General features: G+C 33.3%; 21 protein-coding genes, 1 long non-coding RNA gene, 3 other non-coding genes and 2 pseudogenes across 27 annotated transcripts; 11 read left to right on the top strand and 16 right to left on the bottom strand.

The window, feature by feature from the left end:
- Window positions 1-10,695: 10,695 nt before the first annotated feature.
- On the top strand, window positions 10,696-13,269 carry LOC106392892 (annotated as a pseudogene).
- Window positions 13,270-13,448: 179 nt separating this feature from the next.
- LOC106395132 lies at window positions 13,449-14,156 on the bottom strand (annotated as a pseudogene).
- Window positions 14,157-19,670: 5,514 nt separating this feature from the next.
- LOC106392891 (zinc-finger homeodomain protein 9-like) lies at window positions 19,671-21,039 on the top strand. Its single transcript, XM_013833663.3, has one exon. The coding sequence runs from the start codon at window positions 19,963-19,965 to the stop codon at window positions 20,890-20,892; it is 930 nt and encodes a 309-aa protein (XP_013689117.2). The 5' UTR covers window positions 19,671-19,962; the 3' UTR covers window positions 20,893-21,039.
- A 6,972-nt stretch (window positions 21,040-28,011) lies between these two features.
- On the bottom strand, window positions 28,012-29,041 carry LOC106395870 (mini zinc finger protein 2). The gene is made up of 2 exons (XM_013836203.3): window positions 29,021-29,041; window positions 28,012-28,555 (listed from the first exon to the last, which is right to left on the bottom strand). Exon 2 carries the CDS (start codon window positions 28,487-28,489, stop codon window positions 28,193-28,195), a length of 297 nt encoding a protein of 98 aa, XP_013691657.1. The 5' UTR covers window positions 28,490-28,555; window positions 29,021-29,041; the 3' UTR covers window positions 28,012-28,192.
- A 3,828-nt stretch (window positions 29,042-32,869) lies between these two features.
- Window positions 32,870-34,861, bottom strand: LOC106390892 (transcription factor MYB30-like). The gene is made up of 3 exons (XM_013831434.3): window positions 34,482-34,861; window positions 34,006-34,135; window positions 32,870-33,884 (listed from the first exon to the last, which is right to left on the bottom strand). Exons 1-3 carry the CDS (start codon window positions 34,612-34,614, stop codon window positions 33,131-33,133), a joined length of 1,017 nt encoding a protein of 338 aa, XP_013686888.2. The 5' UTR covers window positions 34,615-34,861; the 3' UTR covers window positions 32,870-33,130.
- Window positions 34,862-36,891: 2,030 nt separating this feature from the next.
- LOC106392888 (60S ribosomal protein L34-2-like) lies at window positions 36,892-37,932 on the top strand. The gene is made up of 4 exons (XM_022711603.2): window positions 36,892-37,099; window positions 37,182-37,261; window positions 37,456-37,565; window positions 37,637-37,932. Exons 1-4 carry the CDS (start codon window positions 37,021-37,023, stop codon window positions 37,728-37,730), a joined length of 363 nt encoding a protein of 120 aa, XP_022567324.2. The 5' UTR covers window positions 36,892-37,020; the 3' UTR covers window positions 37,731-37,932.
- Window positions 37,933-39,838: 1,906 nt separating this feature from the next.
- Window positions 39,839-39,957, bottom strand: LOC125578672. Its single transcript, XR_007316755.1, has one exon. It is a non-coding gene; the product is annotated as a 5S ribosomal RNA (ribosomal RNA).
- Window positions 39,958-45,101: 5,144 nt separating this feature from the next.
- Window positions 45,102-52,377, top strand: LOC106390122 (ABC transporter B family member 19-like). Its single transcript, XM_013830516.3, has 9 exons — window positions 45,102-45,635; window positions 45,735-45,789; window positions 46,705-46,880; window positions 47,011-47,211; window positions 47,690-47,949; window positions 48,024-48,340; window positions 48,422-49,465; window positions 49,539-49,780; window positions 51,021-52,377. The coding sequence occupies exons 1-9, from the start codon at window positions 45,381-45,383 to the stop codon at window positions 52,227-52,229; spliced, it is 3,759 nt and encodes a 1,252-aa protein (XP_013685970.2). The 5' UTR covers window positions 45,102-45,380; the 3' UTR covers window positions 52,230-52,377.
- A 6,536-nt stretch (window positions 52,378-58,913) lies between these two features.
- On the top strand, window positions 58,914-59,986 carry LOC106394432 (transcription factor PRE5). The gene is made up of 2 exons (XM_013835003.3): window positions 58,914-59,471; window positions 59,740-59,986. Exons 1-2 carry the CDS (start codon window positions 59,346-59,348, stop codon window positions 59,890-59,892), a joined length of 279 nt encoding a protein of 92 aa, XP_013690457.1. The 5' UTR covers window positions 58,914-59,345; the 3' UTR covers window positions 59,893-59,986.
- An 862-nt stretch (window positions 59,987-60,848) lies between these two features.
- LOC106394998 lies at window positions 60,849-63,097 on the bottom strand. Its single transcript, XR_007316096.1, has 7 exons — window positions 62,758-63,097; window positions 62,267-62,417; window positions 62,076-62,192; window positions 61,859-61,983; window positions 61,672-61,724; window positions 61,457-61,570; window positions 60,849-61,158 (listed from the first exon to the last, which is right to left on the bottom strand). It is a non-coding gene; the product is annotated as an uncharacterized LOC106394998 (long non-coding RNA).
- Window positions 63,098-66,882: 3,785 nt separating this feature from the next.
- On the bottom strand, window positions 66,883-69,524 carry LOC106392436 (uncharacterized protein At3g28850-like). The gene has a single exon (XM_022711598.2). The coding sequence runs from the start codon at window positions 68,358-68,360 to the stop codon at window positions 67,098-67,100; it is 1,263 nt and encodes a 420-aa protein (XP_022567319.2). The 5' UTR covers window positions 68,361-69,524; the 3' UTR covers window positions 66,883-67,097.
- A 4,104-nt stretch (window positions 69,525-73,628) lies between these two features.
- On the top strand, window positions 73,629-75,849 carry LOC106392886 (cell wall protein DAN4-like). Its single transcript, XM_013833659.3, has 3 exons — window positions 73,629-74,059; window positions 74,167-75,135; window positions 75,245-75,849. The coding sequence occupies exons 1-3, from the start codon at window positions 73,712-73,714 to the stop codon at window positions 75,581-75,583; spliced, it is 1,656 nt and encodes a 551-aa protein (XP_013689113.2). The 5' UTR covers window positions 73,629-73,711; the 3' UTR covers window positions 75,584-75,849.
- A 937-nt stretch (window positions 75,850-76,786) lies between these two features.
- Window positions 76,787-77,647, top strand: LOC106392885. Its single transcript, XM_013833658.2, has one exon. The coding sequence runs from the start codon at window positions 76,787-76,789 to the stop codon at window positions 77,645-77,647; it is 861 nt and encodes a 286-aa protein (XP_013689112.2).
- A 719-nt stretch (window positions 77,648-78,366) lies between these two features.
- On the bottom strand, window positions 78,367-81,181 carry LOC106396293 (V-type proton ATPase subunit d1). Its single transcript, XM_013836642.3, has 10 exons — window positions 80,873-81,181; window positions 80,537-80,657; window positions 79,866-79,973; window positions 79,681-79,783; window positions 79,523-79,603; window positions 79,348-79,433; window positions 79,210-79,269; window positions 79,078-79,126; window positions 78,864-78,998; window positions 78,367-78,773 (listed from the first exon to the last, which is right to left on the bottom strand). The coding sequence occupies exons 1-10, from the start codon at window positions 81,051-81,053 to the stop codon at window positions 78,642-78,644; spliced, it is 1,056 nt and encodes a 351-aa protein (XP_013692096.1). The 5' UTR covers window positions 81,054-81,181; the 3' UTR covers window positions 78,367-78,641.
- A 1,078-nt stretch (window positions 81,182-82,259) lies between these two features.
- On the top strand, window positions 82,260-82,332 carry TRNAA-AGC. Its single transcript has one exon. It is a non-coding gene; the product is annotated as a tRNA-Ala (tRNA).
- Window positions 82,333-82,504: 172 nt separating this feature from the next.
- LOC106396292 (serine/threonine-protein kinase PBL36-like) lies at window positions 82,505-85,383 on the bottom strand. The gene is made up of 6 exons (XM_048739315.1): window positions 84,832-85,383; window positions 84,439-84,740; window positions 84,224-84,359; window positions 83,998-84,134; window positions 83,403-83,526; window positions 82,505-83,334 (listed from the first exon to the last, which is right to left on the bottom strand). Exons 1-6 carry the CDS (start codon window positions 84,992-84,994, stop codon window positions 82,838-82,840), a joined length of 1,359 nt encoding a protein of 452 aa, XP_048595272.1. The 5' UTR covers window positions 84,995-85,383; the 3' UTR covers window positions 82,505-82,837.
- Window positions 85,384-88,399: 3,016 nt separating this feature from the next.
- Window positions 88,400-91,238, bottom strand: LOC106396294. The gene is made up of 5 exons (XM_048739314.1): window positions 91,086-91,238; window positions 90,597-90,945; window positions 90,039-90,303; window positions 89,670-89,955; window positions 88,400-89,446 (listed from the first exon to the last, which is right to left on the bottom strand). Exons 2-5 carry the CDS (start codon window positions 90,914-90,916, stop codon window positions 89,424-89,426), a joined length of 894 nt encoding a protein of 297 aa, XP_048595271.1. The 5' UTR covers window positions 90,917-90,945; window positions 91,086-91,238; the 3' UTR covers window positions 88,400-89,423.
- On the bottom strand, window positions 88,426-88,498 carry TRNAA-AGC. The gene has a single exon. It is a non-coding gene; the product is annotated as a tRNA-Ala (tRNA).
- Window positions 91,239-91,483: 245 nt separating the features above from the next.
- LOC106396290 (AAA-ATPase At3g28600-like) lies at window positions 91,484-93,514 on the bottom strand. The gene has a single exon (XM_013836640.3). It carries the CDS (start codon window positions 93,143-93,145, stop codon window positions 91,688-91,690), a length of 1,458 nt encoding a protein of 485 aa, XP_013692094.2. The 5' UTR covers window positions 93,146-93,514; the 3' UTR covers window positions 91,484-91,687.
- Window positions 93,515-93,640: 126 nt separating this feature from the next.
- LOC106396287 (subtilisin-like protease SBT1.7) lies at window positions 93,641-98,555 on the bottom strand. The gene has a single exon (XM_048739312.1). It carries the CDS (start codon window positions 96,095-96,097, stop codon window positions 93,782-93,784), a length of 2,316 nt encoding a protein of 771 aa, XP_048595269.1. The 5' UTR covers window positions 96,098-98,555; the 3' UTR covers window positions 93,641-93,781.
- A 232-nt stretch (window positions 98,556-98,787) lies between these two features.
- LOC106396288 (AAA-ATPase At3g28580-like) lies at window positions 98,788-100,700 on the bottom strand. Its single transcript, XM_013836983.3, has one exon. It carries the CDS (start codon window positions 100,550-100,552, stop codon window positions 99,005-99,007), a length of 1,548 nt encoding a protein of 515 aa, XP_013692437.1. The 5' UTR covers window positions 100,553-100,700; the 3' UTR covers window positions 98,788-99,004.
- A 2,965-nt stretch (window positions 100,701-103,665) lies between these two features.
- On the bottom strand, window positions 103,666-106,477 carry LOC106391409 (AAA-ATPase At3g28510-like). 2 transcript variants are annotated; one of them, XM_013832042.3, is made up of 2 exons: window positions 105,718-106,452; window positions 103,666-105,017 (listed from the first exon to the last, which is right to left on the bottom strand). In XM_013832042.3, exons 1-2 carry the CDS (start codon window positions 106,385-106,387, stop codon window positions 104,785-104,787), a joined length of 903 nt encoding a protein of 300 aa, XP_013687496.2. In that variant the 5' UTR covers window positions 106,388-106,452; the 3' UTR covers window positions 103,666-104,784. The 2 variants fall into 2 exon arrangements, with proteins under 2 accessions (XP_013687496.2, XP_013687495.2); XM_013832041.3 differs by having other exon boundaries at window positions 103,666-106,477.
- Window positions 106,478-107,729: 1,252 nt separating this feature from the next.
- LOC106395681 (60S acidic ribosomal protein P2-3-like) lies at window positions 107,730-108,950 on the bottom strand. The gene has a single exon (XM_013836070.3). The coding sequence runs from the start codon at window positions 108,912-108,914 to the stop codon at window positions 108,573-108,575; it is 342 nt and encodes a 113-aa protein (XP_013691524.2). The 5' UTR covers window positions 108,915-108,950; the 3' UTR covers window positions 107,730-108,572.
- Window positions 108,951-109,641: 691 nt separating this feature from the next.
- LOC106390229 (probable prolyl 4-hydroxylase 7) lies at window positions 109,642-111,347 on the top strand. 2 transcript variants are annotated; one of them, XM_013830647.2, is made up of 7 exons: window positions 109,643-109,887; window positions 109,971-110,057; window positions 110,124-110,181; window positions 110,272-110,376; window positions 110,461-110,518; window positions 110,589-110,764; window positions 110,829-111,347. In XM_013830647.2, the coding sequence occupies exons 1-7, from the start codon at window positions 109,784-109,786 to the stop codon at window positions 111,189-111,191; spliced, it is 951 nt and encodes a 316-aa protein (XP_013686101.2). In that variant the 5' UTR covers window positions 109,643-109,783; the 3' UTR covers window positions 111,192-111,347. The 2 variants fall into 2 exon arrangements, with proteins under 2 accessions (XP_048595268.1, XP_013686101.2); XM_048739311.1 differs by having other exon boundaries at window positions 109,642-109,887; window positions 109,971-110,181.
- Window positions 111,348-112,067: 720 nt separating this feature from the next.
- LOC106394720 (CLAVATA3/ESR (CLE)-related protein 25) lies at window positions 112,068-113,726 on the top strand. The gene is made up of 3 exons (XM_013835285.3): window positions 112,068-112,695; window positions 113,219-113,283; window positions 113,357-113,726. The coding sequence occupies exons 1-2, from the start codon at window positions 112,487-112,489 to the stop codon at window positions 113,253-113,255; spliced, it is 246 nt and encodes an 81-aa protein (XP_013690739.1). The 5' UTR covers window positions 112,068-112,486; the 3' UTR covers window positions 113,256-113,283; window positions 113,357-113,726.
- Window positions 113,727-121,975: 8,249 nt separating this feature from the next.
- On the top strand, window positions 121,976-128,500 carry LOC106395986 (ABC transporter B family member 22). The gene is made up of 7 exons (XM_013836288.3): window positions 121,976-122,700; window positions 123,279-123,333; window positions 123,455-123,633; window positions 123,705-124,162; window positions 124,262-124,802; window positions 125,058-125,954; window positions 126,948-128,500. The coding sequence occupies exons 1-7, from the start codon at window positions 122,506-122,508 to the stop codon at window positions 128,316-128,318; spliced, it is 3,696 nt and encodes a 1,231-aa protein (XP_013691742.2). The 5' UTR covers window positions 121,976-122,505; the 3' UTR covers window positions 128,319-128,500.
- Window positions 128,501-129,250: 750 nt separating this feature from the next.
- On the bottom strand, window positions 129,251-130,709 carry LOC106390217 (DNA-directed RNA polymerases II, IV and V subunit 6A). Its single transcript, XM_013830635.3, has 6 exons — window positions 130,506-130,709; window positions 130,122-130,155; window positions 129,853-130,025; window positions 129,721-129,772; window positions 129,579-129,646; window positions 129,251-129,477 (listed from the first exon to the last, which is right to left on the bottom strand). The coding sequence occupies exons 1-6, from the start codon at window positions 130,541-130,543 to the stop codon at window positions 129,408-129,410; spliced, it is 435 nt and encodes a 144-aa protein (XP_013686089.1). The 5' UTR covers window positions 130,544-130,709; the 3' UTR covers window positions 129,251-129,407.
- Between the last annotated feature and the right edge of the window lie 2,092 nt (window positions 130,710-132,801).

Below are 132,801 nucleotides of genomic sequence, written 5' to 3'. Positions count from 1 at the left end.
CTATATATTGATGAAAATGCTGAAACAATACTCATCGATCCAAAATATTCTGGTTATCCGAATTTCTAAATCACAAAACCAAAGCTCAGTATTTCTAAAAAAATTGAAAACGTTCAAAAATAGCAATTTTAAGAAAATTAGTTAAAAAGACGATAGAAGAGGAAAAATTCTGAAAGAAGACTCATCGATCCTAAAATATTCTGGTATCCTAATTTCTAAATCACAAACCAAATCTACAAGATTTCTCAAAAAAATTGAAAACTTCCAAAAATAGCAGTTTTAAGAAAAAATTATAAATACTATATACAGATGAAAAATTCTGAAAGAATACTCATCTACCCTAAATATTCTTGTTATCCTAATTTTAAATCACAAAACCAAATTAACAGTATTTCTAAAAAATTAAAAACTTTCCAAAAATAGCAGTTTTAAGAAATATTTAAAAATACTATATATGATGAAAAAATTCTGAAACAATACTATCTATCCTAAAATATCTTGTTATCCTAATTTCTAAATCACAAACCCAAATCTATATTTTTCTCAAAAAATTGAAAACTTTCAAAAAATAGAAGTTTTAAGAAATTATTTTAAAATACTATATACAGATGAAAAATTCTGAAAGATACTCATTATCCACAAATATTCTTGTTATCCTAATTTCTAAATCACACAAACCCAAATCTACAGTATTCTCAAAAAATTGAAAACTTTCCAAAAATAGCAGTTTTAAGAAAATATTTATTAAATACTATATACAGATGGAAAAATTCTGAAAGAATACTCATCTACCCTAAAATATTCTTGTTATCCTAATTTCTAAATCACAAACCCAAATCTACAGTATTCTAAAAAAATTGAAAACTTTCCAAAAAATAGCGTTTTTAAGAAAATTATTTAAAAAAATACATAATAGATGAAAAATTCTGAAAGAATACTCATCTATCCACAAATATTCTTGTTATCCTAATTTCTAAATCACAAACCAAAATCTACAATATTTCTCAAAAAATTGAAAACTTTCCAAAAATAGCAGTTTTTAAGAAAATTATTTATAAATACTATATACAGATGAAAAATTCTGAAAGAATACTCATTTATCCACAAATATTCTTGTTATCCTAATTTCTAAATCACAAACCCAAATCTACAATATTTCTCAAAAAATTGAAAACTTTCCAAAAATAGAAGTTTTAAGATAATTATTTTATAAATACTATATACAGTGAAAAATTCTGAAGAATACTCATCTACCCTAAAATATTCTTGTTATCCTAATTTCTAAATCACAAACCCAAATCTACAGTATTTCTAAAAAATTGAAAACTTTCCAAAAATAGAAGTTTTAAGAAAATTATTTAAAAATACAATATATTGATGAAAAATTCTGAAACAATACTCATCTATCCTAAAATATTCTTGTTATCCTAATTTCTAAATCACAAACCCAAATCTACAGTATATCTAAAAAAATTGAAAACTTTCCAAAAATTACAGTTTTTAAGAAAATTATTTAAAAATACTATATACAGGTGAAATATTCTGAAAGCATACTCATCTATCCTAAAATATTTGTTATCCTAATTTCTAAATCACAAACCCCAAATCTACAGTATTTCTAAAAAAATTGAAAACTTTCCAAAAATAGCAGTTTTAAGAAAAAATTATTTATAAATACTATATACAGATGAAAAATTCTGAAACAATACTCATCTATCCTAAAATATTCTTGTTATCCTAATTTCTAAATCACAAAACCAAATCTACAGTATTTCTAAAAAAATTGAAAACTTTCCAAAAATAGCAGTTTTTAAGATAATTATTTAAAAATACTATATACAGGTGAAAAATTCTGAAAGCATACTCATCTATCCTAAAATTTCTTGTTATCCTAATTTTTAAATCACAAACCCAAATCTACAGCTTTCTCAAAAAAATTGTAAACTTTCCAAAAATAGCAGTTTTTAAGAAAATTATTTAAAAATACAATATATTGATGAAAAATTATGAAACAATACTCATCTATCCTAAATATTCTTGTTATCCTAATTTCTAAATCACAAACCCAAATCTACAGTATTTTTAAAAAAATTGTAAACTTTCCCAAAATAGCAGTTTTTAAGAAAATTATTTATAAATACTATATACAGATGAAAAATTCTGAAAGAATACTCATATATCTTAAAATATTCTTGGTATCCTAATTTCTAAATCACAAACCCCAATCTACAATATTTCTCAAAAAATTGAAAACTTTCCAAAAATAGAAGTTTTTAAGAAAATTATTTATAAATACTATATACAGATGAAAAATTTGGAAGATACTCATCTACCCTAAAATATTCTTGTTATCCTAATTTCTAAATCACAAACCCAAATCTACAGTATTTCTAAAAAAATTGAAAATTTTCCAAAAATAGAAGTTTTTAAGAAAATTATTTAAAAATACAATATATTGATGAAAAATTCTGAAACAATACTCATCTATCCTAAAATATTCTTGTTATCCTAATTTCTAAATCACAAAACCAAATCTACAGTATATCTAAAAAAATTGAAAACTTTCCAAAAATTACAGTTTTTAAGAAAATTATTTAAAAATACTATATACAGGTGAAATATTCTGAAAGCATACTCATCTATCCTAAAATATTCTTGTTATCCTAATTTCTAAATCACAAACCCAAATCTACAGTATTTCTAAAAAAATTGAAAACTTTCCAAAAATAGCAGTTTTTAAGAAAATTATTTATAAATACTATATACAGATGAAAAATTCTGAAACAATACTCATCTATCCTAAAATATTCTTGTTATCCTAATTTCTAAATCACAAAACCAAATCTACAGTATTTCTAAAAAAAATTGAAAACTTTCCAAAAATAGCAGTTTTTAAGATAATTATTTAAAAATACTATATACAGGTGAAAAATTCTGAAAGCATACTCATCTATCCTAAAATATTCTTGTTATCCTAATTTTTAAATCACAAACCCAAATCTACAGCATTTCTCAAAAAATTGTAAACTTTCCAAAAATAGCAGTTTTTAAGAAAATTATTTAAAAATACAATATATTGATGAAAAATTATGAAACAATACTCATCTATCCAAATATTCTTGTTATCCTAATTTCTAAATCACAAACCCAAATCTACAGTATTTTTAAAAAAATTGTAAACTTTCCCAAAATAGCAGTTTTTAAGAAAATTATTTATAAATACTATATACAGATGAAAAATTCTGAAAGAATACTCATATATCTTAAAATATTCTTGGTATCCTAATTTCTAAATCGCAAACCCAAATCTACAATATTTCTCAAAAAATTGAAAACTTTCCAAAAATAGAAGTTTTTAAGAAAATTATTATAAATACTATAACAGATGAAAATTCTGAAAGAATACTCATCTACCCTAAAATATTCTTGTTATCCTAATTTCTAAATCACAAACCCAAATCTACAGTATTTCTAAAAAAATTGAAAACTTTCCAAAAATAGCAGTCTTTAAGAAAATTATTTAAAAATATTATATATAGATGAAAAATTGTGAAAGAATACTCTTCTATCCACAAATATTCTTGTTATCTTAATTTTTAAATCACAAACCCAAATCTACAATATTTGTCAAAAAATTGAAAACTTTCCAAAAATAGCAGTTTTAAGAAAAATTATTTATAAATACTATATACAGATGAAAAATTCTGAAAGAATACTCATTTATCCACAATATTCTTGTTATCCTAATTTCTAAATCACAAACCCAAATCTACAATTTTCTCAAAAAATTGAAAACTTTCCAAAAATAGCAGTTTTAAGAAAATTATTTATAAATACTATACAGATGAAAAAAATTCTGAAAGAATACTCATCTACCCTAAAATATTCTTGTTATCCTAATTTCTAAATCACAAACCCAAATCTACAGTATTTCTAAAAAAAATTGAAAACTTTCCAAAAATAGAAGTTTTTATGAAAATTATTTAAAAATACAATATATTGATGAAAAATTCTGAAACCATACTCATCTATCCTAAAATATTCTTGTTATCCTAATTTCTAAATCACAAAACCAAATCTACAGTATTTCTAAAAAAATTGAAAACTTTCCAAAAATAGCAGTTTTTAAGAAAATTATTTAAAAATACTATATACAGGTGAAATATTCTGAAAGCATACTCATCTATCCTAAAATATTCTTGTTATCCTAATTTCTAAATCACAAACCCAAATCTACAGTATTTCTAAAAAAATTAAAAACTTTCCAAAAATAGCAGTTTAAGAAAATTATTTAAAATATTATATATAGATGAAAAATTCTGAAAGAATACTCTTCTATCCACAAATATTCTTGTTATCTTAATTTTTAAATCACAAACCCAAATCTACAATATTTGTCAAAAAATTGAAAACTTTCCAAAAATAGCAGTTTTTAAGAAAATTATTTATAAATACTATATACAGATGACAAATTCTGAAAGAATACTCATTTATCCACAAATATTCTTGTTATCCTAATTTCTAAATCACAAACCCAAATCTACAATATTTCTCAAAAAATTGAAAACTTTCCAAAAATAGCAGTTTTTAAGAAAATTATTTATAAATACTATATACAGATGAAAAATTCTGAAAGAATACTCATCTACCCTAAAATATTCTTGTTATCCTAATTTCTAAATCACAAACCCAAATCTACAGTATTTCTACAAAAATTGAAAACTTTCCAAAAATAGCAATTTTTTTAGAAAATTATTTAAAAATACTATATACAGGTGAAAAATTCTGAAAGCATACTCATCTATCCTAAAATATTCTTGGTATCCTAATTTCTAAATCACAAACCCAAATCTATAGTATTTCTCAAAAAATTGTAAACTTTCCAAAAATAGCAATTTTTATGAAAATTATTTATAAATACTATATACAGATGAAAAATTCTGAAAGAATACTCATTTATCCACAAATATTCTTGTTATCCTAATTTCTAAATCACAAACCCAAATCTACAATATTTCTCAAAAAATTGAAAACTTTCCAAAAATAGCAGTTTTTAAGAAAATTATTTATAAATACTATATACAGATGAAAAATTCTGAAAGAATACTCATCTACCCTAAAATATTCTTGTTATCCTAATTTCTAAATCACAAACCCAAATCTACAGTATTTCTAAAAAAATTGAAAACTTTCCAAAAATAGAAGTTTTTATGAAAATTATTTAAAAATACAATATATTGATGAAAAATTCTGAAACAATACTCATCTATCCTAAAAATTCTTGTTATCCTAATTTCTAAATCACAAAACCAAATCTACAGTATTTCTAAAAAATTGAAAACTTTCCAAAAATAGCAGTTTTAAGAAAATTATTTAAAAATACTATATACAGGTGAAATATTCTGAAAGCATACTCATCTATCCTAAAATATTATTGTTATCCTAATTTCTAAATCACAAACCCAGATCTACAGTATTTCTAAAAAAATTGAAAACTTTCCAAAATAACAGTTTTTAAGAAAATTATTTATAACTATATATAAGATGAAAAATTCTGAAACAATACTCATCTATCCTAAAGTATTCTTTTTATCCTAATTTCTAAATCACAAACCCAAATTTTACATTATTTCTAAAAAAATTGAAAACTTTCCAAAAATACCAGTTTTTAAGAAAATTATTTATAAATACTATATACAGATGAAAAATTCTGAAACAATACTCATCTATCCTAAAATATTCTTGTATCCTAATTTCTAAAACACAAACCCAAATCTACAGTATTTCTTAAAAAAATTGAAAACTTTCCAAAAATACAAGTTTTTAAGAAAATTATTTAAAAATACTATATACAGGTGAAATATTCTGAAACAATACTCATCTATCCTCAAATATTCTTGTTATCCTAATTTCTAAATCACAAACCCAAATCTACCGTATTTCTCAATAAATTGAAAACTTTCCAAAAATAGCAGTCTTTAAGAAAATTATTTTAAAATACTATATACAGATGAAAAATTCTGAAAGAATACTCATTTATCCACAAATATTCTTGTTATCCTAATTTCTAAATCACAAACCCAAATCTACAATATTCTCAAAAAATTGAAAACTTTCCAAAAATAGCAGTTTTTAAGAAAATTATTTATAAATACTATACAGATGAAAAAATTCTGAAAGAATACTCATCTACCCTAAAATATTCTTGTTATCCTAATTTCTAAATCACAAACCCAAATCTACAGTATTTCTAAAAAAATTGAAAACTTTCCAAAAATAGAAGTTTTTAAGAAAATTATTTAAAATAAATATATTGATGAAAAATTCTGAAACAATACTCATCTATCCTAAAATATTCTTGTTATCCAAATTTCTAAATCACAAACCCAAATCTACAGTATTTCTAAAAAAACTGAAAATTTTCCAAAAATAGTAGTTTGTAAGAAAATTATTAAAAAATACTATATACAGATGAAAAATTCTGAAAGAATACTCATCTATTCTAAAATATTCTTGTTATCCTAATTTCTAAATCAAAAAACCAAATCTACAGTATTTCTAAAAAAATTGAAAACTTTCCAAAAATAGCAACTTTTAAGGAAATTATTTAAAAATACTATATACAGGTGAAAAATTCTGAAAGCATACTCATCTATTCTGAAATATTCTTGTTATCCTAATTTCTAAATCACAAACCCAAATCTACAGTATTTCTCAAAAAATTGCAAACTTTTCAAAAATAACAGTTTTTAGGAGAAAATTATTTAAAAATACAATATATTGATGAAAAATTCTGAAAGAATACTCATCTATCCACAAATATTCTTGTTATCCTAATTTCTAAATCACAAACCCAAATCTAAATTATTTCTCAAAAAATTGAAAACTTTCAAAAATAGCAATTTTAAGAAAATTATTTATAAATACTATATACAGTTGAAAAATTCTGAAAGAATACTCATCTACCCTAAAATATTCTTGTTATCATAATTTCTAAATCGCAAACCCAAATCTACAGTATTTCTCAAAAAATTGTAAACTTTCCAAAAATAGTAGTTTTTAAGAAAATTATTTATAAATACTATATACTGATGAAAAATTCTGAAACAATACTCATCTATCCTAAAATATTCTTGTTATCCTAATTTCTAAATCACAAACCCACATCTACAGTATTTCTAAAAAAATTGAAAACTTTCCAAAAATAGCAGTCTTTAAGAAAATTATTTAAAAATAATATATATAGATGAAAAATTCTGAAAGAATACTCATCTATCCACAAATATTCTTGTTATCCTAATTTCTAAATCACAAACCCAAATCTACAATATTTTTCAAAAAATTGAAAACTTTCCAAAAATAGCAGTTTTTAAGAAAATTATTTATAAATACTATATACAAATGAAAAATTCTGAAAGAATACTCATCTACCCTAAAATATTCTTGTTATCTTAATTTCTAAAATTCTATTTAAGGAAAGTTTTTATTTTTATTGAGAATTGTTGTAGTTTTGGGGTTCTGATTTAGAAATTTTGATAACAAGAATTTTTGTTGATAGATGTGTATTATTTCAGATTTTTTGTTCAATAGTTGTAATTTTAAAAAATAATTCTCAAAAATTCTATTTTAGGATAGTTTTCATTTTTATAGAAATATTGTAGATTTGGGGTTGTGATTTAGATATTAGGATAACAAGAATTTTTGTTGATAGATGAGTATTTTTTAAGATTTTTTTTATCAATATGTTGTATATTTTAGATAAAATTCTCAAAAATTCTATTTAAGGAAAGTTTTTATTTTATTGAGAACTTTTGTACATTACTTTTAAAGTCTCTAAAACTTTAATAACAGAACTTCAGTTTTGATCAATAGGTTGATTTGTATTCTTTTAAAAGTTTTGATCAATAGGTTGTATAGTTTAGATAAAATTCTCAAAAATTCTATTTGGAAAGTTTTCATTTTTTTGAATAATAGTGTGGATTTAGGATTTTGGTGTAGAAATTAGGATAACAAGAATTTTTTGTTTATTGATGAGTATTCTTTTAGATTTTTTTTATCAATAGTTATATTTTTTAAAAGTAATTCTCAAAATTCTATTTTAGGAAAGTTTTAGTTTTTATAGAAATTTTGTAGATTTGGGGTTGTGGTGTAAAATTAGGATAACAGTAATTTTTGTTGATTGATGAATATTTTTTAAGATTATTTTTTATCAATAGGCTGTATATTTTAGATAAAATTCTCAAAATTTCTATTTAAGGAAAGTTTTTATTTTTATTGAGAACTATTGTAGTTTTGAGGTTCTGATTTAGAAATTAAGATAATAAGAATTTTTGTTGATAGATGTGTATTCTTTAAGATTTTTTTATCAATAGGTTGTATATTTTAGATAAAATTCTCAAAAATTCTATTTAAGGAAGTTTTTATTTTTATTGAGAACTGTTGTAGTTTTTGGGGTTCTAATTTAGAAATTAGGATAACAAGAATTTTTGTTGATAGATGAGTATTTTTTAAGATTTTTTATCAATAGGTTATATATTTTAGATAAAATTCTCAAAAATTCTATTTAAGGAAAATTTTTATTTTTGTTGAGAACTATGGTAGTTTTGAGGTTCTAATTTAGAAATTAGGATAACAAAAAATTTTGTTGATAGATGTATATTCTTTTAAAAGTTTTGATCAATAGGTTGTATACTTTAGATAAAATTCTCAAAAATTCTATTTATGGAAAGTTTTCATTTTTGTGAATAATATTGTGGATTTGGGTTTATAATTAGAAATTAGAACAACAAGAATTTTTTGTTTATAGATGAATATTCTTTTAGATTTTTTTATCAATAGTTGTATTTTTAAAAAATAATTCTCAAAAATGATATTTTAGGAAAGTTTTCATTTTTTTATAGAAATATTTTAGATTAGGGGTTGTGATTTATAAATTAGGGTTACAAGAATTTTTGTTGATAGATGAGTATTTTTTAAGATTTTTTTATCGATAGGTTTTTTATTTTAGATAAAATTCTCAAAAATTCTATTTAAGGAAAGTTTTTATTTTTATTGAGAACTATTGTATTTTTGAGGTTCTGATTTAGAAATTAGGATAACAAGAATTTTTGTTGATAGATGTGTATTCTTTAAGATTTTTTTATCAATATGTTGTATATTTTAGATAAATTGTCTAAAATTCTATTTAAGGAAAGTTTTTATTTTTATTGAGAATTGTTGTAGTTTTGGGGTTCTGATTTAGAAATTTTGATAACAAGAGTTTTTGTTGATAGATGTGTATTATTTCAGATTTTTTGTTCAATAGTTGTAATTTTAAAAAATAATTCTCAAAAATTCTATTTTAGGATAGTTTTTCATTTTTATAGAAATATTGTAGATTTGGGGTTGTGATTTAGATATTAGGATAACAAGAATTTTTGTTGATAGATGAGCATTTTTTAAGATTTTTTTATCAATATGTTTTATATTTTAGATAAAATTCTCAAAAGTTCTATTTAAGGAAAGTTTTTATTTTTATTGAGAACTATTGTACATTACTTTTAAAGTCTCTAAAACTTTAATAACATAACTTCAGTTTTGATCAATAGGTTGATGTGTATTCTTTTAAAAGTTTTGATCAATAGGTTGTATAGTTTAGATAAAATTCTCAAAAATTCTATTTTGGAAAGTTTTCATTTTTTTGAATAATAGTGTGGATTTGGGATTTTGGTTTAGAAATTAGGATAACAAGAATTTTTTTGTTTATTGATGAGTATTCTTTTAGATTTTTTTTATCAATAGTTATATTTTTTAAAAGTAATTCTCAAAAATTCTATTTTAGGAAAGTTTTAGTTTTTATAGAAATTTTGTAGATTTGGGGTTGTGATGTAAAATTAGGATAACAATAATTTTTGTTGATTGATGAATATTTTTTAAGATTTTTTTTATCAATAGGCTGTATATTTTAGATAAAATTCTCAAAATTTCTATTTAAGGAAAGTTTTTATTTTTATTGAGAACTATTGTAGTTTTGAGGTTCTGATTTAGAAATTAAGATAACAAGAATTTTTGTTGATAGATGTGTATTCTTTAAGATTTTTTTATCAATAGGTTGTATATTTTAGATAAAATTCTCAAAAATTCTATTTAAGGAAAGTTTTTATTTTTATTGAGAACTATTGTAGTTTTTGGGGTTCTGATTTAGAAATTAGGATAACAAGAATTTTTGTTGATAGATGAGTATTTTTTAAGATTTTTTTATCAATAGGTTTTATATTTTAGATAAAATTCTCAAAAATTCTATTTAAGGAAAATTTTTATTTTTGTTGAGAACTATGGTAGTTTTGAGGTTCTGATTTAGAAATTAGGATAACAAAAAATTTTGTTGATAGATGTGTATTCTTTTAAAAGTTTTGATCAATAGGTTGTATACTTTAGATAAAATTCTCAAAAATTCTATTTTTGGAAAGTTTTCATTTTTGTGAATAATAGTGTGGATTTGGGTTTATAATTAGAAATTAGAACAACAAGAATTTTTTGTTTATAGATGAATATTCTTTTAGATTTTTTGATCAATAGTTGTATTTTTAAAAAATAATTCTCAAAAATTATATTTTAGGAAAGTTTTCATTTTTTATAGAAATATTTTAGATTAGGGGTTGTGATTTATAAATTAGGATTACAAGAATTTTTGTTGATAGATGAGTATTTTTTAAGATTTTTTTATCAATAGGTTTTTTATTTTAGATAAAATTCTCAAAAATTCTATTTAAGGAAAGTTTTTATTTTTATTGAGAACTATTGTAGTTTTGAGGTTCTGATTTAGAAATTAGGATAACAAGAATTTTTGTTGATAGATGTGTATTCTTTAAGATTTTTTTATCAATACGTTGTATATTTTAGATAAATTGTCTAAAATTCTATTTAAGGAAAATTTTTATTTTTATTGAGAACTATTGTAGTTTTGGGGTTCTGATTTAGAAATTTTGATAACAAGAATTTTTGTTGATAGATGTGTATTCTTTTAGATTTTTTGATCAATAGTTGTAATTTTAAAATATAATTCTCAAAAATTCTATTTTATGAAAGTTTTCATTTTTTATAGAAATATTGTAGATTTGGGGTTGTGATTTAGATATTAGGATAACAAGAATTTTTGTTGATAGATGAGTATTTTTTTAAGATTTTTTAATCAATAGGTTGTATATTTTAGATAAAATTCTCAAAATTCTATTTAAGGAAAGTTTTTATTTTTATTGAGAATTATTGTACATTACTTTTAAAGTCTCTAAAACTTTAATAACAGAACTTAAGTTTTAAATCTATATATAAATCGACAACTAATGCCTAATGATTGGCCTATATTACTTTTAATCCACCATAAGCCTGTTAAAAGATGTCACTAGTTGGAACTATTATAGCTTTAAAACGTTGTAAGATGTCCTTGAAAATTTTAGCCATTCTTAGTAGTACTATGACGAAAATTTCGGGATCGACTCTACATAAAATAGGTCAACATGTGTTCCATTTAGTATTGTCCTTATATACTAGATCTCGCAGGTTCTGTTAGGCTGATCCTATGTATTTAGGCGTCTAAAACAGAACTAAATATCTTGATAACTTTAATCTTTTATATGAATTTTAGCGCATAATATTAGTGCTTTACGAGTTTGAATATTGGTCACCTTAGTATGCATTATTACCTACACACATACACATGTTATATTTAAATTGTATCTAAAAATGGTTCTGAATATTTTTGGTCGTATACACATATATACATTTATACCTATACAAGGAAATGGTATATTTTAGAAAATGGTAAAGCGTGGGGAGAAGAATATAAGGTGACAAATATTCCAACGAGTTTTTTTTTAAACATAATGTCAGAGAACTGAAACTGTTCTTAACAGAGCAACCATGAAAGATGTATGCGTGGGGTTCTTCTCTTTCCTCAGGTTTCCATTTTTGGCAATCAAAAAGATTACATACGATAACACAACCATCACCGAATCACAAACATCACATGCCTATATGTATATGTCTCTGTGTTGTATATTAGACATTGTTCTAGGAGAGAGACCAAGAGAAGAAGAGTTAGATGGATATCTCATTTTTCCAAGCATACCCTTTTGATCTCCCTTGCAGTAGAGCATTTAATGGGGATGGAGAAAACAATGTAGTGGAGTTCTCTAATAAAACAATGATGGTGAAGGTGAGTGATGAATCAAAGAAGAAGCAGAGAGGTTCTAGGGTTTGTAGTAGAGGACATTGGAGAGTTTCTGAGGATTCTCAGCTCACGGAACTTGTTTCTGTTCACGGTCCTCAAAACTGGAACCACATTGCAGAGAAGATGCAAGGACGAACAGGTAAAAACCAATCTTTCCTCTGCTATTTTTATCAAGAAGTGAATTTAAAATGTTTTTTTTCTTGCTTCTTTGGGTTGTTGAAGGCAAGAGTTGCAGACTGAGGTGGTTTAACCAGTTAGACCCAAGGATCAACAAGAGAGCTTTCAGTGTTGAGGAAGAAGAGAGGCTACTTGCAGCTCACGGAGCATTTGGTAACAAATGGGCTATGATTGCTAAGATTTTCAATGGAAGAACAGACAATGCCTTAAAGAATCATTGGCATGTCCTCATGGCAAGAAAGTTGAGGCAGCAATCAAGTTCTTACACCAGGAGATTCAATGGGTCTGCTCATAAACCTAATGCAGATCACACAAGCTTCAATATCTCTCCTGGTTTGTGTCTTCTTAATATTATCTAGTAACGAGCTTATGGGAACATACTAATTGAGCTCAAAATTTCTTCACTATAGTTAATATATCACAGAGGAAAAAGCTGACTAGATTGCAAGTTGTAGGGAGATTCACTTGGTGCTGATGAGTTTTTAAGCTTCATGCTTCTTTGTGTTTTTCATGTTCTGTAGATGATGACGAGATGAATATGGAAAAGAACAGCTGGAAAATGCTAAAAGAGGGAACAACTAACATGAAAGCTCAGTATCTCCAAGAAGAGTATCGTTCTCCACGCATGCCAATGCATGGCCACTACTCAACCTTCTCTGCAGATTCCTTGGCACTGACACTGCATGTCTCCATCCAAGAACCATCATCATCATTGTCGTCATTATCACTGCCATCATCATCAGCAGAATATACAATGGTGGCCACCAAACCTCCAGCATTTATAGATTTTCTTGGGGTGGGCCACCAAAGCCTCAACATCTAAAGGAAACAAAAAAAGAGTGGGAGCTAATCAAGAACTTGGTTACTCCTATCATTGTTATCAGATTCCATGTCTTTTTTTTTTTGATCAACTTCAGATTCCATGTCTTTATGTAAGCTATTAACATGACAAGCTAAGAAATCATCAAGTGTCTTCTTTTCTATTTCTCCATGTGCTATTTATTAAATTTCTTGACAAAATATTGAAAACCTGATTAATATCATTGTTGTACAATTACTCAAAAGTTTTCAAAATATCATGAAAGTCTGATTAATATCAAGAATCATGTCTAAGTGTTTTAACATACACAATCTCATCCCAAAAGGATAAGGATCAATAAGCTAAGAGTGTGCTTTGAAGTACAAAAGAATTGATATGGTTAAAGAAAAATATAATATCATATGATTCAGCAGAAGCTATTCTCCATGAACTTCAGAAATTCATTGAAATCGATTATTCCGTCTTTGTTTCCATCTAGTGATCTGATCATAACCATGCAATTCTCTACACATGATCCTTCTTTGAACCCTAGTGTTGTCAAAACTCTCTGCAACTCTGTAGTGTCGATAAAGCCATCTCTGTTCTCATCGAACACATCAAAAGCTTGCTTCACCTCCTCTAAGCTCGCCTCTTTCTCTTCGAACAAACTCGAAATTTCCTTGGAACTGTACCGTTCTTGAAGCCCATCGCTTTCTGAGTCGGGTGAAAGCCCTAAGCTTCTCATAACAATCTCTGCGTCTTCTTTACAGAGTTCATCTTCTTCTCGTTCTTCTATGTGTTTGATCAAACTCTCTTCAACACGTTGGTGGTGTTGAAGAAGAGGAAAGAATGTGGATAAAAAGATGCGAGCAGAAGAAAGCCATCTGCAGAACCGACGAGGAACAAGTTGAACAGAGTAAAGAAAGTGATAGAAGAAGATTGTTTGCACTCAGACATGAAACTCTTCTCCATGAATGTGTATCAATGAACTAAACGTGTTAGAGGAGATGTTGAAGATATAGAATTTGTCTGCATAGAGGAAATATATATATAGAGATTATAGTGTTTTCTAAAAAGGCAAAAGAGAGGAAGGTGGTAGTGCAGGTAGATACAAAAACAAAGACCGTGTTTGAAAAGATATAAAAAAGGAAAATAGGATGTTTCTTTCCAACTATTATAACATTGTTGAAATTGTTAAGAGTTTTTGGTCTTTTTTGAAGGAAAGTCTGGTCGGCTAGACTTTTTATTATAAAACAGTTAAATTTTTCTTCGTTTTGTTACTAAAGAAAAAGGAAATATACAACTACTAACCTAATTCATGGTCAAGGTCTCCCTTCAGTTTCCACACGTCAGTGTATCTCGAAGTGATTCACACTATTTGTAGAGAATTCAATAGATAATACAATTATACAACTTGAGAAATGCATCAACATTTTCATCAGTAGTTTCCTGACCTGTGTAATATGAGGTTCCGAATTATCGCATGACAAGTGTAGGGAATGGATCTAACCATCCCACAAGGCCCAAGGAATAGAAGGCCTGGCCCGGACCAAAGAAAGCGATGGCTCGGATAGTCGGCTTAAAAGGTCAGTCTCTCGGCTCGCCTCTAGAGTACCTTGAGTCGACCGTCGTCGACTAAGAGGCATCCAGCTCGGCGACCGCTCGGATGAATATGGGCCTTTCGGCCCAATAAGGAAAGTCCACGAAGACGACATAAGCTAGGTCAAGAACGACACATCAGAGGACTATATAAGGAGAAGGAAGAAGAATGAGAAAAGGATCTGAAATCATCTGACTAACACTTGGCGGCTAGATTAGGGTTTTCACCTTTACTTCATCTTGCCGTTATTTGTACTTTTCCGGTAGCTCGTCGAGTTACCGGCCTCTTCTCTGTCGCATTCTCTCTACTTCTCTTGTAACCGACTGAACGTTTCTTCCGACCATAATAAAACGTCTTTGTTAAACCCACATCTCTTTTATCACCGTTTTCCGATCAAACAACAAGAAAACTGTTACATACAGTTACAAAAAAAAAACTGCTACATATATGTAGTGTGACATACATTGTTTGATCAAAAAACAAAAGACATACGTTGTTATACCATGTTTAGCAGTAGGTTGGTTTGATAGTTTTTTCATAATTTTTTTGTAGTACTTGATCATTACATATATAATGTGTTATTCTTGAGTTATTTCTTTAGTAAAATTGATAACTCAATTGTTAACCCAACATCAAACAATTTTTTCATGTATTAGAAATTGAGTAAATAATTTTTTTGGTGTTCCACTAGTTATCCTACGGTTACCTTTTTCTTTTTAACAATTTTAACTTTTAATGTATCCATGTCATACGTTTAGGTTTCTTAGTTAATGAAACATTTTCAAAAAAATATAGCTGTTTAGTAGTTAGTCAAAACGTTTCCTATTTGAATTATTTTAAAATATTATTCCAATTATTTTAATGCTAATTCTATTTGGTAGCTAAAATTTTACATACATAAAGTTGTATGTAAATATATAGGTATCTTTTTTAGACTATATACATAATCATATTATTTAATTTAAATTTAAATTTAAATTAATTTATTTTAATTTTGATATGTTATTTTAACTTAATTAATTTATATTAAATTTTATTATGATTGATATGCATATTTTTTTTAAAAATACTGCAATTTAAATATCAAAATAGTTACCAGCCAATAATTTTAACGGCGAATATACTACGTACTTTTACAGTTTCTATTACGTAATTTTTACTGAAAGATATTAATAATGTCTCACTGCATGTTTTTTAAGTATTTGTTACAAAAGAAATTATATAACTCGTAGGAAGTGAAGATGAGTGGCTCTGACGCTCCGTCTCATAATGTCTTCATGTACGGTAGACTCCAACAATATTCATCAAGTTACGGCAGACTTCTACAACATTCGTTAACAATTTTATGTTCAAATTGGATATATGGTAAAATTAAGACGTTATGAGACGGAACGTCATTCTATCATGAGCATATATAAGTAGGAGCTTGATCCATTACCGCAGACTCCTACAACATTCATTAACAATTTTATGTTCAAATTGGATGTATGGTAAAATTAAGACAACAGACGTTATGAGACGGAGCGTCATTCCATCGTGGGCATATATATAAGTAAGAGTCTGGTCCAACCCTCTTAATTTTACCATATGTCCAATTTGAACATAAATCTGTTAATCACTCCTACTTATATATGCTCATGACACAAGAATACTGGCTCTTACATTATTCCGCTTCTTTTTCTTTACCGGTTTGAAAAGCCATGTTATATTTCCAGATAAAGCTCATTCCAACGAATGAACACGTTTTAAACAGTATGATTGATGCTTGATGAGTTTTTTATATCCTGAAATTCTGTGTGATGTGACAAGAGATTTACAGTAGAGCCATTTTCAAAGAAAAAGACTGAGGATTGGGGGAGTTTTTCTTATGCATAAGTATTGTATTTAGTTAAAATTTGCAGAAATCATATTTTTACCCTCTATATTTACTGTGCATTCGCGAAAATATCTATCAACAAAAGAACAATATTTAAAGTTATGCCTCCAATTCATATGATTAGTGATGAATTATTTGACCCACAAAAGATTTTGTAGTCCAACTATTGGGTGATAGAGTCATTGATATTTGTTCTTTAAAAGGTGCCACAAGATCCCCATAAAAATTTGTACTACTCTCATATCTTTTTTCATCATTTACCTTCCCCATGGCCCCTCTCATTCCAACCTGAATAATCAAATAAATTGTTTGGTTAACCATGTCAAAACATAGATATTATAAATGAATCTTAACACTACGAACAAAGAATCGTTTTTAAAGTTAACGATAGAAAATTAAGAAAAAATGTAACTGGAGCTGTCGCCATCTTTCCAGCTCTCAACATTTTGTCTGGAATGTGGTGAAAAAATTTCAGTGCTTGAATATGGATGTCATAGTTCAGATCAGTGATACTAATTCAAAACATAGAAAAAACATTGCTGACTAAAGGTCTAATCGTCCTTGATTAAATAAAGGCATCAGTTCACTATTTCGTAGTCATATCTAACCAAAACTTAGAAACTATTTATAGTTAAACTTTTTAAAAATTAATACTTACTTGATTAATTATAACATGTTAAAATATTAAATTTAGAAGTTTCGAATTGATCTGTATAAAAATTAATAAATTAGAATGAGATGATATTTTAAAGTTCTTATATAGATATATAATTCCAATAATGATTATATAAATTTATACATATATAACGGAAAATACTAAAATATGACTCAGTGTTTTTGTTTTATGTGAATTATCTAAGCTCGATTTATTCTTATTTGATGAGAATTATGTGTAGGCGGAGCCACCAAGGGTGTTGTGGAGTCAGCTGACCCCAGTAAAATGTTGAAAACTTTTTGTTTTGTATGGAAATTTAGAAAGAATCGTTAGTTCAAGTGGTGTTGGTTGCATGTATGACCCCACTTAACTCAGGTTCAATCCCTAACTTACCTCATTTTCAGTATATATTTTTCTTTTTTTGTAAAATTTACAGCCTGCTTACCAATTTTTAAGTTGACTTAAGGCCCATACAGCATTTTAAACACGTAGTACATTTTTATATACTGAAAACAATACTTTTTCTTTAACAAAATACGTGAACAAATATTTTAAGCCTTAAACTATATTTATATTACGAGTCCCTGACCCCAGTAAAAATAGTTTCTGGATCCGCCACTGTGTGTAGCTATGGTTTTTTTGAAACATTTCTAAATTATGGTATCTGTATTATTGTTTAAGAAGTTTTTTTTTACTGATTTTTTATGTTCTCCACAATTTTATATTGATGAATCATTAGTTTTAATAAATAATATTATAGATTCCATTGATTTGTAAGTTCTTGCTTTTTTATGACCACATGGTTAAGCAAAGAAAAAAAAAGAACTACCATGCAATTCATGATTCTTTGCCCAAGAAAATAAAAGAGGATACTCGTTTCTTTTCTTTTTTTTTGTTCAAAGAGGATACTCGTTTCTATGTTCCGTCTTTATCATCTTCTATCCAACATTTAAATTTAAACTAAACATTTTCTGATAATTAAAATACATAAGTTGGTCAACTTGTGAGCTGTAATAGCATTAATTGATTACGTATTAGCCAGGTTTGATTTATATTTTCCCAAAAAGAAAGATAATATATTTTGTTGGTTTTCTTCAAAAGATTATTGAAAAAATATTATTTTTAACTTTATACTATCTTCTAAAATGTTTGATAATTAGAAGATTTCGGGGGTGGTTTTGACTAAGACCACCACTTATTGTTACGTTGATGCCATGGATTGACGTGTGTGGAGTTTTCAAGTACGTGTCAGTCTTGACTATTTGCGTGTTGAACTATGATTACGTAGTTTATTAAAAAGTATTTTTTGAAAAAAGAAGGAAAACCATATTTTATTGTCATACAAATCACGCACATATCACGCCAAAGAAGAAAAAAACTTTGGTCGTGTCTGGTGGATTAGTGACATTGAAGCGCACAGAAAGTTAAAGCCTAGCAACACGGTTTCAGGAGTTAAGTGTAAATATGGCTGGTCTCTTGCACGATATTAATTAGTCAAATAACAATAAACCAAGTGGAAATCAAGTTTCGGTTTCGAAGAGTAGCCGCGTCATGACCCGAACCGGTGTCAATTACCTGTAATAAGACGTGAATATGTGTCGCTGTAAATGTGATGCGTGTTTTAACAATAAATGCCCTAATCAGCTATGTTAATCACTTATTCCGTAGGCCAAATCCGAGTATAGACGAATTTGATATTCGAAAATGGGTTAACAACCAAAGCCTTTTTGAAAAGAAAAAAAATTAATAATGGTCCATAGATAGAAACACAATTGGAATGTGGCGCAATGGTAAATTTCAATTGTATAAACGTATAAAACTATAAAAGTGAATTATTTGGCAACTATTTTATTGGTTCCTTTATGGTGAAATTCTGGTTTAATCTAATATTTCCTCCTTTTCCACTTTTTTTTTGTCGTTCTTCCTTTTCCACTTTAAATAGTATTTTCAGAATTTGTTTTTGTTTTATTTTAAATAATGTTTTCGAATTTTTAATGTAAGAAATAAATGTAGTTTGATGTTTAAAGCCATTTATATTCTGCAGTATGATTTTTATTAGTTGATTAGCTATAGTTATTGTTGTTTTTAAGCAAATAAAATAGGTTAAGTAAAAATTAGTAATTTTTTAATATGTGTCTAAATATCTTAGGAATTAATTATTTGAAATAGAAGAGGGAATAATTGATAAAATTGTTTTAAAAAGTCAAAACAAGAAGTGTCAAAATACATGAGAAAGTTTACAACAGTTTAGGTTGAAGACATTTACTACTCTATAAATTCCCACCCCTGCTATGGGTCCCAGTTTGCCATTAACCATAGTTAAATCATCAATCCTGAAACCCTCTCTTTTGAAAAATTATTTTTAAATATATGTACTACTATTATTCCTATTTAATTATTTATTAGTTTTCATTTCTCCTATTAATTATTTTATTCTGTCTTAGCAAGCATTCATCGCCAGATTCACAGATATCTTATAAGACATCTTCCCCATCCTCCAAAAGTTTTATTTTAAACATATTAAATGATCTCCAGAAGCTGATTAGCTCTCTTTATCTAGAGTTTCTTTGAGCATAACCTAAACCCTTTTCTAACAAGATTATCTTGAAAATATTAAAAAGCCATAGATGCTTTTGAGTTTTGAGCAATGGATATGACTCTTAAATCTCCTGAACCCGAACCCGAAACTCCAACCCGTATCCAACCAGCCAAACCAATCTCCTTCAGCAACGGAATTACCAAACGCCACCACCACCCAATCGCCGTCACCTACAAAGAATGCCTCAAGAACCACGCGGCAGCGATTGGCGGTCACGCACTCGACGGTTGCGGGGAGTTCATGCCGTCTCCTTCTTCCACGCCTTCCGATCCAACTTCCCTCAAATGCGCCGCCTGCGGTTGCCACCGTAACTTCCACCGCCGTGACCCTGAAGATTCCTCTCTCACCTCAGCCGTGCCTCCACCGTCTCTTCCTCCATCTTCCACACTCGAGTACCAGCCTCACCACCGTCACCACCCGCCTCCACCGGGTCCTCATCTCCCTCGCAGCCCTACTTCCTCTTCTCCACCTCCTATCTCCTCCTCTTACATGCTCCTCGCTCTCTCCGGCACCAATAAACCCGGCGGAAACAGCTTACCGTACTCAGATCTCAACTTCGCCGCCAACAACCTCTCCACTCACCACCTTACCCCAGGCTCTCGGAAGCGTTTCAGGACGAAGTTCAGCCAAGCTCAGAAAGAGAAAATGCACGAGTTCGCCGACCGTATCGGGTGGAAGTTTCAGAAGCGCGACGAGGACGACGTGCGCGACTTCTGCCGTGAGGTCGGAGTCGATAAAGGCGTACTCAAGGTGTGGATGCACAATAACAAAAACACCTTCAACAACCGCCGCGACCAGCCAGTCGCTGGCGGAACCACCGTACATTGCGTTGACAACGACGTGGCAGTTAACAACGCCAAAGATGATGGCGTTCACGGTGGAAACGGTTTAGAGCACAACCTACACGGCGATGGAGCTGACGGCGTAAACGCTAGTGGCTCGTCTTCTTCTTCGGGAAAGAGCAATAATGAAGCTTAAGCTTTGTTTAGCTTAGATCATAGAGAGTAAGCACTGCTATTATCATCTTAATACGTTTATTATATTAATTAATATCTTTTAGCTCTTTTTGTTCTTGCTACTCATTATTTTGTTTTCCGATTTTAATTTGATCCTCATTACCACGAAGTTGTCTCAGTGAGTTAATAATATAACACGATGAGTAGCTCAGAAAATATTTCCACAAGAGGAATGTTTATCTCAACTAATCACCCGAATTAGTAACTCAACTATAAGTCGATTTTTGGTAAATCACATGAACCCTAAATTAGTGCTTGATCAGATAAAGAAAGTGCAAGTTTCTCAGAAAATAATAAATTAGTGCAATTTAATTGTTTTATTTAATAAATTGTTTGGCTTCTTATCTTGAAAGTACTTTTGTCGATTACTCTTAATTTAATATGCGATCGAACTAAGATCTAGGTGTCCTTTTCGTAAATCTCTCTTTATTCTTCGAGAAAAGAGACAGTTTCTTTTAAAAAATCTGTTAAATATTAATTATTATGTTATACTATTAATATCCAATGATTAGTCGTGTTTTGTTTATTGGAACCCAAGATTCATTGGATAATCTAGATTAATTTCCTCATTAATCCATTTTCCTTCCATCCTTTACATTCCCAGTAGGTACCTGTTTTAGTATATATTAATTATTCTCAAGATTTCTTATTTCTTCAAGTACAAACAAACAAGCATCTCCTATATATTAATTAAGAAACATTTGAAAAGATGTAACATCAATTTTGTAATAATTAAAAAAAACTTATTGTTTATCTATCAATTAATTAGGTAGTTAATTAGTCATACGTGTCACCTCACATTAAAATTAAAAAATATGTTGGTCTAATTCAATTTTTATATCTCACTAGAAATATTTAATACCAACTACATGATATCATATGATATTAACTAAAGCAAGGTGACTATTTATTATATATTATTTTTTCAAATAAAACCTACGGAATTATCTAATGTGATTATGATATATATATAGTAATTAATAATTTTAAATAATGAAGATTTGCTAATAATTTGTATGTTTTCTATCATTTTTGTTTAATTATTTACTATTAAAATAAATTACACAATTACATTAATCATATATTAAAATTTTAGATTTTTATTTTGAATTTTTCAAAACGAGTATAAATTACTAAAATTGTTAAAAGTCTCACATAAACTTTTGTGATCAACGTTTAATTTTTTTTCTATAATAAGATACGATGATAATAAAATCATTTAAATAAATAATTTTATTTTAATAGGTGTTTATGTTAATATATATATACTTCATATTGTTTAAATTTAGTTATATATCATATACGATAGATATGATTGATTGTTTTGATTTATTTATTTATTCTAAAATGAATACGAATAAAAAAGAGTGGTCATTTGATTTATATGTGCAAGCCAATTTATGACATAATAGTAATTGATTTCTTAGTTATTTAATATATAATTATTATTTTATTATTTCATAATATGCAGAAAAATATAAAATAAATATTTATTCTGCACAAGTCGCAGATCTTAACCTAAGTATATATCTTTTTAATAATTTTAAATCTTAAATATTTTCTAAATCTCAGGCCAACATAAAAGAAAGAAATTAGAATAAACTCAAAAATCAATATTTATTTCGAGCAATAACCAAAATGACACAAAAAGAAGAATATTGGCACGTGAACGTAAACTTCTCATAACCATAATTAACTTTTAAATTACTAAATCATGATATAAAATCTAGCTAACATGGTTTCATTGTAACCAAATAGTAGGCATGAGATTCTTTGGTCTAAACGTTAAGTTTTTATGCGATAAATAAGTTTTTGACCTAAAATATTTTTTAAAATGGGATCAGTTAATTAGTAAACAGATTATGTATTTAACAAAAAAGGTTTTAAAATTTTTTTTAAGAGCCAAATATATTAATTCGTTCAATAATATAAATTTTTTTTCATACGATATTTTTTAAATACTTTTTATATAAATTTACCTTGTGCAAAACGCATGTCTTATCCTAGTAATTTTATAATTTGGGAACTAACTAATGTTATTGAAGTGCTAGTAGGTAGGTTTTATAAGGGGGTCGTTCAAAAAAAGGTAGGGTTTAAGGGGCAGAACTAATCATTAACTTTACAAATAATTTAAATAACTTTCCATTGGAGAAAAGAATAGATGCAGCAGTGATTATGCGATGGCCTAAGACAATTTAATTAGCAAATGTCGGTTTACCAAACAAAACAAGCATAAATATGCAATTAGATTAGAAAATTGCTTTATCTCTCTACACGGGGTTTGTTGATATAATAAATAAAATAAATTACTTAATTTTACGCATTTTGTGAAGTCACAGATATCTTTTTCATGGTGGGGACAAACTTTTTAACACATGCTGAGGTTTTGGCCCTAACTGCCATATACCATGTGCACAGTGTACCACTTACTAATTTGAAATGTTCCTGACGTAACTAATGCTAACAAAACCGTACATTTAATTGTATATATTTGGAAAAGTTCGCTATCTGGATATATATAATAATATAGGTCGACCTAATTTCCCAATGGGATATAATAGACTTTGATTGGGAAGGTCCAAGCAGTTATACAAAAAAAAAGAAGATTATGAAGGTCCAAAATGAAGTGATTTTGCTGTGCAACAATTCTCTATTATTTATACTTTTTGCAATCACAAACTATTGACGAAACGCGATTTGCGTTCAACGGTTCTCTATCTTTGAGTTTTAGAAAATCTCATCCTGTAAGATTTAAGACGTACATTCAACATTAGTTTATTCTCTACATTTTCCGCTTTATCTAAGTTTACAATGTATTTGGTCATAGGTGTGTAACGATGTTTTATCAGTTTTATGTGGTAAATCGACAAATACATATGCCTCTATGGACTTTTTAGCACCACTCATAGAATTTTATAATAATAATGTTAAAAAGAACAATTAAATGATTCTTGTCTTCACATGTTGACCACATGTTGGTAAATAGTAACTCTTGCAAACATAAGTTTTAAATTTTATATGGCGAAAAAAAGAATGAAGTGGGATAGCATGAACTAGTAATATACTTATTCGGAGAAATCTGAGATTTGGGGAATCAAGGACCAAATTGTGTGTATCTTTTTCCCACTCCTGTGTGTTTTATATAAGATGATTGTTATATGACAAAAAAAACAAAGGAATCTATGGACATGTGTTACAATTAAAAGACTTATGAACATAATCTAGATAACATCCCCTGGTTGAAAACTAATTATAGGGAGACGTATTTATACAAAATAATATGAGTTTATGTGCTCAAACCACTTGTACAAGCTTTTTTTTTTGACCAAAAGTACCAGCTTAGTGTTGTCTTCTCAAGATGAGTTTCTTTTTAAGAAACTAAACCTTTTAATCCACCATGTGATAATTAAACACGTTTTCTGTTAAGTAAAAAATTAATATTCGTAGTCTTTTTTCTTGGAGAATAAAATAAAAAATAAGAAATGACCGGGAGAATAAATAGGAGAATGCAATACTAGAACACCTAGAACACCTATGAAAACGATCGCAGTGGCTAAAACACCCATTTAATAATTTTATGTTTATATTTTTATAGATGCTGAAGATTCCATAACCAGCTGTGAATTGTGTTCTTTTTCACTTTTCAGCATCTATAAAAAGATCGGGTTTTATTTATTTATGCTTGTCATAGAAAGCGATTGTAGTTCTCCAGTTTGGTTAATTGAGCTTATAGTTTTGATGACAAAAAATCCGATTATAATGACTATAAAAATTGTTTAATATTCATAAACCTTTCCTAAGACTCTATATAAGATAGCACACTAGCAATGAGGTTCTTAAACATGAAAACTTAGTTTTGTTTTGAACTCATTGGAAACAAACTTTCACCACTCAATTTTTTTTATTTAACAAATATATAAATTAAAAACAAATATTTATGGATTGTCATATCTTACATTTTTCCTCGGTAATAATACATAAAATAAATCATTCTTATACATAATAAAGCAATAATTAACTAATATTTATTTTAAAAATCTAATAAATCAAATAAATTTTGAATTAAGCAAATTTTCAACAAAGATTTTTAAAGAGGTTTTAGATGATAAAATATGTTAAAAATACAGGAAAAAAAAAGAGGAAACAAAAATTTAAAATGAATATATATTTTTACGCCAAATGAATATCTCATTTAAGATATTCAAAAATGTTTGAGAAGTCCAAACACACATGTCATAATATAATTGCACGAACCTTCTTTTTCAATAAATTTAAACAATTAATCAAATACAAAACTATTAATATTATATATGGTAAGAGGATATCTGACCACTAATAATGATCTAAGACGATTACTGGAACAATAGTCTAAGAGACCTCGGTGACGATTGGTGATGATTGGCGAGTATTTTAAAGATGTTCTAGAAAAATTTTACAACTAATTTTTTTAATTATGTTTTAGAAAAAACTTTTAGAAAACAAAATATTTTGAACACTTATATATTGTTTCAAAAAATAGAAATAAATAATTAAATCTCTTTAAACCTATATCCAATATTCTACAGAAAATAATCAAACAGCTACAAAAAAAAGGTTTCAGCGTTAATTCTAGATCAAAAAATATAAAATTACAGCTTATTTCAATCAAAACAAGAGTTTAAAGAGATTTTGAGACTTTGGGATTTTACCATAATCCACAAGATAGTACTGTTTTTTACTGTTTATAAATAAAAATATACAGTACTGCTTCTTGACGCCTTTTGATGACGGTGATTGCGGGTTTTGTAATTTCGTTTTACGCTGTTTTCCTTTCCTTTTTTTCTTTTGTTTTTGGAAATATCTGTTTCGTCTGATTTATATGGTGTCTTGTGAAGGAAAAATAACAGATATGAATGGGCTTATTCACAATTTTGGGCTTCTAGGTTAAACATTAAACCGACTCACTCATTTAACATACAAAATCAATTTTGTTCAACTAAAACTTTAATACACTGATGGTAGCGGAAAACCATCCACAACAATTCTGTTATTAGACTATTTGTGAATGATTTTTCATTTCAGAACTAATAACGGAGTAATTTAAGGTCTAAATCTAGACGGAGAAGGGTTGCTAAATTTTCAAAATTTCAAGTATTTTGATTTTTTTTTTCTATTCGTCAGTCAATGGTGGTTCATGCCGTATAATCAACGCCCTTAGCCGCTCTCCGGTTACTTCCGTTGATCAGTTAGTGAACCCAATCGCTTCTTTGGTTTCCACAAATAGTAAAACCAGCATAAACCAAAATAGTCTCTAATATTTGTTTGGTTCACTAGGATTAATTGTTCAGTGATCTCTATGTTCACCTAATCTGGATCGTTTTTTTTGAAGAACCAATATATAAGATACGATTTGACCTAATCAAATTTTTTTGGGGTAAAATGTTAAATTTGACCTAATCAGTTGCTAAGTTTTTGAAGATCGATAGAAGATAATTGGTTTAGTTTAGGTCGATATATGTACAAATACAATCCATAGTAGCTAGCTCGTAATCCTCGGGGTTAATCGAATCGCAAAAGTTCTCTCTTTTATTTAATTATGTTGGGTCCAGACGTCCAGTTGAGTCGGGGGGGGGGGGGGGGGGGGGGGGGGGCAACTTAATTAAAATCTAATAAACAGCATGAGTAGGATTGAACCAAAGATCGATATGAAAATGGAGTTGCGAATAGTGTAATATATCGAGAATATTAGAACTGGAATGTAAGGTACGTGTTCACGATGGGATACTATGTATTATGATTAATGAGTCGCAAGTGAATGAGTGTCTGAGAACTTAGAAATATAATAGCTAGGTTCATGATAAAGAAATTGGAAATATGATGTGAATATGTGCTGATCTAATTAAACCCGCTTGAAAAAACTTTTTTCATTTTGCTATCTATCACATGTGCTGTAAATTGATACAAAATAAAATGTTAAATATTTGTTTCTCAATATAGAATATATATACATATACACATTATATATTTTCTCATTTTACTATGTCAATATATTTAATATTTATATGAAAATTTAGGGATTTTAAAATCGACATTGGCCTGACCAAGTTCGGCACAATGTTGCTAACAAACATATGCAGTTGGAATTGTTTCTCTCCATACTCATATACCTAACAATGTACGTTCATGATGATACAGTTCACATGTCATTTCAAATCTATAAACCAGCCAAAGATATCTAATTTTCTTCGTACGAAAATATCTAACTTCCTCAGTTGTTTATGTTAATTTTGAATTCAATTAACAAACTAAATGTGATACAGAATGTTGTAATTAATTTATAGCAGTTATATGTCGTTTTTTTTTCTTCTTTTGGCATTCCTTCATTATATTTTTTTTTTTGGTAAACCCTTCATTATATTTATTGCTTTGTTAATGTACGTACTTTATTTGGGACTAGTCAGTTAGATTCTTAGATTAATTCCCACCTATTTCTGATTTTATAGAGGACCTCAGAAGTCACAGGCCATTATTGTGAATGATCATTTAGTTAGTCTTAACGGTTCTTTAATAAATCAATTAAAAACTGTTTTTTCATCATAGCAAGTTAGCAACCAACAAGGATTAGATTTGTGGGCCTCTTCCTCCCTTTTTTATTTCAAAGTTCTTTTTTATCTGTTCTAATCATGTTATATAAAAATTTGAAAGATCTCACTTCTAAAGCAAAAATAAAAGATTAGAATAATAAAATTAATACTATTTTAGAATTATAAACATGAATATATGCAAGGCATATTCGTGAAGGAAGTTGATCTTATCATGCCATAATCAGCAAGTATGTAATAGTGCTATAAGAAAACAACAGTTTCAAGCTTAACTCCACAATTCCCATGCGAAAACAAAAACTAAAGCAGTGGTCTCAAAGAATCAAATTAAAATATATCGAATAATTAATTGAGAGAACCAATACCGAAAAAAATCAAACATTATAAAACATGAAAAAACATTAATCTTCACATTTCATTTAAAACCCAATTTTCCAAAACATTCTCAAACTCAGAAGGCATCCAATTACAATAAATATTTTACCACTTTCAATATATAATAAGTGTACTTTGAAAATTCTTAAATAGACACAAATCCTTGACATTAAGAAAGCTATAATATTTTCAGTTTCACCCTATGAGAATATATAACACACAAAGACTTGCTCCAAAACAAAAATATATATATATATATAACACAAAGACAGGAACAATTTTTTAGCCAGCTCTAGTTTTGCTGGTCTAATTCCCAGTCGAGGGAGGTGACTCACAGTCGCAAACAACCTCGGTTTCTCTCCGGTGGAAACTGCGGTGGCAACCACAGGCGGCGCAAGTTAGCGCTGACACCGTACCTTCCTCTCCGTTGCTTGCCATGAACTCCCGGCAGCCGTCAACGGCGTAGCCTCCAACTGCTGCGGCGTGGTTCTTCTGACACTCGCCGTATCTCACACCTCTTACCATCCGAGAGGAAGCCGTCGAGGAGCTTCTAGAAGGCTCCTCAGGCGATGCTCTCCTCAACACCACTTGACGCTTCCTCATAGTTCTTCTTCTTGGCTCTTTTGTGAAATCTTAACTTGTATATGATAATGTATTAGCTAGTGTGAGCTATATATTTGAGAAGAAAAAGGAAAAAAAAGTTATATAAAGTTTTTTGTTAATTTAAATTTCTAATTTTCTACGGTGGGAGATGGAAAGAGAGTGAAAGCTCGAGATAATTACAAGAGGCCCTCAGTTGTTAACCCTAACCCTAGATGATATATTTATAGCATACCTTATAGCAATCAACAAACAACCACTTAGATAATTCTATATGCATGTGTATGTCAGTAATACGTATATGTATTTATAGACGTGTACATGTACATTTCCAAGGAATGTATCATGTATCATCACAGATGAAAACTTACCTAGCTAATTTACCAGAGATTTGTTTTTAAATGCGTACATCATACATGTATGTACATATATATATTTTGTAATTTAATTTTCTTTTGGCGTCCACAACTATCCATGTATTCACATGTGTTTGTAATATTGTAATAAAGTCAAAAAAATTTCTTGAATACTCACCAGTTAGAAAAGATTGAGCAAGTTATAGAATTTGAAACTTCGCTAGGCTTAGAAAAGAGACTTATTTGTCATAAGCCTTTTTTATTTCTCGTTGTATGAACCAAAAATGTCAATAAGATAGGAGATGCATAAAAACGTTCACTTCCAATATAAACCACGAGATATGGAGCCAGTGAGCCACCACTTTGTGAGTTAGGCACCCGTCTTTATTGACATTATTGTCGTTTTAGATGAATTTCTCCCAAAACTGATGCTATATGCAACTTTTTTTTTTTGAACATTGCTATATGCAACTTTCAGAAGAAAAAAAACACTTCTTATATTCCAACCAGCATAGCGCTTAGTAATCATTTTATGGTTTTAACTAACTGATTAATAATCATAACCATAAGCAAGCGAATAATATAATATATAAAAGTGGGTGCTGAACTACGACTTGTGTGTGAATGCAACTTTTGTTCAATTTTGCTAGAAAACCCTAAAATGATGATAAAGCTTTTCTTTAGGACCAAACAAAGTGATTGGTTCTAAAAGGAAGAAAACAGCTAAGCTTGTATTTGTAAGACCTAATATGTATTGTGGTGGCCCCTTAACCCCATGTTTTCTTCTTCTTCTTCTTCATCCATTATGTTCTAATAACACGTACGTATGATTACGAAAATCATTTATACGTGTCGTAAAGAATATTACTTAGTATCGACTTCGAGATAATACTATGCATAGATGAGAACTGTCTGTATTGGATACGTGGTACTGTGACCCACTTTGTTGACTTAAGATCAAAAATTCAAAATTTGTATGTAATCTAACTAACAATCAATATGTTTAGATCGCGTGATGAAAATGCATGAACAAAAATAGAAGTGTGTGTATAAATGTATATACATTTCGACCTAAAAACGTGGGACTGATAAGTTGGGCTACCAAACCTATTTTGTACATTATGAGGACAACGCAATCCTTCACGATCTTTTGCTACTTGCAATTACGTCTTGATATTTTCAATTACACGTGCATACATTCATTCGTATTTCAGTTGACATCAAATGTTCCTATTCATATGTTCCATCAATCTCGGATAATCATGCAGGAGATTTTTGATATATTCCCCATTCGAGATTAGATATAAAAATGCAAAACCTTTGGATTCGACGTAACTCTTGAGATGTTATTGAAAAAAACTAGTCGCATAACCAAGCGCTTGTGGTTCCCGATTTCTAATAGACGTATTTGTTAGGAATTCAACATATGACCTAAAATGAAACTTAAGAGTAATACTTAATACAGTAACATAAATATGATAATAATTAAGAATCAATAATTTCTTATTTATTTTTTTAGTTAGAAGTAATTTGTCACATATATATTAATGTTTGAATTTGAGCGAAATCGAATAATCCAGATAAGATATATTATTGTGTCGTCTAGCGTTTGGTTCAGTTTAAGATGAACTGAAAATGTCATCATATTGAGAGGCGCAGTAAAAACAACCCAGAGGAAACTAAATCTGAACTATCTACATCTAGTAAGTAACTAGAATAATCAAAATGATTAAATTTCTTTCTACAAGGCATTACAAAGTAAGATTGCAATTTGTTAATTACAAAAGCCAAAGTGGTTAGTGGAGTAATGATGGTTATGATTTATGATAAGGATAGAGATTTAATTTATGAAATAAAGCAAAGAGAGTTTGTGTCTCAACAACCCAACCCTCATTCCCAGCTTCCATTAGTATTAGTGATGTGTGATCTTTTGACTACTCAGCGGTCAATCTTATGTTTTAAATAAGATAAGGAATCTTAGGTTTCACTATTCATGTAATATCAAATAATGAAGCGTGAGTTTAGAAAATTAAATAAATTGCTTAATGGATATAGTGTATAAATTTAAAAAAGAATATATCAAATGATCCATAACTTCAGACTTGAAACTTTCTTTTAAACATATGAAGTTGGAAAATAACATATTGTCGCCTGTACTGTACTATAGGATGTACTTAATTAACCTTGGTAGATACTCAACAATTTATCGTCTAGTCTAATTAGGCACTCTGCTATTAAATAATTAATTAATTAATTAATGTCCCAATCAAAATAACATATTAACATGTGAGGAAGCGAGAAAGATGGTTGCAATAAATAGAAGGGAGACGTTGGGCTTTGAGATCACATGAACCGCACATGATTCTTGAGCTCCTTTTTAACACCCTTTTCTTTGCCATTGGGCTGAAGTCCTCGGACCCAAGACCAAGCGCGCCAAATATTCACAATTGAGTAACGTCTAGCCTATTCAATTAAGCAACAAAGAATTCTAGAAATGCACAAGTGCTTCAAATTTTCTACTTGTTTGCTAATTATTCAAAAGATATACCTCCTTGAATTTGGACCTGATGTAAACTATTTATTTCATTACAATCACATATGCACATAACATTGTAGTGTAGTTTTAACCTTCTATTATACACATGCAAAGAAACTGACAGGTATATATACATCGAGATGTATGTGAAATATTTACATCTATATTACATCGAGATGTATGTGAAATATTTACATCTATATATTATTATTGTGTACACTAATATACTGTTCTATAATCGATAAAAAGTTTCATAAAATTACGGCAGAAGAGAAGTAAGTCAAAAGCCAAGAAATTTCATAGGGTTCTTGCCGTACATTGCTTTACAGCAAAGTTGCTGCTGCTTATTTTGCCTCTTTATTTGATTCTCTTCTTTCTTTTTGGATTACAGTTTCCATGATGATACGAGATTGGTGAGACATTTTTTTTGAAATAGTCGGTTAGGTCAACTGAACCATAATCCAACAAACAATAACACAAATTACGGCAGAAGAGAATTAAATCAAAAGCCAAGAAATTTCATAGGGTTCTTGCCGTACATTGCTTAATTTGCTTTACAGCAAAGTTGCTGCTACTTATTTTGACTTTTTATTTGATTTTTGTTTTTTGGATTACAGTTTCCATGTTGATACGGGATTGGTGAGACAATTTTTCTGAAATAATCGGTTAGGTCAATTGAACCATAATCCAACAAACAATAACACAAGCGGTTCACTTTTGTAAACATGGTTCTACTATTTTCACCATCGCACGACAACTGGCATTATCTTAGAACAAGAAAGGAGAAGCTAAATTGATGGTGACATTGACTTTTCTTATAGTACTTTAGTGACTATTTGATGCAAGTCATAACTCACAAGGTCACACAAGAAAGAAAGTCAAACTTTAATTCTTCATCACTTTCAACAGTAATACTTCCAATCCATCCCGTTTTTAATTTATTTTCTGTTTTTAATAAATAGTTTGTCGGCCCCATTTATTTCACGCAATAAATATTTTGCTTAATTTTCTTTACTAGTAGTAGTAATTTTTTATTAGTAGGTCGTTAAAATCCACCGGTACGAAGGTGTTATTGGTTTATATATTTTGATTAATTTAAAAATCTATATAGTATTTATAAATCCAAATAAAATATGTAAATTCGAAATTTTTTTCTCGAATTTGAGTAGGGCTTATTGGTTGTTGTATTTTAATGGATTTGAAATTCGAACTAAATCTAGTGTTATTGGTTCTATGATTTTCAAATCTGTATTAAAATCATGTGTTATTGGTTTAATGATTCATAAATTCTATATCAAATCAAGTGTTATTCAATCGTACGGATTTCCTAATATATTTGATTTTAGAATGGATTTGAATAGATTTGTTTGGATTTTTTAGTTAAAAATACAAAGACTCAAATCCGAAAGAAAACCTCTGGATTTGCATATTTTACTTGGATTCTTTTTATGTTGAGATCTCAAACATAACATGCTTCAGAAAGAAAAACAATAATTCAAAATGACAATTTGATAAATAGAAAAATAAAGATATATGATTTTTCACCAATACTTCAATATTTGGGTGGACATATTTCAGCCCCCTTAAGAATTCAGAAGGCCATGTGTAATTAACGAGAAAAATAAAAAAAATTACTAGAGACTTAGCTCACGATAATCTAAGCAAATTAATTCGGAAATCCCAAAAAAAAAATCAGAAAAAGAAAAAACAAAGAGGATCCTAAATTTAGAACCGTCTGATTAACCAAGTTATTCAGAAGAAGTTAGGGTTTTCATCCAACAGAATATCACCAATCTGTCCACCAAAATCCTCAAACAGCCACTTCTCGAACAAGGACAATTGACTTTGGTTACTACATCCAGTTATGGCTTGTTTAGTCTCATGATCAGGTGAAAGTTTAGTCTGATGATATGGTGAGTCACAATCGTTCGAGTGATCAAGCCCGGAAAATGCTTGAAATCCCCCTGCACAGTCTTTCTGAACATCATCACTCTTCATCAATTCTTTTGTCTCAGAATCTGGAGGGTTCTTCTGATCAGCGGAGTTCTGAGTCTTTGGTGAGGTCTTCACCCACCCTTTAAGCAATTTCGCTATATTCTCGGTGCTAGAGGCATATGTGGTAGATGTTTCTTGCACCCGAAGAAACCCGCATGTTGAGGAAGAAGAACGTCTTGATTCAGAAGAAGATGATGTTGTCGCCGTAGTGGCCAACGTTGACGTAACGATCGGTGCTACGGCAGGCGACAAAGCCTCGGAGAGGGCCTTCTTGGCCAAGTGAATATCAGTTTGAAGTCTTCTTTCCCATTGACCTCTTGGTATGTAAGAGTTCGAATTTGCAGAAGAAGATGATGGAGAAGAAGAGATCGAGGAACGATCTCTTGATTGATCAAGTTCTTGATGAGAATCTTGACTGGCTTTGTTGAGTTTCTTCTTCAAATGAGTGTTCCAATAGTTTTTAATGTCATTGTCTGTCCTTTGTGGAAGATATGAAGCAATTGCAGCCCATCTACACCAAAAATTAAATGCCCTCTATTATTTGTATAATAACTTTTCTTGATTTCAAAAAGTTGCGTGAGATAATATTAGAGAAATAATCTTTTGATTAAGGGTTGACTGATTAAATTTACCTGTTGCCTAAGAGGGCTTGGAGATGGACAATCATTTTTTCTTCATGTTCTGTGAAGTTGCCTCTCTTGATTCCTGGCCTTAAATAGTTTGTCCATCTAAGCCTACAACTCTTGCTGCATCTAAGCAACCCTGAATTACAAATGACGATGAAGGTTAAAATAAAATAAAAACCAATGAGTAAAAACTTAAGCTTCACGTGTGTATATATAACAAATTTCATGGATTAAATTTTGCTCCTAAACTTCCTAAGGTCAATAACAAAACCCTATCTAATTAGTTTCAGAATACGGTTTTGATTATGTTAATTCCACAATCAAACCCTTTTGGAGAAGAAGCCAAAGTGTATATTAACCAAACTCAATCCATACCCATATTGATATATATGTAAATATATACAAATCTTAAGATATATATATATATATATTTATATCACCGCGAGAGAGAGATAAAGATGAAGAATGAAGATTATACATACCAGTATTAGTGGGGACAGCTCTCCAGTTTCCAGGACCATGTTCTTGGATGTAAGTAACTAAAATGATATCTTCTTCAGGAGTCCATGGCCCTTTCTTCACTCCTCCTTTGTCACAACAAGGAGGCCTCACCATTATTTTGATACCTCTCTTAATCAATAAATTAATTAATAATCCCTCCTTTCCTCTTTTTGCTTTTCTTAAATTCTCACTACAACTCTTTGCCAAGAAAATAGAAGAAAACTGAAACAACTTTAGTTGTTGATGAGTCACAGTAACTTAGCCTCACTTATAGTAGCTTTGGATGGATCTAATGGCTAAGCTTGGCGACAAATGTCTATGTCCACCTTCTTCTTCTATATATATATGCTGACCCCTCTTGGTCTTGGACTCTTGGGTCTCTCAAAATCGAGTATTTAATAAATAAAAATAAACTAAAATAAAAATGTGTAAAGCATTAACTACAAAAGTGGAGGTAAAGCCTCCAAAGTCAGCTGTGTGGCAAACGGAAAAGTCTCTACCCTCTACACAAAACCGCGTGGCATTCAATGTGGCCTTGCTCCTCTCAAAAACCCTAATATTAAAAAAGTTTATTATAATTAGGTTGTGTTATTTAAAATATCAATAATAACGGGGACATGCAGGATAACATGATAATGATATATGATAAGATATCTCCCTCTATAGTGTTTGATTTATTGCTACGATAATTTTAAGAATTGAATAGTGCCTATTGCATTTATGTGTAGTGCATAGGCTTTGTTAATAATAGAAATGTTGATATGGTATTTTGACGAACGATATTTTCTCTGCGTCATTTTTGCTGTTTCGGTTCTCCATGAAAACGAATTATTTATTGTTAAGAAAATAGAGAGGAAAAAATTTCTGTTTTGGATTGAACCCAGTGGGTCTTTGGCCATTGTCAAATTACATTATGGTCTACGTCATTCACATGGCTGAATCTAAAATTTTGAGAGCTTGAAATATTTTTTAATAATTTTTTTTTTTCAAAATTTAGACGCCTATACCTATATAAAAAAAAATTGGGAGCAAAGCCAATGTTTCACTGACCTATACCCAGATCTGTGGTCATTCATGATGTTGGGACTCCCCGATACATACAATGTTTGCAAATGCATCTATATATACATGAAAAGATATCAATATGATTTAGTATGTTTTATCCTGGATTTTTGGTTTTTAGATGGAACCAGTTGTACGTTACATATGTCACTATCTTAGGTGGTGAAAAGAGATTAAGATTTAAGAGATAATGTTTTTTTTTGGTCAAAGAGATTAAGAGATATTTCAATGAAAATTTGGTATAAGATAAAGAGGATTACTGGATTTGATAGACGCAAGGCATACAACCATTTATATTTATGTGTACATGTGTATTTATGTGTATATATCAATTTGGGTTCACGAGGCCGGAGGAAAAGGAAGAAGAATAGTCACGGGACTACTTTAATTTCTCTCTTTTTTTGTCAAATGTTGTGCTGTGTCAATTTATTTATGCACTAATGCAGGTAATTTTTTTAATCACTTGGACTGAAATTGAAGATGTTGATAACAACTCAAAGACGTAATTAAAACCAAAAAACTCAAAAGTGTAATCTCGAGAAATGAAAATGGTACTCAAAGGAGTATTTGTTTACATCTAATTAAAACAAATTTGTCAAAATATATTCTTTTACGGTGGATGTCCGAAATTTTCATTTTCATTCCCTCTTCTTTAATTTTAGTTTCATCACTTCAGTCTATCATACGGAGGAAGTGTAGGATACGATCCAACTTTCTTTTAAACTAGGACGTAAATTTCGACGGCCACAAAAATTGGAGATATGTACTTTATAAACTGATATAGTTGTAGATTTAGTATTTTTACGATAATATATATATATATATATATATATATATATCACATCATCTATTCAAGTGTATGGCTGAATCATAATAAGTATGGAGATTAAATATAAGATGCATGCAATTCTTAAAATACATAAATTTTGATTTGCTATTATTAAAGATTGACTGTATATAACATGGAATGCATGTGTGATGTATGGATGGTGCTTGTGATGTAGGGACTGGCCAATCACATTTTCCAGCGTATATATACCTACTTTAAATCATTATAAGTAAATAAAAGAAGGAAAAAAAAAAGAGAAACATAAGCAATAAAATAAAATATTAGGTACAAATTAATATTCGTCAATGAAGAGAAATAAAAGCACTGCAAGCGCACATGCAGTTTGATTACATGAGAGAACAACAAATGCAGAGTGCAGTCCATATTTATTACTATAAGCAAGTGACACTGCATGCGATCGGTAATACTCGATTTAACCAAACCGGACTTGACCGGTCTGTACCGTTTGGTTAGTTTATTAAAAGCTATTGAATATATGGGCCTCGTTATCGGGCCTAGCGCTCACGTCCATTGGATCTAGGGTTTAATTTAGATATATAAACTCCCATCAAAGCTCGCGCCGCACTTCCATTGTCTGTTCTGTTACTCCTCATCAGAGCTTTGCGAAAATGGTTCAACGGCTTGTGTACCGGTCACGCCACTCTTACGCCACCAAATCCAACCAACACCGCATCGTCAAAACTCCTGGTAACGTTACCGACCGATGGTCTAATGATGTAATAGTAAGATTGATCTAAAGAGATATTTTTTTGTTTGTGGTTTTGTGAAGGTGGGAAGTTGACTTACCAGACGACGAAGAAGAGAGCTAGTGGACCTAAGTGCCCTGTGACTGGCAAGCGAATCCAAGGGGTATGTATGTATGCCTTTTTTTTTTTTTTTTTCAATTCTTTGTCGGAACTCAGACATGATTGTGGTTAGATGTATGTCGGAATGAGACATTTAGTTAATGTTAGAACTTGTTTGTTTAAGATTGGTAAGATAGTGGAGAGATTCGTTCTTGTAATCGTTTAGGCTTTAGTTTTGGATGTTTTGTGTTTGTGTAGATTCCGCATCTGAGACCTGCTGAGTACAAGAGGTCGAGGTTGTCAAGGAACAGGAGGACAGTGAACCGTGCATACGGTGGTGTTCTCTCTGGACTAGCTGTTAAAGACAGGTAAGCTAATTTTTTTAGTAAAGGTTATTACATGAGTTCTTGAAATGTAACTAATATGTCTGCTACTACAGGATCGTTAGGGCATTCTTGGTGGAAGAGCAGAAGATTGTGAAGAAGGTTTTGAAGCTTCAGAAGGCTAAGGAGAAGACTGCACCAAAGAGTTAGATGACTTCTTTTTGGAGAGTTTTGCAGTAACATTACGAGAAGTGATGTGGGAGAGAAGGTTATGTCTTGTAAGAGAGATCGATAGACTTGAGTTTGGTTCACCAGATTTTTGTTTTTGTTTTAATGAGTTTTGACTTCAGTTGAGATTTTACTTTCTATGTTTGTGTTTTTTGGTTTACAATTATAATTCGTCTTGCCGATATATATTTGTTAATAAGCTCAGAAATATAAAATAAACATCTGAAAATGGCTCATTGGACAAGCTCATGTTAGGAGTTCGTTATTAGTTAGTTAGAGTTTTGATATGGATGTTTAAGTTGATTATGATAGCTCTATTAATTTCAATTTGGGAAGTAATCACAATGCGACCTTGTTCGACATCTTCACTCCCTCAGCAATCATCATGCAACATTTCAATGTAACATTATATAAATGATGTGACAACACAGCAGACATCATCATCAAAATACATTTTCATCTCAAACAATAGGTTAAGGCTCATAGCCAACAAAGTCTTTGCACCTTACCGCCTTGTCAAGGATGCTAATGGAACGTACCTTCTCTTGCAGCGTGTTCCTAATCGAAGAAGATATTTGAATGTCTAGTGAGAGTTCAAATATGAGATGAACTTGTTTGACTGTCTGGCTCAAAGAGTCCTCCAAGTTGTTCCATATTGGGCAGTGCAAAAATACAAAGCTTTGTATTATTAGATACTTACTTGGGCCTGGTTTTTGAACAATATGTACTAGGCCTTTAGCCGAATTACTATTGTTCATTGTGTAATTTCTGTTCAACGGTGTATGTGTTCTTGCAAGTTGCAACACAAAGCCATTGACATTTTCCTCTTCTTATCTTTTTTTTTTTGCTAAATGCCATTGGCATATTGGCCAGTGTTATTCTTACAAACATCTTTTGGTTATTTATCTTTTTATATATGTAGTCTTGTACTAAGTACTAACACATCGGCGGAAAGAGAGATATATACTATTATTTTGCGGCTCGCAATGCGGAAAGATTTATTTCTTATTGACAAAAGAGATTTGGGTGTGTGTCAACTTTACGGCAATGTCAATGAAGAAAAGAAGAGGAAATTTAGTGTAAATGATCGTGGCAAAGGACATTAGCGATAATAACAGATTAAAGGGAATGCATGTTCTAAAAGGCCTTCTCTCTTTCCTGTGCATTGTATCATTATACCTTTAATTTGGGTATATCATCATTTCCTTTTTATTTTGTTACTATTGTTATATAATTTTCGTGTGGATGATCTTACTAAAAGTGGGCTTTCAATACCGTGAATTTTGATCTAATGTATATGGTTTTTATTATGTGCAAGCTAAGATAAAGCGTGAAATTTTTTATTATGAAATGATAATCTTCGAGAACAATCAAGCCACTGTAAACTTGCATTTGATAAACAAACTTATGATACTCTTCTGCAGTTTGTACGTTGATTATCCATAGTTTTCAAGGTAACTATCAATTCCGTGAGTAAAAACCGTGGAAGTACTGTATCCTACTGGTTAAGAGTTAAAGGCTTCTACATTCAGGTATGGGAGTTCGAATCTCAGATTATGCAATTTATTACAGATTACAGGAAATCCATGTTTCAAGTCCCGGAGAGAGCGGTTTATTAAACAATTATGCAGACTATAAAAGAAAGGCTTACAAGAGATCTTCAACATGATGCAAATAAATCTGGCCAGACGTGGATCTTCATAGGACGACTCAAATGATGCAGTTAGGTGTAGGTCTTTATAAGACAGATAGTATTGTCGATTGTCGAATCGTCTATGTACTCTTTTTCATATCATAATTATAAGATCATAATAAATCAGCGTTAAGAAAAAAAAATCCTTCATGTATTGCGCTCGACTATGTCCACGCAACACTGAACACTCTACTATGCTTAGTTAAAAAAAAAGAAACTACAGTTTATAGTTGTCACAAATCGTCGCCCCCCTCCCCTTAACAAAAAAACTATATATATATTTTGGTATCAAATATAAAGTTCACAAATATTCATTGTATATTTATATATGTATGTTTTTATAACACCATATATCTATGTTATGCCTCTTTTTTTTTTGTGTGCACCATTTTAAAAAGGGGTACAACACGAGGACTTCCCGGGAGGTCACCCATCCTAGTACTACTCTCGCCCAAGCATACTTAACTGCAGAGTTCTGATGGGATCCGGTGCATTAGTGCTGGTATGATCGCACCCCTATGTTATGCCTCTTTATCTATATATTTTGGTATCAAATATATAGTTCACAAATATTCATTATATATATATACATACGTTATGCCTCTTTATCTAATATCATTTGACGTTTTTTTGTTAGCAGAAAGTTTGGTTAGGCCCTAATCTTCTTATATGTCTGAAACCACCTGCTGTTAATATATGATGATATGATGTAAATCACCCCTCCCAACATAAATCAAATTAGGAATACAATAGATCCAATTCTGTACGTTAAATCACTAGTCCAGACACATCGTCGGTAGCATTTCAATGTTACATGACAACGACGACGAAAACTTCAAGTTTGGTATTATCTTTGATCATCATTAGCCAACATGTCTATATACCCGAATCCAAAAAAGGAAGAAGACGAAATTGATGTAGATGGTCATCTGGTTATATGGTAGGGAATCTATGAAAACGGCAATTGTACATTTTACATATCAAAATGAGTTTACCCATTTCAAACAGAAAAGCAAAACCAGTTGAATTATTTCTTATTACCTAACTTAAAATTACGTTTTATAAAAACTCACTTTTGGTTATTTATTAATTAAGAAAGTATAATTAGCACATTACCATGTTAGGAAAATAAATTAGGGTCCTAGGTCCTAATATCACGGATGTTGTCGAACAAAATAAAGCATAAGATAAGAGATCTTTCTCTGTATAATGAAAATATTAGATTGAGATTTTTTAATAGAAAAAATGGGATATTATAAAGAGTATGATTCAAAGGTGACAATGGCACCAAGACAAACTAATTAATTATAATTGTATCAAAGGAAAAGTCATTAATGTTGGACCCTACAATACCCATTTAAAGGCAAACAATAATAATTTTCAAACATGTTATATGAGTTATCGGTTGAATCAAATTATATAATAATAATTCATGTACTCACTTCCATTATAATCAGATTTGTTTATGGAATGTGGTGATTATCAATCTATAAATAGGTTTATCTATTACCTATAAGCACTGTATACAGTCGAAAGTTTCTTTTGCTGAGTTTTAAGTACCTTTTACAACTAATAAAGTTGTGCCTATACTAAAGAGAAATCTCACAAAGATCATCAAACCAGCCGTTACATTCTTTTCTTTATTTCCTTTAAAAAGGGTTCATTAAGTTCGGCAAACAACAAAAATAATCCATTAAATTTAACCATGTCCTTTTTCATACAAGACGTTTAAATATATTTTATATATGATACAATATTAATTTCTTTAGTAAAAAACGGCCACTATGTCAAATGCATTTCTAAAAGTTATCCACTTATTCTACACGAATTTTAATTCGATCGCATAAGCAAGTATGGTCAACATGATCTCTGTTTATGTCAATCAATCAACCTTTAGATACAATGTCAATATCTAGTGACAATCAACGATTCAAAATTAGTGAAACTTGTTTGAGTGGTGTTTGTTGTTATTTTATGCTGTGTCCCCTACCAAACATCGATGCTTCCTCAAAAAGAATAAAAGACATTTCGTTAAAATACACCACGATATCTTCATTATGTTGGAAAATAAGTGTTATAAAGCATAAAAGAACTTTCCATCAATGGATCAAGCTAGAAAGAAGGAATCATAGTAGCAGTAAACCGTAGACCATATCTTATTCAACTCTCACATGCCCCGATTTTGGCCTCAACCCAATCTTTGAATCTTATGTTAAACAATAATTACAGGAATATTAATTTGATATACTATAACATAAAATTAGATGCTTTGCTCGAGGAAAGGGGTGCACAAACGACCAAATCCACATATTTACTATTTATACATTTATTTATTCTTATCTGTTGTCGTTGGCACTTGGCCTATCAGTATCAGTATTTTCCTATTTTCACTATCCAAGACCAACTTCATTGCGAATTTCTCAAACAATACCTCATCAATAAAATAAAAGAAGTATAAGAAAATTAGGAAAAAAATGAATTGGGGTTCTTATTTGAGATAGGATGAGATAGTCATGAAAACACCAGGTACCATTAGTCCATATACGATTGGTTTATTTGTTCTAAGTAGTAAAATTTATCTAAACAAACAGTTAGATTAATATCAATATTTAGAGGTTGAGATCATCTATACGGGGATCTTAGGGATAGACATGCTTTAATAGGTTTGACTGTTTGAGTACTTGTTTTTTTTTTTTTTTTTTTTTTTTTTTTGAAACACAACTTTCATTAATACTCAAACATTCAAACTACAAATAAGGAAGGAGTTTAACCAAACTCTAACAACAAGTAATAAAGCATACAAGCTAAAAGTAGAGAAACCTCTAAGATAGAATGACAGCGAACTCGAATCATGGCTCGAATGCGTCGGAGCAAGACTCACAGCAGTGCTAGAGACTTGAAATTTAGTCACTTTGTATTGTGACGTTAAGATCCAATCCGCACCTCGGAATATCGTCGAAACGATATCCGTTGCATCTTCAGGCCCCGAACGGACCGCTACACAAGATGAACAAACGGCTATAGATAAAGATACACACCTCCATTTAGTGTTTGGGGGGAAAACATTTCTCATAACTGAGGCATGGGGTAATACGGCTCGCATCTCCTGAGAGAAGGATGATAGTGATGAAAGTGGTGTAGATTGTCCCGATGAATCCACCGGTAAATAGAAACTTCGAAAACTCTTCTTATAAGAGAGATAAGGCGTTGTATGCATATCAACAGTTTCGGTAATATTTTCAGTGAACCCACCGAAAAATATTAGCAAGTTGGACCAAATGACCAAACTCCCCCACACAAATGTGGGCTTTGAAACCGACAGACTTCTAAAAAGTGGGCTGACCTTTTTATAACCCTTAATGGGCCAGGCCCAGATAATTATGTTGCTAGGGTTTGGGTCACCAAATTGTACGCCGCCGAGGCTACGTGTGGAGGAAATGAAGAGCGCGGCGGGGCTGAAGCTGGTCTCATCGGAGTGAACGGTTTGCGCAGCAAGGCAGATCGGAGAAGAGATGTAGCCTTTGATAGTACAGAAGCTCTCGCCGGAGTAACAGTCAAGATAGACGTCTGACGGAGTAATGATGATGAGGGCGTGAAGAGGAAAGCACAACCTCATTGTACCTCGTGCTTTTTGAACTGGTCGTCGGATCAAATGTGGAACCCCACTGACACTGGACGCCATCTCGGGAGCAGAGGTAAGGAAGAGGTGTTGCTGTGAATAGGAATGGGATTGTCGGAGCATTTCGTCAGGCTTGAGTCTGTTTACTGGTGCGGATGAGTAGAGGCTGCGACTGCTGAAGAGCAGAGTACAGGAGTGGAAAGAGATGGTATAGGACTGAGCCGCGGTGCTACTTGACCGAGCTTTCCGGGAGCCCCCGGAAAAAGGTACTGTTCCGGTTGGCTCGAGCCAAGGCCCTGAGACCACGAAGATCTGCACAGACGGTGGCGGCGCCAAACGATGAACAGAGGATACAAGAGTGGACATCATAACAGTAAGAAAGAAGAACTTGAAAGTGAAGCAGAGGGAGAGAGATGATGGACAGTCCCGACGCCGGCGAGAAAAGGCGTCACCGGCGCCGGAAGATACAGATCTGAGAATTGCCTCGATTTTAGTGCTTGGGAGCGTTCCTCGATTTTAGTGTTTGGGTTTGTTTTGCACTCAGGTTGTTTACTCTGTTTGAGTACTTGTTTTATGATTATTTTTTGTTACTAAAATGTTAAATTCACTTGTGTTATGATGTTTATTCATAACAAAGAAAAATCAGGAACAAAGTAAGAAACTGATGAAAAGAGGTACAATAAAACTTACACTCACAAAGTAATTATCAATGTTTAGGACTAAAATAACATTATGTATCTCAATCCATGGATAATGCTGTCGATAAAACTTACTGTTTTAAAAGAAGATAAAACTTATACTTAAGATTTTTATAACAATGAAAATGATATTTGAAAATATATAAACTATGCCAGTCCCATACAAGCAAGAAAGAAACTCATATATTTGAATCAGTATGTTTATGTCCTGTAACTGTTAAATGTTTAGATGACACATTGATTTTTAATAGTTGAAATTTATCTCCATCAACGGAGAATTTATTATCATTTAATTTTCTTTTTAATTGAAATGTTGGATTTATTAAGATTGCATTTGATCAAGATTGAAATCAAATAGAGCGTGATCATGTTTTTAGGCTATATACGACACCCATACATGTATAAGAACTAAAATGGAGCTCTTACTCGTAGCATCACAAAATTTGATCTCTCAGCAATACTAAGTTTGGTTTGGTTATGAATCATACTCATGGCATACTAAAAACAAATGAAATGATAAGTCCATGAAACATAATTTAATTTATGGATTACAAATTTCTGAATCGAATATAAATTATTAGTTTCGGAATTTTCTTCCAGTATGTTGGCTCATAAGATCCTTCTTGTTTTTGTTAAATTTACTAGGTAAAATAGCAATAGAGTGATATATATACATATATCAATTTTTTTTTTGCAATTTTGATTTAATTTTAAACTGCTGTTATTTTGAAGCAAAAAATAAATATATTTTGCAAAAAATAAATATATAGAGCCAAAATCTGATGAGAAAACACAGTCAGTGGCATTAAGAATAAACCAAATATCACCTCTCTAATCCGAGATTATTAACTCCGCGTGTGGTCACCGTCAATTACTATGGGCTAAAATTGGTGGCTTCTAGAATGCCTTCGACATTGTTGTTTTTAGGCGCTAGTCAGATTCCGTATGGTGTTTGGATATCCAGATCATAATATGTATATATATATATATATTTTTTTTTATTTATTTATTTATATATAATCTATATTTCGAAACCACTAATTGAATTACACCAAATATGTGGATTTGTTAAAAAAAAACAAATTTGGATTTGTTTACAAAACTATTAATTGAATACAACATTAATTTATCAAACAACAAATTATAGTACTCCCAAAATACATTAATTCATTAATTCTTAGTAATTAACATCAAATGGCCTTTTTTCAACTTGCAGTTTTTTTTCCTTAATCTCCACATTAATTACAGCGAAACTACAGTTCCCAGTCCACGAGCACATACGAATATCTCTCTATGTTTATTTCGTCTTTGACCACTGGTCTTCTTTAACACTTCGTCTCTCTCTCTCTCCTCTCTTCATTATATACACACATCACATCTTCTCCACACTCTCATTCTCTCTCCATTTCTTTCTTTTATTTCGTCACTCCCAAACAAAACACTCATAAAGAGTTCTCGAACTCACAAATCAATTGTCAGTTTTTTTTTAAATACAAAACGTTATTATTTCTTTTCTTTATCTCTCTGCTCTGGATCTCTCCTCCATTGCCAATGATCTCGTCCTCTCTCTGAGCCAACTCGTGTCTGACTCGCTTCTCCTTCCTTAATCTCACGCCGCAAAAATGTCAGAGACAACGGCAGATGCAAAGCCGGTTCCTCCGGCTGAAGCCGAGAAGAAGAAAGAACAGAGCTTACCCTTCTTCAAGCTCTTCTCATTCGCTGATAAATTCGATCATCTGTTAATGATCACTGGCTCAATAGGCGCCATTATTCACGGCTCGTCCATGCCTGTCTTCTTCTTGCTTTTCGGTGAAATGGTTAATGGATTCGGCAAGAACCAGATGGATTTACACCAGATGACACATGAAGTCTCCAGAGTAAAAATCAAATCCTCTCATTTCTCTCGTTTTATTTTATGTTTTATTAAAAATTATATTCAAGATCTGATCTGTTGTGTTCTGTCTTAAAATATGCAGTATGCTCTGTACTTTGTCTACTTGGGTCTGGTTGTCTGCGTCTCTTCATACGCAGGTTTGCCTCAAATTTAAAATCCATACTTTATAATCAGTACCTCTAATCCATCTTTTTTTACCAATACCTCTAATCCATTTCTATATTTGTAATTTTAAATAGAAATTTTGCTCTAATATATGTTTCTACAATAGAGCATAATTATTTTATGTGAAGGGAAAATATATAGTTAGGTTATAACATCTCTAATTGTTAGGTTTCTAAAACAAAAAATATTATAATTATTTATTTATGTTTTATTTTTATTTTAAATTAGTTAATTATCTATTTGAACGATAATGTGTTTTTTAGGGGAGAATTTATGAAATAACCAAAAAAATAAACAAAATAGATTTCTAGAGTGAGAATAGAGAGAGATAGGAAGAGAAAATACCATTTTGATTACTTATCTAATTTAGGCATTTTGTTTGGCTATAGGGTGCAATTTCTCTTTTTAGTATCCTAAAGTTTTAAAAAACTCATAACTAAAATTTTTTGTTCATTATCTCTCTTAATTTCATTTTTTTATAATAATGCTAAGAATTCTTCTTAATACTACTATTGGAAGTGTTTTTAGAAGAAATCCTAAACCGAAACAGAAATAATATAATAATATAAAATATCATTTTTTTAAATAAATACATTCATTGAATCAAAATACTTCTCTAAATTTTTTATAGTAAAATATATATTTAAATTGAGTTTAAAATGGTCTATGTAAACCCAGAAACAGAAATCATATGATAAGGTAAGAAAGAAATTCAATTTTTTTTTTTTGTAATTGTAAAAAGTGGAAGGTAAGCTGAGTCCACGTGACTACTTGAGTCATGGACTCATTCTTTGTCTATATCGATTATGCCGTCATCAAAATGGAATCTCTTTCACATTTATAACGCTTTGAAAAAACAATCTTTTTATTATTATTATGAAATACAGAGATTGCATGTTGGATGTACTCTGGAGAAAGACAAGTAGCTGCGTTAAGGAAGAAGTATCTTGAAGCTGTCTTGAAACAAGACGTTGGATTCTTCGACACCGATGCAAGAACTGGCGACATTGTCTTCAGTGTCTCCACCGATACTCTTCTCGTCCAAGACGCCATCAGCGAGAAGGTAAACAACAACAAAATCTTTGTCCCTTTTACGTTAGCAAACCGTCAGTTATCGTGCACCTCAGGTGGGTGCACGTTAGCAAGCATGAGTTAACGTGCGCTTGATACTATCACCCTGTGTTTTTTTACAGGTTGGGAACTTCATACATTACTTGTCAACGTTTTTGGCGGGGCTTGTGGTTGGGTTTGTGTCAGCATGGAGGTTAGCTTTGTTGAGTGTGGCGGTGATTCCCGGAATCGCATTCGCCGGCGGGTTATACGCTTACACTCTCACCGGCATCACTTCAAAGAGCCGTGAGTCTTACGCAAACGCCGGTGTTATAGCCGAGCAGGTGAAAAAAATATTTTCTTAATAATGCTTTACACTGTTCTTAGGCTTGCTCGTTGTACTTGATCCCTCTAATGATTATGTTTCTCTTCCTTCTCATTCAATCCAACAAGGACTTAAACAGTGGTTTCATGTAATAATTGACCTTTAACTTAAAAATTTTGGCAAATCTTTTAGACAAAATTTTTTTATAACAAAATAGCACATAAAGAGAAAAATCTCTAAAATAACACTATTTAAGAGATAAAATGACTAAATTACTTTAAACTCTAAACCTTAAACTCTTACACTAACCTCATTCTCTAAATATTAAAACCTAAACATTAATCGCTAAAATTAAACTTAAATAATTTTATTTTAAGCTTTTAATTAATCTATTTTGAAAGAAGAAAAGCTTGTGTGGTATAATTTGAACAAAAATGTATTTTAGTGCTATTATAGAGTACCTCTCTAATTTTTTTTTTGTTCTTGTGAATTTACAGGCAATTGCTCAGGTTCGAACTGTTTACTCTTATGTTGGAGAGAGCAAGGCTCTTAGCTCGTACTCAGAGGCGATTCAGTACACTCTTAAGCTTGGTTATAAAGCTGGGATGGCTAAAGGATTAGGTTTAGGATGCACTTATGGAATAGCTTGCATGTCATGGGCTCTAGTGTTCTGGTACGCTGGTGTTTTCATCAGGAGTGGAACAACAGATGGAGGAAAAGCATTCACTGCTATATTCTCAGCCATTGTTGGTGGAATGTAAGGAAACAGAACATCAAACTGATGTTTTTTTTTTGTTATAGACTTTTAACATGTGACTATGTTGTTTTTAGGAGCTTGGGACAATCTTTCTCAAATCTTGGAGCGTTTAGTAAAGGCAAAGCTGCTGGTTACAAGCTGATGGAGATAATCAACCAAAGACCAACGATAGTACAAGACCCCTTGGATGGGAAGTGCTTGGAGCAAGTTCATGGAAACATTGAGTTTAAAGATGTGACGTTTAGCTATCCTTCGCGTCCTGATGTTATCATTTTCAGAAACTTCTCTATTGTCTTCCCTTCTGGGAAGACCGTAGCTGTAGTTGGTGGTAGTGGCTCTGGGAAGAGTACTGTTGTTTCCCTTATCGAGAGATTCTACGACCCAAACAACGGTAACTTGAGTAACAAGCAACTCTTTTTATCTAGGTTTTTGGCTAGTGTATGGATCTTGATAACTTTTCTTTAATGAGCAGGGAAGATTCTGTTGGATGGTGTTGAGATAAAGACGCTTCAGTTAAAGTTCTTACGTGAACAGATCGGTCTTGTGAATCAAGAACCTGCTCTCTTCGCCACAACCATTCTTGAGAACATACTCTACGGGAAACCTAATGCAACACTAGATGAAGTTGAAGCTGCTGCGTCCGCTGCCAACGCGCATAGCTTCATCACGTTGCTTCCTAAAGGCTACGACACACAGGTTGGAGAGCGTGGCGTTCAACTCTCAGGTGGACAGAAGCAAAGAATCGCAATCGCTAGGGCGATGTTAAAAGACCCCAAGATTCTGTTACTAGACGAAGCCACGAGCGCTCTTGACGCTAGCTCCGAGAGCATAGTTCAAGAGGCTTTAGACAGAGTCATGGTCGGGAGAACCACAGTGGTCGTCGCTCATCGTCTATGCACCATACGTAACGTTGACTCCATCGCGGTGATACAGCAAGGACAAGTTGTTGAGACCGGAACACACGAAGAGCTCATAGCTAAGTCTGGTCCTTACGCATCGCTCATCAGGTTTCAAGAGATGGTTGGTACTCGTGACTTCTCTAACCCGTCAACACGTCGCACTCGTTCCACACGTTTGAGCCATTCCTTGTCGACCAAGTCACTGAGCTTAAGGTCAGGGAGTTTGAGGAATTTGAGTTACTCTTACAGCACTGGAGCTGATGGTCGGATAGAGATGATATCAAACGCAGAGAGTGATAGAAAGACTCGTCCCCCTCAAAACTACTTTTATAGGCTTCTCAAGCTTAATGCACCTGAATGGCCTTACTCAATCATGGGAGCTGTTGGCTCGGTTCTGTCTGGTTTTATCGGTCCAACCTTTGCTATTGTGATGAGTAATATGATTGAAGTGTTCTACTACACTGACTATGTTTCAATGGAGAGGAAGACAAAAGAGTATGTGTTCATCTACATTGGTGCTGGTATCTATGCTGTGATAGCTTACTTGATCCAGCATTACTTCTTTAGCATCATGGGAGAGAATCTCACAACAAGAGTAAGAAGAATGATGCTCTCAGGTATGTATTAAAATCTTGAAACAGTTTTTATTTTTGCATTTCTAATTTTTTTTATTTTTTATTTTTTTATTAGCAATCTTGAGGAATGAAGTTGGTTGGTTTGATGAGGATGAACACAACTCGAGTTTGGTTGCTGCAAGGTTAGCCACTGATGCAGCTGATGTTAAATCAGCAATAGCAGAGAGGATCTCAGTGATTCTGCAGAACATGACTTCACTTCTCACATCTTTCATAGTTGCTTTCATCATAGAGTGGAGAGTCTCACTTCTCATCTTATGCACATTCCCACTTCTAGTCCTTGCTAACTTTGCTCAGGTAACAAATTCTCAATTCTTTGTTTTGCAACTATATGCACATTAAAACAATCTTTAAGGGTTAAGGTCTTATTGAGTCTGCACATAAAACTTGATTAAGTAAAAGCCAATAAAAGAGTAACTAACTTTTATGTTTTCTAAACTATTGTTTATTTTATATGCAAAAGTTCAAAACTTTATAGAACATGTCAACACATTCACTGCCTTCTGCAGTTGCATTTCCTTTTCCGATAATAATAATCATAAAAGAGTATTCAGTCTTTTTTTTTCTCTTTTTTTTTTAGAATAGTGTGTGTGACTGACTGTGAGGGTCAAGATGATGGAGCCCTCACATCAATAAAGTAGACTTTTACATCTGTGAAGAGTACTTATTATATAGTTTCTATTGGTAGTACGGCACATAGATAACAGTGTTCATGAAAATAGCTAAGATTCATCTGTCTTCTTGCTTTACTTCTGCAAAATCTTTCCTGCTTTAAGCTTTCATAGTTACTTCTCTGAACTCTGATCCCACTCTCTTATTATTTAATTATTTTCCCTATAAACCCATTTCTCATATTCACATAAAATCCAAAAACCTTGCAACTTTTCTTTTCACACCAAGAACCAATTATTATTAGGCACTGTGAAAGAAGGGCAGTGATTTATTCAAAAACCACTGTTGTTTTCTTCATTCGTCAAACTGCTTGTCTCAGTTTTTATTTACTTATTCAAGTTGTGTGTGTGTCAGAATGTCAGTGTTAAACAATCAACCAATGGTCCATTTTTGCTTGTGTTTCTTTGCTTGGTACATTAGGTTGTGACAAGTTTTTGTTTTTACTAGCTGCAAGCTTCAGAACTTTGCTTAAGATATCACCAACATTTTTTCAAAATGTCAATAAGATTCTTCACCCGTGATCTAATGAAAATCTATCAGTATATTACACACACAAGGACCTAGAGATACAATGTACTTGCACAATAATTGATGGTGTTGACGTTTTGCATGTGTGATTAGCTGAATGGTTCTTCATCAGTGTTCTAAAAATCGGTTTAATAGGCGTCTACAATTCCGTCTAGACCGTAAATTGAGTTTAAACGAAACAATTTTCCTTGAATATTTTTAAAAAATATCAGTTTAGATACTAAAAATTGATATAGGTATCCGTCTAATCAATAATCCTCTATAAAACATGTAATCATTATCTATCGATTTCTTGAACATTGATTAACATCTTTAATTGTTCTGATCTATATTGCAGCAACTATCTCTGAAGGGTTTTGCTGGAGACACTGCCAAGGCTCATGCAAAGACATCAATGATTGCTGGTGAAGGAGTCAGCAACATTAGAACAGTAGCAGCCTTCAATGCACAAAGCAAGATCCTCTCCTTGTTCAGCCACGAGCTCCGTGTCCCACAGAAAAGAAGCTTCTACAGAAGTCAAACCTCAGGCTTCCTCTTTGGCCTCTCCCAGCTTGCTCTCTACGGTTCCGAAGCTCTAATCCTCTGGTACGGTGCCCACCTTGTGAGCCAAGGCAAGTCAACCTTCTCCAAAGTGATCAAAGTCTTTGTGGTTTTAGTCATTACAGCAAATTCTGTTGCTGAAACTGTAAGTCTTGCTCCTGAGATCATCCGGGGAGGTGAGGCCGTTGGTTCGGTTTTCTCGGTTTTGGATAGGCAGACAAGGATTGATCCTGACGATGCTGATGCTGATCCGGTCGAGACAATACGTGGAGACATTGAGTTTAGACATGTGGACTTCGCTTATCCTTCAAGACCGGATGTTATGGTGTTCACAGACTTCAACCTTAGGATACGAGCTGGACATAGTCAAGCTCTTGTCGGGGCAAGTGGCTCAGGGAAAAGCTCTGTGATAGCGATGATAGAGAGGTTCTACGACCCGCTTGCTGGTAAAGTTATGATTGATGGTAAAGACATACGCAGGCTAAACCTAAAGTCTCTGAGGCTGAAGATAGGTCTTGTTCAACAAGAACCAGCTCTCTTCGCAGCAACCATATTCGACAACATCGCATATGGTAAAGATGGTGCGACTGAGTCAGAGGTTATCGAGGCGGCTAGAGCTGCAAACGCTCATGGTTTCATCAGTGGTTTGCCTGAAGGATACAAGACTCCTGTTGGTGAGAGAGGAGTGCAGTTATCAGGTGGACAGAAACAGAGGATTGCTATAGCTAGAGCAGTGCTCAAGAACCCTAGTGTGTTGCTTCTTGACGAAGCAACAAGCGCTTTAGATGCTGAATCTGAATGTGTGCTTCAGGAAGCTTTAGAGAGGCTCATGAGAGGTAGGACTACGGTGGTGGTTGCTCACAGGTTGTCAACCATAAGAGGAGTTGATTGCATTGGTGTGATTCAAGATGGGAGGATTGTGGAGCAAGGCAGGCATTCTGAGCTTGTAAGCCGACCAGAGGGAGCTTATTCAAGGCTGTTACAGCTTCAAACTCATAGGATTTGAAGCTTGATGGATTAAGAACAAAAAGTGAAAATTTATGTAATTTATTTATCAGAACTTTAATTTGGGAAGATTATATGGACTATAATGATAATATGAACAGGTGTAGATAATGAAGCTTTTGATTGTTTATGAAGGTTCTTTAAGGTTCCTCTTTTATTTTATTTTATTTTATTTTTGGCAGAAGCTTTTTTTTTTTTTTGTCAACTGGCAGAAGCTTATATATATATATATATATGCTTATGTGCCCTTTATATATGCTTATGTGGCCCTTTATATATATATATGCTTATGTGCCCTCTCTGGGATTTTAGAATCAACTATATTTTCGTTTTGGTTTTGGTTTATCAATATTTGGCAAAAACGCTTAGTTCATAGTAGAATTGGTAGGACATTAGTGGTTTGAATTTGATCAGGCATAGTTTGATCCGGTCAAGTGGTCTTAGAGTGAGTCCACGATTAACATATCATATATGTACAAATATACGATTGCATTATTTTCTAAGCTTATCAATGTTTAATACTCAAACTGAAAGTGAACTAGAGGGCTCAAGAACACGCAAGCTTTGAAAAGGTTATTGTAGATTTATCTTCCAATAGTTGTGGTGATGAAAATGTTAGGATCTAATCACTCATTTCCTTTTTCATTATTCCTGTCTGGTGTGTGTGGATATTAAGCTCAAAATTATATGAAAATGAAACAAACCAAAGAAACCACTTTCTTATTGTAATTAAAATTTTTATCTCTTCAATATGATTAGTCTACATGTTGGATCTCTCTGCTTTTATTTGCTTTGCATGTGGTTTTTTAAAACCCTCTTTTAAGATAAAAACCACTTTCTTATTGAAATAGTATTTATTTCCTAATTATTTTGGCAGTAATATGTATGAATGTTCGAATTTGGATGATGACGCATGGATAACAATAACACAGACTATTTTATTGATTTATCATAGTCCAGATATTTGGATTTTCTAAGTTTATGTGTTGTTAATCTTTTTTTGTAACTTTATGTGTTGTTAATTGCAGTTAAAATTTTTTTTTATCAAATTTCAGCACAAATGTGAAATGATTAACTAGAAAATATACATATAGCTTTTACATATAGATCACATAAAACTAAAAGCATCTCATGCGAAAGTAATGAACACCTCATGAAAAGCTGAATCGAGTTATGAATTTTATGGAAAGTGTTACTGTGTTAGTGTTATCATTACAACCTCAAAATAATTTCGAATAGTATACCACTTTGTTTTTTTTATCAACTAATAGTATACCACTTTTAAATAAAGAAAAATATTGAATATGAAGCAGCATTGGAACGCGTAGAATGTCCCCACTTTACTGACTGAGACACCTCAGGTGTCCCGTACCAGTAGGGTGTTCACTTTACAGTAGTATGTGCGTATTTTCAGTTTGTAAATGTCGTATATACAAAAGCATATTCTTAAAGACAGCTATAACGAAATGTGAGATATAACGAAATGTGAAGTGTTATGCTCCCAAATTGAAAGTTTAATTTAGCCAATACTAATGTATAAAAGGTTTGAACTAATCCCTTTATTGTTAACTGATTTTAAAATTTTTTTAATCAGAATATCGTTTGTTGATTCGAATAGAATGGTTCAAAAATGGTTGATTATTGGTTGTGAATGGGCATATTAAGATCTTACATTAGAGTTTAAAGAAATTAATACCAATATATGAAAAAAATGAGTTAATCCACTTATTACTTATTGTCAATCAATTTTATATTTGAAAGTTCATAAAACTTTTACGTGAAAAAATTAAATATCAATTCAGACTTAATTTGGATCTTGTTAAACTATCAAACAACTAACCAATAAAAATCTATTTTAACAAGAAGAAAAAGAAGCGACATGTTTTTTTTTTTATAACCGTGACATGTCTACATCCAAAGACAAATCACTATAAAATCCGCATGATCCGTGTTTTTTTACCGTTTAAAACGTTTTGAGTGATCAAAGAGAATTGAACCCATGGCGGTACTCATAGCTGTGAGTTCTTTACCACTAAGCATATACGAGTTACATATACCATATAATATCAAATATATAACCGAAATTTTAAACTTTATGCTTATAATCTCTTTTGATAATTGATTTTTTTTTGGAACGCTATTTTGATAAGATTAGTTTCCGATTATACCTCCTAAAACGTAAATTTTCTATTTTCAGCATAATTTCGAATCAAACTAATATAACGCCATGAATACAAGATTTTTAGAATTTTAGTTCGGTGTATTGAACGTACTGCATTTTCTTTACCAAACTTAATTCATTTTACATAATTCGACAATTATCTCAAGTCATCAACCCCGTGCCACTACGCATGCGACCAAATCCACTTAACAAAAAGAACAAGAGGAAACATTTGATGTGATATATCAACACATTTCTTCTATAGTTTTCGCTTCGATTAAAATGGATCCTCTCCTCTTGGGGTAGAAAAATAGAAAAGTTGAGCGTATTTAATGATTTTCCTTGCATAAAAAGACAATGCCACAAGATTATAAATCTCATAAAACAATTATATGCATTTATCTTATAATTAGTAGTATAATATAAAATAGAGTAATAGATCTAAATGTACATCATGTAGGGAAACCTAAACCGATATAGGTCTTACTAGTGGGCCTTATATGGGCTTTTACTTTCTGGGAAAGCTAAGATATGCTGGAGCACAAATGAAACAGATATCCATAACAAAAAATATTACACCAAACCGAGGAACCGAGGTTTAGGAATTTTGGTTCTGCTTCTGTCGGATAGGCGGGATTGATAAATGAAATGGACTTGGTTCTCAGTTAACAGGTAACTAAACCCTTAATATAAATTCGCCATTTCTTCTTTCAACGATGTCATCGTCATCGAGATGCTGTCGTTTTCACCGTCGAACCTTCTCAACCGAACTTCTCCTTCTGATTTTCTTTGTCGCCATGTCAAGTCATTGTCGTTTCCCTTGTCATAAGAGCATCTCCAATCATAAGTTCAAAAGTTCTCTTTGTTTATTGATTTAGTTATTTAGGAAAAGTCGAATTGTTATTGCATAATTAAAATATTAATTTTTCATTTTTTTAAGAAACTCTTAACGAGGTTCAGTCGATAATTTTACTCTGATACTCTAAGAATAACAGTCTTCATCGACGAGAAAATTCCCAAAACAACTAGAACCATAATAAGTTTTTAATCCCCTATGCGTTTCTCCTATGCGTGACAATATTTGCAACGCTTTGTCCATCTTTTCCTTGTATCTACAACGTTTTTTCTTTAGGCCGTATGGGTCTTCCATGACCGGAACATTAATATTTCAAATACTCCGAATATATTTGTTTACTAACCACATGATCACTACATAATTATTCTCTATGCATTGGCTTCATTCACATAATATCATTGTAAATTATTTTTCTATAGCTCATCTATCTTTTCCAATATTCCACCTTAAACATAGTTAAAAAAAAAGTTCTCTCTGTATAATAATCGAAAAGTAAGTACGTTTTTGTGATATAAATACTTTTTAGACCTTTTAACATTCACCACCGTATAGTATAAGTTAGTTACTGTCTTACAATGTTATGGTAATTTATGGATTCAACGTTCATATTGCTATCGTGATACTTCACCGCCTACTTGCAATAGTATCGGTAATATTAATAAAACTCGGTTACGTGATATCATAAAGTTGTTAGTACAATTCAACGTTGGTAAAAAGAAGTTGGTGTAAGGAGTTAAAGCAATTATATATTGGTAAATTGACCTATCGGTTTGTGAGTAAAGCTATAGGTAGGTGAGTGTGCTTAAACATCATTAAGTATTCTGTCGGCCTATAATATCATTTCTTATACAGTATTCTTCTATTTAAAACTTATAAGAAAGTCAAGACGTATTGATGACTCGTCTAAATCACTATTATAGCATGCTGTTTATTATAATTACGAATTTTAGCAAAATCGTAAGCTTAAACTACGACGTTGATTCCGCAGCGTAAACCTAACTATACCAGAAATTTCAACTATTTAAATGAGAATACTGTATATAGCTGCATACGAAAATTCAATTATTGCATATGGCTGCCTTTTCTCATCATTTCTTCATTAACTTATATTTTGAAAATTCTTATTTTGTTACATTATGTTTGAATGGACCAAAGTTGATAGGAAAAATCTAAGGAGATCGTTGGACATAAAAACACTGTGGAGCCTAAGCGGCCTAACATTTAGTACGCGAAACCCACATGGACTAACATGTTACATCTCCCTGCAACTAATTATATATGTATATTACATATATATACAATTATACACGCACAATGTCTACATTTATCTGCATTATTTTACAAAAGAATGGAGTGAGTTTTACAAAATATTTATTAGGAAGAAGAGGTGGAATATTCAACACATATTTGCCTGCCTCAACCAAATCCAAAGCTATAGAAATAATTGCGAAATACTATTTTAAGAAACAAATTCAAGTTTGAAGGAAAAGAGCCAAATCAGTCTTAACATAATTTCTATGTAGTTAAAGGTTATAATCGCAATATATACCATCTGAAAATCATTTACCCTGCTCAAAAATAAGTAGAATATAGTTATATTGCTTATCTTTAATCAATTAAAATGTGTTTGATAAGTTCATTAAAATAGAGAATGAAACAACCATACTAGTCTAATTAACCATTGTGATGTGAAACTTAGCCAAGCAATGCTTTAACAATATCATACTTTGGTGTCCCCATGAAGGACCATAAATAAATAAATAATTAGTATGAAAATGTTGCTTGACATGTTTCTCTCATCAAGCCATGTCATAATCTATTTGAAATGTGAAAAAATAGGAAATTTAGAAATTAAAAAGATGGCTTAAGATGTTCATTATCCCTTCTATTATTTCAAATAAGTAAATTTTATTTATTTGTTTTCTTTTTAGCTTATGTAGCATAAGTTCTAAAATGTCCATTTATAAATTTTAAACTAGAAGGTAAACTATAATCTATTAATAAGTCCGAACTTCTCCCTAACTTAAACTTTGTAACAGTAATTTTGGAAGGTATGTTGCGTTGGGAATGTGAATCACAACACCATTGATTTTGGAGAAGAAAACATGGTTAAGTTGACTAAAATTTATAATCAATGGGAATTAATTAGTCATTTTCCCTAATTTGTTGATACTTTTGTATGTTATGTAAATAATGCACACACAAAGGACGTAATTAAGTACATTTTGTCCCCGTGGTAATCATGATTAAGAATCTAATTAAGGAGGCATAATCCGAGATCTTAAGCAACCACATGGGACATGCATGCCGTTTAGCATCAAGTGTACAAAATCTCAAGTTTCCGAAACAGAGGAGTTAAATTAGGAAGAAGACGAACTTATCATGACTACTTTTTTTTGAGTAATCAGTTTCAAGGTCGAAGGAAGTCCACGCTTGATCCTTTTTCGATGTAATGCTTCAGTAATTAGATTCAGCGAACATACACAAATGATCTACATTATCATCACTGGTAATGATCCTGTTCTGCTGCAACAGACCTTGACTCTCCTTGCTACTCGTTTCTCAGTCAAGGACCCTGAAGACTTAAATTACTTCCTTGTCATAGAAGCTCATCGCACCAATGCAGGCATGCACTTAACTCAGCGAAGGTACATTCTGGATCTTCTCCAACGCTGTAATATGACAGACGCCAAGCCTGTCTCCTCAAAAGACCAGCTTGCTGATGCCTTGACTAAGCCACTGTCCAGATCACCTTTCAGGACGCTTTCAGACAAGATTGGTGTTGCTAAAGCACCTCCATCTTGAGGGGGAATATTAAGGAAAGAAGATCAATCACCTTACTTGCGTATCACGCTTTCTCTATTACTCTGTAAATGCTTGATATATTCTTTCCCTTTATGATGTATGTAATCTGTATAAATATATATGTACTCTTATACATCAATAGAAATCATCCTTCATATCTTATATATTCTTCTTCTTTTTTTTTTAAGATGATCAGCTATGAACTCTTTAGATTATTCACTAGCTCTAGTTCTTAATACTAACACAATGTGAAAATTTAGTAAATAGTAATGGAAATGAATATAGAAAGTCAATGTCATCACATGGTATTGCCTTTTAGCGACATGCACATAAAGGGCCACATTGTTAGCTCAACATGGAACACTTCTCTTAAATCCCACTTCAACTTCAATAGCAGCTTTGGGAACACACAGCTTTTTCATATCTTTCTCTATTTAAAATCAAAACTCTCCTCCGTTATTCAACATATATATGTATATATATAATAACCTCAATTATTAATATTTTTACTAGTTTTTTTGTTTTCAAACAAATGATATTTAAAATTGACAGTGATCTCTTCATAAAATTTACTGTAACTTAGCTATGGCTTTCTGTTAGAGATAACTAAACATGTTGCAATCTGGATAATACAAGTAATTAGTGATATTTTCATAGATAAATGTCTATCAGAAAAACACTCATATATTTTGTAAGAGATAAATATGTCACTATTATACCACTATAAGCATAAACTATTGCATGGTACAAGTTAGCAAGAAAAAATGATTACTGATCTTAATATTACATATCCATTTCACATCTACCCTCTAGGTATATATACACGAGATAAAAGTTTTCTATAAATTATTTCAAACGATTTCGGTTAGAGGTTATCAAATCTATTTCTCTCATATTACATCATTGTCTACGCTTATTTCTCTCTTCTCTCTCAATCCCTCTCCTGTGGTCCTCGACCTATTTAAGTCCCTCTTATCACTTTCTCAGTTTCTTTATATCTCTAAGTGTCTTTACACAATACTTCCTTACATTTCAGTTTTCTTCTCTTTCTGCTTCCACACCTTCAACAAAATATAAAACTCGTGGAAAAAACATAAACCCTCTATATCTACTGGCTATATAGACTCTTATTTTTCTTCATAAACTTAACTCCCTTATTAAGTATTATAACCTTTTTATCTCTTGCTACTCCTCCCCATCTCTTCTCTATTGTCCAATCCGGAGAAAGAGATAAAGTACGCAGCTTAAGTTTCACTTTCTTGCGACATAGTAGTGTTACAACTAAGCAACAAAGAATGTCTAACAGAAGATCAAGACAATCTTCAAGTGCTCTGAGGATCTCCGATGACCAGATGATCGACCTCGTAAGTAAGCTCCGTGTTCTTTTGCCTGAGATTCGTGAACGACGCCGTTCTGACAAGGTAAAATACATAACATCAATTTCGTCCGACCTCTTTATATATATAGTTCAGTTTTTTCCCCTTTTAAAAAGGAAGAAAAATAACTTTTTCGTGAAAAAGAAGATAGAACACAAATTTATCAAACTAAACGTCGAAACTTTTGACTCCTGACTGACAGCGTATTTGTTTTCTATTTTGACCAAATGGAAACGTCTAAAAACTCATGTTTGCGTGATGTCCGTACATGTATGTGGTCTTGATTATGTTTGCAAATAATATTAAATATTAGGTGTCAGCATCGAAGGTACTACAAGAGACATGCAACTACATAAGAAAGCTGCATAGAGAAGTTGACAATCTCAGTGACCGTTTGTCGCAGCTCCTCGACTCAGTTGATGAAGATAGCCAAGAAGCTGCCGTCATTAGAAGCTTACTTATGTAACCTTCCAATATAGTGATTTATTATAATAGAAAATATTAATTTATATGTAATATGTTGATCGTCCTTAATATACTATCAAGCGACGTGTTCTTAATGAGCTTCCGAATTTCGGTCCAGCAGTTACATTTGATTATAGTCTGATTATGTTCTGTGCTTACAAAATATCGATCATTGTGGTGTCTGAACTCGATTGTGTCAGTCAAAAGATAGAAGAAAATGCAGAATGAATAAATAATGAATAATCCATTGTACTATTTTTATTCCTAATGGATAAATTGATCTCTTATCAAAATACTTGAAAGTTTTAAAATTCATTTCTAACAAATACTCCATCTGTTCTTAAAACATCCATATTCTACATTTTTCACACATTTTAATAAAACACACTAAATTTGTATATATTTTTTTGTGTTTATCTTCTTCTCCACAGTTTTAAGCCAATAAAAGATTAATTAGTGCCATTAAAATTTTTGAAGTTTGCAATTAGTTAATAAAACATGCATTAAAAATGTAAAAAATAAATTTTTTAGAAATAAAATTTTTCTTTAGAATATTTATCTTTTAAGGAATGGATGAAGTATTTATACCTTATCCCTTTAATATAAAATATAAAATATTTATTATTTATTGGGTATGCACCGGCTCATAATTTATTGCATTCTATAAATGCACATGACGTTGACGAAGTAATGAGGGGTATCTACATTTAACGTCCGACAAATCTATTTGGAAAAACTTTGGTTTTGTGGGTATGAGAAATGTCCCATGACGAAATATCAGTTTGCCGAGAGTAATATTACTTTGGATTTTTTACAAAAAAAAAAAAAAAAATATTACTTTGGTTTCAAAAAAAAATTAACAATCAAGTAAGTTTCATCCCTGCACTTTTCACACAATAATATTACTTTCGACAAATAACTGTTAACGATAAGAAATGCGTCTTCGCAATCAATAGGAGCTAACATGGAAAGAAAAAAATATGATATAATGCTGTTAAAATAAAGTTTGTGATCACAATAACGTCGACAAGCTCTAAGCTTAAGGAATATTCTTTTGAGTTAATATTGCTATTAACATTTGTAAACCTTATCTTAATAACATTGTCATCGTTAAACTTTGGTTACTTTATTTTAATCCATCTTCATCGTCATGTCTCTTTGTTGTCACCGGTAGGTTGTTCTGTTAATGTATGAGGCTCAACTAGTCTATAAAGCTTTGCCTTTAGATTGATTGTCATAGCAATACTTCACATTGTGCAGTTTGTAGCTTTTCAGAGACAATAGAAGAATAAAAATCGATTAAAAGTGAAAAGGGATAAGAATAGAGGCTGCGATGGACTATATATGAATCTATGATACTACATTAATTCAAAGATTTGATGAGAAAGGGGTGGAGGAAAAACCTTTAAAAGAAGAAAAACAAATATACTTGTTTAAGCGATTTCCAGATAAGGTTTACAATATCAAAATGTAAACTGACCTATATTTCATAAAAATAATATATTTTCCTATAAAATGTAAAGATCAATGCTATAAATATACACAAAATTACTACTGAGTATTACCGATTGGGAATGAGATTGTTTGGAGGGCCTATAAGACTTGAAGGTTCTGAAGTCACCGCCATAATTTGATCCAAATTATAATAACCATCATTTTGGTTGCTTGTCATATGTTCTCTGTTTAACATAGAAAACAGAGGTAATCTAAACCATTCATATGAAAACCATTAGTAATTAAATATATATATGTTAAATTAACATGGAATTAGATTGCATACCTTGTTGAGAGGGTATGAGCATGAAAACACTGTTGTTGATGCTGCAGATAAACCTATAAATTTGTTTATTATAATATAAATTTAAACATACGTATTGGTTGTTAGTTAAAAAAAACATTGGTCATGGTTAAAGAAAATAAAATAATTGTTCTTAATATATATCTTAAAAAAAACTGATGTGGCATACCAAGTTTTGAGAAGTTGTTGTTATATTTTGTAACGATTATAAACGGAAAGTTATTATCGCTAGAGAAACGGTGTAATTGCTGAGGAAAAGGTGCACCAAATGGAGCGGCATTTTCTTGTTGTATCCTGCACCAGTCAATAATATATTATGAGTTTACATAATCAACTATGAGATTTCTATTATTATAAAAATTGTAACTAATAAATTAACTTCATACATAAAAGGTATTGGAATAACTTGCTCTTGATGATAGTTTGGAAACTCAGGAGAATATAGTTGGATGTGCAAATCCGTTGTTTGCTTGCTCGAGGTTTTGACCAACCACTCTTTGGTTCTGAAAATTATTAGACAAAAGACTTAATATATTATAGTTATGAAATTGAAATCATCCCAAAGATTGTTATATACCATTGTGAAAACACTTGATTCCTGAATTCAACATGGATTGACTGAAGGAACGTTGTTGTTCACTTGAATGTCCGTTAAAAAGAGTTTCTCGTAAGAAAGACTCATGTGAATCGACTTGTTCTTCATGATAATTATGGGCTTCGTGTTGGTCCTAACATGACCAAACAGTTGGGTTATAAGCACACTATCACCATCAATAGCGCTATTAGCTTAGATTATGGTCCATGTCAAAGTGTAGTAATAACTGGATTTAATGCTAGTTAATTAGATTTGTGATTAGATTTAACTGTTGAAAACATACTAAGGAGATCATTTTCATTCATCATATACACATGGATCAATCCAATAAACTATTCATGCGTCTTTCCCTGCATTCAATAAATTTGGAAATTATTCTGCATTTCATTTATATCCAACGATTTTATCCTTGATAAATTAGTACACAATATTATTTAAAAATTCAATTGTGGAAGAGAAAGGGAAGAATATACCATTAATGGAAGATATTGGTTGGGTGAATCGGAGAAATTTATAAGATTCAACATTGGCGATTCATCATCAGGCGTAATGTCATCAGAAAATATGTTTACTGTACATCTTGATTAGAATACGATGTCCTTATATATCAAAATGAGTGGTTGAAAAACGTAATCCAAAAAGCTGATGTGGCAAAGTTAAAAAAAATATTTATTTTTACTATAAAATATAAAATAGAAAATAACTAATATATTACAATTATACCATTAAAGTAATAAATTATATATTTCTAAATAATAATAAAAATTAAATAGACCAAAAAATAATTTGAAATTATTGTTCACTGTCCTAAAATATTGACAAAAAATTATAAATTATTATTTGTAACATAATAATACATATTTTAATATTTTTTTTTTTTTTTTTTTGACAGCAAGAACATTTACAGACTCATATAGACTCCGTAAACCATAGTGGCAACTCTGCATCCATGTGTATGACGAACGACGGTTGTATCCGAGCACTGCGTGCCAAACGATCCGCCATTTTATTGTCCGTCCTCGAAACATGAACAATTTCTGAGTTGATGAAGCTTCTTCTCAAAAGCTTGATATCCTCCAGGTAACTTCCAAATGCTGGCCATTCCTCTGGTTCTGAAACCATCTTCACCAGTTGAGAACAATCCGTTGCAAATGTGACCTGATATTGTCTTAAGTTTTTCATACATTCCATTGCCCAAGTCAATGCCTCTATCTCCGCATGAAGAGGTGATAAACTTGCCCTTACATTCCTTGCCCCTAACAAACCCTCAAACCCTGGAAGGGTACTGAGCCAACCTTGTCCTGAAAAAACATCTTTATCTTTCCAAGACCCATCCGTGAAACACCATCTTCCTGTGGTCACTAAGGGCAATCTAAGCTGTACTTCAGGTACGACCCTTGGATTATTGATATTTTGTGCCTCAGCCCAAAGTCTTGACTCCAATTCTGCTAAGTTTAGCGTCTCTCTCGGTTCAATATCAATATTACTGAAAACTTTATTATTCCGGCCCTTCCAAATATACCATAGTATCCATGCAAACTGATGATCCTCCATTTTTGGGTTAACTCTCCAAAATAAATGATCCATATTAGTAAAAAGAGAACCAGTTGGAAAAAAATTTGGATTTGATGGAATCTTAGATAGTGCCCACACTTGCCGTGCCGGAGGACACTCAAAGAAGACATGATTTATTGATTCCTCTGCGTCTCCACACCGTGCACAAACTGTATCTCCTTGTATTCCTCTAGATTTTAGATTCTTTGTCACTGCTATACAACCTGTCACCAACTGCCATAGAAAATGCCGTAGTTTTGGAGGACACTTCACTTTCCAACAAAATGCCTTGAGTATATCCACATTGGGACCATAACAATCTGGTGGTTTTTCCTTGTCAGGATAGATCCTTTCTACTTGATACCCTGATTGTACCGAATATTTCCCATTATTAGTGAAATGCCAACCATTCCTATCTTCCATCTGATTTCTACTCAGAGGAATACTTTCAATCAACTTTGCATCGTTAGGCTCCACCAAAGTCCTAAGTGCCTGTAAATTCCAAGTGCGGGAATCCTGATGAATAAGGGAATCCACTGTAAGGTCCGAATAACTGTGATGAGAATTTTTGTTAGCTGGTCTCGGGCGAGTGGATGGGATCCAAGGATCATTCCATACTGAGATAGATGATCCTGTACCCACCCTTTTAATTAGTCCTTTACAAACCAGAGATCTAGCAGAGGTGATACTCCTCCAGCCATACGACGGGGAATATGAGCGAATCGGATCCAGGGGTGAAGCATTCCTGTAATACCGTCCTTTGAAAACTCGAGAGAAAATAGAATTTGGCTTCTCGATCAGCCTCCACAATTGCTTTCCAAGCATTGCCGTATTAAAATCATTCAGATCCTTGAACCCTAACCCACCATTATCCTTATGTTCACACAATTTATCCCATGATTTCCAATGCATACCTCGTGTGCTTCCTCCTGGACTCCACCAAAACTGGGCTACCGCACTCGTTAGTTTCTTCACTGTAGCTTTCGGTAACCGATACACGGACATCACATGGTTTGGTAGCGCAGTTATCACAGACTTAATAATCACCTCTTTTCCCCCTTTAGTGAAAAATCTAAAGGTCCAACCATTCACCCTATTATTCAGACGATCTTGTACAAAACCAAACACTTGAACCTTGGATCCTCCTAAACTTTCCGGCAGACCTAAATAAGAACCCATTCCTCCTAAATTCTGAATTCCCAATATATCTCGCAATTCCTGACGGCTTGATTCCTCAATCTTATGTCCAAATTGAATTGAGGATTTTTGAAAATTAATTTGTTGTCCTGATACAGCCTCATAATCCTTTAGTATCCTAAGAATAGTGTGGCACTCTTCTTTGTTTGCCTTGCAAAAGAACAAACTATCATCTGCAAATAGCAAGTGAGAGATAGCTGGACACGCTCTGGCTACCTTCATACCGGTCAATTGTTTCATCCGCTCTGCTTTTTTTATATTCATAATTAGAGCCTCTGTACACATAATAAATAAATAAGGAGATAATGGATCCCCCTGCCGTAGTCCCCGCTGAGGTATAATGAGACCTCGTGGCTGCCCATTGAGTAAAACTCTATATTGAACTGAAGATATACACTCTCGCATTAATTTAACCCAATGCGGATCAAATCCCATTTTATTATTTTAATATAAAATTATAGTTTGCAAACAAAAGCAACTTAAATAATTGCTGCAAGCCTAAGAAATGCTCATAATATTTTTTTAATGGAAAATAGCTATTTACAATATATAGTTAAAGTTTGCTGAAAAACAGTTCAGTAAAGGCAGATGATATATATATATATATATATATATTAAACACCACAATGGACATGGTTTAAAGGCAGATGATTAAGGAAGCAATATACAGATTTAAGAGACGATGGAAGATTACCTATTACCTATGTAACCAAATTGTTTATGACAGTAATTTTTAAAACTGCTGTTATCAGTTTTTTTAGGTATGGACATGCACAACGATTAGTCTTTTTTTTTTCGTTTTTCATAATAAAATATTCAACAAAAATAAAAATATGAAAAATTAAAAAAGAAAAATAAGTGGACTGTATTTTCTCTGAGACTAGATAAGAGATTAGAGTCTCTTTATAAGAAACTCTGGATACAACTGTCATTTTTAAAATTGTTGTTATCAGTTTTTTTAGGTATGTATATGCATAACAGTTAGTTTTTTCTTCTGTTTTTTATAATAAAATATTAAACGAAAATAAAACATGAAAAATTAGAAAAGATAAGTAAGAGGACTGTATTTTTTTAAGAGAGTTTTTTTTTAAAAGCTGATTTATTATGATATTATAATTATAAGAAAAATTGAAAATAAGAGAGTTATGAGATTTTATGAACCGATGATGATACACCCATGGTCCTAAAAATTTGTCTAGTTAATTCATAACGGGCTAAGTTGTAGACGGTCTGGGCCGAGTAGAAAAGCTAATTAATTAACAATCCAATTAAAGTACAAGCTAAAGAAAGCAAAACACACTCACCAAAAACAAAAAGACTTGAGCACCTAAGCTTAAACTGAACTAGCAAGACGAATGGCAAACCGCAGTGGTCAAACTAATCTACAGCTCGCACTACTCGCACTAAGAGACCTTGGCTAATCCATGAGGCCGGACTCGGTAGAAATCTGCTTGCTCAGAGCTCGTCTCCATGTACCTTTGAGTTATCAAAAATACTAGGATAAACGAATCATGTCTGAAATATTCAAAATTCCGTTATATGATTAAATTTTTCATCTTGGACCTGACTACTGAAATCAGCCTTCTGCTTGATCCTCGGATCTTCACAACTTAACAATCTACCTTAAACAAACATACCTACTTTTTGTTTTCAACTATGCTTTATGAATGATGACTATTATTCAAACATAGCATAAGAGTTTTGACATATTGACAAAAGAAAAAGCACAAGAACTTGACTTTTGAAAGATTCTTATTTTTGTCCGGTCATATTTTGTAAGCTGACTTTTCTTCCTCTACTCCCACTACCTTTTCAAATATATGAGTCCAACGACATGTAAAGCATGAATGAAATTTCAAAGAATAAACAGCAATTTTTTTTGGTCAACAGAATAAACAACAATTTACACTTGAAATATAACTCTTTTCTTCTTTTTTTCACAATAAAAACCTCTTTATGTACAACAAAATCTGTAGAGGCAAGAAAACCCACAAGCGACTCAAAACTCCAATGTAGTAAAACAAACAAAAACAAGACTAATGTTTTACCTTTTTGTGTATGTTCAAACACAACAAAGAGGACATCTAATGAGTCCATTCTCATTACAATCAGGACATGTTTGAAACCCATACTCTCTTCCTTCTTTCACACTCCCACCATCATCTTCATCATCTTCTTCATCTTCATCTTCATAGTACACTTTACAACTCCCTGAACACGTCTCACATGGCAAAAACCTTACATCTCCACAAGCCTCACATTCTATCCCATTACCATCTCTGTTTTCTTCCACCCTCTCGCATCCTTGTAGAAGCTTCTCAAGCTTCCCATCTTCATTCAACTTCCTAATCTCCTCAGCTCCTCCGAGATACTTCCTCCCCAAGAAAACTCTAGGCAATGTGATCCCAACACCATTGCTAAATTTAGCACCTAGCAGCTCCTTCAGCTCATCTTTAAAACCCGAATGCATCGATACATCTCGCTCATCCACTCTAATCCCAAGGCCTTTCAGTATAACTTTAACATCACAGCTTTCTTCATATGTCTTCCTTATACCTCTAAGGCTTGTGAAGTAGAGTATCACCTTGTCTTTACCAACAGCTTTCTCCTCCTCTTCTTCTTCATCAGAGAACTCAAACTGTGGGTTTAGTTTCAAATCATGAACCGAGATATGGAAAGGATGATTAGAAGGGAGTTCTTGGAGAGACTTCCTGAACGAAGAAATGATCTCTGGATCGAAATCGTCGAGCCCTTCTTCCTCCATCTGAAGCCACAATGGCTTTAGATCACAATTCGACTTGGTACGTTCACAATCACCACCACGAGCAACTTCAAAGGAGAAGCTGCTAACGTGGTTTGGTGAACGAAGACCATCTTCAAGCCCGTCCATCATCTCCCAAGTATTGATCGTCTCCGGCTCTCCCGGAGGCGTCAAGATAGGAGTTTTAGGCACAATCTTGGGGATCTTCTCGCTCATCATACTTGACCATACTTTAGCTTCCATGAGCTTAGCCTGCATTTCCAAACTCGACCTCTCCTTGTCGGGCCTCGCTCTGACTTCCTTAGGACCAAACCCATCTCCTGTTCCGTCGGCGACAAGCTTCCCGCTGAAGTCTAGCAAGTCTTTGTGGTTTTGTCCGAAAGAGTAGTCGCAGAGCTTGAGAGATCCGAAGCTGGAGGAGCTGAGAGGGACCATGTGGGGGCTATCGTCGGAGCGTTGCGATGGGTGGCGCACAGATTTGCTTCGCTGAATGTCTACCGGAGAATATCCTCTCCGGCAATGGATGCATTTCTTGCGGTGGTGCTTCGAGCTCGCACAGCCCATGATGATCGTTAAAACAGAGTTTTTTTAAAAGAAGAGATTTTTTTTTTTTTTTTGGGAAATGAAAATTGAAATAATGAGATTTGGAGACAAGGGTTTGGTGAAATCAATGAGATTTATCGAAATTTGCGAAATAAAAAGACGAAAGAGAGATCGTAACGACTTACGAGCAAAGAATGATGAAATAAAAACAGAGGACCAAAACAGAGGATTAGAACAAAACAGAGGAACAAAACAGAGGATTTATCAAAGCTAGCAGGAGGACAAGATCATCATCATCATCATCATCGAGATTCTTCGTATTCAGCCTCGTCGTCTGGTTTCCAAAATCTCTCTTTCCTGAAAAGTCGCAGAGATAGAGAGAGGAGAAAGAATGTCGCGTTTTAGAAAACGATTCAAGAATTATTCTCAGAGATGTTTGATTATATTTATAAAGTCTACAGAAACTTCTTTTGCCATTTGGTAGTTATTTCTCTGCTTTGACTCCTTCTACCTTCTAGTCGTCGTCCCCTTTGAAGGTGCGTGAGGGAGGCTACTTTTCGGATAGAACTTTTTTTAAACGATTTCTTAAAATAAGGAAATCAACAGTTTTTATGGCCTTTTGTTTAATTTCATTGTCTTTCTTTTTTGTATGGAGAGTTTATTTTCTATGAACTTTTATTTATTAGTTCATGCTACTAACCAAAGATGATTTCATTCTATACAGAATGATAATTTTACTATTTCGAAAGAATCAAAAGAATTGTTGGTAAGCTTTACATTGTTACTAAAACAAATTAGTTTATACTAAATATGTTAAAAATGCAAAGCTATTTTTGAAAGGTTTTAAAAAAATCAGTGCAATTTAATATTTTTATTTCCTATATCAATTAGAAATTTCCGGATGCCAAATTTTTTTTTTTTAAAGAAATTTCCACACTCACCTTCATATTTCCATGTATATGATTTATGTTATTAAATATCTTTTGATTTACATTAAAATATTTTCAAAATACTAGAACAAAAAAAACAAATTTATTTTTAAATATATAGTATTAGGAAGCATAAAAATGTAAACCTGAATTTTCATCATTTGTAATATTTTCATATGTCTATGATATTCATATTATTATTCTTATTTTGTAAACTTATTCATATTATTATTTCCTACTAGAATTAGTCAAATTTAAAATTTAGTAGTAGCCAGTTATTCCAAAATCTGGATATTACAAGATAAAAATATTATGGTTGATAACTTAAATTTAGTGTAAAAGTAAAAAAAAAAAAGTGATGTAACTTCAAAGCGGTAATAAAATGATAATGGCAAATGTGAAAAACAACATTGCATAAATATAAATACTTTTAAGTTACAAAAAAAAATCAAGTACTTTTATGGGTAATGGATCAAAGTTACTGTCACTGATGAAAAGTTTTCTGCCTATTCGGGAACTTATTTCTTACTAAAATTCAAAGTTTGGTTACTTTTAACAATACCTGCCAACTCTAAAGATCCATAAGGCGGACACAATGGTTACATGCATTTGAAACTATTCGTATTGGCTGATTCAAGTAACGTTACAGTCTTACAGACACCAAATAATATTTATGTCCGCTTGTATCAATCTAAATTCTCGTGATTGACTGTTAGCATAACCTAAATGCCTAATAAAAATGGCCTAAATAACTACGGTGTAATCTTTTTTTTTTTTTTTTGCTAAAATATTTTCTAACGGTGTAATCTTCCCACTATGTATAAACAAAAACATTAAATTAAAACTCGAAACTTGCAAGTCGATGTACAATTCAAACATGACGGAAAACAGAATATATATATACGAATATATGTGTGTGTAAATGTATGGTTTGACTGGTTATAAAACAGAAAAGAGGATTTTATCATAAACAAATGAGGTCTGATATTAAAGAAACACAAAGGTGGGGAGGTCTATATTGCCATACTTGTTCCGTCTGATTGTGTGAATTTATGAACATGATGGTAACTCGATATGGGCATGCGGCATGTACTAGTGCTATGTAAAAACACGCAATGTCTCTTTTTTAATAACTTCGATGGCTTACTTTTTAGGGCGAGATTTTTGACGTAATAAAAGAAATATGATTTGTACGATGGAAACACATGTTTATGGTTGAGATATTAATTTAACATTTAGTTTTTTTTTTTGGGGTGAAATTTCTGATAAACTTGTTTTTAATGTTGAGAGTTTAAGCCGTTGTTCTTGATTTTGTTATTTTTTTCAGACTATGATTTGTTTTTCTCAGTCTTTCGTGTCTTTTGATTTTCGCTATACTAAATAAAAAAAAAGCAAGAAAGAATTTCACAACGCGTATTCGTAGACTCAATTTTTGATAACTCATCTAGTGACGTGTATCAGTGTTAACTATAAGTTCTGTCTTAGGAAATTTCAGGATTTTCATAAGAATCCCTGATGCAAAATAGCATGGTTAATCACGGGCACAAAGGCACGAACTAAGTAAGTAACAAAAATAAATAAAGCTTAGTAGTTCGTACTATCCAAACTAAACCAAGTTCCACTAACTTTTTCGAACATATCATATTACTTTCAAACACAGATGTAAGCCCAATTAGCCTTAATTTCAGGAATAGTGCATTTACTTACATGTATTGTACTCTCCAAATATATTTTTGTTGCAGTATACGAAAACGACAACAATCGTTCTCCCCAAGTGTAGCCTGGCATTAAAAATGTATACTTTGATTCAGCACAAAGCCGGCTATTTAATGTGATCATATTCTTAATGCTAATAATATATAAATGTAATAATATATAAAATTAAAAAAAAAATTAATTTATTTTATTTAATAATTTCAAAATGTTTATATCAAAAATATTATTTAAAAAATAAATTTTACAATTCAAATATCTATTTTTAAAAATAATATTTTACATTTAAAATATAATATAATGTGAAATATTATTAAACAAATATTTTTATTGTAAATTTATTTTAGAAATTAAAATTTTATTTTCTGGATATAAAAATAAATTTATGATATTATTAAATAAAATAAATAAATTTAATTTTAAACAAACAAGCCATGTACTCACTAAACCATGCTTAATTTAATCAAAATCGTAGTTTGCACCCAAAAAAAAAGACTAAAAACAGAAAATCTTGGTTCTGTTTGGTTCAGAAACTCCGATTCTTTTAAAGTCACACCCCTAAGTGTCTTATGCTTTCCAATGTCAAACAACATGAGCCATTAGGACATTTTCATCATTACTCTATTTTTTTTTTCTAAAATTGAGTAAAAGTGAATATGGAATAAGGAATGCTTTAACCCAACTTCATATCTCACTATATAATAAAATTTACTACTAATCTATTTTTTGTTTGTTCATCGTTCCATTATAGAATGAGAAATGGAGTAGGGTTAGAATAATTTTACTCAATTTTCATTTTTACTCTATTTTGAAAAAAAAAATAGAGTTTTACATTGGAGATGCTCTTAGACTTATCATTTAATAGTGTTTCAAAAAACAAAGACTTACTATCATTTAATCAATGATTGAATAAAATACTTTCACGGAAATGTTTACGCCTTAAACATCAAACTAAATGTAAGATGAACGAAGACAAAAATATTGAATAGTATGCAAATATTATCGAAAATGGGAAATTTGGAGGGAAGGAAAGAGCGAAATGGGTTACTTAGTGGCTTAATGGTCTTCTGTCTGGATATGTTTGGCCGTTTGGAGACATGAACTAGATGGCCTCCACTAAACCTTGTTTTAATAAACTGATTAATTCAGTTAATTAGGATCACTCTTTTCATTATACAGTGAGTTTTATATATGCATGGTTGTTACTTGTTAGGTCTCTATATTTGAATGAAATGGTTTTAATATTAGTTTAGATATAGTAGTGTTTGCCGAAAAGATAGAGAAAAACTTTATTTACTAAATTGTTATATAGTAGCTGTTAAAGTTTATTTAAGTTAAAGCCCTTTTACAAAAAAGAAAAGGTTTATTTAGGTTATGTTCATGCCGTCGTCATTACCCATGGCAATGGCTAATATTATGATCACCTTCATATAAATACTAATATATACTCCCCGCTGTTTCATTAAAATAGATTTTTTAACAAAAATGTGTGTTTCACAAAAATGTATATTTTTTGTGTTTTTTATAAAAAATTTATAAACTTTAGAAAAATTAATTGATTTTATTGAATTACCATTGGTTAAAAGTTATTAAAAATTAAAAATTACAGAAAATGATACATTTATTATGATAATTTAATGTCTTTTTTTAATATGTATGAAACTATTAAAACGTCATTTTGTAGAACGGAGGAATATATACATAAATATTTGGCATACGAGAAAACGAATGCATATTAGTATTTAATAATTCAAGAAAAAGTATTTTAATAATTCAGTTCAAACAGGCCGGCACTATCAACAAGTCACCTTGGAACTTCTCTAACTATTTCTACAAGTGGGGCTCTTCTTTGTATCAATAAAATGTTTAGTTAAAAGTTGATAGAAAATCAAATGGTGTGAACATAAACCTTTCGCAAAATCGTTTGCACAGGCATTTAAAAAAAGCAAAAAAAAATGTATGAAACATTAAAGTTCTGAAACATATGATGAGTAAAGGTTCTGAAACATAAATGTTACAATACAGCTAGTTAGAACTTCTAATATTAATTGTATGTAACTGGATATCCTGATAGCCAGTCTAACCCGTACTCATATGATAAAAGTGGCATCCTAATATAATAGGAGCACTAACATAACAATAGCTGGAAGGTATAACTCGTTGTTTCAATTCAAGTTACGTGCTATTTGTAATCAGAAAATATTTACACATATTATTAATTTTTTTGAAAAGGCCTTCAGCCTAAAAAAGATACAACCCCGTGGGGTTAGTTTGCAACTTGCCCGGACCACCTAACAAAATTTAAAGCCCAATTTAGATATACACATAGTCGAAAATGTTGTAACAAGCGCATGTTGGGTGTGACTCGTGTGACGGATAAGTCGAGAGCTTAAACAAGCATGACCAAAACTTTAGCATGTATTGTTTGTACACAGTTGAACAAATCAATTTCTCAAGTATATTATAAATTGATCATTCTAAATATAGAATGAAGAGAAACGCGGATAGCAACATAAATTCATAAAGAAAATGAAACATGAGAGAACCACTTATGCTATTCTCTAGCGACCTTAAAGTAATCCACAATTTTCTCCGTTTCACTTAAAATAGATTTCTCAAACCATCTATATAAACACAACTCTCCAAGAAACGCAAATCATCAAAAACTCAAAAAAGAAAGAAAAACATTTATATAACAAAAAAAAAGAAAAGAAAAAAGGAATAACCAAAATGGCTAATAAAAACGTACTAGCATTATGTCTGATGTTTATATTAGTATCAAGTGTGTTCTACGAGGCGCAAGGAACGTTCTTGTTAAAGATGTACTTGAGGAGGAAGTTTTTCAAAAGGGCAATGCAGTTTACACCTTTCGCATGCAAAGGTATGACATTTTTGTTGCACAGACTTAAAGGTGGATGTCCCGCGACTAAGGGGTTCAAGACTTTCTTTTCACTGTTCATATCTTACGTGAACTTTATCAAAACGGCAAGGGTTTCGAAAACTACCGATTCTCAGCTAACAACAAAAGCCGACGGCCTCGCCAATGCTGTATCTGTATTGACTGGTGCTAGAAAAGACGTAAGCACCATATGCAAATATTTTACTTGCCTATGCATAAATAATATTTTTAAGTAAGTAATGAGATTCTATAATTTTCGTACTGATCTTTGTTGTGTGTGGAACAGGTGAGTAACAATTTCAGAGAGACCATACTGTCAATGGGAAAGACTTTGATTGAGCAGAAGAAAGCTGGTCCACAGCGTGTAACATATAAGCAAAGGAAAGTGTTGATCGTGGCTTTGGTGCAATGGACTAAAACAGTCGTTACAGTTGTGAAAACGGCTGTGGAGACAGCAGGAAAGACGATTGATACATCGAATCTCGGGCTTGACGTTGATGTTAATGATCTTCTTGGAGGTGAAAAAGATGACAGCCCAACACCCACAACACCCACAACACCCGCAACACCCACAACACCCGCAACACCCGCAACACCCGCAACACCCGCAACACCCACAACACCCGCAACACCCGCAACACCTACACCGAGTACACCCACAACACCTACACCCAGTACACCCACTACACCTACACCCACAACACCCACAACACCCACTACACCTACACCGAGTACACCCACTACACCTACACCCAGTACACCCACCACACCTACACCCAGTACACCCACAACACCCACTACACCTACACCCAGTACACCGAGAACATCCACTACACCTACACCCAGTACACCCACAACACCTACACCTAGTACACCCACTACACCCACTACACCTACACCCAGTACACCCAGTACACCTACACCTACTACACCCAGTACACCCACTACACCCACTGGAACTACTACCAACACCAACAGTCAAACCTCACAAAGTACCACATCAACCGCATCAGCCAAACAAGTTGAGACTCAAACATCCCAAGAAGTAATGTCCTTCATCTCTGACCTAGAGAAGAAGTATGCATCAAAGACAGAACTCAACACCTTCTTTGAGACACTCAAGTCTACCATGACTGCTACTTCAAAGATCGCTAGCACAGACGAAAAAACCTTTGTTTCTGGTGTTAAAGCTGCTGCTGGGACACTAAATGAAGCGGCAGAGACTGTTACTGAAAAGTTAGGCACATCAGCTGAGGTATGTATGAACAAAAGAAATATATATTTATGATTCAAACTCTCATATGTCTTATTCCTTTGATTAAAATTATACTCATCTTCTTTTCTTCTTCTTTGTGGTGCACTAGTCCAAGCAAAAAATAGAATCTTCCCAACAACAGTTGATGAAGACATTCAAAGAACTAGAAGATGTTAAAACTAAAATAGTGAGTGAGAGTAAAGGCAAGACAGTGTCCTCCACACAACAGACAGAGCTTAAGCAGACGCTCACTAAATGGGAACAAGTCACCACCCAGTTTGTGGAGACTGCTGTTTCTTCTAGTTCAACTTCATCTTCCACTCAGTCTCAGCAGATTCAGCAGTCCCATCAGTCTCAACAGTCTCAGCAGTCACAGAAGACACAACAGACACAGCAGACACAGCAGATACAACAAGGCAGTATCTTGAGGGCTCAGACTCAGACTTGAGCTACACTAATGGCAACAAATCATCAAGAAAGACAAAACTAGTACCGCCAAATATGATAATTAGTAGCTAATTAGATGTTTTATTTTTTGTTTCAATAAAACTAAGATCGGTATAGGCCAGGAACGTGTACCTGTAGACCGACGTATGCAAATAATAACTTTGTAAGCAATAATGCTATAGACTGTATGCTCTCTTTCTATGCTTTACATAGAGAAGTAAGCAAGACCCATTAAAGGGATTTTGAATCATTTTCTTCTTGTTCCTATATCAAATAATGTCTCCAACCAAAAACACAATGTATGCATAGTGATTCAACTCATATATATATATATAGATGGTATTAAGGAGTAATGAAACTTCTTTTCTTACATATCCAAGGAGACAAAATTTGCATTTACATGCAAGCTCGCAATTATATTCTGAGCTACATTGAGAGAATCAGAGCCGTGCTCACTAAAGAAAATTAAAGCATTGGCTTAGGGCATCCTTTCATGTAAAATTTATTCATAAGGCATATTTATAAAATTATTGTTTTGTATAGTCAATGGTCTATATTTTTATTTTAAATGTAAATCACTACAAATATTTTGAAGACTTCTTTTCTACAATCACAACATACTTTTAAAACTGATTAACTACAACTATGTCTACATTTAATTTTGAGTATCAACTTGAACCCCTACTTGCTTCTCTAGTACAGCCCAGAAATTTCATTTTTTTTCAGTTTTTTTTTACTCTAGATGTTAAACGCCTCTTCTTCCTTATTTTTCATATAATTTTTCCTAATTGATTGAAACACTACTTGCTTTGCTACATAACTAGTTATTATATATTAATGATCAAAACGACTACATTTGTAAGTCTCTAGGCAAAGATATATCAATGTGAATGATATGATGAAAACTAAACATTATACATTTCGTGACAAAAAAAAAAAACATTATACATAACTATCTAGACCGGTTGTCTAAATTAACCAGTAATGACTTGTTAATCTCTTTTTGCAATTCACAAAATTAGCTAGCCAGCAAGACCAAAGTCTAGTGAACGTCCATGAATCTCTCTTTTATTTGGGTTATTTTTCCTTCTGTTCTTGTAACTTATTTAGTTTATTATTAGGCGAAATCAAAATGTATAAATACCTTTCAAAGTCCTCAAAGCAAAATGCATTTCCTTCATTTTGCCTTGCCATCAATACAACCATGGCAAGGACTTCTCTGTTGTTATCTTTAGCCTTAGTTCTAGTCATCGCCTCCGTCTCGGCTCACCCACCTAATCCCAAGAAAACACAAAAGAACATATGTCCACCTACTTTGGGGGGAATCCAAACCATCCCTTCCAATGAAATCTCTAAGTTCATCGAGGAGAAGGCTAAATCCGCACCAAACAGCGTTCAGTTCAACGCTTTGTTCTCCATATGCAAAACCTTCAGCAACCAGCTCGCAGCCTTCAAGGCTGCAGGCGTCAGGAACGTGATTCGCGTGGCCTACACCAAATACGCTATGATAGCCAAGGCGATGTTTGCGGCTGAAGCAGCTATTGGTATAGAAGGTTCCTTTGCGGCTAAGCTCGAGAAGAGCTACAACGTTATGGCTGGATGTTTTCTTAAGCTTGAGGAGAAGATTGCTGAGATCTCGGCCAAGTATAAGTTCAATGCTAACGCTATGATAAGCCAAGGGGATAGGGACAAGATCGACGAATGTTTGATTAACTTGAAGGGTGCCATTACTGTTTTCGTTAAGGAGATCACTGAGTGCACCATGAAGTTCTCTTCCGTGAAGCAAATCGGCATCCCTCTTGTTCGCGGCACCGGCGGCGGTCTCATCGGTACTTTCACCAAGAACGGCGTCGGTTTTGGGTCTAAAATGATCGGTTTAAGCGGCCACAGCCAAGCTGAAGCTAAGGTTGGAGTTCAAAGTCATGTCGGAGGCAGAAGATTGTTCGGGGGGTTCTTTGATCACTTGGGAGGATTCGTTAAGTACGATGCGGCGGGTAAGGCAAAGTTCAGAGGAGATGGAGAGTTCAAATCACGGGTCCACCCTAGCAAGAAACACTTAGACTGAGCAAAGACGCATGCAAGTTATGTTTATTAACAAACAACAGATGAAGGAGCCATGAGTTTATCTTTTACTACTTTTATTTGTACTAATATGAAGGGAAATGCCATGTGATGTTTTGATCTCTATTTGTAACCATTAATAAAAATATCGACATTTCTAATTATGGCATGTTTTCTTTAATAATTCGTTACCAAACAAATCCGTTAGCACATATTGTTGATGTTCGACTAGTTAAAACTGAATTTCTTTTACCAATAAGTTATATTATGTGTAGGTTTTGCTTGTTTTATTGCGTTGTACGTACTTGCTGCATGCTGAAAATAATTATTGAATGAAGCATCATGCGTAAAGCTACGGCGTTGCAAAGCCTATGTGTAGATCTCAGTCACATTGTTTATAAGATTTTAGATGCTCCTTTTTGTCCATAAATTTCATCTTCATAAACTTGTCACATATCATATCGTCATTAGAACTAATACTAGTTTAGTATAAAGAATTACAAGGATTTTGTTGCTTTTTTATATATAGTTATATAGTTGTGTTCAGCCATGTCAAAGAACGTTTCTCTTAGCAACGTGTCACATGCTTGGAATCCAAATACTCACACTCACTCACAAACAAGGTGTACTTATCAAACAAGAACATAGACGTGTATAAGTTCATGCCTCTATAATATATTTTCTACAGAAATGGTGAAAATGTAAATTAAATATAGAAAAAAAGACTTTTGAAATTTTTGGATTTCCAAATATTTAATACAGTATATTACAAAACAAATAAAAAGTTTGTATTATTACAAGAATTCATTGGCAATAGACAACCAATCAAGATAGGGCAAAAACAAACAAACAAATAGGAGGGATTATTCTTATTTGAAAAAAATGTAGATTGTACAGAGTAAACCAGAGCAATGAAGGAAAACCAAATTGTTTTTTTCTTCTTATTCTCCAGTTTTAACACACATTTCAATATGTGTTTCTCAACTTCTTACCAGACCTCAGAACATGTAGACAACACTGTCGTGGATCCTCGACTTCTGATTCTGCGCAACACATTCGGATATCCACATCAGGTTCCTGATCTCCTGCTCCCTCAACCTCATATAAGCAAAGAACACCGCGTAGTGGAACTGCAATAACTCAGTTTCCAACAAACCACTGTTAGTACTAGGCATTAATGTACATCATCTCAACTTAAGAAACTTATATGGAAACAAAACCTGCTGCTCGAAGGCTAAGCAAAGCCTTCGGACTTCCTCTTCATAAAACGCTTTGTCAAGCATCTGGCTCTCTCCGTAGGACATCTTTGAGAATATTGCTTGGTAAGGAGGGTACTTCTCCATCACACCACGAACCTATTAATGAATGACAATGGGATTCATTATTGATGTAACATATAACATATTTATTATAATATATTAGCTTAAGCTTTACCTGATCTATGTCTTCACAGATAGCAAGCTCCTCGTGTCCATATGGATAGCTGCAGAAGCAAGAAAAGAGAAACTGCTCTAGAGTTCTATGCAAACATTGAATGGGACTATCCTTTGGATCTAGAATGCTTACAGGAGACCAAAGTTAGAGTACAGTTTCTTCCTGTCTTCTCTTGTAAGCTCAGTGCCGATGCTGCATAACAAGGAAAATCAGTTTCAGTACCTTAATAAACAAAGAAACACAACGAGGGTAACATCAGTAATTAATTACCTATTGATGGTGATGTTGACAGCTCTTCTATCAGCTTCGAAGGCCAGAAGGTCAGACATTATCTCTGCTGTTGCCCCACCAAGTTTCTATTTCGGATACACAGCCAAAATGGGTTATAGCTTGTATAGTTAGATTATGAAATATTGTGAAAACAGATTAAGGAGTTGACTAGCACCTGACAGAACTTGTAAAAATCCTCAAGGTATGCTTTGTAAAGCGTGTTCCTCATAATCTCTATGTTCATGTCATCCAAATCCTGAAAAATGATGAAACCAATTTCATAACCAACCAATGTATCCAGTAACTAGGACAGTAAATGTTTCAGCTATGTACCTCTGATGTTAAGCATTCCGAGAAATAAGGAGCAAGAGGAGTATCCACAAGCACCAACCTATAGAGCTCCCTCATGTTCTGAGCAACCGCCAATGTGGCAATGCTGTAAAATAAAAATCATGAGCAAAAAAAATTAAAAGGATCTAAAAGAGGTATAGAAGATCCAAAAGGTCAAGGTGGAGTACCTATCAAACATGCCTAAAGGGTGACATTTCTCGATCAGCTCTTGAACATCTCTCTCGTGCAAAGTTCCAGTAACAATTAGTACAACATTGTCAATCATATGGCCATATCTGCATTACAATATCAAAAGAACTCAATATCTCAAATGCCAGCGTCATTTAGAAGATATATATACACTAAACTTAATCCAGGAAATAAAGAAAGAAAGAAAAAGCAAGGTAACAGTAAAAGCTACAACAAAAATAATCAAAACTATTTGCTTTCATAATAACACTTCACTGCACTCTCTTTAAAGATGGAGCTTCACAAAAATTACCAGACCTTACACGCTATGATGTGCACTGGACATAGCGAAAACAAACATTCGCCTTTGACTCCCAAATTTTTTAATGTTGGTTAATAATTTTTTTATATATTTTGGTTATTTAGTAAGCAGTTCGTAATTGCTTCAAATCCCGTAAATTTCAGGATCGGCCCTATTAGCACAAGTTTAATGTTTAATATGTATTATATTACCCGGCCCCCAAATTGATAAAAATATGTGTATTTGATCATGTAGTACTTTTTTTTTTTTTTTTTTTTTTTTTGATCATGTAGTACTTGGTTCGTAATTGTTTCAAAACCCGTAAATCTCAGGACCGGCCCTATACAGCACCATCTATATCTGAGTTACCTGATGTACTCTAAGAAGGTAGACATAGGCTCAGTTGCTTGGCAAAGCATATGCTTATAGTCATCAACAAGCTTGAGTGTACACTTCTCCACGATCGTTGTGGTATGCAGAGGTGACGGTTCTGCATCCAAAGATAAAACGAAACAGAAAAGTCAAAGTCAACTAACCAAAATTCATAACGGCGTTAAGGAAACTACAACAATGAAGTTCAGACACAAACTAACTGTCCAATTTCAAACAAAAGAACATTTGTCTTGTCTTGTACGAATAATAAAATTCATTACACAACTGATGTCACATTCTAAGAGATCACGGATCGTATGGGAGAAAACGCACCGTTTTGGAGGTAAGAGCCGTACTTGGTGGCGGAGAGGTGCATCTTGATGTCGTCGAGGTTTTCACACTGGCAGAGATTGTTGTAATCGGCGGTGGTGAGAAGACCAGCACGGTGGCCTCTCACGATCGCCTCCAGGTATCCGCCGTGGATGTTGAACGTGAGCGCCTCGAATCCGTACATCCTTCTCTTCCGGATATATTTCAGATCTCGGAGATTGATGGTGTAGAGATCTGAAGAAAAAAAAGAAGATTGAAGCAGAGAGAGATCGACGTGGGAGAAGATAGCTTTGAATTTGATTGGTTGGTTTGCAATCTCGGCCTTTGGCGCGTCGAATTACGATATTATCCTTAAACCGGTCTGATAAACCAAATAAATTGGAGATTGCTTTGGGTTTAGTTTTGGTTTGGTAGCATGCAGGTTTGGTTTGAACAGTTAATTTGATTCGGTAGTTCGGTTTATGGTTAGTTTGGTTTTGACGAAATAATGCCAAATCAAACCCAAACGAAAAGCTGATTTGGTTCAATGTTCGGTTAGTTTGTTTTATGAAAATTATGAAGAAATTAATTTAAATTTTTTTGGTTTCAGCAAACTTCAGACAGATCACAAGATCAACAATAACCAAAAAAAAAAAGTTTTGATTTTTTCTGTTACCGAACTCATAAAACTTTATCAAACTTCAAGACTGATCACAAGATTAACAATAGCAAAATAAAGTTCTGATTTTTCTATTACCAAACTCATATATTTGATCAAAATTCAGACAGAACACAAGCTCAACAATAACAAAAAAAACAAGTTTCGATTTTTCTATTACCAAACTGATAGATTTGTTCAAACTTCAGACAGAACACAAAATCATCATCAACAACAACAACAAAAGCTTCGTACGATGGTCAAAATGTACGAAGCTAGGATACCTTGATGACGCTCTTGAGGTGCTTGACGAGCTCAGAGTCCGGTGCGGGTTCATGAGAGTGGTCTAATCTTCAAACAACAATCAGACTCTAAAACTTGTCAAAATGAATCTTACTAAAAAGAGTGTTGAGATAAAACACGTACCGAGAGGATTGGAGAGAGCAGAACGTTCGACGGAGATGGTTTTTCCGGCGACGGCACTTGCCTTTTCGACATGTTCAACGGTGTTGCTCTCTGAGGGAGGTGGATCAGGGGAAAAGGACAATGAGGAGAACGGTGATGGAGAGGATTTTGAGAAGAAGGGAGTCTTGCAAGAGAGAAGACGGCGAGAGGATGTTTGCGTCAGTGATCTTCTCAGCATCGTTGCAATTCAAAATCTGCAGACTCCGACATACCACAGTAACACGTAAGGGCAAAGAAGAAGAAACATTATTGACGACTAAAATTATAATATTAAATTAAAGCAGCAAAGGGGATGTAGCTCAGATGGTAGAGCGCTCGCTTAGCATGCGAGAGGTACGGGGATCGATACCCCGCATCTCCATTCTAATTTTTTCTTTTCTTTTTGTTTACAATTATACTTATGCTTTGTCCTCCTTCCACAGAGATTCTAGATCTCTCATCAACGCCTCTCAAGTCTCAACCATAGCATTCTATTTTAATTTATTTACTTAAAAGTTTAAGAACCTACTATTATGTTTTATCCATTATTCGAAAATCTATAAATGGATTTTTATATTTTAACCAAGTTAAAGAAAATTTTCACATTACATAAAGCTTTTACAAACAACAGGTTCACTTTACACTCTTGACCTTTACATTTCTACACAATACAAAGTCACATATCAAAATCTTTAGACCTTCAAGACCAAAGATATCTTCTTGAGTTCCCACCAACTCAAAGGAACAAAAACAAGGATCCCAACATTCCAAAACTTCCCAAGGCTTCACTTTCCACAGAACCATCTCTTTTGCAGCAGGAAGCTGGAAGATCCAACCGGTCAGACATGAATAAGAACTAACTCCTATACTCTGAGTCATGTCTCTTATTATCCTTTAGGCTTTGGTGATCCACGAGCATACCGATAAGGCGAAGAACCTTGAGGCAAGTTCAAGCTAGACAAACTCCTCAAAGGCACTCCATTCCTCGACACAAACCCTCCACCTCCTTGTGTTCTTACACCGTTCTTCCCAACCGGCTGCATAGTTTGAAAAGAAGAAGAGGAGCTAGCAAAGTCTTTAAGACTTGGTAACGGCTTTAATGCTTCCACCACTTCACTCATCTTTGGTCTAGCTTTGCAGTCTCGGTTCAGACACTGCGCAGCTACTTGTGTGGCCTTCTGAGCACCTTTGATCGAGTAGTGACCTTCTAAGCGAGGATCTAACAGTCTGTAGAACCTCTTCTTGTCTAAAAGATGAGGTCTCGCACATTCGACCAAGTTTTGTTCACCGTTGGGACGGGTTTTATCCACTGCTCTTCGTCCAGTTAGTATCTCAAGTAACACTACTCCAAAGCTGTATACATCACTCTTTGTCGACAAATGTCCTGAAGTTAAAAACTGAAATTAGTAAGTCTAGAAACTAAATAAACCAATACTAAGATAACTCACTCACCAGTCATTACATACTCAGGAGCTGCATAACCATATGTTCCCATGACTCTGGTTGATACATGTGATTTTTTCTCGTCTGGTGCATCTTTTGCAAGCCCAAAATCAGAGAGCTTTGCGTTATATTCCTGAAATAGAAACATTTGCTCCTGCTATAAATAACCAATGTTCAAATACTGCTAGATGGTAACCGGAAATACTGCTAGATGGTAACCGGCGCTTTGTAGCGAACTAGCGACTAGACCGATTATTTGGAGACTAGGCGGAACCTAGACGTTAACAAATTATTGAATTTATATATATACGAGCTTTTAGTTTTTGGGTTTAATTATAAAATTATTTTGATGAATAATCTGATTTTAGTTAACAAAACAAAAGAAATTAGATAAATTTGTGGATTTATACTAATGTTATTTTTTAATTTACCAGATTTAGACTAATTTAGAATAATTTAGATAGTTTAAACCGATTTGACTCGTATAAATCGGATATAAAAGAATCGTTTAGACTATGACCGATTTGCCGCCTTTAGAACCATAATGGAGATGCTAAAGGGAAGAACTTTTAGGCTAAATCAAGCTCTTATGCTTCAGACATACCGCATCTAGTAAGATGTTAGATGTTTTGAAATCGCGGTAAATGACAGGCTTCTCAGCTTCCTCATGAAGAAACGCAAGACCTTTAGCTGCACCAACCGCGATTTTCATTCTCACAGACCAAGGGAGAGGTAATGTCCCTGAAAACAAAAAAAAAATCAACAAAACAATAATCCTCAAGCAAAAAAAAAAAAAAACAAGATCTGCAGCGGTTTTGTTGTTTACATACTCCTGAAAAGATGATTCTCCAAACTCCCTCTAGGCATAAACTCGTAAACAAGCAGCCTTTGATCATCTTCCATGCAATATCCCACCAGTTTAACCAAGCTTGGGTGAACAAGGTTTCCAAGAAAGTTAATCTCAGCCTGCCCCGCATGAATAGCAAAACAATCAAATAATAGACTGTAACCATCATAATCAAGGTAATGAGATTGTTTGCATTACCAGCCACTCCTTGTGGCCTTGAAGGCCATCCGGGTTCAGCGTTTTGACTGCTACGGTTAGACCAGTTCCAGGCTTGACAGGCGCGGTTCCGTTTTCCTCAATCCATCCTTTGAAAACACATCCGAACCCACCTTCACCGAGAAGTGACTCTGGTCTGAAGTTCCTAGTGGCTAGCTTGAGGTCGTTGAACATGAAGATCCTCAGCTTGGATGAATACTTGAGTTCCCCACTGATTAGTGGTGTTGTGGAACCGTTACAGCTAGGTGGATCACCTTCACGCTTCTCAGTAACAGTCTTAGGCTCTGAACAAAACAGGAGGAATCTTTGTGAACTATAAAGATAACATAAACAGACTCACAAAACAAACTTGAAGAAAGAGATTATTATTATTACCAACAAGTGTGGAACTATCAACTTTTGATCTAGAAGAGATGCAGCTAAACATGAGCTTGAATCTGAACCAAAACCCATTCTTTTTTTTACTCAACACCTTCTCCTTTTCAGGTTTATCCACCACAGCCATCACTTTAACAGAGTCTTGCCCTGTACCCATCATCTCCTAATCAAATTCTCTATCCCTCTCTGATCACATCCAGACAACAACACCAACCTCGATCAGACCCAGAAGATTGAATTTACAGAAAGTCAGAGACCCAGTTCTCTCGGACTATAAAGTTTGATCCTTTTTGCCTCGAAACAGAACACAAAGGTGGGACTTTTTAAGGAAAGATCCAAGTAATAACTTGGATGAAAGCCCCAGTTCAGTAGAAGTGAATTTGAGCTCTTTAAGTTAGGGATGGAGAAGAGATGATAAGACAAAAAGATGTGAGTGAAAGTTTTAGAACAAAAGGGCTGGTCAGAGAGATGGATACAGAGCAACGAAAGGGCATCTTGAGCAGAGAGAAGAGAGAGGGAGATACTGAAAGTGGTCAGCAACGGGCAGTTCGGGCAGCTTGTGTGAAAAAGAGAGAGAGAGAGAGAGAGAGAGGAGGCAAATTGGTCAGCTTGGGCAGCAAATAAGTACATAAACTCAAATAATTAAGGTTAATTTTATTTCAATAATTAAGGTTAACTGCATACAACCAAAAAAAACTTTTTGTGTAGCTTAAAACTTTCTATATAACCTATAGTCCATACCTTAATCGCCTCTAATATTTCAAAAGAAATTCAAACAAAATGTATGATAATCTAAGAAAACAAGTGATGATAAAATTTAGTTTTACCACTTATTTATTCTTTAGAATTCAGAAAGGTTAAGATATGATAGATTAATCAAGTATGTTGATAACTTTCTTTACTCGTGTCCAGATTCTTAAACAGGATTAATCATTTAATATTTTTTAATATGAAACTATTTATAAAAAGTAAGTAATTGAGTAAATAATTAAAAAACAAGACGAAAAGGTAGACTTTTTATTAGTTTTGGGGAGATAGTTATGCTAACGTTGTTGACAAAAAAAAATAAAAAAAGGTTATTATTATGCTAACGTTACATCTAGAAGAATATAAGCTTTTTTATTACACTCCCGTGACACGGTGCCACGTGGAAATATCTGGGGTGTCCAGCTATAATGGATAAACGGTAGGCAACTAAAATTGATGGGATTACAGGTGGGTTTTGTCTTTTTGACTCTTGGTTCAGACCAATGAATCTAATCCTCTCTTTTACTGTTTTCCTTTTCTGAAAAGAAACGCTTTTAAGAGTGACCGTAGAGTCACCGGAGGAAATGGTAATATGCGGCGAAAACACACGAGGACCGATGGTGAGGTCGCAGAGTTGCAGCCACCAATAGAAAATCTATCTTTACATGTACGATTTAAGTTTAATAATAAAGATAATCTATCGTTTACAATCTATAGAGCCATTATATATGTATGTTGGATTCGAATCTAAGTAAGAACTATGATATGAATACCTTTTAGTGTATGGTCTTTATACTAAGTAAGATGTTAGGAAAGTTATGTCCTCGAGAAGCTTATAATTAGTAAGACTGCGGAATTGTATTAGATCTTTTCATTTAAGAACTAAGCTAGTAACTTTAAAACTTTACATTAAATATTATATTCCTTTAAATATAGAGCTTTCGGTCTCGCTTTAATGAAATATTTACTCTCTCAGACACTTTTCCAGTTTCTAATTACACTAAAGGTCACATTGGACTTGCTACACACTTTTTTGCTGTGTAAAGACATTGACACCCCTTAACTAAACAACTTACTCATGACGGACAAAAAAAAAACACCCTTAACTAAATAACTCTTCTTCCCCACTAGACCTCTATCTTCTCTAGCTTCAAAATAACTTTCTCAATTCCAATCCCAAATTAAACAACGGATGATAGATGTGCCGAAAAATTTGCCTACGAATATCAAATGGGTTGCCTACGGATGTTGTGGTCACCAAAAAATTTGCTCAACGTACGTCGTTTCTCTCCGTTTTATCCTCGGCGATCCTCCCTGATGTATCTGCAAATCTGAGTCCACTGTCATCTGGGTCACCAAGATTATTATAAGCTTTTCCATCTTCTTAATTGCATCTCTATTTCCATCAATAATCGAATATATTTTGTAATTAGCCCTCTTTGTAATTTGTTTTCATATTCTCCCTTTTTTGTATCATTATTTGAAATTTAAAACATATATATAAGAATCAAACAAGTTAAGAAAAAGAAAACAAATTATTTGTAAGAGTCTTTGTTAATGAAATAGTTATGGACAAGATACTTGTGGACAAGAGAATTATGTTAACTTTTTTATAAAGAAGTTATGCAATTGGCTATTTGTGTTTCAAGTTTTTGTACAATCAAGTGGAAACTCAAGTATGAAATGTCTTAGACTTTGTGATCTTACGAACCATGTCTGAGAGCATGTGTACTAATTCAAGGATATCTGAAAACTTTCCTATCATCTATAATACTCATGGATGGGTGATTTGTGGACAGTGTTTTATGGATGAATGTATAGTGGATAGGATTCTCGTGGTTAGTGTGTCGTGGATGGTGTCTCATGAATATGTATGTGAGTATATCATGGATGAATGTATTGTGGAGAGTATAAACATAGCCGAAGAGAAACAAATTACTCACAACACCAAATATTTAAAAACAGGATAATCAGAATACAAAACTTTTATAATCGACGCTGAATGTATTTAAATGATGTTATGAGCGTATGAATCTTATTCAAGAAATACTTTCTCCGTCCACATATTGCTCCAGTAAATATTAAGAGAATGAATGATGTGGCATTACTTGTTCTACTATAGTTTGACTGAAGAAGAACTTGCTAGAGTTCATGAATACAACTTTGACCATCCAGATGAGTCTGTCTTTCATAAATTGTACGCAATGCCACCTAATTAACTCATTTGTGTCCATCAAATGACGTCCACATAATGCATATAAACTGTGTCCAGTAAATTAATTGCATTTACTACGAATGCATCCACAACATTAATTGTCCATGAACCTAACCACCAGTGACTGATCCACCACGGACACATCCACGACATTCCACTATGTTAACTAAAGTTAAATTTTTAATATAAATATAAATATACACATGGATATCAAAATAAAATGAAAAAAAAATCGTATTTTTGACATATATACTTATATATATATATACATATTTGAGAATTAGAAACTGATTATGGATCAAATATGTTGGGGTATGAAAAGTTGATTTATTGTTAAAAAATAAAAAATTATGTAGAGAAATACATCAAACAGCAAACCTCAGAATAAACGTCACAGCTGGAACCAACTCTCCAAACTAAGTTATGTAATGGTTGCTTCTCTAAAACATATCAAGGTCATTTTTGTCACAAATTTACACAGCCGTACAACTAAAGTGTTCTAAGATCAGAATGTGTCTTCACGCGTAAAGAGAATTCATAATGTGTCCTTTTATGTAACCTTCTCCGCTTTAATGATCCTAAGGAAATATCAAGTGAACGTGTAACAGAAAGAACGGAAAAAAATAGAATGGAGATGCGGGGTATCGATCCCCGTACCTCTCGCATGCTAAGCGAGCGCTCTACCATCTGAGCTACATCCCCTTTGATTGTTCTTTATTTTATAAACTTTAACATTCATTTTCAGACCTTATAAATTTCATGAATGATGCAAATGTACTAAATATTTTTTTTAAAAATCATTAAACCTTTGATGCAAATGTTTTTGTTTATTCCATTTCATGTTTCAAGATAATCTTGAGAGAAGTAAAACTTTCAATGAGAAAGGTCTCACTGTAAGTTCTTTAGTTACAACTCTATCCAGGAAACAAAACATCTCATTCTGTGGTTTGAACAAAACACAGAGACATGTGAACGGATACTTAAGCAAGGCTAATGTCTGAATCTAACTTTATGGTGTCTTGAGAGTAGAGAAATGCATGAGCAAAAAAAAAGGAAAAAAGAAAAACAGGAGCTACAGATGAAATTGCATGACGTTTGGGCACACCTATAAACATCTAGAGAGTAGAGAAATTTAAGACCCTTGAATACTGTGAAAAGCTGAGTATATGATGTAAGCCATATAAGCTCAACTTAAGGTAACCAAATCTGTTACTGCAGGTAACCGGTGCTTGATAAGAATGCGTGTCTAGTCTACGCTCAGGAGCACTGGTTTGGCCAGGTACTCTCCTCTCTTTCTTAACAGTTGCTACCTTGAGTTATCTTGTGCTCCTTAAGAAACTTGATGTTTAATAAATTTAGGCTCTCCTTTAACAGTTTACTCAAATATGATTTGTTTCATGAACATATCACCGAGAATAAAAGAAGCTTATAGACAATAAATAGATGGGATTTTTGTTACTTAGGTAGGATTTCACATACAGCCTGATGCAAGATTCTTTTAGCATCAAAACATATTTATGGTATGCAGTGTTATGGTGAAAAGGTCTTGTTGATCTACAGCATGTTACCAAAATACACAGTTTTTTTGGTCTTGGACAACAAACTCTCTGTAGTTTTGAACCATACTTCAAGATGTGCTTGCATCATCCCCTGTAGAGTTTCACAAACCACAATCTATTCAGTTTATATTCAATCAAATAACTAAAATTAAAAACCCATCTATGTCACACATCTCTCCATTTCTAAACCAGAATCCACAAAAAAAAAGCTAGAACTGTTATGTTGACCTCAGTGTCTAACTTATTTCCTGATTATTCATGGGTCATTTGTTTTGATATGTTTGAAAATATATAAAAATGAAAATAAAACTAACCTTTTGAAGAGGAAGGGATCAAAACGACATGCATCTTTGAGTTGTTGGGAGGGAGATGCAGCCTAAGGGGATACAATTTGCCGTTTAAAGGGTTCTTGGAACAGATTGATACATCACTCAGACCTGTCTCTTCTTCAAGCTTCTGTTTCAGCTCCTCTAGTCCCAGTCCCTTGAAACAGAAAAGCTCTTCCTTTGCTCCTTCATCCACGTTCCCATCTTCATCCCCAACCCTGTAATAAATTAGTCTCCCATCTGCCTTGCCTGGTGAGCTGACTCTATCTTCAACCTGTGATCATAATTTTTTTTTTTAAATGGTCACATATCAGTGAATGCAATCAATGCTCATAGTATACTGAAACTGATCAAAACCTCTGTTTTAGAAAATCTTGGGGACTTGAGAGAGAACTCTTTGGGTGAGTTGTGCTCAGCGTGATCATCTATTGTTGCCATCAGAACCTCTGGTGGTGGTGGAGGAGGCGGGAGAATAGGTTGTGGTGGTTTCTTCTTTCTGATTTCCAAAATATCAATATCCCACAAAACCCAATCCTGTGTGGTTGACCTATGAGGAACATCATGTGTGACTGAGTTTCTCCATGGTGGTAAACCTCCATTAGCTCGAAGATACTGCCCATACCTAAGAGCATGCCCATCCATAAGTATCTCAACATGGAGCTCTCACAAGTAAAATATTTAATGTAATTCAGTTAATGATTAAATTTAAAAAAAACAATTATGAAATGACACATAATACAAAAGTATCTCAATTTTTTTGTTGAGGTTCTTAAACGAGAACGTCTTCTTATTCTCTCTCCATCTTTTGTGATTTGTTTCATTTTCTTATTGTTTAGATACTGGGTTAGATAATGCACTTAGATGTTCTTACATCATTCTTTTTAAAAGAGACTATCAAAGAAGAAGAGGTGTTACCTTGTCTTGAGCCTAACTTGAACGCCTTCTCTAACGGGTTCCCATTCGGTTGATGAGTCTAGACGACGTGGCAGCGTCTGCGTTACCTTCTTGCCTGTCATGCCAAGGTACAATGGCATGTTTGAAGCGGTTAGGTACTTGCCAAAACAGCTTTTGAGACGGATCACGTTTGCTTCTTCTAGAATCTCCACCTTCCATCTAGCGTTCATGCAACGTCCGTCTCTGTCTTGGTTCACGGAATCTTCGTCGTCGTCTGCGAGAAGGTACTTGTCGTGGTAGCTACGTAAACGCACGGTTTCAGCCTTCTTGAAAATCTCCATTATTTTTCTCTTGTATCAAAACACACAATCTTTCACAAAAAAAAAACATATCATAAGAACAGATTCTTTAAAGCCATTTACACATCTGAATGCTTATAATCTTTCTTGCAAATGTCATCAAACATTTATGTTTGAATTCGAAAATGATATAAATGTGAGCTTTGATTACCTGAAAAAATGGATTGAACCACGGCTGCGATCTTACCTTCAAGGATTGGATTGAAGATCATTCATGAGAACGATGTTCAGGTACCTTTGGAATTGGAACCCTTTTTAGTTTCTTTGGTTTGGATTTAGAAAAAGGAGGTTTCTTATTTTTGGTATTATGTTTTAGACATTGATGAATGGGCATATTATAGGGAACTGTAGTCTGTACCTGTATATATATTTGCATGGATACAAAGGTGTACGTGTATATATGGAGAATTAATTTCATCCTATATAATGAGACATCAAATTGAAGATCCTCTTATTTGATCAGAGTGTTTGTGACTTTTGAATAGTAGAACAACGAAATACATATTTGACATGACCATGGCAGAACTTTATAAACAATCAACAAGCCATTTCATTTAAGGTTGTCTCTATTTCACATTCTTTTCACTTATCTATGATTATTGGCTACAGCAAGTGCTGCATTCTAAAATGCTAAAAAGTTAAAGAACAAGATAATTGAATCGTCTAAACAGCTATGTAGAGTCTGCTTACTATTTATTAGACAAACAAAACTTATAAGCTAAAACATCAACCATGAATCTTATATTCAAATGCTTAAAATAAATTGCGGAATGGATTAAATCTTTTGATACCATGTTTCTCACTGCTTTCATCCACTGTGGCTTTCTGAGTATTCTTCCCCTCCAGAGCATCAATCAGATCATTCAGTGATCCATCAGCATCTATTTCACTCTTCTTCTTCATCAAGTTCTCCGCGACATCAGCTGGTGCAATCTTCGTTTCCTTCAACAAAGACTCTATTTTAGTGTACATAGGATGGGTATCAAGATCCAAGTAGTTCTTGGCAAGAATCTTGAACGCCTCGAAAGTACAGTAAGACAGCTCAATATGCATATCCATTCTCCCTCTCCTGATCAAAGCCGGGTCAAGTTTGGCCATGTGATTCGTCGTGAAGACAATGATCCTCTCTTGTCCACAAGCAGACCAGATCCCATCTATGAAGTTTAAAAGACCAGAAAGTGTAACAAAACTCTTATTGTCTTCTTTGACTTCTTTGTCTTTTTCTTTATCTTTTTTCCAACTCATCAAGAACCTCTCATTCTTCTTCGTCTTCTTCTTGATACTTCTTTGACCCGTTAGATCCAAAGAACAATCAATGTCTTCAATCACAATTATAGACTTACTAGCTGTACCAATGAGTAGCTTCCTCAACTCCGAGTTGTCCTTTATAGCTGTGAGCTCAACATCATAGATACTATAGTTCAAGAGATTCGCCATTGCAGCTATCATTGTGGATTTACCGGTCCCCGGTGGCCCATGCAGCAAGTAACCCCTCTTCCAAGCTTTCCCAATCTTCTTGTAATACTCTTTCCCATTACTAAACGCAACAAGATCATTCAAGATCTCTTCCTTCTTCTTTGAATCCATAGCTAATGTATTGAAACTCGCTGGATGCTCAAAATCAATGCATCTCCATAAAGCAGTCTTGTTAGGACCCCAGCTAGAGCTAGGGTTGTTTGTATACAGTTTCATCTTCTTGTTCTTGGCGTCTATCAGTTTCCCTTCTTCAAAAATGTGTTTCATGTAAGAATCCGTTACAATGTCACGTGACCGTCGATGGAAAGTGAGCTTGTATGTTCTATACCCTTCGGAATCAGTTTCAATCTCCCACCAGACGTTAACTTCTTTGTACTCATCTCGGGTTCTGGTGTCGTCTCGTTTCAAGACCAAGTCTTTGCTCTCTTTGACCTGGCTCGCTCTGAGATGCTTGGCTTTGTCGGTTGCTTTTTCACCAAGGTAGGTCTCGATGGATGCGAAGGCGTGATTGTATTGATAACCATCGTACTGAGAGATTTTAATTTCGACGTAAGGTGAGAAGAAAGTGATGAATCTGTCTGAAAGTCTCTGGACAAAGGTGAATTGTTGGATTGAAGAGATTAAACACTCCTTAATGGCGATCTTGAGGTGATTAGGGAAGAACTGTTGAACGGCTGCCCATAAGAAAAACACACTCGCCATGCCTGAACCAAATGTGTTTCCCATCATCATCATCTTCTTTCTCAAAGTATGTTTCTTTCTGTAACCAGGATTTGGTTGTGTTTAGGCCTTTAGGTTATGACTTGATATATATAGTCGTGTCACGTGAAGGGTTATACGTTTCCATTGTAGAACTCTCGGACCCCAATTTTACTTTTACTATTATCCAAATTACTGTTTTGGTTTTCACTGTGTACATGTTATTTAAGGAAACTTTCCTTGTTTTTATTTGGCTCAATTAAAAGTTGCCATAATTCTCTCTAATTCTACTCATATTATACATTTTTCGGACGACGTCACGTCCATGCTGATGTTTTAGTTTGCTTCCTTTCTTCAATTGTCCCAATAAAACTTTTAGATGATTAGCAGGGGAAATAAATTTAGATTAATGTAAAAAATCATTAATTAGTAATTTAGTATAGATAACAATTACAATTAAGTTTTTCAGTAAATATTCATTTATGCGTATATACGCGGATGCATCACAAAACTATTTCTATCTACAATAGATTTCAAGTAAAATTTTATTTATAATATATTTCAAACTTTATATATATAAACAGTGATCCATATTATTGGTCGTTTAAAATTTTATGTGGACAGCTTATACTAAACCGAACCTTCATGACGTTCTCTTTTTTTTAGAGTCTTTTAATAGTTCCAGCTAACAGCCACGGGACTAGACACCACATGTTTCCCATCTGACCACTCGATGCTCCCAAATCTGTTAGACCCAGACGGCTTAGACAAGTCTACGGTAAACGTTACCGCATACGATTTCTTCTCGTTTACTTCTTTGAAATTCAAAACCGCCGGTTCAACCAAAATCTTAACTGCTCTTGTCTCCGAGGTTACTTTAACGGAGTATGTCCCAGCTCCTCCCACGCTAGTGACCGTGCGTGTGTACTTGTATTCACGGGCTACATCGACGTAAACGGCGAACGACGGGTAGTTTAGATCAGCGACCGAGTACGTTTTGCTCGGGTCACAAGTGTAGTTGCGTCTCGACACGATTTCGATATCCGAAGCTGTGTAGTCCATTGCACAGAGGAAATCTAAATAATCCACCGCCGTTAGATCATAGATGAGCCCTGGATTGGTGGCCGTAGTCGGCGACACGTGTCCAGCACCGTGTCCGAGCGGCGTTGAAGGTGTTACCGTCGCGATGTCGATGATCTGTTTTCCGTCTTTGTAGGATTTGTAAGCAGTGGTCATAAGAGCAGATCGAATCGCCGCGGGGCTCCACTGCGGATGCACAGACTTGAGTAGAGCCGCTAAACCACTGACGTGAGGGCAAGACATGGAGGTTCCAGAGAGGATGTTGAATTCCACGCGGCGAGTATCGGAATCTAGTCTGGTTGGACTAGCAACTCCGGTCCACCCGGCGAGGATATTGACTCCCGGAGCGATCAAGTCCGGTTTGAGAATGTTTGGCGTTACCGGGTTAGGTCCTCGGGAGCTAAAAGCTGCAAGCACGGGAGAGGGCTGGACGTTGACTACAGTTCCTTGGATAACAATCGTAGCCGTGGGATTGGGATCGGTCAAGACGTAGTTACGGATAGCGTCACCAGCTTTCTGTCCCACAGTGGCTGCCGGTATCAAATAAGCAACCCCCTGAAGCTCTTCTCCGTCATCCTCTGTATTCGCCAGAATCATTCCGAGTCCACCAGCAGCTTTCACTACCTCCCCTTTGTGAACCCTACTATTTCCTCCGTCTTCGCACATAACGATCTTCCCCTTTACCTTCTCGGGTATCAGTGTTTCGGGGTAACATAGATATCCAGTATCATTGTTACTAGCATTCCCGGCGTAAACAAACGACAATAATTTAGGCGGGAGAGCATCTCCTTTAAACAACGAAGCTCCAGTATAGTTCTGCCCGTTGCCGAGGATCACGAGCGCGGGAAAATCACGATCAATAGTACCAGCCCCAACAGTAGTAATCCACGGAGCTACGTTCCTAACACTGTAAGAGCTGGGACCCCTATTACCAGCAGAGCATGAAACAAAGATCCCTCTTTCCATGGCCGCGAATGCTCCAATGGCCATAATGTCTCCATAATAATCAACCGCTATTTCGCTGATAGAGATGGACATAACGTCCACGTTATCTTCGATGGCTTTATCCATTCCAGCTAAAATATCTGAGCTCAAGCAACCACCATATCTCCAACAAACTTTGTAAATCGCCACTCGAGCCCGGGAAGCAACCCCACGAGCTGTTCCATTAGCGAAGCCTAGAAGACTAGCTCCTTCCACAACGGATCCAGCCGCGGTTGATGACGTGTGTGTTCCGTGACCGGTGTCGTCTCTGGGTGATCTTGACTCTATGGATTCGTCCACAGGTCCGTTAATTTCTTCGTAACCCCGAGCGAAGAATCTAGCTCCGACTAGTTTGCGGTTACAGAGCGAAGCGGTGAAGTTAGTCCCAGTCTCGCATCCGCCTTTCCATGTAGGCGGGATGGGACCGTATCCTTCATCGTCAAAGCTTTTGCTCTCTGGCCAAACACCTGAGTCGAAAACTCCAACGACGATGTCGCTGGATGCACCGGTGGTTTCGGGGAATAGGCCTGCGTTGTGTACGTCCAGACCGAGGAAATGTGGAGTCCGAGTGGTGTCTAACTCGTACCGCTTCTCTGGTAGAACCGAGATGACACCAGGGTGGGTCATGAGCGAGTCGGCTTCTTCGGGAGTAAGCCGAGTAGAGAATCCATGAATCGCACTGTTGTAAGTGTAGAGCAGTTCAGCAGATTCTGAGACGGACCTGAGTGAGGACTCGTACCAGAGAGAGTGTTGGTCGAAGCTCGACGGCATCTGAGATTTCGCCATATGAACAATGTAAGTTGATTGTTGAGCTCCATCGGAGATGTGGCAGGCACCCAAGTAGAGAAGAACAATAAAGAAGGAAGCAGTGGAGGAGAAAAACGAAGAAGACATTTTTTGTAAGCTGTGTGGATATGTGAACATGTGAGAGAGTTTATATAGAGTCTCGAGAAAGAGAGTGAGTAGATATTGGCGGCTATGAATGAATTATTACTAGACTTTTGTGTCCACTATTCTGCTTTGAAAAAGATCACTTTTGAATTTCTTTCCCATAAATTATTTATAATGACTCCAATCATACCTAATATTACTCAACTAACTCTAAAAATATTGTAATTACTAGCATAACACATATACCAAGCAAAAGTACATAAAATCCAACCTAGTTTTCAGTAATTACAAGTTTGCCATTAAAGTATTTTAAGGGATATAATTTGAAAAAAAAAAAAACAAAACCTTTTCACGGGTGAAGAGAAGTGCCTCATGGTCATTGAAGTATTATTAAAATTAAGATAAATCTATCGATAATCTTAAATCGGCCAAACACATCTGCCAGCTTAAAAACATCGTAACAGAAAAATCTGCCACCAAATACATGGCAGATTTAAATCTTACAACAATTTAATTTAACACGATTTCTATTCCGATAGATTTGTTTTTCGTTAAATAAATCTGCCGTCGAAATTTTTTTAATAATTTCAAATGGCACTTTTGTAATATTGTTTTTTTATCATAACTATAGTTAAGGGTATTTTCGACTATAAAATATTTTTGGTAATTTAAAACTTTTAAGCGTTATTCTAGTAATTTATAAACTAATTTAAGTCATTCTAGTAAACTTTCCTTCTTTCCGATGTGTTTTGTTTTTTTTCGTAATTTTGAGTGTTTGAAGACTTCTTCGTTTCACCAGAGACAAAAATTAAAGACTTCTGTTAACATAAGTTTACCTACGTTTTACCGACATACGAAGTGATATTCTTTAAATAAATAAAAAATCTGACTTTTGACTTATAAGAAACATGGGACTAAATTCATTGTTTTTGTTTTCCAAATTATTGTTTTTGTTTTTACTGTGCAAATATTATTTAAGGAATATTTCCCTTTCTTTTGAAAAAACTTTTTCTTTTTATTCTTATTTTCACCAGGACTTGGTTATGTTTAGGGTATGTCTTGAGATATATATAGGATGTGTCTCGTGATATATGTTTCCACTTTAGAACTCTTGGGCTCCAAGTTTAGTTTTACTATTCTCCGAATATTGTTTTTGTTTTCGTTTTACAAGTGTTATTTAAGGGCTATGTACTTTTTTCCTTTGGTTACATGGTTAATAAGCTTTTATTTTTTTAATTTTGGTTCAGTTAATTAACAGTTGCCATAAATCGACTCATATTATACATTTTTATTCTAATTGCTTCCTTTTTTATTTCTTCAAAAAAATAAAGTGTATTTGGTTTATTCAACTAATGGTTCAACTAGTGACCATTCTGGAAACAATAGGAACAAACAGAAAATGAACATAAATAAATAAAACTACAGAAATAAAAATGAATGCTTGTTCCTTCTCAAATTTAACAAGGAATATTTTTGTTCTTTATTTCTCTAAAAAAATTGTAGGGAATGAAAAGAAAAAAATATTCCTTGTGAATGGTGATATTTTTTAGGAATGTTAGAAAATGCATTATTCCTCGCCGTTCACTGGTCACCGTTCATATCCTAAGAGTTGCCAAATTGACTCATATTTAACTTTTTTTTAAAAATTCCTTTTTGGTATCTTGTTGCCATCTATTATTTTTTTTAAAAGTAACCAGGACTTGTGGTTTGGTAATGATTAAATTGAGGATAAAAGTTTAATACGGTAAAGTCACCAGGGTTCTAATCTTGGCTCCTGAAGAATTAATATTTTGGCATCGTTAAAACCAAGAGACCAACACGTGGTAATACGTGACTAGTCTAGACCATTTCCGTGGGACTAGGATATTCTTGTATAATTCAAAAAAAAGAAAGTAAACAAAAAAATTGTTGTAAGCAAATTCGTTTAGTGAGTTTATATCTTGTTTCAAAAAAAATTATCCTAACTGATTGGTCAAGTTCAATAGAGTCGACACCATCTTTTAATAATATAATGCACTGGATAAACATCAAACTTATGTAAGAATGCATCGCACAAGCGATTCGTAAAGTCCAACAAAGTCAACATGTTCGGTCTATTTGACATCATAGGATATAATTTTTTCCGTTCTGAACTGTAACATCATAAGATATAAAAATTCACAGTTTCACGCACTCTCTAGTCTCTACACCACTTTGTTCTCAAATCTCAAGTCTCATTAAAAATATCGATCCTCATATTATATCTAACAAAATAGTGGATATTGTATGAGTCATGTAAATATAATATAAACCATATTATATCTAAGGTAGAAAATAAGATGTTCAAAAAGTATTCGTTAGCAAAGTTATAGTAGTATCTCCAACCGCTATGACTAAAGCTACGGACGTACGCAGCTTTTTCTTTTAGGAAACTTCCGAGTTTTGTCATTCTCATTTTCCTCTCCTCTCCGTCCATATATCTTCATGTGAACTTCCTTTGTTCCAAAAATATATAAATAAAAATCAGCTTTTGTCACATTTTCCACGACGTATGCAACAAGACAAAGATGTGATGTAACCGCTTTGGCGTGCGAGTTAAAAGCAAATTTGACAACCACTTTCCCCCCGGTTCTAATAAACTATTGCAAATACAGTAGACAATCTAGACTGTTTTCAACTATGCTCTACACTTCTACTATAACGTTTCTACTCTGTTTTATTTTGATATGCTCCCTGCAAAAATATAAGATAAATAGTTCTACATCATATTAACCATATATTACAATTCATGTTACTTCATCATAGCTCTCTATTGATATAGAAAATCAGCAAGTTTGTAGCATACTGATTTGGTTCTACACCTCTTAGTGATGTTCTTTAAAGCTATTCATGTGATGGAAGAGACAAAAATCTTTATATGAACGATAAATAAAACCAACATATATAGATTTTTCTTCAAATTCAATGCTCAACATCACCATTTTCTTCAATCTTTTTCTTCTTCTTCTTCTCTTCCTCTTCCTTTGCCTCCTTCTCAGCTTTCTTCTCCTTCCTCCTCTTCTTCTCTTCCTCTTCTTCCTTCTTCTGCTTCACCTCTTCCTCAACCCTCCTCTTTGCCTCCTCCTTCTCCTCCTTCAAAGCTTCAATCAAACGCCTCAAACAAGTCTCTCCCTCTTCCCCTTCTGACTTAGGCAACAGATTCTCCCCAACATCAGCCGGCGTCATCTTGATTTCTTCAACCTCAAGCAACATCTTTATCTCATCAAATAACTCACTCTCCACCACATCCAAATAGTTCTTGGCCAACACCTTAAAAGCTTCAAACCCACAATAAGACATCTCTATATGTTTATCCATTCTTCCTTTCCTAATCAAAGCAGGATCCAGCTTGTCCACAAAGTTTGTAGTGAACACAATGATCCTCTCTCCACCACAAGCTGACCATAACCCATCAATGAAGTTTAGCAGCCCTGATAATGTAACCTTGCTCTCTTTCTTATCACCTTCATTCTTCATCATCTTCTTCTCTATTGCCTCCTTGTCGTCTCCATCTTCATCCTCCTCCTCCTTCTTATTCTTCCTCTGTCCCGTTAGATTAAGAGAACAATCTATATCTTCAATCACAATAATAGACTTGGTAGAAGTCTCAATCAATAGCCTCCTCAGCTGTGTGTTATCCATAACCGTTGTCAACTCAAGATCATAAACATCATACTCCAAGAAGTTGGCCATGGCGGCAATCATGGTGGACTTCCCAGTCCCGGGCGGTCCAAACAAGAGATACCCTCTCTTCCAAGCCTTCCCTATCTTCTTGTAATAATCTTTGCTCTTACTAAACTTAACGAGATCACTCTTGATCTCTTCCTTCTTCTTCTCCTCCATAGCTAGAGTATCAAAAGTCGCTGGATGCTCAAACGTTACATGACTCCACTTTGTCTGGTTCCCATGGTTCTGTCCGGGTGTATTAGAATAAAGCTTCCTCTCTCTATTCTTCAGCTCTATCGTCTTCCCTTCCTTCATTACATGCTCAAGATACCTCTCTATGATGACTTCTCGGTCACGTCTATGGAACCTCAACATGTAGTATCTCTTCTCATCAGCCGCAGGGTAAAAGGAAAAAGATTGCCTAATATTACCTTCTTTCTTGGATTGCCACCAGACCGTAACGTTCTCGAACTCGTCGGTTATCTCTTCTTTATCATCCATGCTTAGGACAAGAGACTTGCTTCCTTTGGTCGTGTTGGCTTTTAGCTTCTTGGCTCGAGAAGAAGAGTCTTTGCTGAGATAGCTTTGGATCCCTAAGTAGACCTCGCTTCGCTGGAAACGCTCTCCGCTGTATTCGTGAAACGTTATTTGGATGTAAGGGTAGAAACGGCTGAATAGTCTTTGAAAGAATGGTTCAAAGTGGTCACCGACGTGAGGGAACCATTGTTTGAAGATTGTGTATACAAACATTAGGGTCGCTAGAGCAGAGCCTGTGTTAGCCCATAGTTGACCCATCGTAGCCATTTTTAGGGTTTTGGAATAGGTTTATTTATACTTCTTGAGTAAGAAATAAGCTTTCTGAGATGAGTTTAATCTGAGATTTTGATCGGAAGGGAAGGATAATATTGGGGGAAGAAGATGTGGTTCTGGTAGAGATGGCTCGTAATATTTATAATATGCGCATACGTGATAATGTCAAGATATTAATAAATTTACTTGAAAAGTCTAGGAATTACTATATTAATTTTGTCTGCGTATGCATATGTGAGATCACTTGGAAACTACCTAATGACGAATTGTTTTTTAAGTTCGAATATTAAAAAAGAAGTTCGTAACAAAACAAAAACTGAAAAGAGATGGAAATTGCACGGATTCCACCATCAATTTTCTTTATAGCTATACAATATGTAATTTAGTAAAAGGGGTCCATAAAGAATAGACACCACAACTATGTTACCAGTCAATGCCAAAAAGAGTCTGAACTACTGCATTGTTTATTTGATAAAGTAGCGTGTAGTGGGACTAAAAACTTTTTTGATATCCAACTTTCTTAAGGAACAAGTTTTTTATATTGGATAGCAAGATAACAGGTATATCGCCGACTCGGAATATAATTAGACAATACCTACTAGTCACGTCTCTAACTGTTTGACCTTAACTCTTAAATAGGCCTAAATGACGACAGGATTTTATTTCAAAAATATATATCATATGATTATACGTATTAGCAATTAAAAATCACAATGTAAAACCGCTATCTAAAAATAAAAGAATCAACATTATGAATGTTTGAAAAGAAGATCAAACAGGAAAACCTGAAAAATATTAAGACATAACCCATTTTACAAGTTTTAAAACGGTGAGAAAATGATTATTTATTCTGGTACATGAGAAAACAACTTTCTCATTAATAACTGAAGAATAAGCTTCCTAAAATGATAGATATAATTTGCTGATTTCTCGTTCGTGTCATCGTTTGTAAAAGTATCAAAGAATACGTCTAACTAAACGTAGGACGCCAAATACTTTTTTTTAAATGACCGTGGAGATTCCATGCAGTAAGTCCAAATTAATTTCCATGAGATTTTTTATCCGGACATGCGCAGTTATAAGCGAAAAAGTGGTAAAGACAACTCAAATCCAGAACGGATACTCCAATTAGAGTTTCATTACCACTAGACCAAGAGAATACTTAATACAGCTATACAAGTATGGATTGAGACAATGCCAGTTACAAAAAAAAAGATTATGGACTGAGACATTCGAGTAGTTATGTATCTAGAGCACCTCTGATAGTATTTAAAACATTATATCATCATTAAAACAAGAGAAAATATTTAAACTACCACATTACTAATATTACTTTCAAGTTTACTTTAACCACATATATTTTAGTTTTAAAGAGATAAACAGAAATTTATAACCATAAGTTTAACTAATCTAGATTTAGGATTTATATTTGAAGGGTGAATTTTTGGAATGTGTGTTTAGAATTTTAATAAATATATAAATAAATATTTAAAATTTAAAATGATTTTGTTAAAATAGTTCTAAAAAAATTTTGAATTTCAAAAAGAAAATCTGAAAAAAAAATCAAAAAAATATTTTTATAAAAAAATTTGAATTTGAAAACGCATAATTCAAAAACTATATATTTATTTATTTATATATCAATAAAACAAGGATATCATGGTCTTTTACCTTTTAATGAAGAAGATATTTATGAAAACATCTTTTTAATAAAAGTAAACATGAATTGTGGTATAAAATATGAGGTAAACTTGAAATTCTCTCTTAAAACAAAGAAATATGAAAAGTATGAAAAGGTATTTTCATTTTAAATATTATTATAAGAAATTTTGAAGCCGTTAGTCTCTTTATTAATACTTCATACTTTTTAAGAATAATAATTATATAAATTAATTATATTTAAGTATTAGCTAAATTACTGAAATGTTTTTCATAATATTTTACCAATAAAAGTGTGTTCTTAGATCAATTCTCAAGAGAGAGAAAAGTGTTTAGATCGACTGAACCAATGAAGACATATGCCATTAGGCATTTCCTCTTATATTTTAGAACCAAACGTTATGACTAATCAATGAGTACTCTCGTCATGGACTGGGAAGAACATGGACCCCAATTTGATGAAGCATGTTGCTGGATTTTCCATGAAACCCAAGGATCTTATGTCCATCCTTGTGGAGTGGGAAGGTTGATGTTGTACCGAACCCAAAACAGCACCAGAGTTGTTGTTGTTGGTAGTGAACCTAAGCATGGTTATAACTCGGATTTATCGAACAATAACCACGATCAAGAAAAGCAAATAAAAAAACCTCTCTCTTAATAAAGTGCTCTAACCTCTCTCTTACCAAACTAGGTCAAGCCGCCGTCAAGCTTCGTTTCCGGCGGTCGCTGTGCCGGCTAAGGCGACCGCCGGGCCTCCCCTTTTCATTTGCGTTTCTCTGCTCCTCCCTCTCCGTCGGTCCTCGACGTTCTGCGGCTTCTAAGGCGTGTCCAAGCTTCTCATCCGGAGTAGATCTGGAGCGTTCTCTTCACCGGAGCCAGGCCGTGGGTCTTTGCAGCGCTCGAGGACGGCGTTCGCGTCTCACCGGCTCTGTTTCTTCGACTGGAGGAAGGCTCTTTCCAGATGAGGTTTTCCCAGTTTGGACGTGGCTTGGGTTGAGTTATGGTGTGTGGCGGTTTGGAGAAGCCCGAGTTGTTCGTCTTGTGCTCCACCGGTTGGTTTCACGGCGGTAGTGTCCGGCGAATTAGGTTCGGGTTGGGTTTGAGGATTCACGATCTCAAGCTCCTTGTCTCTCCCTTCTGCTAGTGATCTCAGGTGGACGTGTGTGGGTGTGACGGTGTTGGTCTCTCCGACTCCGGCTTTCCCGGTGGCAACGTGCGTGGATACGGCGGCGCGTGTGGCGGCGCGTGATGCAGGTCAGATCTAAACTGTTCTTACCTGCGTTAAGCAGGACCTCCGTTCTTCCGGTGCGTGAACCTGGCCGTGTTTGAGGTGCTGCTAGACTACTTAACTCTTTAATAAGATGAGCGGGTGGGGTAATAGCTCCTTCGGTGTGTGGAACTGGCTCGTTGGCCATGCGGCAGTTGGACAATCAAGCCACTTATTCTTCTGCAGTGTGCTTTCGGAGGGTTAGCAACTTGGAGGTCCGTTTTCTCTATATGAGTTCTCGGTTCAATGGGTGTAAACGGTCACAGCGGGATAGGCTGGAGACGGCAATCTTCAGGTCGTCCTTCCGAACGACGGCATCGTCGCTAGGTGGTTCTCTCTCGTGCCGTCGGAAGTATATCTGTCGGGTGTTATGGGTGTGTCTTTGTGTTTGGATTCTCTGTCCGTCTCAGGTTTGGGAAGGGTTTTCGGAAGCTGCAGGAGCCGTTGTTTCAAGGTTTGAGAGCGCCTTTCTCTCGGTAGCTCGTGGTGCCCGACTCTCGTCCCCGACCAGGCTCGGTTCTTTGGTCTGAGCCTGTTTCGTTGCTTAGCAGGTTAATGAGCTTTGTTTAGCTTCTGTTTGGGCTGTTCTTTCCCGTTTCGTTCTGTTGTTTAGTTTATTTTTGGTTATCCGCTACTAGTTCACTTTGTAACTTCTGTCACAAATTTGAAAATTGGTATAATATTTAACATTTTACCAAAAAAAAAAAAAAACTCGGATTTACATGATGGTCACCCTCCACTGATGTGAGATATTCCGAAGGATCACTTAGCGTGGAACTGAAAAAAGAGAAGGATAATTTAGTCAAAAAAGAAGAAGGATAATAATTAGTTAAACCATGTACTATTTATAGCTGTGAATTATTGAAACTGAATAAGTGAATAAGTGACCTCTTGGAGATCAGGTAGCAAGGTCTTATTCCCATGATCATCTCCCATGGCAATATGATCGTTTTGGACATACATAAACTTGACAAAACCTACTGCGTATTTTGTTAATATCTGTTTTTTTTTTGGTAAAATGTTAATCTCTGTTTTTCTTTTCAAATAAAGAGAAAATAGAGAGGTTTTTGAAGCCTAATGTATAATTCATACATGAAAATATAGAAATAAAACCTTTTCAAAATGAGATTGGACAAACTTTTGTAATGATATGATCGGTAAAAAAAAAAGCCTAATCCATTGGTATTTTTGTGTATTATTTCCAGACACAAAATCTTATAAGTTTTACAATATTTCCATTTCGCAACACTATGCCAAAGTACAACACTTTCGGTGAAAGATCTTCACCCAAAGTTCAACCTTACCCACAACAAACTAATGTCTTTTTACTTGATACCATTTTCCACAGAAACGCTGCCGTTTTCCTCCGAGCCCTCCACTTTCTTTTCTTTCTTCTTCTTCTCTTCTTCCTCTGTCTTCTTCTTCTTCTCTTCTTCCTCTGCTTTCTTCTTCTTCCTCTTCTCTTCCTTCTCTGCCTTACTCTTCTCTTCTTCCTCAGCCAACTTCTTTGCCTTCTCCTTCTCTTCTTCAACAGTCTTCACCAAACGCTTGATGCAAGCATCTGCATCTTCTTCATCAGATTTCGGCATCAAAGTCTCCGCAACATCAGCAGGAGACACGTCGGTTTCCTCCAGCAGTCTCTCAATCTCTCCATACAACTCATGTGACTCAATCTCCAAGTAGTTCTTAGCCAACACCTTGAATGCTTCAAACTTGCAATAAGACATCTCAATATGGTTGTCCATCCTCCCTCTCCTTATCAAAGCTGGATCAAGCTTATCCACAAAGTTAGTTGTGAATATAATAATCTTCTCATCACTACAAGCTGACCACAACCCATCAATGGAGTTCAACAGCCCTGAGAGTGTCACTTTACTAAGTTTCTCAGCTTCCTTCTTCTCCTTCTTGTCAGCTTCCTTCTTCTTCTCCGCGTCATCCTCTTCATCCTCCTCCTTTTTACTCTTCCTCTGCCCCGTAAGATCGAGAGAGCAATCAATATCTTCAATCACAATGATGGACTTACCTTTTGTATCAAGCAACAGCTTCTTCAGCTCGGAGTTGTCCTTCACGGTGGTTAGCTCAAGATCATAAACATCATAGTCCAAAAAATTCGCTATCGCGGATATCATCGTCGACTTCCCTGTCCCGGGGGGACCGAACAAGAGGTACCCTCGTTTCCATGGCTTCCCAACCTTCTTGTAATAATCTTTCCCTTTGCTAAACTTTATCAGATCCTTCTTGATCCTTTCTTTCTTCTCAGGATCCATAGCTAAAGTCTCGAACGTCGCGGGATGATGGAAAGGAACATTGCTCCACTTCCCTGACCTCCAGGGATACCACTCTGAGCTTGAGTTGTTAGTGTAAAGCTTCCTCTCTCTATTCCTCAACCCTATTGCTTTCCCTTCATCTATCACATGATTAAGATATGTCTCGATGATCATCCCTCTATGTCTCCTATGGAAAGTAAGCGTGAAGAACCTCCTCTCGTCCGAGCTGGTTCTACCGTAGTTAGATTGAGTTTGAGTCACTTTCACATTGGAGTACCACTTCACCTTCACACCATTGAACTCATCTTCAACTTCCTCGTGGTCGTCCATGCTAAGCACCAAGGACTTGCTGTTTTTTGACTCGTTAGCCTTTAACCTCTGCGCACGTGCCGCTGAGTTGGTGGATAGATAGTTGCGTATGGCGTCGTAGTTCTCGCTTCTCTTGAGACCTTCTTCTGTGTACTCTGTGAACTTGATGTGGACGTAGAAAGAGACCCATCCGACCATCTTGTAGCCGTATTTCTCGACGGTGACTCGGAGATGGCGTGGGACGTATTGTGAGTACATCGCCCAAATGAACATAAAGCTCGTCACGGTCGTGCCGGTTATACCCCATATTGCTCCTGTTTCAAACATCTTCCTGGTTTCTTGTGAATCAAGAAACTAGTAGCTTGTGTAGCACGAAATAGCTTTTTTTGTGTTTTGAGACTTGGCTAGTGTGCGCTCTGGTTTGGTTTCATTTTGCTTTATTACGTTCTACTTATAGTACTCTCGAGGTTGCGAGGAAGGTTGCACGAAACCTCTGATTAATTTAAAGGAAACTGACCATATATATTTAGAATATTATTATGTTGTGGAATGTTACGATTATTTTGTTTCTTAACTAGTTTTAATATACTTTTAGGGTTTATTACTATAAATAACGTCACTAGGCTTTGTCGTTTACGATCTTAGTTTCTAGGATTAGGTGAAGGGTGTAGAAAATTGTTTATAGAGGCTTGCGAGGAGCCACTTGAAGATTTTTCAGATACAAAAATTCAGTCAAGTATGAGTCACAAGTCATTTTTTCTTGACGAAATCATTATTCTATCGCTTTGTTCGTTGATATATTTATTTGTTCTAGTCAACTATGGTAAAATAATAGACCTTCGTCTACAAGTTGAGCTTCCTCTCCTTGTCAATCTTTATGAAGAAAATGTTAACAAGTTGTCTTCCATCGAGTTTCTTTCGTATGGAAAATGTTTGAAAATACAAATGAAAAAGTTTTCCAAGCTTTACAAGACTTAGATAACCTTTTATTAGTATTTTTAAATAAACTTGGTGAAAAATCACCATTATGTATGCTCCATGCCTGATTAGTCATTACTCATACAGTTTTTGAACGAAATAATATAGCAATAGGATGACATATACACAGAGACGGATTATGTACTCACAAAAAAAAGTTACACAATGACCATCATTCTTTAGAAAGATCAATAAATTTTAATTTCATAAAAACATTTTTTACATACTGAAATAATAATCAATCACCAACCACCATATGGACTATATATACTCACGAAATTACGATAAGAAAATACAATTATTTGCTGTAAATGTAATTATTTAAATACTTTAAAAATGATTTACGGTTAATAACCTAACTAATCAAACAACACCATTGTCAAAATGCTAATTGCATAAATGTGAAACTGTGTCGTCTTGTTAATGTCGTATACTTTTTTGTTAGTATGTGCGGGTGTGCTTAGAGCAGCATGCTTAGCTATGCTTTCTTCTTTGGTATGATGTCATTTGAATAATACATCATGATCTAAGATTAAAATGGAATGGTGACTTCATAATTCAAACATATCCCAAGACGTATGTTTTACTTTTAACCGAGACCGGATCAAAATTTATTCATAAACTCATTAGATTTATCAAATATTTTCTAGCTTAAAACCAAATATTAGAAATTGGAATCAATTTTAGTGTATCCGAACCAAACTAAACCAGTACATAAAATAGACAATTTGTAAAAATCTTGAGCCTTTCCATGATACCTTCAAATTCGGCAGTAAAGGCAGAAACTAGAGTATAACTCTCACAGTTTTGAGATTAATGCGATAAAGCTTAAGTGGTAGTGAGGAGAAAACTGGTTAATTAGTGGTTGTTTCATAACTTCCTAAGATTGAGAGGTTCTATCACAAACTACATGAAACCAGTGCCCGTATCAAGGACTTGTAATATACATGTTGATTGTTTCAAGTGCAACTTTCAAAATCGAATACTTGACAGATTAAGATGACAGTTCTCTTCAGAATGATTATGTATACTAACAAGATAAACATCCTAAACACTCAGCTGTCAGGTTGTCTATATATTACTCAATTTAGAGCTCTTTAATTTGGTTAATCATTTCTTTGTTACACATTTAACTAAGGAACCAATTTATCTCTTTTGGTACGTACTTAAATGAAAAGTTAAAATCAACTTCTCACTCCACACACTGTACATAAACTCATAGAGAAGATTTGATCGAATAAGGTCTTAGTAATTATCCCTAAACTAAAGAACTAAACTTAACTACTCAATGTTTGATTTGGGACCATAAACAACTTTTGACATGATTTATCAAAGTCACAATTAATAGCATTCAGAACTAATTTCGTACTCGAATCATAAGCATGACTAAGGAGCATAAGAAAGGTCCATGCACATTATATTTAAAGGTCTTAAACACTGAATAATCCACAGAATCCAACAAAACCCCCTAGAAATTAAAACTTTTAAACCATACGAGACCATAGTACTTAATCAGATAAGATCACAAACTGAATCAATCAAAGAGACTCATCATGCCTTCACCATCATCAGATTCCTCTTTCTCTTCCTCAACCTTCTTGGAATCAGCCACTGGCTCAGCCGCGGAAGGAGCGTTTCCTCTAGCTCCTGCAACCATAGCAACAGCTGCACCACCGGATGAGAGTGCCGCCATCTTCTCCCTCCCAGCCGCGATCAGCTCCGTCAAGTCGTGATCCTTCACCAGGGAAAAGAACAGATCTGTCTTCACCTCGTCGAACTCAGCGCCAACGGACTCGAAGATGTTCTTCAAATCATCTTTGGTTGGGCTCTCGTTTCCACCTAGTTTCGCGAGGAGAAAAGCAGCGACAACCTTCATCCTTGTCTGCAAATCGGAACAAACGATAAAACACGACAGTGAAAGTTTGTAAAAGCCCTAAAGGAGTCAATGCCCTCATCTCATAATAAGAGAGATTTTAGGGTACGTACGTACGGTACACGGAAGAGAGCCGTAAATGGGCCCAAGCGATAAATCCTACCTATAATAGTTCCAGGCCTTTAGTGGGCTTAAAGTAGTATAATTATATTTTTATATTTTTAAATTAATTATAAAATTTAATCTTTTTAAATTATTATAAAATTTTAAAATGGCTAACTAGTTTTCATTAGTTTAGATAAAATTCTATTAGTGTTTCAAAAAAAAAAAAGATAAAATTCTATTAAGTTCAATATTGTTTAATATTTATGAACAATTAAATAATGCTGTATTTTATTGGTTAGATTAATTTTCTCTAAGGATATTTTATGTAATAAATAATAAAAAATTGATATTTTTAACATGTTTATCTTTTCTAATAAGCGTGCATTAATTTTAAATATCAGTTAGTATAATGAAATGAAACAAATAGAATACCAGTTTTGTTAAATTAATTGTTGATAGATTATTGTCTAGTACCAATCAGAATGCTTTAATGGTTTTCAACAGCAAAAAATTAAATGCTGTCTATTAAAAGAGAGTTGAAAGAATCTACCAAAATGAATTAAAAACAGAGGCAGAGAAAAAAACAAATACAGTGGGCGCTCAGTTACCGTCATTAATACTCTATATAAAAAAAGGGACTAATTCGAACAATCACAAAACTATTGTAGACAAATTGAGAATTAAAAGATTCTTGAGGGGTTAACAATTGAGAAGATTATACAATTCATTACGTTGATCTTCCTCAAGAAAAGTCTCTCTTCTACGGAATGGATTATCCTCGGAGCTTTCTCGCATTTTCCCTCTGTCTTATCCTGATCCTCCCTCGAGCTTCCTCCGCGTCGATACGCTTCCTCCCTCGATGGAGTAACAGGTCAGCTCCTCCTCTCTAATGGTTGGATTCGATCGTCGTTGACTGATAAAGATTGTCTCTTTCTTTGTTGTTGTTGGGGACAGAGATGGGTCTGTGATAAAGCAGAAGACGAGTGCTTCCTCTCTTGTGTTTGATCCAACTCGTGTCACTCAGCTCTCTTGGACTCCAAGGTTTGTCAAAGTTTTGATTTTTATGATGATCTTGAGAGCAAAGTATGTGACTTTATGTTTCCGCAGGGTGTTTTTGTACAAAGGGTTTCTCTCAGATGAGGAATGTGACCATTTTATCAAACTGGTAGATTCAAAAAAAAAAAACATCTTTTTTATTTATTTTAATAAGTTTTCGTGTTGTGTCTGAAATTGAGAAACTTTGTTTGTGTTTTAGGCGAAAGGGAAGCTTGAGAAGTCAATGGTTGCGGATAATGACTCTGGTGAGAGCGTTGAGAGTGAAGTACGCACAAGCTCTGGAATGTTCCTTTCCAAAAAACAGGTCAGCTTCCACTTCAGAACATTGTCTTGTCTTCTGAGAATGATCACAGTAATGCTAAGGGCTTGAATGGTGGTGTATGTGCAGGATGAGATAGTATCTAATGTGGAGTCAAGGCTTGCCGCATGGACCTTTCTCCCTGAGGGTATTATTGTACAAGACATATCTATAGCTTTCTAGTTTTGTTTCTTACTCATCTCTTCTTTGTCAATCAGAAAATGGAGAATCAATGCAGATACTACATTATGAGAACGGTCAAAAGTATGAACCGCATTTTGACTACTTCCACGACGAGGTGAACCTACAGCTCGGTGGTCATAGGATCGCCACTGTGTTGATGTACTTGTCCAACGTCAAAAAAGGAGGAGAGACAGTGTTTCCCATGTGGGAGGTAAGAACTCATTTGATTTTTCATTTCTTGAGTTGGCTTTTGATCACAAAACGTTCTTCAAAAGGGAGCAACAAATCAACCAAAAGATGATACCTGGACCGAGTGTGCCAAGGAAGGCTATGCAGTGAAACCGGTGAAAGGGGACGCGTTGCTCTTCTTCAATCTTCATCTCAACGCAACCACAGATCCGAGCAGCTTACATGGAAGCTGTCCGGTGGTTGAAGGAGAGAAATGGTCAGCAACCAGATGGATTCATGTTAAGTCGTTCGACAGAGTGGTTAACAAGACGTCTGGGTGTGTGGACGAGAATGAGAGCTGCTCTAAGTGGGCAAAGGCAGGGGAGTGCGAGAAGAATCCAACTTACATGGTGGGTTCAGACACTGACCATGGTTATTGCAGAAAGAGCTGCAATGTTTGCTCTTCTTAAGAAATAAAAGTATAATGAGAGAGCTCTTTACTAAAGGATCAAAGATTTTTGTATAGCGAAAAAACCGGTTTTCGCCATTGAAGGTAGCAAAACCTTTGGTTAATAGATGGAAACAGTTTTCAGAACTATACTAAAAGATAATCATCTTCCTAATAAGCTTTTCTGGTCTCTTGTTCAGTTATGTTCCCCCATGGTTCATAGTTTTAGCAAAACTTAACAAACGTCAAGTTTATTTAATCATCAACCTCAAACAAGTTATAGATTGATAACTAAATGATGTAATAATATACAATCTGTAGTGTACAATTAGATGATAGTTGTCTAAACTATATTTCTAGTGAAGTGTAACAATCATGCAACTACTGTTATTTAGTAGCCTTCAAGCATTAGATGATAGTTGTCTACACCATACATTGACCAAAATGGACTCAAAAGCCACATTGACTCTCATCAGTCACATCTAGACATATTCGGGATAACGGCAATGAATAGAGGCTAAGCTTGAAGAGCAACTTTGTTCCTACCTTAAATACAAGAGGCAGTTTTTTCGTTCAGATGTAAATAAATATATTTGCTACTCTTCTGGCTGTTACATCTCAAGTAGTTTTGTTATGTGATAAAACTTCATTTCGTTTTCATATCTGGTTCTTGGTGTCACATATTCTTATTATTTGCTAACATGAAAATAAGTTTATTTTATTATTTGCTTTGAGGTATTGTGTACTAAGTACCCTCATAAGTGTTTGAGGAAGAAAATTGTAGCTTTAGGTCATTTTCAAAGATTTGTTATTTGCTTATGCATTGTTACAATCTTGATTGATTTTCTTTTTGTTTAAAGGAAACATCCAAGCGATTCAAGATAGTGGTAAGGAAAGTAGTAGTCTTGCTAATACTCAGTCACAAAAGGTACACTGTCCTATGCTTTTTAAAATGGCTTAAAATATTTGTAGCTAAGGGAGCTTGTGAGGTCCCCAATGGTTTGCTGCATGAAAATTCACAAATCAAAGCAAAGAAAAAGGCACTTAACGGGCCCATATGTTACATAAAGATATGTTTTTCATCTTTAAATTAGGGCCAATCACTGATTTATCTTCCAAGGTATATAAAAACAACTTGAATGCTTGTTTTTTTGCTTCCCACTTCTCTTTTCCTTTTAGCTTCTTCTGTCCAAAGATCTCTCTATTTATGTGACAGTCACTTCACCAACATCATGGATGTTCTGCGCAGTCTATTCTTGGGTTTGGTTGGTCAGTTGTTCACGTTAAACAGGAAGCTGTAGGGACATAAGCTGCAGTATGGGTGGAAGTGGCATTAGAGCTTTGGTTAGATCTGTTGTGTCTCTAGTTATCATTGTGTTTCTTCTTGTCAGTATCTTAGCAAACTCTGCACCAAGTGTTCCATCAACAGAAAACGTCAAGCCTTTGCGGTTTAGTGGTAAGGATGCGAATCTGTTTCATGTGAGCAAGCGAAAAGTTCCAAATGGACCGGATCCTATCCACAACAGGTTCTCCTCATCTTCTTTCAAGTTTTGGATCTTTAACTTTCCCTTCTTTGAGTTTGCTATCTGAGATCAAGCCTTTTGTCTTGAAGTTGGTTTAAGCAAGTTTATACAAAAAGTAAAATCTTAGATCATTAGTGTATGCTCAATTCAAGATTTTTTTTTATTTAACTGTACACAAATACTCTTGAAAATGGTATGCAATTTTAACCTTTGTACCCAAAAAAAAAAAACTTTACACAAATACCGATAATCACTGGTTTCTAAAAAGATTATTAGCATGCAGAGTTTTTTTTGTGGTAAAATTAGCATGCAGAGTTCTTGTTCTTTCCTTCTTTTCAGTGTCACTTGTCTTTTTGAAAGCAGATAATGTTATCTTGTTTTTAAATAAAAAGCTTATTCTTTTTCTAATTTCTATGCTTTAAAGGGAACTAAAGGCACTTGTGTAGAACTTGACCACTTTAGTTAAAGTTCTACTGCAGAGAGAACTCAACTTTAATAAGCTTTTGTTCCAAAACTACTTCTTCAGGAAAGCAAAAACTTCGAGACGGCCAACACGAGTATGATATAGCTCTGATATATACGACGTGCATGGTATGCAACTTTTTCTATAGATATTTCATGTAACTATAATGTTTTGTCTCATGTGGGCTTTGTTCATTTTCAGACACTTACTAATTTTATGCGACCTCTCCACATCAAGAAGCTACTATTTTTGGGGGGCAATCCATACTGTCAGATTCAGATATTTGCTATGAACTCATAGCTTGTGAAGCCTCGCTCTGTTTTTGCAAAGGTGGAGTAACATCTTGCTTTGTAGCATTTTGGAAGTGAAGTTTAGCTCTCTTTTACTCTTTTTTTAAGGAACATTGCGTCTGAAGTTTGAAATCTTTAGTGAAGGTGAGAAGTTTGAAGCAGATATTATAGATTTTTAAGGGCTTTGTGGGGTTTTGTAATTACATTTGTATTAATTATAGGCTTATGTCTTCATCAAACTCTCATGGGTTTCCTCTGCTAAAGCAAATCATTAACTTAAAGTTGCTCTGTTTTCAAAATACTAACTGATTGCTACTATATAATCTATGCATCGTAATATATCTCCCCTATAACAACTAAGAGACTCCATAATTTTGCTATATATATTATTATAAGGTTTGTCCTTGACAACTTTAGAATCACATCTTTGGGTTCTTCTGAACTTTGGAATCTGACAAAGTGAAACACAAAAGGAGTGAGCATAGATGCAAAACCTATCTTCTCTCGCTCTTTTTTTCAGTTTGATTTTGACTGTATCGAGAAGCATACCCTAAAGTAAGATTCTTCCAGAGAAAAACTCTCTTTATTCTGTTCTGCATGGGGGACAGAGTCAAGTTTTTCACTTTCCTTTTGTTCGTAAGAGAAACACACAAGTGAAAATTTGTTTTGTCACTCTTCCAAGACCAGAAACATAAGTTTAAAAGACACAAGGGAAGTCACTTAGCATATACACTTCTGTTTTAAACAATAAACATAGTCTAAAAATCCATTTTAGAATCTTATGGAACAATACATTTTCTAACTTCGTTGTAAAGTCGTACAAGATGATATATACACAAAATAATACCTCAAGATCATATAATCACGAACATCATTAGTCATTACCATCACAAGTTTATAATGTTTACTTCACACGGTCTTCTTCTCTTGTGTGTCGAAAATCAAAAGGAAGTCCATAAGACATAGTGACCAGCAGCCACCTAACTCTGATAATTCAATAATGAAGAGACATATTTCCTGTTACGTAGAGTAAATTTTAGTCGATTAATTGATCTATTTATTGACCCTTAACATTCTGATGAAGAAAGCCACATCATATTTTTATTATTATTTTTTAAATACTAGAAAATTTGGGGCGGAAGCCCGTAATCCCTCAAATCCACAAACCATTTCATGTAATATTAGTTTCGTTTCAGTTGTCACTTGAACCAGTGACCTTTGATACAATGTCCAAAGTCTTTCTAGCTGAGTTAATGACTTCCGCTCAATATAGGAGTAGAACTGTAAAAGTCAATATATTCACTACAAAAACTGTTTGTTATAGTTATGGATTTGTCAATACTTTTCGTCGCAACTTGCAAATAAACAGCCACAAATTGGTGAGCGATTCTCTTTTCAATCCATGGCTAGTGAATGGCTATATGGCGAACAAGAGTGGTCGTGGCCATTCCATGACCACAACTTACCTTGCTTCTTTACTGAACCCAAAGAATTCACTAAAGCAAATAAGTCTTGAGAAGGGCTGAACTGTGTTGCTGATATTGCACACTACAGGGTGCAAGCTAACAAACAACCACGTTTGTGTTTGAACTGGATGATCTAACCTTATTTACATTTGTTCAGAACATTACATTTACAAGCCTCTAGTTTTTTTTTTAAGAGGATCCAATTTCACATTTGAAACCAAACTAGAGGATCATAAATGACTGATATAAATTATGGTTTATATTGAAACTCATCCATTCCTTAGTCTAATTTTATTATAATGTTAAAGACAGATATAATCAATGATATTAATAGTAAATGTTATCTAAATTAGCAAGTTGTCTTCAAAATATGTGTTGACAGATTAAATGTTTCCAAAAAAGTTTTAAGCAGATTTATTTTTCTTGGTTTCAATTGATTATTTTTCAAAGATTGTCAGTACTGACGACGTGGGAGACACGAAACATTGAAGTCATAACAGAATTCATTTCAGATATGTATGAAACAATTATGGAAAAATTTGTACCAAAAACAATTTTGTTTTAGTTTTTGGTTTTAGTTTTTGTTTTTGTAAAAACCATTTTTTATCCAATCAATTTTTAGTTTTAGTTTTTGCTTTTGTAAAAACCATTTAACAAATGGATTTCCTAAAATTAAGGGAAACTAGTTTTTCACCATTTCAACCAATTTATGAAGAAAAACCAAAAACCAACTTTTGTTGGCTTTTAATAAAAAAACAATTTGATTTCTTTTTTTTTGTAGAAAGTGCTGCATTTATTTAATTAATAATTAAATAAAAAATTCATAAAGAGAAATTTTCCATAAATTTTTTTTAGATAACATATCATTTAAAAATAATGTAAAATAATTTATTTGTTTCTCATATCTAAAATAAAATGATTTAATAATTGTAAAAATTATTAGACACACTAAAAAAATAAAACATTATAAAAACATAAAAAATATTAATATAATATATTATTTAAATATATTTTATATAAAAAATTATAAAAAAATTAAAATTTTAAGTACTTTTAATTTGTATAATTTATAGATATTTGTGGTTTATATTTGTGTATGATACTTAAAAGTAAATTATTTTAAGAACATGTATATATGCTTTTTTGTTTTTAAATAACAATCACAATATTTTGATAAATTTTAATGTAAGCTTCTAAATTTTATTGCTATTTTGTTTTATTATTTTAAAATAATGTATTGATAATTTTTTGAAAAACTAAAAACTACAGCAAAACCAAAAACCAAAATCTAAAAACTAAAACTAAAAGCTGAAAATCAAAACTAAAAACTTAAAAATCAAAAAGTGAAAAACCAAAATCTAAAAACTATAAAATAAAAACTAAAACCAAAAACTAATTCAAACAATCATCACCTAAGAAACAAACACGGAAAATGAAATCATATCAGTTACAAAAAAAAAGAAAGAAATCATACGCGTTATCTTACGTGTTTCCGGGTTTTAGTCTATAGGGAAATTAAACACAGTCGGTAAGACATACTAAATAGCATGCACGTTCGTGAGACAACTATCGAACAAAATACAAATCACGTATCTTCGTACTTCGCGAGACTTCAGAGAATCAGAGATATTTAAGATCATCAATGATATATTATATTCGAGATCAATGGTGTCAGTGTACTTCCTTCATGCGTTATTTTTTGTTGGTATGGTTCTCTTTTCTTTCTTGATCAATATCAATCAATATTAACAGTTTTACTTATGTGCTGAAAACACATATCCGATTCCGATATAAGATGCTCTCCGAGATATTGACCTTTTGAAGTTGATTAGTTCGATGAAGATGAGAACCCAAGTGGCACAAGACTAGCATAAGAAGCGAACTTAATTTGAACTAGGTCAAAACCCGCGCTACGCCGCGGACTATCATAACACGAAATAAATTTTATGTATTATCCATATTATTTTTTCTATTTACCGTGAGACAGTTGATTGGAAATTTATAAAAAAATTGGCTTGTCCTCAACTTTACAAATGTGGTTAGAAGTATAATTTTTTTTAGTACTATATTTGTCATATTAATACAATATATTACTGAATTTCACATTTTTCAATATACAATATAATAATAATTAAACTATAATTATCTTTAATAAATAAAAGGTCGATAAAATTTATCAAACCTTATGTAAGCACATAAGAACAGGTCTTAGAAAACATGTCCACTCTTTCCAAGTTAATGTTTATATTTTCTTTTTATATTTTAGGTTCTTAAACTTGACTGTTTTTCTATATAAATTTAAGAAGATTATGATGAGCCATACTGTATTTTAGTAATTTATTTGGTGATATTTTTAGTCATTTGAATATTTCGGCTTTGTCTTAGGTTCTTGACCGTTGTAACTTTTATGAACCTTCTATATATTAATCTACTAATATATTTTCAAATGAGTACGTCAACTTCACTCATCGGTGATCGGTCTCAATAACCACATAATGGCCTTTATTTGAAAATCGCCCAAACAATGAGAGCTTAGCTATATCCTTTTTTTCCCCGAGTTATATCATCTCGCGATTCGGAAAGATAATTCTTCTCCACATGGTTTGGCTTATCAAACTTAATTACTAATTAATGTTTTCTTCTTACGATTTTCTGTAGTTACTTTTCTCCGCTCTGTCATTCGTCCTTTAGGACAGGTCTGGCAACAAATTTCAAATAAGTGATGTTTTTGTTGGTTACGGGACACCAAGGATTATATGACTCCAAAAACCATAAATAAATATACAGAGTTGTCTTTCTACTTGGATAATCGCACACCTCTTGGTTCTATGCAATTGTTCATGTGACCAAATAATCGTTCATATTGTAGTTGCCTTAGCTGGCTCAGAATGTTCTGCAACAGAGAAGACATATTCGTGCATCAAGCAAAGAACATGTATGAGAATATATATATTTCTTTGTTATATAAAAATGGAACTTACGTCTAACTGTATGATTCTACAGGTGCTTGAAAGATTAATTACTTTATTCAGAGATGTCACAGTGCTTGAAAGGCCAAGATTCATTTCACATGTTACACGGTAAAGAGAAAGTGAGCTCAAAATGTAATTACCCATTGGAGAATAGAGAACTCCTTATGTGTCACTGCATCTTTTCTTTGTAGATTCTAGAGAATAGCACATATTTTCCTTCTCCTAGACACAACTTCTCATCGTGACAAAAAAAAAGACACAGGTTCTCAATAGACATTTTCTCAAACTTAGTCTATGATACCCCAAAGAAACAAAAAAAAAACAGTTTCTCGGTGAAAGTGCAAAATAATTGTGATCTCAGTTAACAAATCTCTGAGTGAAATCTAATTGGATGGATCTCAGTTAACAAATTCTGGTATCAAAAACTTTCCAGCTTTTTCTCAACATTGTGATCATTATTCCTACACTTGTTGAAATGATAAAATCTAACAACTCACTGGTGTCATTGTTATTTTCCACCAAACTTGATATTCGGATGTACAAGAGAAGAGAAAAGTTCATCTAACAACACTATCAAGCATATTTAGGATGCACAATGATGAAATCTATCAATATCTGTTTCCCAAATTAATTTTTCTTTTTGTATCCAAAAACAAATCATATATATAAACAGGTTCCTTCCAATTAGAAAAACAGGTTCTCGTCTTCTGGTATTATTACAATTATCACTCATATCAGATTTGAGATAATCTAATCGCTTTGGTTTGTCTAATTATTATTTTTATTAACCAAAACTCAATTTTTCTTGTTCACTTTAACCTAACCCGTGTATAACATATATAAGTATATATATATATCTCCTTCTACCTAAACTAAGCCAAGCCGTCATATTCCTTGCTTCTCACCACCTTCCTTGTCTTATCTTCTCTTCTCTCCTCCTCCAGTTCTCGTATTGTTCTTGGTTCTTCCTTTATATCTTCCTCTCCGTTATTGGAAAAGACTTTGCATTCGTCTAAGATCGTCATCACCACTGCCTCTTGGCGAACTGATCACCACAGGATCCATCGTATCTGCTGTCCATAGAATCATCTTTGCTCTTGTTGGTGTTGTGTAACAGAACCGAGACATGGAGGATAGACGAGCGATGTCGGAGCTGCCTCTCTTCAACATCACTCGATGCTCGAATCTTCACAACCCACCAGAGATTTACACAGTTACCATCCAAGCCGTACGAAGCCACCAAAGTCGAGATCCTAGCAAGCGACTTGCGCCCCAAGCATTTTCCTTCCCATTTTTAATGGATCTCTTATCACTACCACTTGTCTTGAGCCACCATGTTACATGAATATGGAACAATTTTTTTTTGAAGATGAAGAAACCTGACCAAGACGTAAGATTTGTAATCGAATTAAGAAATAAATTTTTGAGAATAGCTAGCAAGTTGACGTGTAAATTTAGATGATGTGTAAATAATGAAATGTTTTGATTGGTAGTACAACTTTTTTCATTAATTGACATGGCAATCCCACAATGATTTTAAAAGCTTATGTGTCAACTGCTGGAGAGAACCTTGCTCCATTATTGTGTTGATGTCTTCCACCTTATCAAAATTTGAAGTTCAAACACGAACTGATACCTAACATACTAAAATAAAAGAAAAGTAAAAAGTAAAATCTGAATAAATAGCCGAATATCTAAATGTTTAAAATTGAAATAGCTAACTTAAATATTTAAATTTATGCTATTATTCAAATTAATTTGTTTGTTTATTAAATTTTAATTTCAATTTATTTTAGTAATTTTGGTAAGAACATCCAAATTGATATGAAAAAACTTAAACCGGGATGACTTGTATCATCATTACTATCAAAAGGATTATAGAAAAACGGTACAAAACTACAAACTTCTTTATTTTGAAAAAAAAACAAGATCAAAATTTATACAAAAATAATTAATTGTATGGTATAAGTATTATGCAATCCCTTATATATTAATTGGGGAACACTACAACCTTTTGAGTGTATTCACGTATCATCACTATGATAATTCTCAGAATCCTTAGAAAAATAGGCCGGTCCATCTAAATATATAATTTTTTTTTTTTAAATTAACCATTAAATTGATTATAAGTGCATAAAAATATTATCCATTATTTTCTTAAATAAAACCTATAGAATTTTCTAATATGATTAAAATATATACGATAATTAATAATTTTGATATTTGATAATAGTTTTTGTATCCTCCGTCATTTTTGTTTAATTTATATTATTATATGTTATATTTTGAATTTTTTTAAACGACTATAAATTACTAAAACTGTTAAAAATCTTACTATGAAAATTTTGTAAACAATGGTTTTACTTTTTTTGTTATAAAAAGATACAAATGTTCATAAAATCATATGAATATGAAGTATCATTTAATATATATTCAGATTATATATATATATAAATATATATATATATATATATATATATATTAATAATATTTAAATTAAACTAGGGAAATTGTCAAACATATCACATTCATAGTACCACTTTTCATGTTTACACTAAATAATTTTACTCTCACTTTTAATGAAGGATAAAGACATTTATATCTTTAGGGTTAACTAATCTAGCATGAGGGTTTAGAGTTGAGAGGTGGGGTAGGATTTTTAGAATGTGAAATTTAGAATTCTAATAAATATATAAATAAATACTTAAAAATATAAACAAAATGAAAAAATAGTTCCAAACATAATTTTTGATTTTTAAAAAGAAATTTTGAAAAATTGTTTTTTTTTTTGAAAAAAATTCAAAAAAAATTTATAAAAAGTTTGAATTTGAAAAAAGTATAATTCGAAAACATAAAAAAAAATATTTATTTATTTAAATAATTATTTATTATATATAGAGAGAACAAGGGTATAAAAGTCTTTTGAATAATTTATTTTTGAAAATATTCATTTAGTGATGGTAAAGATGAATAAAAGTATTATGAAAGTGGTAAACATGAAAATTTCTCATTAAACTATATACAATATAAAATACATAAATATGTTAATTTCAAAATTTGCTTGGAAAAAATATTGGGACTTGAATATTTTAATTTTGAAATTTGCATTCAATTTTAAAAAACAATTATCAATTAATAAAACTATTAAAAATCTCACATTGTAAATTTTGTATTAATGGTTTAAATATTTTTGGTATAGCAAATATACAAATGCTAATAAAATCATATGACTAGAAACTAGGAAACTTAAATTAAATATTCATATTAAAATATGATAAATATCTAGTGGTAAATATTTTGACCGGATTTAGGAAATATAATATTAGAGATTAAGTAAAACCTAATTGGTTATTTGAAAATCTTTAGTTAGTAAAATATGGAAGTTTGTATTATTTCAAAAAAAAAAATTCAGATATTTGTAACTATAGTTAGACTATATTTTAATGTGAATAGTTTGTATAGTATAGATTACGAGAAATATATAAAGTATAGTTTTAAAATAAAATATTCTACCTAGAATCAAATTGGATCTAACTTTGTGATTCTGTTTTAATAAATTATACATATTAAGATATATAGGATGTAAAAAAGATAAACCAAAACCATTTTGAAAAGAAAAATGGTAAATATTTTTTTTGTTTTTGGAAATATCAGTGAACACACATTCCCTTTTTATATCACATTAAAAAAATATCACAATATATTAGTTTGGGTGTTTGTATGTAATTAAAAAAAAACAAAACAGAAGGACAAACAAAAATATATATAATCTGTCATTCAAGATTTATACATGCTTTAAAAAAGAAAAAAAGATTTACACAAATAATATTCATGTTTAATTTGAAAAAAAAATAATTATTATAATTGTATAAATTTAAGTTTCATTCCGCGCAAAACGCATATTATCAACTAGTCTATTATTATAATTGTAGTGGTCGGTATTGAATGATACCGATGTTTTATAATTATATCCTATGTTATGCAAGACAGCTTAAGTCAATGATAAATTGATAACTAGTCATGATGAAGATACATTATTTGTTTATAAATGTTCAAATAGCTCTTTAATTAATAGTATCACTGATGACTACACGTGAAGATAGTTCCACAAATAAAATATGAGTTTTGTCCACTAAAAATAGATTTGATTCTTCTGGCATTTAATTGTTTTCCAAAATTTGGTCAGAATTCACAAGTACGATGTGGAAGACACGAAAGCCTGAGAGATATTATGGCAGACATCATTTAGTGCAGCTGTTTAAAGAATCATTTTGTGATTCTACTAGTTATGTAGATAGATACGGAACGCAAAAAAATATTATCAAAGTTAAAAACAAAATAAATTTAAGTGAAGAAACGAATTAGAATAGGGAAGTTGCTGATATAAAACGCATGTTATAATATATATGAACTTGTATATTATTAATAGGCCTACGGTCTACTTCTGTGTATCAAATGCTAATATAAAAAACGACCAAGAAGACGTGAACAAATAAACATTACACGAGAAGATCCACCACAAAATAACAGGAAGGCTGTGAGCTGCCGTTTCCTTTAGGTTAAGAAGTCGTTTGCTCTTTTCTCTGAAACAGTTGAGAAGAGAGGGAAAGGAGACGTTGAAAATGAAGAGTTGGGTAAGCTTAAGATCGATATTTATGCACGCAGACGGTGTGGATTGGATGTTGATGGGACTAGGTTTAATCGGATCCGTCGGTGATGGCTTCGTCACTCCTATTATATTTTTCATCACCGGCTTACTACTAAATGATCTCGGCGGTTCGCTCAATGATGGGAACTTCACGAAAGCCGTCTCCAAGGTTCTTCGTTTTTTTCTCTTCTTTCTGTTCTTTGTTTTTTTATTTCTGGTCCGTTGACTAAATATGGCGTGATGACTTGATACGAATTAAAACCGAACGTCCATGCCAAACTTAACCACTTGATAGTTTTCTAACTTGTGACCATATCTATGAGTACAATTGGTTGAATTTTTAGAGACTTTTACCTTCTTTTTTCTAAAGTCTCCAAAGTTTATTTTTCCAATCATGCATATTTTTAGGTCCTCAAAACTCTCTTAAACTTTCTTATAGCATACTTTTTGTTATTTTAACTTGTTACGATTAGCTTTTCTTTTTAAGCCAACAATTTGTGCATTTATTATATTTTACCTTTTATTATTATAATATTTTTTTTTTTCTAAAACCCACAAGGCCACAACCATGTCCAAACCAATCACACCCTATATGTTAGAAGCGAGAATATGTGTAAAAACAATATATATGATATGAGCAGTGTTTCAAAAAAAAAAAAAGGAGATACGAGCTATTCCACTTTGTAAATAAATGTGAAAAGAGTTCTAATGTATGTTCCTTCTTTTTGCACACTGGATAATTAACAGAATGCTGTAGCTTTGCTATATATGGCTAGTGCATCATGGGTGGTATGCTTTCTTGGTAAATGTCTTGGACCATGTTCTTTTATCTACAAAGGAAAAAAAAACAATTGAATTTTTTTTGGGTATTCTATATAGTTAATTTTCATTTAATTATTTTGGATGGGTTGGATACAAAACAGAAGGATATTGCTGGACAAGAACAGGGGAGAGACAAGCAGCAAAAATGAGAGAGAGATACTTAAAAGCAGTGTTGAGACAAGATGTGGGTTACTTTGATCTTCATGTCACAAGCACTTCTGATGTTATTACAAGTGTTTCTAGTGACAGTCTTGTCATCCAAGACGTCCTCAGTGAAAAGGTATCAACTAGTTTATCTCTATCTTTTCATTCTAATTATGTTTGTTGTTCCTAAACCGTTTCTTAATGCAGTTACCGAACTTTTTGATGAATGCATCTGCTTTTGTCGCAAGCTACATAGTGGCTTTCATCATGCTATGGAGACTCACAATCGTTGGCTTCCCGTTCGTCGTTCTCCTCTTGATCCCTGGACTGATGTATGGACGTGCTCTCATCAGCATCTCGAGGAAAATACGTGAAGAGTACAATGAAGCTGGTTCTATAGCCGAGCAAGCCATCTCGCTGGTGCGAACCGTCTATGCATTTGGTAGTGAGACGAAGTTGATAGCTAAATTCTCACTTGCGCTTCAAGGCTCGGTGAAGCTAGGGGTGAGACAAGGGCTAGTTAAAGGTATCTCTATTGGGAGCAATGGTATTATTTACGCCATTTGGGCGTTCCTGACATGGTATGGAAGTCGGATGGTTATGTACCATGGTGCCAAAGGTGGTACCATCTTTGCAGTTATCATTTGCCTTACCTTTGGCGGCACGTAAGTAACTATAGTTTAAGGGTTTTTAGTTTTCTTGGCAAGCAAGAATGAAGAAACATATTGTTGTTTAGACCTTTTGTATCTTCTTACACCTTTCAGATCACTTGGTCGAGGCTTGTCGAATCTCAAATACTTTTCAGAGGCGGTTGTAGCAGGGGAAAGGATCATGGAAGTGATAGAAAGAGTTCCAGAAATTGACTCAGACAACCTTGAAGGTCAAACTCTAGAGAAAATTAAAGGAGAAGTTGAATTTAAGCATGTGAAGTTCATGTACCCCTCTAGACTAGAAACTCCAATCTTTGATGACTTCTGTTTGAGAGTTCCGTCAGGAAAAACTGTGGCTCTGGTTGGTGGAAGTGGGTCAGGAAAATCAACCGTGTTGGCCCTATTGCAGAGGTTTTACGACCCGGTGGCAGGAGAGATTCTTCTTGATGGTGTGTCCATTAACAAGCTGCAAGTTAATTGGTTGAGATTGCAGATGGGTTTAGTCAGCCAAGAGCCGGCTCTCTTCGCCACATCAATAGAGGAGAACATCTTATTTGGTAAAGAGGATGCATCCACGGATGAGGTGGTGCAAGCTGCAAAAGCCTCAAATGCTCATAACTTCATCTCTCAATTCCCTCAAGGATACAAAACTCAGGTTCTTATTTGTCAAACTTAGATTCCAATTTAAGAACATATTGATTATGTTTTAATGTACATATTAAGTTAGATGGACTTCTGAATCAAAACCATTTGTCTATGAATGGACTGTCCAATATTTCTTATATATAATATATTTTATGAGATCCCTATATTTTTTCCATTTTTTTTTTGCAACACATTTTTTTCTAATTTCTATGTAGAACTTTGTCTTTAACCGAACCTAAATTTGGAAATTATTTTTCACAAAAAGGTTGGGGAGAGAGGAGTGCAAATGTCAGGGGGACAGAAGCAGAGGATAGCAATTGCACGTGCCATAATCAAATCACCGACCATCCTCTTACTAGACGAGGCAACAAGTGCACTGGACTCAGAATCCGAAAGGGTAGTTCAAGAAGCCTTGGATAATGCCTCTCTTGGACGTACAACTATTGTTATTGCACACCGTCTCTCTACTATCCGTGATGCTGATGTTATCTGTGTAGTCCATGAAGGTCGCATTGTTGAAGCTGGTTCACACGAAGCGCTCATGGAGAACTTAGATGGTAAATATACTTCTCTAGTCCGCTTGCAACAGATGGATAATCAAGAATCTGATGGTAACGTCAGTGTAAGGGTGCAAGGAAGTCAGTTATCTATATTGAGCAAAGATTTGACGTACGGTCCAAAACTATCTAGTGAAAGCGGGTCTAACATGTTAACGAGTTCAAGCATTGAGTCGAATCTTCCTAGTTCAGATCCTAAGGGTAAGAAGCCGCCTGTGCCATCATTTAAGAGACTAATGGCAATGAATAGACCAGAATGGAAACATGCATTGTATGGTTGCTTAAGTGCAGCTTTATTTGGGGCCGTACAACCAACAAGTGCATTTGTTTCGGGGTCGATGGTGTCAGTGTATTTCCTAACGAGTCATGACGAGATCAAGGAGAAGACAAGGATCTTTGTCTTGTTCTTTGTTGGTCTAGCTGTCTTTTCTTTCTTGCTCAACATCATTCAACATTATAGTTTTGCTTACATGGGAGAGTACCTGACGAAACGTATCAGAGAGAAGATGCTCAAGAAGATTCTGACCTTTGAAGTCAACTGGTTCGATGAAGAAGAGAACTCTAGTGGTGCAATTTGCTCAAGACTTGCAAAAGAAGCTAACTTGGTATGTCTCTTTAACTCTAGTCAGTGTACTACATTGCATTAGCCGCTACAATTAATACTCTCTCCGTTCCTAAAAGATGTATGTTCTAGAAAAAAATTTTGTTTCAAAAAGATATATTTTTTACCTTTTCAATGTATGATTTTATGAAAAATTGTAATTTTTTAAAAAAATAATGGTGTTTATTGAATTTCTATTGGCCAAAAGTTATGAAAAATTGTTATTCATAAAAAACAATGTATATTTAATGAGTTTTCTTAATATATGTGAAAAGTCTAAAATATGTATCTTTTAAAAACAGAGGGAGTATCGTCTAACTGTATACAGGGATGCCTAAATGGAACTTAGACGCAAATATACTTTTATATAAATGATACCCCTCTCTTCCTAAAAGATCTATATTCTAGAGAAAACTTGTGTTTCAAAATGATATATATTTTATATTTTCAATTCAATTTTTGTCAACTAGTAATGAGAAATTGTGAAGTTCAAGAACATTAATTTTATTTCTTAAAATTTTATTAGTTTAAAAATATAGGAAATATAAAATTACAAAAAAACTATGCACTTATAGATAAATTTTAATATGTTTTATTAAAAAATGTGAAAATTCTAAAACATGGATCTTTTAGGAACGAATGGAGTATATCTTATGAATATAAACTTTTATGTTATACATTAGTTTTAGAAACTTGAAAATAAATTATATTTCAAATATAATATTTTATTACAAAATAAATTTTAACATATAAGTGGTTTCAAATTATAAATATAAATACATGTTTAAAATACAAAGATAAATAATCTAAATGAATTTAAATACTTAAAATAAATAATTTGAATGTAAATAATTATATATATAAAATGAATAATTATAGTAATTATAGTAATATATTTATTTTTGAATATTAGTGCTTAAAATCCGATAGGCATCTGCCCACCACGTAGCACCTGGACTTTAGAACACTGACCTTGTAATGTTTTGTTTTACCATAGGTGAGGTCATTGGTTGGTGAACGAGTTTCATTGTTGGTACAAACCATAGCAGCAGTAGCCGTAGCTTGCACAGTAGGTTTAGTCATCGCTTGGCGTCTAGCCATTGTCATGATGGCGGCGCAGCCAGTTGTTGTAGTCTGCTTCTACACGCAACGTATTCTCCTCAAAACCATATCCAAGAAAGCAATCAAAGCACAAGACGAGAGTAGCAAACTAGCAGCAGAAGCTGTCTCCAACATCAGAACCATCACATCTTTCTCATCACAAGAACGTATCTTGAAACTACTCAAAAGGATTCAAGAAGGTCCAAGAAAGGAAAGCGTTCGCCAATCATGGCTAGCTGGAACCGTCCTCGCAACTTCACGAAGCCTTATAACATGCACTTCGGTTTTGAACTTCTGGTATGGTGGTAGACTAATCACTGACGGCAAGATCGTGGCAAAACAGTTCTTTGAGATCTTTACGGTCTTTGTGAGTACTGGTCGGGTTATAGCAGACGCTGGGAGCATGACGACCGATCTAGCTAAAGGCTCGGATGCTGTTGGGTCTGTGTTCGCAGTCTTGGACCGTTCCACAACCATTGAGCCAGAGAGTCCAAACGGGTACGTAACGGAGAAAATAAAAGGACAGATAAGTTTTGTCAACGTTGACTTTTCTTATCTTACACGACCAAACGTGGCTATATTCAAGAACTTGTCTATTGAGATAGACCAAGGAAAGTCAACAGCTATTGTCGGTCCAAGTGGTTCAGGTAAGTCAACGATCATTGCCTTGATCGAACGGTTCTACGACCCTTTAAAGGGTTGTGTAAAAATCGACGGTCGTGATCTAAAGTCGTATCATTTGAGATCGTTACGTAAACACATAGCTTTGGTTAGCCAAGAGCCAGCTTTATTCGCTGGGACCATCAGAGAGAACATAATGTACGGTGGAGCGTCTGAGAATATCGACGAGTCGGAGATTATAGAGGCGGCGAAAGCAGCGAACGCTCATGATTTTATTACATCGCTAACCGACGGTTATGACACGAACTGTGGAGACAGAGGTGTACTGTTGTCGGGTGGGCAGAAACAGAGGATTGCTATAGCTCGTGCGGTTTTGAAGAACCCGTCTGTGCTGTTACTCGATGAAGCGACGAGCGCTTTGGATAGTCAGTCGGAGCGCGTGGTGCAAGACGCGCTTGAGCGAGTGATGATTGGGAGGACGAGTGTGGTGATCGCGCATAGGCTTAGCACGATACAAAACTGTGACGTCATCGCGGTTTTGGATAAAGGGAAAGTAGTTGAGTGTGGGAACCACTCGAAGTTGTTGGCAAAAGGTCCCTCGGGTGCTTACTTCTCATTGGTCAGTCTCCAAAGAAATCTTTGTTGAAGGTCAAGAAGATGAAAGTGAAAAGATCGATACTTAGTTTTGTTTTTGTAACTCATTGAGATGTTAAACCTCAAGAACGTGCCTAATCTATAATGTACGCTCTCAATATGAGAACTGAGTTGATAATGGTTTTGTAGCTGTTCTTGACAAAGGGAAACTCGTTAAACGTACGTAGGACACATGTTTTCTTGTTTGTGAAAGGTACTACATATGTTTACTTCACATTCGTCTGTCTCCATAGAACTCATGTTGAATAAAGCTTTGGAGACGAATACTACTTTCTAAAATCATTTCCAAAATAAACTTCAAATTTTCAAATCTGAAATTTCATATTTTTTGTTTGTCATTTATAATTTTTAAATATTTCTGTCATTTATCGGTGTAATTTTTAAAAAAATTATCTCATAATTTTTTTTTTATAAATTGAAGTTTTGCACATAAACTAAATAAAAAAATTAAAATATTTTAAAACTAGATTTAGACAACAACAATATTATAAAAATAATTTAACAAAAAAGTTTATAAAAATATTTAATATAAAATTATTACACAAATTTAAATACTACAACAATAATAATATTCGGATAAAAAAAATTGTCCAAACTATTTTTTTTTGTAACCAAAGATAGTCGTTCTTGACATCTTTTTCATATGATTTTTTCTTATTCACATCAAGTATTAATATCTCCGATTGAAGCTGTAATATTTTTGTATGTATACTAGTAAAAGGATGCCAAAAAAATGTTATTTATAAAAGTTTTGTAGATTTAAAATAATTATGACATATAAAAATTATAGTAAAAAACATAAAAGTTGTTGAGTTTTATTGAAGTTTAACTTCAAAACAGAATACTTTTTGAGAACGATTGGGTCATGAAAGAGACGACTCATCTTTCTAGTGAAATTAACCATGTTATATAGCGCCATTATAGTACTACTAAGTAAACAGTGTTATATTATCCAAAACGCTTCAGTTTAAAGCAGGCTAGAAGCATTCAAACACAAGAGCAAATATGTTTTCACTTTTGTTTGATTCAACTGCATGTAACAACATAGGAGAAGGGCTACATAATAGAGTACTTTTATGGACTAATCACCACCAACTTGACGTTTCCATGAATCTTCCACAATGAGTTCATCAACTCCCCACTCCTCAAAGCTGATTAAGAGAGGGCACAAAAAAAAAAAAAAAAGCCAATCAAACAAGTGAACTGATAACAAGAAAACAAAGCAAGAAAATGTTTTGATGCGAAAACTCACCTCCCGTCAGGTAAGTAACGCCTGATTGTGAAAGGTATCTTACGCTGTCTAAGCTCCTTCATTGCTATCTGAGGAACCAATGTTCATAGTAACCTTTTAGCTTTCTTCATATAACCAGTAACCTTTTAGTTTGTGAGATTACCTCGAGTGGATCAGTCTCACCCTCCAGCTCCACCATCACAGGTGCATTCATGCTGTATCAACACCCAAAAACAGTAAGCAAAGGAACCCAAAAGTTAACAGCTCGATATAGTCTGAGAGGCGAAAACCAAACCTTATCTGGAGAGCACGAGTGCCTAGTATCCTAGCACGTTCATACTTGGTCATAAACTTTGATGTTTTACGCGGACGTGGCACAGCTTCCTCCTCCACCTTATCCTCTGCCTCAATAGGTTCACCATCCACATCATCATTTTCCTTCATCTCGGCATCATCCTCTACTCCTTCCTAATAACAACACAGCAATTACTCAGCAAATTACATACAGAAAACAATAAAAATGTCCAGTTCCTACAAAGAAGAAGAAGAAGAAGAACAGCTTACTTCAATCTCCGGCTCTGCTGGCTCATCCTCATACCTACAGAACACAATCTCATGTAAGCTCTATTCACAATCACCACAAACTCTAAAGCTCTCGTCTTTTTTTTTTGTTTTTACTAATCAAGACCTCTAACAGAAAACACTCTGCGTGAAACAGAGTATTCTCTTCCTATTCTCATGAACACTCAAAACAGAGTAAGCTCTCATCACTACCTATCATGCAGTTCCAAGAGATGGGTTCTAAGTATAACTTATAGACAATCAAGCTGTATTATAAAAGACAACTCTTTGAACCATAAAAATTGGATCTTTCCGTAGGATTTATAAAGGTCTTATCTTTGAAATCAACAAGAGAAGAAACAGAGAGAATCATCTGAGAGAGAGTACCCCAAATCGTCGACATCTTGGTAATCGTCGTCCGCCATGGATTTGAGATTTCACTCGTGAAACCCTAGGTGTCGTCGCAGAGGCCGCTTTGGTGTGCTCGTGTGTGGGGAACTGACTGAGGATTGATTTTATTCCGGTTTATACTGCCTAAATATATCTCGGTTTACTTAAACCGCCTTCGTCTTGGTACTCTACGCTACATCTAAATTGGATTTGGCCCAACTCTTACAAAAATGTATCTTTTAATATATTTGGAGTCAAAATTGGTACTCTCAAATAAATTTCTGTTATAACTTTTTGATTAGTATTTATATTCAGAAGTTTGGAATATCAAATTTTACAAAAAGTATATATAACTATTTATGTAACTAATTTTAATTTTTAAAAATTTTAAAATTATATAAAAGTTTGTTATACATAATTTTTATAAGGTGGCTTAGGGGGCGACTGGTTTTTCCGCTACCACCCGCAAACGCAGCTTTTGCGGTTGGTAGCGGTTGTCGGCGGTTTGCAACAATCACTCAAATCGCTCTAAACCGATTCAAATCGTTCCGAATCTCTTAAATTCAAAAGCTGACTCCAGCTAGCGTTTGCAGTTGCAGGCGGTTGCGGGAGGGTAAATTTTTTTTCTTTTTCTTAAAACAATATATATACAAAAGTAAAAATATTTAATAAAAAATTAAAATTGAAATTATGAAAATATTAAAATATATCTATTCTATTTTAATTAATATTATAAAATTTTATAATAAAAACAATTTCAATAAATTTTCAAAAATTAAAATTATAACTTTCTAAATATAAATTTTATATATATTATAATTGTATGGTTTTTGATCTTTTTATAATTATATTAAATGTAAATATTGTTAATTTATTATTTGACTGTTACCGCATTTGATAGTTAACCAGTCATAAGTCACCCGCAAACGTACTAATTTTTAACCGCAGTACCAATCGTACAAATCTCTTAAAACCGGTAGAAACTGCAACCGTCCGCATCCACAAACTTTCGCAACCGCAACCGCTGCGTTTGAACCAATAAGGTCCTTAGTGTACTATAAATATAACTGTCTAACATCATTTTTTTTTAAATTATATTGATTCGAAAATTATTAGTATTATAATATTTATAAATGAAAATAAAATAATAAATTACTAAAAAATTTCTAGAAATACTATAAAAATAACTTCCCTTCTCAAATCTTTATTGTACGTTCTTTTCTTATGAAACGTTCTATTAGAAGAACTACGCACGACCTATGAAATTATTTCCGATATAATTTTAGTAGTCGATTGTCGGTTTGATATTGTTGAAAGTTTCATGGTAACCCAAATCATTTTATACTATACTAATTAATTCCGTCCCTATATTATGATTGAATTCAATAATAATTATTATCTTCTTTTCTTGCTGGGAAGCTAAGCTTAATTTGTTTTACATTTTAATATATATAGAATATTTAAAAGGATACTAGTGAGCTGTATATTCGAAATCACAATACATAAAACCAAATGTTTGTTTTCTGATCAAGATAATTAATAACCTAATTTTCACTTTTCACCAGCTTTGATGCTATTGAAGTAGCAGACGTTCCGAAAGTTTCATTTGTTGAGTTTCTTCTAATAAGAAGTCGCTAGAATTGGTAATGGTAGGAAGAGTTTTGTAGTTAGGTAAACATATTCAAAGTGAGATGCATACTCATTTTACAAAGAATAATGATATTGCCAGCCCATAGCCGCACATACAGCTGTATTCAAACATTACAATATATTTATTTCCCTCATTTGCCAATTTAATTCTAGTGAACAATTGCAAACAAAAATGGGAATTTTTTTAAAATAAATTTTATAAGAAAGCAGTTGCATGATTTACATGAAAACAAGTGAAAGGGGGTAGTGGCTGCTTTTCGGTAAACACAAAATAATTGTATAGATTTTCGTGTATCAAGATTGTGGAGCAACAACTCTGTAAACTATTCATGTATGTGTGACATCCACTGATCCACATGGCTCTATTCGGAAGACTTACCAAGTTACCAGTTACCTCCAGCGTTAATATTATCCAAAAGGATATCTATTAACAAAGGCGAGCGTGACGAGTGTTCGATACAATCTACTGTAAGCCAAGTGCAAGATGAGCTGCGACCTATACATGTATCGAGATAGCAAGGATGTTCTTTCTCATCACCTTGACTTATCAAACACATTTGTTCAAAGAAACATATCGTATTCGTAGAGATGCTTTAAAAAAAAACATATTGTAGAGATCTTAGCCACACATAAAACACAAGCC

Source organism: Brassica napus, chromosome A9 (assembly GCF_020379485.1).
Source record: "Brassica napus cultivar Da-Ae chromosome A9, Da-Ae, whole genome shotgun sequence".
In the NCBI taxonomy this organism is placed as follows: domain Eukaryota; kingdom Viridiplantae; phylum Streptophyta; class Magnoliopsida; order Brassicales; family Brassicaceae; genus Brassica; species Brassica napus.
Note: the sequence above shows the minus strand (reverse complement) of the source record. Positions and strands in the feature narration are given on the sequence as shown.

Excerpts from the sequence above, each read along its gene's own strand:
- LOC106396287 (XM_048739312.1), bottom strand. The coding sequence starts at position 96,097 with ATGTTCACATATCCACACAGCTTACAAAAAATGTCTTCTTCGTTTTTC.
- LOC106392888 (XM_022711603.2), top strand. The coding sequence starts at position 37,021 with ATGGTTCAACGGCTTGTGTACCGGTCACGCCACTCTTACGCCACCAAA. Across the intron at positions 37,100-37,181 it reads CCGCATCGTCAAAACTCCTG|GTGGGAAGTTGACTTACCAG; the intron begins GTAACGTTACCG and ends GGTTTTGTGAAG. Across the intron at positions 37,262-37,455 it reads CTGGCAAGCGAATCCAAGGG|ATTCCGCATCTGAGACCTGC; the intron begins GTATGTATGTAT and ends GTGTTTGTGTAG.
- LOC106390229 (XM_048739311.1), top strand. The coding sequence starts at position 109,784 with ATGGATTATCCTCGGAGCTTTCTCGCATTTTCCCTCTGTCTTATCCTG. Across the intron at positions 109,888-109,970 it reads CTCCCTCGATGGAGTAACAG|AGATGGGTCTGTGATAAAGC; the intron begins GTCAGCTCCTCC and ends TGTTGGGGACAG. Across the intron at positions 110,182-110,271 it reads GTGACCATTTTATCAAACTG|GCGAAAGGGAAGCTTGAGAA; the intron begins GTAGATTCAAAA and ends TTTGTGTTTTAG.
- LOC106392436 (XM_022711598.2), bottom strand. The coding sequence starts at position 68,360 with ATGGGCTGTGCGAGCTCGAAGCACCACCGCAAGAAATGCATCCATTGC.
- LOC106396292 (XM_048739315.1), bottom strand. The coding sequence starts at position 84,994 with ATGATGGGTACAGGGCAAGACTCTGTTAAAGTGATGGCTGTGGTGGAT. Across the intron at positions 84,741-84,831 it reads TGATAGTTCCACACTTGTTG|AGCCTAAGACTGTTACTGAG; the intron begins GTAATAATAATA and ends TGTTTTGTTCAG. Across the intron at positions 83,335-83,402 it reads TCCTGAGTATGTAATGACTG|GACATTTGTCGACAAAGAGT; the intron begins GTGAGTGAGTTA and ends TTTTAACTTCAG.
- LOC106394432 (XM_013835003.3), top strand. The coding sequence starts at position 59,346 with ATGTCTAACAGAAGATCAAGACAATCTTCAAGTGCTCTGAGGATCTCC. Across the intron at positions 59,472-59,739 it reads AACGACGCCGTTCTGACAAG|GTGTCAGCATCGAAGGTACT; the intron begins GTAAAATACATA and ends ATTAAATATTAG.
- LOC106390217 (XM_013830635.3), bottom strand. The coding sequence starts at position 130,543 with ATGGCGGACGACGATTACCAAGATGTCGACGATTTGGG. Across the intron at positions 130,026-130,121 it reads CAGCAGAGCCGGAGATTGAA|GAAGGAGTAGAGGATGATGC; the intron begins GTAAGCTGTTCT and ends TGTTGTTATTAG. Across the intron at positions 129,647-129,720 it reads GTGAGACTGATCCACTCGAG|ATAGCAATGAAGGAGCTTAG; the intron begins GTAATCTCACAA and ends TTGGTTCCTCAG.
- LOC106392885 (XM_013833658.2), top strand. The coding sequence starts at position 76,787 with ATGGCAAGGACTTCTCTGTTGTTATCTTTAGCCTTAGTTCTAGTCATC.
- LOC106390892 (XM_013831434.3), bottom strand. The coding sequence starts at position 34,614 with ATGGTGAGGCCTCCTTGTTGTGACAAAGGAGGAGTGAAGAAAGGGCCA. Across the intron at positions 34,136-34,481 it reads AGCTGTCCCCACTAATACTG|GGTTGCTTAGATGCAGCAAG; the intron begins GTATGTATAATC and ends TTTGTAATTCAG. Across the intron at positions 33,885-34,005 it reads CAAGCCCTCTTAGGCAACAG|ATGGGCTGCAATTGCTTCAT; the intron begins GTAAATTTAATC and ends TTTTTGGTGTAG.
- LOC106395681 (XM_013836070.3), bottom strand. The coding sequence starts at position 108,914 with ATGAAGGTTGTCGCTGCTTTTCTCCTCGCGAAACTAGGTGGAAACGAG.
- LOC106396294 (XM_048739314.1), bottom strand. The coding sequence starts at position 90,916 with ATGGAGATTTTCAAGAAGGCTGAAACCGTGCGTTTACGTAGCTACCAC. Across the intron at positions 90,304-90,596 it reads CAAGTTAGGCTCAAGACAAG|GTATGGGCAGTATCTTCGAG; the intron begins GTAACACCTCTT and ends GCATGCTCTTAG. Across the intron at positions 89,447-89,669 it reads GATCCCTTCCTCTTCAAAAG|GGGATGATGCAAGCACATCT; the intron begins GTTAGTTTTATT and ends GAAACTCTACAG.
- LOC106392886 (XM_013833659.3), top strand. The coding sequence starts at position 73,712 with ATGGCTAATAAAAACGTACTAGCATTATGTCTGATGTTTATATTAGTA. Across the intron at positions 74,060-74,166 it reads TGACTGGTGCTAGAAAAGAC|GTGAGTAACAATTTCAGAGA; the intron begins GTAAGCACCATA and ends TGTGTGGAACAG. Across the intron at positions 75,136-75,244 it reads AGTTAGGCACATCAGCTGAG|TCCAAGCAAAAAATAGAATC; the intron begins GTATGTATGAAC and ends GTGGTGCACTAG.
- LOC106396288 (XM_013836983.3), bottom strand. The coding sequence starts at position 100,552 with ATGGCTACGATGGGTCAACTATGGGCTAACACAGGCTCTGCTCTAGCG.
- LOC106390122 (XM_013830516.3), top strand. The coding sequence starts at position 45,381 with ATGTCAGAGACAACGGCAGATGCAAAGCCGGTTCCTCCGGCTGAAGCC. Across the intron at positions 45,790-46,704 it reads CTGCGTCTCTTCATACGCAG|AGATTGCATGTTGGATGTAC; the intron begins GTTTGCCTCAAA and ends TATGAAATACAG. Across the intron at positions 49,781-51,020 it reads TCCTTGCTAACTTTGCTCAG|CAACTATCTCTGAAGGGTTT; the intron begins GTAACAAATTCT and ends TCTATATTGCAG.
- LOC106395870 (XM_013836203.3), bottom strand. The coding sequence starts at position 28,489 with ATGAGGAAGCGTCAAGTGGTGTTGAGGAGAGCATCGCCTGAGGAGCCT.
- LOC106392891 (XM_013833663.3), top strand. The coding sequence starts at position 19,963 with ATGGATATGACTCTTAAATCTCCTGAACCCGAACCCGAAACTCCAACC.
- LOC106396293 (XM_013836642.3), bottom strand. The coding sequence starts at position 81,053 with ATGTACGGATTCGAGGCGCTCACGTTCAACATCCACGGCGGATACCTG. Across the intron at positions 80,658-80,872 it reads CGGCTCTTACCTCCAAAACG|AACCGTCACCTCTGCATACC; the intron begins GTGCGTTTTCTC and ends CTTTGGATGCAG. Across the intron at positions 79,127-79,209 it reads TACTCTAACTTTGGTCTCCT|CTATCCATATGGACACGAGG; the intron begins GTAAGCATTCTA and ends TTGCTTCTGCAG.
- LOC106395986 (XM_013836288.3), top strand. The coding sequence starts at position 122,506 with ATGAAGAGTTGGGTAAGCTTAAGATCGATATTTATGCACGCAGACGGT. Across the intron at positions 124,803-125,057 it reads CTCAAGGATACAAAACTCAG|GTTGGGGAGAGAGGAGTGCA; the intron begins GTTCTTATTTGT and ends TTTCACAAAAAG. Across the intron at positions 125,955-126,947 it reads TTGCAAAAGAAGCTAACTTG|GTGAGGTCATTGGTTGGTGA; the intron begins GTATGTCTCTTT and ends GTTTTACCATAG.
- LOC106394720 (XM_013835285.3), top strand. The coding sequence starts at position 112,487 with ATGGGTGGAAGTGGCATTAGAGCTTTGGTTAGATCTGTTGTGTCTCTA. Across the intron at positions 112,696-113,218 it reads CCGGATCCTATCCACAACAG|GAAAGCAAAAACTTCGAGAC; the intron begins GTTCTCCTCATC and ends CTACTTCTTCAG.
- LOC106391409 (XM_013832041.3), bottom strand. The coding sequence starts at position 106,387 with ATGTTTGAAACAGGAGCAATATGGGGTATAACCGGCACGACCGTGACG.
- LOC106396290 (XM_013836640.3), bottom strand. The coding sequence starts at position 93,145 with ATGATGATGATGGGAAACACATTTGGTTCAGGCATGGCGAGTGTGTTT.